The sequence below is a fragment of the Dendrobates tinctorius genome, unplaced genomic scaffold (genome assembly GCF_039654945.1).
Source record: "Dendrobates tinctorius isolate UK_male_01 unplaced genomic scaffold, ASM3965494v1 ptg000086l, whole genome shotgun sequence".
Lineage (NCBI taxonomy): Eukaryota > Metazoa > Chordata > Amphibia > Anura > Dendrobatidae > Dendrobates > Dendrobates tinctorius.
The window spans coordinates 1,025,444-1,169,622 of record NW_027361754.1 but is presented as its reverse complement, the minus strand read 5'-3'; the positions used below and the strand labels follow the sequence as shown (position 1 = coordinate 1,169,622).

The 144,179-nt window shown below is 42.6% G+C and overlaps 1 protein-coding gene across 2 annotated transcripts; it reads left to right on the top strand.

Annotated features, from left to right (window-relative positions):
- The first annotated feature begins 36,922 nt into the window (after positions 1–36,922).
- Positions 36,923–134,689, top strand: JHY (junctional cadherin complex regulator). 2 transcript variants are annotated; one of them, XM_073584853.1, is made up of 8 exons: positions 36,924–37,127; positions 44,523–44,803; positions 75,992–76,448; positions 87,527–87,903; positions 92,875–93,085; positions 119,357–119,431; positions 133,911–134,030; positions 134,204–134,689. In XM_073584853.1, exons 2-8 carry the CDS (start codon positions 44,553–44,555, stop codon positions 134,402–134,404), a joined length of 1,692 nt encoding a protein of 563 aa, XP_073440954.1. In that variant the 5' UTR covers positions 36,924–37,127; positions 44,523–44,552; the 3' UTR covers positions 134,405–134,689. The 2 variants fall into 2 exon arrangements, with proteins under 2 accessions (XP_073440955.1, XP_073440954.1); XM_073584854.1 differs by lacking the exon at positions 119,357–119,431 and having other exon boundaries at positions 36,923–37,127.
- The last annotated feature ends 9,490 nt before the right edge of the window (positions 134,690–144,179 follow it).

The window sequence follows — 144,179 nt, the reverse complement described above, 5'->3', positions numbered from 1 at the left end:
CACATATATATTCACATACAGAGGTAAATGATGCACATTATACACCCATATACACATATATTCACATACAGAGGTAAATGACGCACATTATACAGTGATACACACATATATTCACATACAGAGGTAAATGACGCACATTATACACTCATATACAGTGGGGAAAAAAAGTATTTAGTCAGTCAGCAATAGTGCAAGTTCCACCACTTAAAAAGATGAGAGGTGTCTGTAATTTACATCATAGGTAGACCTCAACTATGGGAGACAAACTGAGAAAAAAAAATCCAGAATATCACATTGTCTGGGTTTTTTTCGTTTTATTTGCATATTATGGTGGAAAATAAGTATTTGGTCAGAAACAAGATTTCATCTCAATACTTTGTGATATATCCTTTGTTGGCAATGAAAGAGGTCAAACGTTTTCTGTAAGTCTTCACAAGGTTGCCACACACTGTTGTTGGTATGTTGGCCCATTCCTCCATGCAGATCTCCTCTAGAGCAGTGATGTTTTTGGCTTTTCGCTTGGCAACACGGACTTTCAACTCCCTCCAAAGGTTTTCTATAGGGTTGAGATCTGGAGACTGGCTAGGCCACTCCAGGATCTTGAAATGCTTCTTACGAAGCCACTCCTTCGTTGCCCTGGCGGTGTGCTTTGGATCATTGTCATGTTGAAAGACCCAGCCACGTTTCATCTTCAATGCCCTTGCTGATGGAAGGAGGTTTGCACTCAAAATCTCACGATACATGGCCCCATTCATTCTTTCATGTACCCGGATCAGTCGTCCTGGCCCCTTTGCAGAGAAACAGCCCCAAAGCATGATGTTTCCACCACCATGCTTTACAGTAGGTATGGTGTTTGATGGATGCAACTCAGTATTCTTTTTCCTCCAAACACGACAAGTTGTGTTTCTACCAAACAGTTCCAGTTTGGTTTTATCAGACCATAGGACATTCTCCCAAAACTCCTCTGGATCATCCAAATGCTCTCTAGCAAACTTCAGACGGGCCCGGACATGTACAGGCTTAAGCAGTTGGACACGTCTGGCACTGCAGGATCTGAGTCCATGGTGGCGTAGTGTGTTACTTATGGTAGGCCTTGTTACATTGGTCCCAGCTCTCTGCAGTTCATTCACTAGGTCCCCCCGCGTGGTTCTGGGATTTTTGCTCACCGTTCTTGTGATCATTCTGACCCCACGGGGTGGGATTTTGCGTGGAGCACCAGATCGAGGGAGATTATCAGTGATCTTGTATGTCTTCCATTTTCTAATTATTGCTCCCACAGTTGATTTCTTCACTCCAAGCTGGTTGGCTATTGCAGATTCAGTCTTCCCAGCCTGGTGCAGGGCTACAATTTTGTTTCTGGTGTCCTTTGACAGCTCTTTGGTCTTCACCATAGTGGAGTTTGGAGTCAGACTGTTTGAGGGTGTGCACAGGTGTCTTTTTATACTGATAACAAGTTTAAACAGGTGCCATTACTACAGGTAATGAGTGGAGGAAAGAGGAGACTCTTAAAGAAGAAGTTACAGGTCTGTGAGAGCCAGAAATCTTGATTGCTTGTTTCTGACCAAATACTTATTTTCCACCATAATATGCAAATAAAATGAGAAAAAAAACAGACAATGTGATTTTCTGGATTTTTTTTTCTCAGTTTGTCTCCCATAGTTGAGGTCTACCTATGATGTAAATTACAGACGCCTCTCATCTTTTTAAATGGTGGAACTTGCACTATTGCTGACTGACTAAATACTTTTTTGCCCCACTGTACACATACACTCACTGGCCACTTTATTAGGTACACCTGTCCAACTGTGTGTTAAGACTTAATTTCTAATCAGCCAATCACATGGCGGCAACTCAGTGCATTTAGGCATGTAGACATGGTCAAGACAATCTCCTGCAGTTCAAACCGAGCATCAGTATGGGGAAGAAAGGTGATTTGAGTGCCTTTGAACGTGGCATGATTGTTGGTGCCAGAAGGGCTGGTCTGAGAATTTCAGAAACTGCTGATCTACTGGGATTTTCACGCACAACCATCTCTAGGGTTTACAGAGAATGGTCCGAAAAAGAAAAAAAATCCAGTGAGCGGCAGTTCTGTGGCCGGAAATGCCATGTTGATGCCAGAGGTCAGAGGAGAATGGGCAGACTGGTTCGAGCTGATAGAAAGGCAACAGTGACTCAAATTGCCACCCGTTACAACCAAGGTAGGCAGAAGAGCATCTCTGAACGCACAGTGCGTCGAACTTTGAGGCAGATGGGCTACAGCAGCAGAAGACCACACTGGGTACCACTCCTCTCAGCTAAGAACAGGAAACTGAGGCTACAATTTGCACAAGCTCATCGAAATTGGACAGTAGAAGATTTGAAAAACGTTGCCTGGTCTGATGAGTCTCGATTTCTGCTGCGACATTCGGATGGTAGGGTCAGAATTTGGCGCAAACAACATGAAAGCATGGATCCATCCTGCCTTGTATCAACGGTTCAGGCTGGTGGTGGTGGTGTCATGGTGTGGGGAATTTTTTCTGGGCAATCTTTGGGCCCCTTGGTACCAATTGAGCATCGTTGCAACGCCACAGCCTACCTGAGTATTGTTGCTGACCATGTCCATCCCTTTATGACCACAATGTACCCAACATCTGATGGCTACTTTCAGCAGGATAATGCGCCATGTCATAAAGCTCGAATCATCTCAGATTGGTTTCTTGAACATGACAATGAGTTTACTGTACTCAAATGGCCTCCTCAGTCACCAGATCTCAATCCAATAGAGCATCTTTGGGATGTGGTGGAACGGGAGATTCGCATCAGGGATGTGCAGCCGACAAATCTGCGCCAACTGTGTGATGCCATCATGTCAATATGGTCCAAAATCTCTGAGGAATGCTTCCAGCACCTTGTTGAATCTCTGCCACGAAGAATTGAGGCAGTTCTGAAGGCAAAAGGGGGTCCAACCCCTTACTAGCATGGTGTACCTAATAAAGTGGCCAGTGAGTGTATATATTCACATACAGAGGTAAATGATGCACATTATACACTCATATACACATATGTTCACATTCAGAGGTAAATGACGCACATTATACAGTGATACACATATATATTCACATACAGAGGTAAATGACGCACATTATACACTCATATACACATATATTCACATACAGAGGTAAATGATGCACATTATACACTCATATACACATATATATTCACATACAGAGGTAAATGACGCACATTATACACTCATATACACATATATATTCACATACAGAGGTAAATGATGCACATTATACACTCATATACACATATATATTCACATACAGAGGTAAATGACACACATTATACACTCATATACACATATATGTTCACATACAGAGGTAAATGATGCACATTATACACTCATATACACATATATATTCACATACAGAGGTAAATGACGCACATTATACACTCATATACACATATATATTCACATACAGAGGTAAATGACGCACATTATACAGTGATACACACATATATATTCACATACAGAGGTAAATGACACACATTATACACTCATATACACATATATATTCACGTACAGAGGTAAATGACGCACATTATACACTCATATACACATATATATTCACATACAGAGGTAAATGATGCACATTATACACCCATATACACATATATTCACATACAGAGGTAAATGACGCACATTATACACTGATATACACATATATTCACATACAGAGGTAAATGACGCACATTATACACATATATACACATATATATTCACATACAGAGGTAAATGACGTACATTATACACTCATAAACACATACATTCACATACAGAGGTAAATGACACACATTATACACTCATATACACATATATTCACATACAGAGGTAAATGACGTACATTATACACTCATATACACATATATTCACATACAGAGGTAAATGACGCACATTATACAGTGATACACACATATATTCACATACAGAGGTAAATGACGCACATTATACACTCATATACACATATATATTCACATACAGAGGTAAATGATGCACATTATACACTCATATACACATATATTCACATACAGAGGTAAATGACGCACATTATACAGTGATACACATATATATTCACATACAGAGGTAAATGACGCACATTATACAGTGATACACATATATATTCACATACAGAGGTAAATGACGCACATTATACACTCATATACACATATATATTCACATACAGAGGTAAATGATGCACATTATACACTCATATACACATATATATTCACATACAGAGGTAAATGACGCACATTATACAGTGATACACACATATATATTCACATACAGAGGTAAATGATGCACATTATACACCCATATACACATATATTCACATACAGAGGTAAATGACGCACATTATACACTGATATACACATATATTCACATACAGAGGTAAATGACGCACATTATACACTCATATACACATATATATTCACATACAGAGGTAAATGACGTACATTATACACTCATAAACACATATATTCACATACAGAGGTAAATGACACACATTATACACTCATATACACATATATTCACATACAGAGGTAAATGACACACATTATACACTCATATACACATATATTCACATACAGAGGTAAATGACGCACATTATACAGTGATACACACATATATTCACATACAGAGGTAAATGACGCACATTATACACTCATATACACATATATATTCACATACAGAGGTAAATGATGCACATTATACACTCATATACACATATATTCACATACAGAGGTAAATGACGCACATTATACAGTGATACACATATATATTCACATACAGAGGTAAATGCCGCACATTATACACTCATATACACATATATTCACATACAGAGGTAAATGACGCACATTATACACTCATATACACATATATATTCACATACAGAGGTAAATGACGCACATTATACACTCATATACACATATATATTCACATACAGAGGTAAATGATGCACATTATACACTCATATACACATATATTCACATACAGAGGTAAATGATGCACATTATACACTCATATACACATATATATTCACATACAGAGGTAAATGACACACATTACACACTCATATACACATATATTCACATACAGAGGTAAATGATGCACATTATACACTCATATACACATATATATATTCACATACAGAGGTAAATGATGCACATTATACACTCATATACACATATATTCACATACAGAGGTAAATGATGCACATTATACACTCATATACACATATATATTCACATACAGAGGTAAATGACGCACATTATACAGTGATACACACATATATACACTCACTGGCCACTTTATTAGGTACACCTGTCCAACTGTGTGTTAAGACTTAATTTCTAATCAGCCAATCACATGGCGGCAACTCAGTGCATTTAGGCATGTAGACATGGTCAAGACAATCTCCTGCAGTTCAAACCGAGCATCAGTATGGGGAAGAAAGGTGATTTGAGTGCCTTTGAACGTGGCATGATTGTTGGTGCCAGAAGGGCTGGTCTGAGTATTTCAGAAACTGCTGATCTACTGGGATTTTCACGCACAACCATCTCTAGGGTTTACAGAGAATGGTCCGAAAAAGAAAAAAAATCCAGTGAGCGGCAGTTCTGTGGGCGGAAATGCCTTGTTGATGCCAGAGGTCAGAGGAGAATGGGCAGACTGGTTCGAGCTGATAGAAAGGCAACAGTGACTCAAATTGCCACCCGTTACAACCAAGGTAGGCAGAAGAGCATCTCTGAACGCACAGTGCGTCGAACTTTGAGGCAGATGGGCTACAGCAGCAGAAGACCACACTGGGTACCACTCCTCTCAGCTAAGAACAGGAAACTGAGGCTACAATTTGCACAAGCTCATCGAAATTGGACAGTAGAAGATTGGAAAAACGTTGCTTGGTCTGATGAGTCTCGATTTCTGCTGCGATATTCGGATGGTAGGGTCAGAATTTGGCGTAAACAACATGAAAGCATGGATCCATCCAGCCTTGTATCAACGGTTCAGGCTGGTGGTGGTGGTGTCATGGTGTGGGGAATTTTTTCTTGGCACTCTTTGGGCCCCTTGGTACCAATTGAGCATCGTTGCAACGCCACAGCCTACCTGAGTATTGTTGCTGACCATGTCCATCCCTTTATGACCACAATGTACCCAACATCTGATGGCTACTTTCAGCAGGATAATGCGCCATGTCATAAAGCTCGAATCATCTCAGATTGGTTTCTTGAACATGACAATGAGTTCACTGTACTCAAATGGCCTCCTCAGTCACCAGATCTCAATCCAATAGAGCATCTTTGGGATGTGGTGGAACGGGAGATTCGCATCAGGGATGTGCAGTCGACAAATCTGCGCCAACTGTGTGATGCCATCATGTCAATATGGTCCAAAATCTCTGAGGAATGCTTCCAGCACCTTGTTGAATCTCTGCCACGAAGAATTGAGGCAGTTCTGAAGGCAAAAGGGGGTCCAACCCGTTACTAGCATGGTGTACCTAATAAAGTGGCCAGTGAGTGTATTCACATACAGAGGTAAATGACACACATTATACACTCATACACATATATATTCACGTACAGAGGTAAATGACGCACATTATACACTCATATACACATATATATTCACATACAGAGGTAAATGACGCACATTATACAGTGATACACACATATATATTCACATACAGAGGTAAATGATGCACATTATACACCCATATACACATATATTCACATACAGAGGTAAATGACGCACATTATACACTGATATACACATATATTCACATACAGAGGTAAATGACGCACATTATACACTCATATACACATATATATTCACATACAGAGGTAAATGACACACATTATACACTCATATACACATATATGTTCACATACAAAGGTAAATGATGCACATTATACACTCATATACACATATATATTCACATACAGAGGTAAATGACACACATTATACACTCATATACACATATATATTCACATACAGAGGTAAATGACGCACATTATACAGTAATACACACATATATATTCACATACAGAGGTAAATGACACACATTATACACTCATACACATATATTCACGTACAGAGGTAAATGACGCACATTATACAGTGATACACACATATATATTCACATACAGAGGTAAATGATGCACATTATACACCCATATACACATATATTCACATACAGAGGTAAATGACGCACATTATACACCCATATACACATATATTCACATACAGAGGTAAATGACACACATTATACACTCATATACACATATACACTCACTGGCCACTTTATTAGGTACACCTGTCCAACTGTGTGTTAAGACTTAATTTCTAATCAGCCAATCACATGGCGGCAACTCAGTGCATTTAGGCATGTACACATGGTCAAGACAATCTCCTGCAGTTCAAACCGAGCATCAGTATGGGGAAGAAAGGTGATTTGAGTGCCTTTGAACGTGGCATGATTGTTGGTGCCAGAAGGGCTGGTCTGAGAATTTCAGAAACTGCTGATCTACTGGGATTTTCAAGCACAACCATCTCTAGGGTTTACAGAGAATGGTCCGAAAAAGAAAAAAAATCCAGTGAGCGGCAGTTCTGTGGCCGGAAATGCCATGTTGATGCCAGAGGTCAGAGGAGAATGGGCAGACTGGTTCGAGCTGATAGAAAGGCAACAGTGACTCAAATTGCCACCCGTTACAACCAAGGTAGGCAGAAGAGCATCTCTGAACGCACAGTGCGTCGAACTTTGAGGCAGATGGGCTACAGCAGCAGAAGACCACACTGGGTACCACTCCTCTCAGCTAAGAACAGGAAACTGAGGCTACAATTTGCACAAGCTCATCGAAATTGGACAGTAGAAGATTGGAAAAACGTTGCCTGGTCTGATGAGTCTCGATTTCTGCTGCGACATTCGGATGGTAGGGTCAGAATTTGGCGTAAACAACATGAAAGCATGGATCCATCCTGCCTTGTATCAACGGTTCAGGCTGGTGGTGGTGGTGTCATGGTGTGGGGAATTTTTTCTGGGCACTCTTTGGGCCCCTTGGTACCAATTGAGCATCGTTGCAACGCCACAGCCTACCTGAGTATTGTTGCTGACCATGTCCATCCCTTTATGACCACAATGTACCCAACATCTGATGGCTACTTTCAGCAGGATAATGCGCCATGTCATAAAGCTCGAATCATCTCAGATTGGTTTCTTGAACATGACAATGAGTTTACTGTACTCAAATGGCCTCCTCAGTCACCAGATCTCAATCCAATAGAGCATCTTTGGGATGTGGTGGAACGGGAGATTCGCATCAGGGATGTGCAGCCGACAAATCTGCGCCAACTGTGTGATGCCATCATGTCAATATGGTCCAAAATCTCTGAGGAATGCTTCCAGCACCTTGTTGAATCTCTGCCACGAAGAATTGAGGCAGTTCTGAAGGCAAAAGGGGGTCCAACCCCTTACTAGCATGGTGTACCTAATAAAGTGGCCAGTGAGTGTATATTCACATACAGAGGTAAATGACGCACATTATACACTCATATACACATATATATTCACATACAGAGGTAAATGACGCACATTATACACTCATATACACATATATATTCACATACAGAGGTAAATGACGCACATTATACAGTGATACACACATATATATTCACATACAGAGGTAAATGATGCACATTATACACCCATATACACATATATTCACATACAGAGGTAAATGACGCACATTATACACTGATATACACATATATTCACATACAGAGGTAAATGACGCACATTATACACTCATATACACATATATATTCACATACAGAGGTAAATGACGTACATTATACACTCATAAACACATATATTCACATACAGAGGTAAATGACACACATTATACACTCATATACACATATATTCACATACAGAGGTAAATGACGTACATTATACACTCATATACACATATATTCACATACAGAGGTAAATGACGCACATTATACAGTGATACACATATATATTCACATACAGAGGTAAATGACGCACATTATTCACTCATATACACATATATTCACATACAGAGGTAAATGATGCACATTATACACTCATATACACATATTCACATACAGAGGTAAATGACTCACATTATACACTCATATACACATATATTCACATACAGAGGTAAATGACGCACATTATACACTCATATACACATATATTCACATACAGAGGTAAATGACGCACATTATACACTCATATACACATATATATTCACATACAGAGGTAAATGACGCACATTATACACTCATATACACATATATTCACATACAGAGGTAAATGACGCACATTATACAGTGATACACATATATATTCACATACAGAGGTAAATGACGCACATTATTCACTCATATACACATATATTCACATACAGAGGTAAATGATGCACATTATACACTCATATACACATATTCACATACAGAGGTAAATGACGCACATTATACACTCATATACACATATATATTCACATACAGAGGTAAATGACGCACATTATACACTCATATTCACATATATATTCACATACAGAGGTAAATGACGCACATTATACAGTGATACACACATATATATTCACATACAGAGGTAAATGACACACATTATACACTCATATACACATATTCACGTACAGAGGTAAATGACGCACATTATACACTCATATACACATATTCACATACAGAAGTAAATGACGCACATTATACACTCATATACACATATATATTCACATACAGAGGTAAATGACGCACATTATACAGTGATACACACATATATTCACATACAGAGGTAAATGACGCACATTATACACTCATATACACATATATATTCACATACAGAGGTAAATGATGCACATTATACACTCATATACACATATATTCACATACAGAGGTAAATGACGCACATTATACACTCATATACACATATATATTCACATACAGAGGTAAATGACGTACATTATACACTCATAAACACATATATTCACATACAGAGGTAAATGACACACATTATACACTCATATACACATATATTCACATACAGAGGTAAATGACGCACATTATACACTCATATACACATATATATTCACATACAGAGGTAAATGATGCACATTATACACTCATATACACATATTCACATAAAGAGGTAAATGACGCACATTATACACTCATATACACATATATATTCACATACAGAGGTAAATGACGCACATTATACACTCATATACACATATATATTCACATACAGAGGTAAATGACGCACATTATACAGTGATACACACATATATATTCACATACAGAGGTAAATGATGCACATTATACACCCATATACACATATATTCACATACAGAGGTAAATGACGCACATTATACACTGATATACACATATATTCACATACAGAGGTAAATGACGCACATTATACACTCATATACACATATATTCACATACAGAGGTAAATGACGTACATTATACACTCATAAACACATATATTCACATACAGAGGTAAATGACACACATTATACACTCATATACACATATATTCACATACAGAGGTAAATGACGTACATTATACATACATATATTCACATACAGAGGTAAATGATGCACATTACACACTCATATACACATATATATTCACATACAGAGGTAAATGATGCACATTATACACTCATATACACATATATTCACATACAGAGGTAAATGACGCACATTATACAGTGATACACATATATATTCACATACAGAGGTAAATGACGCACATTATACACTCATATACACATATATATTCACATACAGAGGTAAATGATGCACATTATACACTCATATACACATATATATTCACATACAGAAGTAAATGACGCACATTATACACTCATATACACATATATATTCACATACAGAGGTAAATGACGCACATTATACAGTGATACACACATATATATTCACATACAGAGGTAAATGATGCACATTATACACTCATATACACATATATTCACATACAGAGGTAAATGACGCACATTATACACTCATATACACATATATATTCACATACAGAAGTAAATGACGCACATTATACACTCATATACACATATATATTCACATACAGAGGTAAATGACGCACATTATACAGTGATACACACATATATATTCACATACAGAGGTAAATGATGCACATTATACACCCATATACACATATATTCACATACAGAGGTAAATGACGCACATTATACACTGATATACACATATATTCACATACAGAGGTAAATGACGCACATTATACACTCATATACACATATATATTCACATACAGAGGTAAATGACACATTATACACATATATTCACATACAGAGGTAAATGACGTACATTAGACACTCATATGCACATATATTCACATACAGAGGTAAATGACGCACATTATACAGTGATACACACATATATTCACATACAGAAGTAAATGACGCACATTATACACTCATATACACATATATATTCACATACAGAGGTAAATGATGCACATTATACACTCATATACACATATATTCACATACAGAGGTAAATGACGCACATTATACAGTGATACACATATATATTCACATACAGAGGTAAATGATGCACATTATACACTCATATACACATATTCACATACAGAGGTAAATGACGCACATTATACACTCATATACACATGTATATTCACATACAGAGGCAAATGACGCACATTATACACTCATATACACATATATATTCACATACAGAGGTAAATGACGCACATTATACACTCATATACACATATATTCACATACAGAGGTAAATGACGCACATTATACACTCATATACACATATATGTTCAAATACAGAGGTAAATGATGCACATTATACACTCATATACACATATATATTCACATACAGAGGTAAATGACGCACATTATACACTCATATTCACATATATATTCACATACAGAGGTAAATGACGCACATTATACAGTGATACACACATATATATTCACATACAGAGGTAAATGACACACATTATACACTCATATACACATATATATTCACATACAGAGGTAAATGATGCACATTATACACTTATATACACATATATTCACATACAGAGGTAAATGACGTACATTATACACTCATAAACACATATATTCACATACAGAGGTAAATGACACACATTATACACTCATATACACATATATTCACATACAGAGGTAAATGACGCACATTATACACTCATATACACATATATATTCACATACAGAGGTAAATGATGCACATTATACACTCATATACACATATTCACATACAGAGGTAAATGACGCACATTATACACTCATATACACATATATATTCACATACAGAGGTAAATGACGCACATTATACACTCATATACACATATATATTCACATACAGAGGTAAATGACGCACATTATACAGTGATACACACATATATATTCACATACAGAGGTAAATGATGCACATTATACACCCATATACACATATATTCACATACAGAGGTAAATGACGCACATTATACACTGATATACACATATATTCACATACAGAGGTAAATGACGCACATTATACACTCATATACACATATATTCACATACAGAGGTAAATGACGTACATTATACACTCATAAACACATATATTCACATACAGAGATAAATGACACACATTATACACTCATATACACATATATTCACATACAGAGGTAAATGACGTACATTATACATACATATATTCACATACAGAGGTAAATGACGCACATTATACACTCATATACACATATATATTCACATACAGAGGTAAATGATGCACATTATACACTCATATACACATATATTCACATACAGAGGTAAATGACGCACATTATACAGTGATACACATATATATTCACATACAGAGGTAAATGACGCACATTATACACTCATATACACATATATATTCACATACAGAGGTAAATGATGCACATTATACACTCATATACACATATTCACATACAGAGGTAAATGATGCACATTATACACTCATATACACATATATATTCACATACAGAGGTAAATGACGCACATTATACACTCATATACACATATATATATTCACATACAGAGGTAAATGACGCACATTATACAGTGATACACACATATATATTCACATACAGAGGTAAATGATGCACATTATACACCCATATACACATATATTCACATACAGAGGTAAATGACGCACATTATACACTGATATACACATATATTCACATACAGAGGTAAATGACACACATTATACACTCATATACACATATATTCACATACAGAGGTAAATGACGTACATTATACACTCATATACACATATATTCACATACAGAGGTAAATGACGCACATTATACACTCATATACACATATATATTCACATACAGAAGTAAATGACGCACATTATACACTCATAAACACATATATATTCACATACAGAGGTAAATGACGCACATTATACAGTGATACACACATATATATTCACATACAGAGGTAAATGATGCACATTATACACTCATATACACATATATATTCACATACAGAGGTAAATGACACACATTACACACTAATATACACATATATTCACATACAGAGGTAAATGATGCACATTATACACTCATATACACATATATATATTCACATACAGAGGTAAATGATGCACATTATACACTCATATACACATATATTCACATACAGAGGTAAATGATGCACATTATACACTCATATACACATATATATTCACATACAGAGGTAAATGACGCACATTATACAGTGATACACACATATATACACTCACTGGCCACTTTATTAGGTACACCTGTCCAACTGTGTGTTAAGACTTAATTTCTAATCAGCCAATCACATGGCGGCAACTCAGTGCATTTAGGCATGTAGACATGGTCAAGACAATCTCCTGCAGTTCAAACCGAGCATCAGTATGGGGAAGAAAGGTGATTTGAGTGCCTTTGAACGTGGCATGATTGTTGGTGCCAGAAGGGCTGGTCTGAGTATTTCAGAAACTGCTGATCTACTGGGATTTTCACGCACAACCATCTCTAGGGTTTACAGAGAATGGTCCGAAAAAGAAAAAAAATCCAGTGAGCGGCAGTTCTGTGGGCGGAAATGCCTTGTTGATGCCAGAGGTCAGAGGAGAATGGGCAGACTGGTTCGAGCTGATAGAAAGGCAACAGTGACTCAAATTGCCACCCGTTACAACCAAGGTAGGCAGAAGAGCATCTCTGAACGCACAGTGCGTCGAACTTTGAGGCAGATGGGCTACAGCAGCAGAAGACCACACTGGGTACCACTCCTCTCAGCTAAGAACAGGAAACTGAGGCTACAATTTGCACAAGCTCATCGAAATTGGACAGTAGAAGATTGGAAAAACGTTGCTTGGTCTGATGAGTCTCGATTTCTGCTGCGACATTCGGATGGTAGGGTCAGAATTTGGCGTAAACAACATGAAAGCATGGATCCATCCAGCCTTGTATCAACGGTTCAGGCTGGTGGTGGTGGTGTCATGGTGTGGGGAATTTTTTCTTGGCACTCTTTGGGCCCCTTGGTACCAATTGAGCATCGTTGCAACGCCACAGCCTACCTGAGTATTGTTGCTGACCATGTCCATCCCTTTATGACCACAATGTACCCAACATCTGATGGCTACTTTCAGCAGGATAATGCGCCATGTCATAAAGCTCGAATCATCTCAGATTGGTTTCTTGAACATGACAATGAGTTCACTGTACTCAAATGGCCTCCTCAGTCACCAGATCTCAATCCAATAGAGCATCTTTGGGATGTGGTGGAACGGGAGATTCGCATCAGGGATGTGCAGTCGACAAATCTGCGCCAACTGTGTGATGCCATCATGTCAATATGGTCCAAAATCTCTGAGGAATGCTTCCAGCACCTTGTTGAATCTCTGCCACGAAGAATTGAGGCAGTTCTGAAGGCAAAAGGGGGTCCAACCCGTTACTAGCATGGTGTACCTAATAAAGTGGCCAGTGAGTGTATTCACATACAGAGGTAAATGACACACATTATACACTCATACACATATATATTCACGTACAGAGGTAAATGACGCACATTATACACTCATATACACATATATATTCACATACAGAGGTAAATGACGCACATTATACAGTGATACACACATATATATTCACATACAGAGGTAAATGATGCACATTATACACCCATATACACATATATTCACATACAGAGGTAAATGACGCACATTATACACTGATATACACATATATTCACATACAGAGGTAAATGACGCACATTATACACTCATATACACATATATATTCACATACAGAGGTAAATGACACACATTATACACTCATATACACATATATGTTCACATACAAAGGTAAATGATGCACATTATACACTCATATACACATATATATTCACATACAGAGGTAAATGACACACATTATACACTCATATACACATATATATTCACATACAGAGGTAAATGACGCACATTATACAGTAATACACACATATATATTCACATACAGAGGTAAATGACACACATTATACACTCATACACATATATTCACGTACAGAGGTAAATGATGCACATTATACACTCATATACACATATATATTCACATACAGAGGTAAATGACGCACATTATACACTCATATACACATATATATTCACATACAGAGGTAAATGATGCACATTATACAGTGATACACACATATATATTCACATACAGAGGTAAATGATGCACATTATACACCCATATACACATATATTCACATACAGAGGTAAATGACGCACATTATACACTGATATACACATATATTCACATACAGAGGTAAATGACGCACATTATACACTCATATACACATATATATTCACATACAGAGGTAAATGACGTACATTATACACTCATAAACACATATATTCACATACAGAGGTAAATGACACACATTATACACTCATATACACATATATTCACATACAGAGGTAAATGACGTACATTATACACTCATATACACATATATTCACATACAGAGGTAAATTACGCACATTATACAGTGATACACATATATATTCACATACAGAGGTAAATGACGCACATTATTCACTCATATACACATATATTCACATACAGAGGTAAATGATGCACATTATACACTCATATACACATATTCACATACAGAGGTAAATGACTCACATTATACACTCATATACACATATATTCACATACAGAGGTAAATGACGCACATTATACACTCATATACACATATATTCACATACAGAGGTAAATGACGCACATTATACACTCATATACACATATATATTCACATACAGAGGTAAATGACGCACATTATACACTCATATACACATATATTCACATACAGAGGTAAATGACGCACATTATACAGTGATACACATATATATTCACATACAGAGGTAAATGACGCACATTATTCACTCATATACACATATATTCACATACAGAGGTAAATGATGCACATTATACACTCATATACACATATTCACATACAGAGGTAAATGACGCACATTATACACTCATATACACATATATATTCACATACAGAGGTAAATGACGCACATTATACACTCATATTCACATATATATTCACATACAGAGGTAAATGACGCACATTATACAGTGATACACACATATATATTCACATACAGAGGTAAATGACACACATTATACACTCATATACACATATTCACGTACAGAGGTAAATGACGCACATTATACACTCATATACACATATTCACATACAGAAGTAAATGACGCACATTATACACTCATATACACATATATATTCACATACAGAGGTAAATGACGCACATTATACAGTGATACACACATATATTCACATACAGAGGTAAATGACGCACATTATACACTCATATACACATATATATTCACATACAGAGGTAAATGATGCACATTATACACTCATATACACATATATTCACATACAGAGGTAAATGACGCACATTATACACTCATATACACATATATATTCACATACAGAGGTAAATGACGTACATTATACACTCAAACACATATATTCACATACAGAGGTAAATGACACACATTATACACTCATATACACATATATTCACATACAGAGGTAAATGACGCACATTATACACTCATATACACATATATATTCACATACAGAGGTAAATGATGCACATTATACACTCATATACACATATTCACATAAAGAGGTAAATGACGCACATTATACACTCATATACACATATATATTCACATACAGAGGTAAATGACGCACATTATACACTCATATACACATATATATTCACATACAGAGGTAAATGACGCACATTATACAGTGATACACACATATATATTCACATACAGAGGTAAATGATGCACATTATACACCCATATACACATATATTCACATACAGAGGTAAATGACACACATTATACACTCATATACACATATATTCACATACAGAGGTAAATGACGCACATTATACACTCATATACACATATATTCACATACAGAGGTAAATGACGTACATTATACACTCATAAACACATATATTCACATACAGAGGTAAATGACACACATTATACACTCATATACACATATATTCACATACAGAGGTAAATGACGTACATTATACATACATATATTCACATACAGAGGTAAATAATGCACATTATACACTCATATACACATATATATTCACATACAGAGGTAAATGATGCACATTATACACTCATATACACATATATTCACATACAGAGGTAAATGACGCACATTATACAGTGATACACATATATATTCACATACAGAGGTAAATGACGCACATTATACACTCATATACACATATATATTCACATACAGAGGTAAATGATGCACATTATACACTCATATACACATATATATTCACATACAGAAGTAAATGACGCACATTATACACTCATATACACATATATATTCACATACAGAGGTAAATGACGCACATTATACAGTGATACACACATATATATTCACATACAGAGGTAAATGATGCACATTATACACCCATATACACATATATTCACATACAGAGGTAAATGACGCACATTATACACTCATATACACATATATATTCACATACAGAAGTAAATGACGCACATTATACACTCATATACACATATATATTCACATACAGAGGTAAATGACGCACATTATACAGTGATACACACATATATATTCACATACAGAGGTAAATGATGCACATTATACACCCATATACACATATATTCACATACAGAGGTAAATGACGCACATTATACACTGATATACACATATATTCACATACAGAGGTAAATGACGCACATTATACACTCATATACACATATATATTCACATACAGAGGTAAATGACACATTATACACTCATATACACATATATTCACATACAGAGGTAAATGACGTACATTATACACTCATATGCACATATATTCACATACAGAGGTAAATGACGCACATTATACAGTGATACACACATATATTCACATACAGAAGTAAATGACGCACATTATACACTCATATACACATATATATTCACATACAGAGGTAAATGATGCACATTATACACTCATATACACATATATTCACATACAGAGGTAAATGATGCACATTATACAGTGATACACATATATATTCACATACAGAGGTAAATGATGCACATTATACACTCATATACACATATTCACATACAGAGGTAAATGACGCACATTATACACTCATATACACATGTATATTCACATACAGAGGCAAATGACGCACATTATACACTCATATACACATATATATTCACATACAGATGTAAATGACGCACATTATACACTCATATACACATATATTCACATACAGAGGTAAATGACGCACATTATACACTCATATACACATATATGTTCAAATACAGAGGTAAATGATGCACATTATACACTCATATACACATATATATTCACATACAGAGGTAAATGACGCACATTATACACTCATATTCACATATATATTCACATACAGAGGTAAATGACGCACATTATACAGTGATACACACATATATATTCACATACAGAGGTAAATGACACACATTATACACTCATATACACATATATATTCACATACAGAGGTAAATGATGCACATTATACACTTATATACACATATATTCACATACAGAGGTAAATGACGTACATTATACACTCATAAACACATATATTCACATACAGAGGTAAATGACACACATTATACACTCATATACACATATATTCACATACAGAGGTAAATGACGCACATTATACACTCATATACACATATATATTCACATACAGAGGTAAATGATGCACATTATACACTCATATACACATATTCACATACAGAGGTAAATGACGCACATTATACACTCATATACACATATATATTCACATACAGAGGTAAATGACGCACATTATACACTCATATACACATATATATTCACATACAGAGGTAAATGACGCACATTATACAGTGATACACACATATATATTCACATACAGAGGTAAATGATGCACATTATACACCCATATACACATATATTCACATACAGAGGTAAATGACGCACATTATACACTGATATACACATATATTCACATACAGAGGTAAATGACGCACATTATACACTCATATACACATATATTCACATACAGAGGTAAATGACGTACATTATACACTCATAAACACATATATTCACATACAGAGGTAAATGACACACATTATACACTCATATACACATATATTCACATACAGAGGTAAATGACGTACATTATACATACATATATTCACATACAGAGGTAAATGACGCACATTATACACTCATATACACATATATATTCACATACAGAGGTAAATGATGCACATTATACACTCATATACACATATATTCACATACAGAGGTAAATGACGCACATTATACAGTGATACACATATATATTCACATACAGAGGTAAATGACGCACATTATACACTCATATACACATATATATTCACATACAGAGGTAAATGATGCACATTATACACTCATATACACATATTCACATACAGAGGTAAATGATGCACATTATACACTCATATACACATATATATTCACATACAGAGGTAAATGACGCACATTATACACTCATATACACATATATATATTCACATACAGAGGTAAATGACGCACATTATACAGTGATACACACATATATATTCACATACAGAGGTAAATGATGCACATTATACACCCATATACACATATATTCACATACAGAGGTAAATGACGCACATTATACACTGATATACACATATATTCACATACAGAGGTAAATGACACACATTATACACTCATATACACATATATTCACATACAGAGGTAAATGACGTACATTATACACTCATATACACATATATTCACATACAGAGGTAAATGACGCACATTATACACTCATATACACATATATATTCACATACAGAAGTAAATGACGCACATTATACACTCATATACACATATATATTCACATACAGAGGTAAATGACGCACATTATACAGTGATACACACATATATATTCACATACAGAGGTAAATGATGCACATTATACACTGATATACACATATATTCACATACAGAGGTAAATGACGCACATTATACACTCATATACACATATATATTCACATACAGAGGTAAATGACACATTATACACTCATATACACATATATATTCACATACAGAGGTAAATGACGCACATTATACACTCATATACACATATATATTCACATACAGAGGTAAATGATGCACATTATACACCCATATACACATATATTCACATACAGAGGTAAATGACGCACATTATACACTGATATACACATATATTCACATACAGAGGTAAATGACGCACATTATACACTCATATACACATATATATTCACATACAGAGGTAAATGACACATTATACACTCATATACACATATATTCACATACAGAGCTAAATGACGTACATTATACACTCATATGCACATATATTCACATACAGAGGTAAATGACGCACATTATACAGTGATACACACATATATTCACATACAGAAGTAAATGACGCACATTATACACTCATATACACATATATATTCACATACAGAGGTAAATGATGCACATTATACACTCATATACACATATATTCACATACAGAGGTAAATGACGTACATTATACACTCATATACACATATATTCACATACAGAGGTAAATGACGTACATTATACATACATATATTCACATACAGAGGTAAATGACGCACATTATACACTCATATACACATATATATTCACATACAGAGGTAAATGATGCACATTATACAGTGATACACACATATATATTCACATACAGAGGTAAATGATGCACATTATACACCCATATACACATATATTCACATACAGAGGTAAATGACGCACATTATACACTCATATACACATATATATTCACATACAGAGGTAAATGATGCACATTATACACTCATATACACATATATTCACATACAGAGGTAAATGACGTACATTATACACTCATATACACATATATTCACATACAGAGGTAAATGACGTACATTATACATACATATATTCACATACAGAGGTAAATGACGCACATTATACACTCATATACACATATATATTCACATACAGAGGTAAATGATGCACATTATACAGTGATACACACATATATATTCACATACAGAGGTAAATGATGCACATTATACACCCATATACACATATATTCACATACAGAGGTAAATGACGCACATTATACACTCATATACACATATATATTCACATACAGAGGTAAATGACACATTATACACTCATATACACATATATTCACATACAGAGGTAAATGACGTACATTATACACTCATATGCACATATATTCACATACAGAGGTAAATGACGCACATTATACAGTGATACACACATATATTCACATACAGAAGTAAATAACGCACATTATACACTCATATACACATATATATTCACATACAGAGGTAAATGACGCACATTATACAGTGATACACACATATATATTCACATACAGAGGTAAATGATGCACATTATACACCCATATACACATATATTCACATACAGAGGTAAATGACGCACATTATACACTGATATACTCATATATTCACATACAGAGGTAAATGACACACATTATACACTCATATACACATATATTCACATACAGAGGTAAATGACGTACATTATACACTCATATACACATATATTCACATACAGAGGTAAATGACGCACATTATACACTCATATACACATATATATTCACATACAGAAGTAAATGACGCACATTATACACTCATATACACATATATATTCACATACAGAGGTAAATGACGCACATTATACAGTGATACACACATATATATTCACATACAGAGGTAAATGATGCACATTATACACCCATATACACATATATTCACATGCAGAGGTAAATGACGCACATTATACACTCATATACACATATATATTCACATACAGAGGTAAATGACACATTATACACTCATATACACATATATTCACATACAGAGGTAAATGACGTACATTATACACTCATATACACATATATATTCACATACAGAGGTAAATGATGCACATTATACACTCATATACACATATATTCACATACAGAGGTAAATGACGCACATTATACAGTGATACACATATATATTCACATACAGAGGTAAATGACGCACATTATACACTCATATACACATATATATTCACATACAGAGGTAAATGATGCACATTATACACTCATATACACATATTCACATACAGAGGTAAATGATGCACATTATACACTCATATACACATATATATTCACATACAGAGGTAAATGACGCACATTATACACTCATATACACATATATATATTCACATACAGAGGTAAATGACGCACATTATACAGTGATACACACATATATATTCACATACAGAGGTAAATGATGCACATTATACACCCATATACACATATATTCACATACAGAGGTAAATGACGCACATTATACACTGATATACACATATATTCACATACAGAGGTAAATGACACACATTATACACTCATATACACATATATTCACATACAGAGGTAAATGACGTACATTATACACTCATATACACATATATTCACATACAGAGGTAAATGACGCACATTATACACTCATATACACATATATATTCACATACAGAAGTAAATGACGCACATTATACACTCATATACACATATATATTCACATACAGAGGTAAATGACGCACATTATACAGTGATACACACATATATATTCACATACAGAGGTAAATGATGCACATTATACACCCATATACACATATATTCACATACAGAGGTAAATGACGCACATTATACACTGATATACACATATATTCACATACAGAGGTAAATGACGCACATTATACACTCATATACACATATATATTCACATACAGAGGTAAATGACACATTATACACTCATATACACATATATTCACATACAGAGCTAAATGACGTACATTATACACTCATATGCACATATATTCACATACAGAGGTAAATGACGCACATTATACAGTGATACACACATATATTCACATACAGAAGTAAATGACGCACATTATACACTCATATACACATATATATTCACATACAGAGGTAAATGATGCACATTATACACTCATATACACATATATTCACATACAGAGGTAAATGACGTACATTATACACTCATATACACATATATTCACATACAGAGGTAAATGACGTACATTATACATACATATATTCACATACAGAGGTAAATGACGCACATTATACACTCATATACACATATATATTCACATACAGAGGTAAATGATGCACATTATACAGTGATACACACATATATATTCACATACAGAGGTAAATGATGCACATTATACACCCATATACACATATATTCACATACAGAGGTAAATGACGCACATTATACACTCATATACACATATATATTCACATACAGAGGTAAATGATGCACATTATACACTCATATACACATATATTCACATACAGAGGTAAATGACGTACATTATACACTCATATACACATATATTCACATACAGAGGTAAATGACGTACATTATACATACATATATTCACATACAGAGGTAAATGACGCACATTATACACTCATATACACATATATATTCACATACAGAGGTAAATGATGCACATTATACAGTGATACACACATATATATTCACATACAGAGGTAAATGATGCACATTATACACCCATATACACATATATTCACATACAGAGGTAAATGACGCACATTATACACTCATATACACATATATATTCACATACAGAGGTAAATGACACATTATACACTCATATACACATATATTCACATACAGAGGTAAATGACGTACATTATACACTCATATGCACATATATTCACATACAGAGGTAAATGACGCACATTATACAGTGATACACACATATATTCACATACAGAAGTAAATAACGCACATTATACACTCATATACACATATATATTCACATACAGAGGTAAATGACGCACATTATACAGTGATACACACATATATATTCACATACAGAGGTAAATGATGCACATTATACACCCATATACACATATATTCACATACAGAGGTAAATGACGCACATTATACACTGATATACTCATATATTCACATACAGAGGTAAATGACACACATTATACACTCATATACACATATATTCACATACAGAGGTAAATGACGTACATTATACACTCATATACACATATATTCACATACAGAGGTAAATGACGCACATTATACACTCATATACACATATATATTCACATACAGAAGTAAATGACGCACATTATACACTCATATACACATATATATTCACATACAGAGGTAAATGATGCACATTATACAGTGATACACACATATATATTCACATACAGAGGTAAATGATGCACATTATACACCCATATACACATATATTCACATGCAGAGGTAAATGACGCACATTATACACCCATATACACATATATTCACATGCAGAGGTAAATGACGCACATTATACACTCATATACACATATATATTCACATACAGAGGTAAATGACACATTATACACTCATATACACATATATTCACATACAGAGGTAAATGACGTACATTATACACTCATATGCACATATATTCACATACAGAGGTAAATGACGCACATTATACACTCATATGCACATATATTCACATACAGAGGTAAATGACGCACATTATACACTCATATACACATATATATTCACATACAGAGGTAAATGATGCACATTATACACTCATATACACATATATTCACATACAGAGGTAAATGACGCACATTATACAGTGATACACACACATATATATTCACATACAGAGGTAAATGATGCACATTATACACTCATATACACATATTCACATACAGAGGTAAATGACGCACATTATACACTCATATACACATATATATTCACATACAGAGGTAAATGACGCACATTATACACTCATATACACATATATTCACATACAGAGGTAAATGATGCACATTATACACTCATATACACATATATATTCACATACAGAGGTAAATGACGCACATTATACAGTGATACACATATATATTCACATACAGAGGTAAACGACGCACATTATACACTCATATACACATATATTCACATACAGAGGTAAATGATGCACATTATACACTCTGTGGCAGGGCTAAGGGTCGTGTAATTGATGGGAGATATGTGTCTCATAAATGGCTTATCTCCATAATGTAAGGCAGAAGTAAAGCATACCAGATATTGTTATTGTTTTTGTTTGAAGGACCTGTGGTGGGGTCACAGTCATGTGACCAGTCAGCTGCTGGGAACGTGGGTGTGGCTACAGCCTTATAATGTGACCTGCTCCTGAACCAGGGAGTTGTGTGTGGGGAGGACTAAACCTCCCATGTGTGCTGAGACTCCTGCTCTGAGTCTACAACTACGGACATTTTGTGTTATTTTGCCTGAGCTAAAAGGCTATTTGTTTGGTGTTACGTTGCCTTGTGCGTTTATGCCGTGAATAAACCGCAAGCACTGTGGAAGAACCTGTCTCACATTTGTCTCCCGCTGCACCTAAGCGAGCCACAGCCCCACAATTGGTGGTACACGTGCGGGCAGCGGTCCCAGCAGAGACTTGAGACAGTTGCTGCATGTCCTGGGTGAAGTTTGCAGCGGGGCAACAAGCATTGCCTGGAATCATGGAGGACCTCATGAAACACCTGGTCCAGTCCCAGGCACTGCAGCAGGAAACCAACAAGCTGTTGTTACAGCAGATCCAGGAAGGCCAGCAGGAGCAGCGGCAGCAGTTCCAGCAGAGCCAGCAGGAACAACGGCAGCAGATGCAGCTTCTGGCAACCGCCATCCAGGAGGGCAGGACGAGCGCCCCAACCCCAGGTCGGGCTGATGCCACCGACGTCGAGAAGACGGTAAGACGCGCATTACAAAAAATGACCCCTGAGGATGATGTGGAGGCCTTCCTGATGGTGTTTGAGAGGGTGGCTGAGAGGGAAAAACTTCAGCCAGAGCGGTGGGCGGAGGTACTGGCCCCTTACCTAACGGGGGAGCCCCAGAAGGCGTACTTTGACCTGACGGTACAAGATGCCAGAGAGTATCCCAAATTAAAAGCGGAAATTCTCGCCCGCTTGGGGGTAACAATGACTACCAGGGCACAGAGAGTGCATCGTTGGGCCTATCACCGGGACAAACCCCCGCGCTCCCAAATGTTTGACCTGTTGCACCTGGTCCAGAAATGGCTGCAGCCAGAGTCGGCTTCCCCTGCACAGATGGTAGAGCGAGTTGTGATGGATCGGTTTGTGCATTCTCTGCCGAGACCTCTACAGACTTGGGTTGCCCAGGGTGATCCCCAAAATGCTGATGAACTGGTTGAGCTGGTCCATGTGTTTTCCCGGACGGGTTTGCCGAAGGAGATCCTGACCGACCAGGGGACACCTTTTATGAGCAAGGTGATGAGAGAATTGTGCAGAGTCTTGCAAATTTCCCAGCTGAGGACTTCAGTGTACCATCCACAGTCAGATGGCCTTGTTGAGAGGTTTAACAAGACCCTGAAGAGCATGCTGAGAAAAGTCATAGAGGAAGATGGTAGAGACTGGGATTGTCTCTTACCGTATTTACTGTTTTCTATCCGTGAAGTTCCCCAGGCCTCCACGGGGTTCTCCCCCTTCGAGCTTCTGTACGGCCGGCATCCGCGAGGTCTCCTAGATATAGCCAAGGAAACCTGGGAAGCCGAAGTCACGCCCCACAGAAGCGTCATTGAGCATGTGGCACTGATGCAGCAGAGGGTTGCGAAGGTGATGCCCATTGTTAAAGAACATCTCCGCCAGGCACAAGAGGCTCAGGCCAGGGTCTACAACCGGTCAGCCAGAGTGAGGCAGTTCAATCCAGGAGACCGAGTTCTCGTGCTAATCTCGACGGTGGAAAGTAAGTTCTTGGCCAAGTGGCAAGGGCCATATGAGGTGGTGGAGAAACTGGGAGACGTAAACTACAAGATCCACCAACCCGGAAGACGGAAGCCATACCAGGTTTACCATGTTAACCTTATCAAGCCGTGGCAAGATAGAGAGCCAGCGGTAACTCCGTGCTTGCTGGGCAACCTAGAAGGGGAGGTTGGAGCCGTTACCATAGCGGAGACTCTATCGAAGGCCCAGAAGCAGCAGTGCCGGGAGTTACTCCAGAAAAACCGCGACCTGTTCTCAGAGTTGCCGAGGTGCACGAAGGTGGTGGAGCACGAAATTCTGACCGAGCCACATGTGCGGGTGAACGTGAAACCATATCGTATTCCTGAGGCCCGGCGAGAGGTAATCTCCAAGGAGGTGCAGCGTATGTTGAAGCTCGGGGTCATTGAGGAATCCAAGAGCGGCTGGTCGAGCCCGATTGTCCTGGTCCCAAAACCTGATGGTGAATGGAGGTTCTGCAACGATTACCGGAAGCTGAATGAGGTCTCCAAGTTCGACGCTTATCCCATGCCACGCGTTGATGAGCTCATCGAGAGACTTGGACCTGCCAGGTACATAACCACTTTGGATCTGACCAAGGGATATTGGCAGATCCACATGGCACAGGAAGCCAAGGAGAAGATGGCACTCTCCACACCAGACGGGTGCTTCCAGTATGTCCGGATGCAGTTTGGCCTACAGGGAGCTCCAGCAACCTTCCAGAGGGCGATGGATAGAATCCTTGCACCTCATAAGCTATACGCTGCCGCATACCTGGATGATATCGTCATCTTTACCCCGGACTGGGAGACTCACCTGGAAAAGGTCCAAGCAGTGTTTGACGCTCTAAGAGAGGCGGGGTTTACAATAAACCCGAAGAAGTGTGCCTTGGGGAGAGAAGAAGCCAAGTACCTCGGATATGTAGTGGGGCGTGGCGAGATCAAACCCCAAATCAATAAAGTGGAGGCAATTCAAACATTGCCGAGACCTCTGTCAAAGAAGCAAGTTAAAGCCTTCCTGGGGATTGTGGGATATTACAGGTGGTTTATCCCAAACTTCGCCACAATGGCTGCACCTCTAACTGATCTGCTTAAAGGGACAAAGTCAGTCATGGTCTGCTGGTCCGAAGAAGCAGAGTCAGCCTTCCATGAAATGAAGGGAGCTCTTTGTAAGCAGCCCGTTTTGGTGGCCCCAGACTTTAAACGTGAATTTGTCCTCCAGACAGATGCCTCAGATGTCGGGGTAGGAGCTGTCCTTTCCCAAGAGATACGTGGGGAGGAGCATCCTGTTCTCTACTTGAGTAGGAAGTTGACTTCTTGTGAGAGAAATTACTCAGTTGTAGAGAAGGAGTGTTTGGCCATAAAATGGGCAGTGGACACATTACGGTACTACCTGGTGGGACGGAAGTTTAGGTTAATATCCGACCATGCCCCACTCAGGTGGATGAGGGAAACCAAGGGCAAGAATGCTAGGGTCACCCGCTGGTTCTTAGCCCTACAAGACTTCAGCTTCCATGTAGAGCATAGGGCCGGGAAGCTACATGGGAATGCTGATGTCCTCTCCAGAATCCCTTGCCTGGTAGGTGAAAGTGCCAAGCACCACGGCTTTAGGCAGAGGGGGGAGGTATGTGGCAGGGCTAAGGGTCGTGTAATTGATGGGAGATATGTGTCTCATAAATGGCTTATCTCCATAATGTAAGGCAGAAGTAAAGCATACCAGATATTGTTATTGTTTTTGTTTGAAGGACCTGTGGTGAGGTCACAGTCATGTGACCAGTCAGCTGCTGGGAACGTGGGTGTGGCTACAGCCTTATAATGTGACCTGCTCCTGAACCAGGGAGTTGTGTGTGGGGAGGACTAAACCTCCCATGTGTGCTGAGACTCCTGCTCTGAGTCTACAACTACGGACATTTTGTGTTATTTTGCCTGAGCTAAAAGGCTATTTGTTTGGTGTTACGTTGCCTTGTGCGTTTATGCCGTGAATAAACCGCAAGCACTGTGGAAGAACCTGTCTCACATTTGTCTCCCGCTGCACCTAAGCGAGCCACAGCCCCACAATTCATATACACATATTCACATACAGAGGTAAATGACGCACATTATACACATATATATTCACATACAGAGGTAAATGACGCACATTATACACTCATATACACATATATTCACATACAGAGGTAAATGACGCACATTATACACCCATATACACATATATATTCACATACAGAGGTAAATGATGCACATTATACACTCATATACACATACAGAGGTAAATGACGCACATTATACACTGATATACATATATATTCACATACAGAGGTAAATGACGCACATTATACACTCATATACACATATTCACATACAGAGGTAAATGACGCACATTATACACTCATATACACATATATATTCACATACAGAGGTAAATGACGCACATTATACAGTGATACACACATATATATTCACATACAGAGGTAAATGCCACACATTATACACTCATATACACATATATATTCACATACAGAGGTAAATGATGCACATTATACACTCATATACACATATTCACATACAGAGGTAAATGACGCACATTATACACTCATATACACATATATATTCACATACAGAGGTAAATGACGCACATTATACACTCATATACACATATATATTCACATACAGAGGTAAATGACGCACATTATACACTCATATACACATATATTCACATACAGAGGTAAATGACGCACATTATACAGTGATACACATATATATTCACATACAGAGGTAAATGACGCACATTATACACTCATATACACATATTCACATACAGAGGTAAATGATGCACATTATACACTCATATACACATATTCACATACAGAGGTAAATGACGCACATTATACACTCATATACACATATATATTCACATACAGAGGTAAATGACACACATTATACACTCATATACACATATATATTCACATACAGAGGTAAATGACGCATATTATACACCCATATACACATATATTCACATGCAGAGGTAAATGATGCACATTATACACTCATATACACATATATATTCACATACAGAGGTAAATGACGTACATTATACACTCATATACACATATATTCACATACAGAGGTAAATGACACATTATACACTCATATACACATATATTCACATACAGAGGTAAATGACACACATTATACACTCATATACACATATATATTCACATACAGAGGTAAATGACACACATTATACACTCATATTCACATACAGAGGTAAATGACACACATTATACACTCATATACACATATATTCACATACAGAGGTAAATGACACACATTATACACTCATATACACATATATTCACATACAGAGGTAAATGACGCACATTATACAGTGATACACACATATATTCACATACAGAGGTAAATGACGCACATTATACACTCATATACACATATATTCACATACAGAGGTAAATGACGCACATTATACAGTGATACACATATATATTCACATACAGAGGTAAATGACGCACATTATACACTCATACACATATATATTCACATACAGAGGTAAATGACGCACATTATACACTCATATACACATTCACATACAGAGGTAAATGACACACATTATACACTCATACACATATATTCACATACAGAGGTAAATGACGTACATTATACACTCATATACACATATATTCACATACAGAGGTAAATGACGCACATTATACACTCATATACACATATTCACATACAGAGGTAAATGATGCACATTATACACTCATATACACATATATTCACATACAGAGGTAAATGACGCACATTATACAGTGATACACATATATATTCACATACAGAGGTAAATGACGCACATTATACACTCATATACACATATATATTCACATACAGAGGTAAATGATGCACATTATACACTCATATACACATATTCACATACAGAGGTAAATGACGCACATTATACACTCATATACACATATATATTCACATACAGAGGTAAATGACACATTATACACTCATATACACATATATATTCACATACAGAGGTAAATGACACACATTATACACTCATACACATATATTCACATACAGAGGTAAATGACACACATTATACACTCATATACACATATATTCACATACAGAGGTAAATGACACACATTATACACTCATATACACATATATTCACATACAGAGGTAAATGACACACATTATACACTCATATACACATATATTCACATACAGAGGTAAATGACGCACATTATACACTCATATACACATATATTCACATACAGAGGTAAATGACGCACATTATACAGTGATACACATATATATTCACATACAGAGGTAAATGACGCACATTATACACTCCTATACACATATATATTCACATACAGAGGTAAATGATGCACATTATACACTCATATACACATATTCACATACAGAGGTAAATGACGCACATTATACACTCATATACACATATATATTCACATACAGAGGTAAATGATGCACATTATACACTCATATACACATATATTCACATACAGAGGTAAATGACGCACATTATACAGTGATACACATATATATTCACATACAGAGGTAAATGACGCACATTATACACTCATATACACATATATATTCACATACAGAGGTAAATGACGCACATTATACACTCATATACACATATTCACATACAGAGGTAAATGACGCACATTATACACTCATATACACATATATATTCACATACAGAGGTAAATGACACATTATACACTCATATACACATATATTCACATACAGAGGTAAATGACACACATTATACACTCATATACACATATATTCACATACAGAGGTAAATGACACACATTATACACTCATATACACATATATTCACATACAGAGGTAAATGACACACATTATACACTCATATACACATATATTCACATACAGAGGTAAATGACACACATTATACACTCATATACACATATATTCACATACAGAGGTAAATGACACACATTATACACTCATATACACATATATTCACATACAGAGGTAAATGACGCACATTATACAGTGATACACACATATATTCACATACAGAGGTAAATGACGCACATTATACACTCATATACACATATATTCACATACAGAGGTAAATGACGCACATTATACAGTGATACACATATATATTCACATACAGAGGTAAATGACGCACATTATACACTCATATACACATATATATTCACATACAGAGGTAAATGACGCACATTATACACTCATATACACATATATTCACATACAGAGGTAAATGACGCACATTATACACCCATATACACATATATATTCACATACAGAGGTAAATGACGCACATTATACACTCATATACACATATATTCACATACAGAGGTAAATGACACACATTATACACTCATATACACATATATTCACATACAGAGGTAACTGACACACATTATACACTCATATACACATATATTCACATACAGAGGTAAATGACGCACATTATACACTCATATACACATATATATTCACATACAGAGGTAAATGACGCACATTATACACCCATATACACATATATATTCACATACAGAGGTAAATGACGCACATTATACACTCATATACACATATTCACATACAGAGGTAAATGACACACATTATACACTCATATACACATATATTCACATACAGAGGTAAATGACGCACATTATACACTGATATACACATATATATTCACATACAGAGGTAAATGACGCACATTATACACTCATATACACATATATATTCACATACAGAGGTAAATGACGCACATTATACACTCATATACACATATTCACATACAGAGGTAAATGACACACATTATACACTCATATACACATATATTCACATACAGAGGTAAATGACACACATTATACACTCATATACACATATATTCACATACAGAGGTAAATGACACACATTATACACTCATATACACATATATTCACATACAGAGGTAAATGACGCACATTATACACTCATATACACATATATTCACATACAGAGGTAAATGACGCACATTATACAGTGATACACATATATATTCACATACAGAGGTAAATGACGCACATTATACACTCCTATACACATATATATTCACATACAGAGGTAAATGATGCACATTATACACTCATATACACATATTCACATACAGAGGTAAATGACGCACATTATACACTCATATACACATATATATTCACATACAGAGGTAAATGATGCACATTATACACTCATATACACATATATTCACATACAGAGGTAAATGACGCACATTATACAGTGATACACATATATATTCACATACAGAGGTAAATGACGCACATTATACACTCATATACACATATATATTCACATACAGAGGTAAATGACGCACATTATACACTCATATACACATATTCACATACAGAGGTAAATGACGCACATTATACACTCATATACACATATATATTCACATACAGAGGTAAATGACACATTATACACTCATATACACATATATTCACATACAGAGGTAAATGACACACATTATACACTCATATACACATATATTCACATACAGAGGTAAATGACACACATTATACACTCATATACACATATATTCACATACAGAGGTAAATGACACACATTATACACTCATATACACATATATTCACATACAGAGGTAAATGACACACATTATACACTCATATACACATATATTCACATACAGAGGTAAATGACACACATTATACACTCATATACACATATATTCACATACAGAGGTAAATGACGCACATTATACAGTGATACACACATATATTCACATACAGAGGTAAATGACGCACATTATACACTCATATACACATATATTCACATACAGAGGTAAATGACGCACATTATACAGTGATACACACATATATTCACATACAGAGGTAAATGACGCACATTATACACTCATATACACATATATTCACATACAGAGGTAAATGATGCACATTATACACTCATATACACATATTCACATACAGAGGTAAATGACGCACATTATACACTCATATACACATATTCACATACAGAGGTAAATGACGCACATTATACACTCATATACACATATATTCACATACAGAGGTAAATGACGCACATTATACACTCATATACACATATATATTCACATACAGAGGTAAATGACGCACATTATACACCCATATACACATATATATTCACATACAGAGGTAAATGACGCACATTATACACTCATATACACATATATTCACATACAGAGGTAAATGACACACATTATACACTCATATACACATATATTCACATACAGAGGTAAATGACACACATTATACACTCATATACACATATATTCACATACAGAGGTAAATGACGCACATTATACACTCATATACACATATATATTCACATACAGAGGTAAATGACGCACATTATACACCCATATACACATATATATTCACATACAGAGGTAAATGACGCACATTATACACTCATATACACATATTCACATACAGAGGTAAATGACACACATTATACACTCATATACACATATATTCACATACAGAGGTAAATGACGCACATTATACACTGATATACACATATATATTCACATACAGAGGTAAATGACGCACATTATACACTCGTATACACATATATATTCACATACAGAGGTAAATGACGCACATTATACACTCATATACACATATTCACATACAGAGGTAAATGACACACATTATACACTCATATACACATATATTCACATACAGAGGTAAATGACGCACATTATACACTGATATACACATATATATTCACATACAGAGGTAAATGACGCACATTATACACCCATATACACATATATATTCACATACAGAGGTAAATGACGCACATTATACACTCATATACACATATTCACATACAGAGATAAATGACGCACATTATACACTCATATACACATATATATTCACATACAGAGGTAAATGACACACATTATACACTCATATACACATATATATTCACATACAGAGGTAAATGACGCACATTATACACTCATATACACATATTCACATACAGAGGTAAATGACGCACATTATACACTCATATACACATATATATTCACATACAGAGGTAAATGACGCACATTATACACCCATATACACATATATATTCACATACAGAGGTAAATGACGCACATTATACACTCATATACACATATTCACATACAGAGGTAAATGACGCACATTATACACCCATATACACATATATATTCACATACAGAGGTAAATGACGCACATTATACACTCATATACACATATATATTCACATACAGAGGTAAATGACGCACATTATGCACTCATATACACAAATATTCACATACAGAGGTAAATGACGCACATTATACACCCATATACACATATATATTCACATACAGAGGTAAATGACGCACATTATACACTCATATACACATATATATTCACATACAGAGGTAAATGATGCACATTATACACTCATATACACATATATATTCACATACAGAGGTAAATGACATACATTATACACTCATATACACAAATATTCACATACAGAGGTAAATGACGCACATTATACACTCATATACACATATATATTCACATACAGAGGTAAATGACGCACATTATACACTCATATACACATATATATTCACATACAGAGGTAAATGACGCACATTATACACTCATATACACATATTCACATACAGAGGTAAATGACACACATTATACACTCATATACACAAATATTCACATACAGAGGTAAATGACGCACATTATACACTCATATACACATATATTCACATACAGAGAATCTCATCCCTAAATACCATATATACGATATAATAAATGTATATACACTCCTGCATAGCTGCAGGTTCTTTGAGCTGCACACACTTCATTTCCCGTTATACAATGCTTTATCTGTATACGATGTAATAAACATATTGTACGCTCTTGTTCACACGACGCTGCATATGCCCCTATATGACTATGAAGACCCCCAAATGCCTCTGTGACGTGATGACGTAATGGAATCATGTGACCCACATCCTACTATGGCTGCTGCTGTAGAAACTTCTCTCCTTTATTTCACTGATTGTACATATGTGTACCAGCTATATACGGCCATTACTACGCTATGCACAGTAGGGGGCAGCATTGCCCGGTTTCCTCCCTCCTCTGAGGATGAGACCAGCACTTGTTCCAGGCTGTTTGTTGTTTTTCGGTTGCTATGTAAACATCAATAGCAGAAAGCAGAGCAGACCAGGGAGCAGCAGGATAAGGTACGTGAGGAGTTAATATGGGCAATATAATGATATTACATCGGGCAGGACATGGGGCTATATGAGAGGGCATGGTGACATTGGTGATATTGTTACTGGTCACACTGTAGACCCCAGCACTGGTGACATTGTTACTGGTCACACTGCAGACCCCAGCACTGGTTATATTGTTACTGGTCACACTGCAGACCCCAGCACTGGTGACATTGTTACTGGTCACATTGCAGACCCCAGCACTGGTGATATTGTTACTGGTCACACTGCAGACCCCAGCACTGGTGACATTGTTACTGGTCACACTGCAGACACCAGCACTGGTGACATTGTTACTGGTCACACTGCAGACACCAGCACTGGTGACATTGTTACTGGTCACACTGCAGACACCAGCACTGGTGACATTGTTACTGGTCACACTGCAGACACCAGCACTGGTGACATTGTTACTGGTCACACTGCAGACACCAGCACTGGTGACATTGTTACTGGTCACACTGCAGACACCAGCACTGGTGACATTGTTACTGGTCACACTGCAGACCCCAGCACTGGTGACATTGTTACTGGTCACACTGCAGACCCCAGCACTGGTGACATTGTTACTGGTCACACTGTAGACCCCAGCACTGGTGACATTGTTACTGGTCACACTGCAGACCCCAGCACTGGTTATATTGTTACTGGTCACACTGCAGACCCCAGCACTGGTTATATTGTTACTGGTCACACTGCAGACACCAGCACTGGTGACATTGTTACTGGTCACACTGCAGAACCCTGCACTGGTGACATTGTTACTGGTCACACTGCAGACCCCAGCACTGGTGACATTGTTACTGGTCACTACAGAACCCTGCACTGGTGACATTGTTACTGGTCACACTGCAGACCCCAGCACTGGTTATATTGTTACTGGTCACACTGCAGACCCCTGCACTGGTGACATTGTTACTGGTCACACTGCAGACCCCAGCACTGGTGACATTGTTACTGGTCACACTGCAGACACCAGCACTGGTGATATTGTTACTGGTCACACTGCAGACCCCAGCACTGGTGACATTGTTACTGGTCACACTGCAGAACCCTGCACTGGTGATATTGTTACTGGTCACACTGCAGACCCCAGCACTGGTGATATTGTTACTGGTCACATTGCAGACCCCAGCACTGGTGACATTGTTACTGGTCACATTGCAGACCCCAGCACTGGTGACATTGTTACTGGTCATGCTGCAGACACCAGCACTGGTGATATTGTTACTGGTCCAACTGCAGACCCCAGCACTGGTGACATTGTTACTGGTCACGCTGCAGACCCCAGCACTGGTGACATTGTTACTGGTCACGCTGCAGACCCTAGCACTGGTGACATTGTTACTGGTCACGCTGCAGACCCTAGCACTGGTGACATTGTTACTGGTCACGCTGCAGACCCTAGCACTGGTTATATTGTTACTGGTCACACCGCAGACCCCAGCACTGGTTATATTGTTACTGGTCACACTGCAGAACCCTGCACTGGTGACATTGTTACTGGTCTCACTGCAGACCCCAGCACTGGTGACATTGTTACTGGTCTCGCTGCAGACCCCAGCACTGGTGACATTGTTACTGGTCACGCTGCAGACCCCAGCACTGGTGACATTGTTACTGGTCACATTGTAGACCCCAGCACTGGTAACATTGTTACTGGTCACACTGCAGATACCAGCACTGGTGATATTGTTACTGGTCACGCTGCAGACCCCAGCACTGGTGACATTGTTACTGGTCACATTGTAGACCCCAGCACTAGTGACATTGTTACTGGTCACACTGCAGACCCCAGCACTGGTGACATTGTTACTGGTCACGCTGCAGACCCCAGCACTGGTGACATTGTTACTGGTCACATTGTAGACCCCAGCACTAGTGACATTGTTACTGGTCACACTGCAGACCCCAGCACTGGTGACATTGTTACTGGTCACACTGTAGACCCCAGCACTGGTGACATTGTTACTGGTCACACTGCAGAACCCTGCACTGGTTATATTGTTACTGGTCACACCGCAGACCCCAGCACTGGTTATATTGTTACTGATCACACTGCAGAACCCTGCACTGGTGACATTGTTACTGGTCACACCGCAGACCCCAGCACTGGTTATATTGTTACTGGTCACACTGCAGACCCCAGCACTGGTGACATTGTTACTGGTCACACTGCAGACACCAGCACTGGTGACATTGTTACTGGTCACACTGCAGAACCCTGCACTGGTGACATTGTTACTGGTCACACTGCAGACCCCAGCACTGGTGACATTGTTACTGGTCACTACAGAACCCTGCACTGGTGACATTGTTACTGGTCACACTGCAGACCCCAGCACTGGTTATATTGTTACTGGTCACACTGCAGACCCCTGCACTGGTGACATTGTTACTGGTCACACTGCAGACCCCAGCACTGGTGACATTGTTACTGGTCACACTGCAGACACCAGCACTGGTGATATTGTTACTGGTCACACTGCAGACCCCAGCACTGGTGACATTGTTACTGGTCACACTGCAGACCCCTGCACTGGTGATATTGTTACTGGTCACACTGCAGACCCCAGCACTGGTGATATTGTTACTGGTCACATTGCAGACCCCAGCACTGGTGACATTGTTACTGGTCACATTGCAGACCCCAGCACTGGTGACATTGTTACTGGTCATGCTGCAGACACCAGCACTGGTGATATTGTTACTGGTCCAGCTGCAGACCCCAGCACTGGTGACATTGTTACTGGTCACGCTGCAGACCCCAGCACTGGTGACATTGTTACTGGTCACGCTGCAGACCCTAGCACTGGTGACATTGTTACTGGTCACGCTGCAGACCCTAGCACTGGTGACATTGTTACTGGTCACGCTGCAGACCCTAGCACTGGTGACATTGTTACTGGTCACGCTGCAGACCCTAGCACTGGTGACATTGTTACTGGTCACGCTGCAGACCCTAGCACTGGTGACATTGTTACTGGTCACACTGCAGAACCCTGCACTGGTTATATTGTTACTGGTCACACTGCAGACCCCAGCACTGGTTATATTGTTACTGATCACACTGCAGAACCCTGCACTGGTGACATTGTTACTGGTCACACCGCAGACCCCAGCACTGGTTATATTGTTACTGGTCACACTGCAGACCCCAGCACTGGTGACATTGTTACTGGTCACACTGCAGACACCAGCACTGGTGACATTGTTACTGGTCACACTGCAGAACCCTGCACTGGTGACATTGTTACTGGTCACACCGCAGACCCCAGCACTGGTGACATTGTTACTGGTCACACTGCAGACACCAGCACTGGTGACATTGTTACTGGTCACACTGCAGAACCCTGCACTGGTGACATTGTTACTGGTCACACTGCAGACACCAGCACTGGTTACATTGCTACTGGTCACACTGCAGACCCCAGCACTGGTGACATTGTTACTGGTCACATTGCAGACCCCAGCACTGGTGACATTGTTACTGGTCACACTGCAGACACCAGCACTGGTGATAATGTTACTGGTCACACTGCAGTCACCAGCACTGGTGATATTGTTACTGGTCACACTGCAGACCCCAGCACTGGTTATATTGTTACTGGTCACACTGCAGACCCCAGCACTGGTTATATTGTTACTGTTCACGCTGCAGACCCCAGCACTGGTGATATTGTTACTGGTCACGCTGCAGACCCCAGCACTGGTGATATTGCTACTGGTCACACTGCAGACCCCAGCACTGGTGACATTGTTACTGGTCACATTGTAGACCCCAGCACTGGTGACATTGTTATTGGTCACATTGCAGACCCCTGCACTGGTGACATTGTTATTGGTCACATTGCAGACCCCAGCACTGGTGACATTGTTACTGGTCACACTGCAGACACCAGCACTGGTTAGTTACTGGTCACGCTGCAGACGCTAGCACTGGTGACATTGTTACTGGTCACACTGCACACACCAGCACTGGTTATATTGTTACTGGTCACACTGCAGACGCCAGCACTGGTGATATTGTTACTGGTCACTCTGCAGACACCAGCACTGGTTATATTGCTACTGGTCACACTGCAGACCCCAGAACTTGTTACATTGTTACTGGTCACACTGCAGACACCAGCACTGGTTAGTTACTGGTCACGCTGCAGACCCTAGCACTGGTGACATTGTTACTGGTCACACTGCAGACCCCAGCACTGGTGACATTGTTACTGGTCACACTGCAGAACCCTGCACTGCTGACATTGTTACTGGTTGTACTGCAGTCTCCAGCACTGGTTATATTGTTACTGGTCACGCTGCACACACCAGCACTGGTTATATTGTTACTGGTCACACTACAAACACCAGCACTGGTGACATTGTTACTGGTCACACTGCAGACCCCAGCACTGATGATATTGTTACTGGTCACTCTGCAGACACCAGCACTGGTTATATTGTTACTGGTCACTCTGCAGACACCAGCACAAGTTATATTGTTACTGGTCACACTGCAGACACCAGCACTGGTTATATTGTTACTGGTCACGCTGCAGACCCCAGCACTGGTTATATTGTTACTGGTCACACTGCAGACACCACCACTGGTGACATTGTTACTGGTCACACTGCAGACCCCAGCACTGGTGATATTGTTACTGGTCACACTGCAGACACCAGCACTGGTTATATTGTTACTGGTCACACTGCAGACACCAGCACTGGTTATGTTGTTACTGGTCACACTGCAGACACCAGCACTGGTTATGTTGTTACTGGTCACACTGCAGACACCAGCACTGGTTACATTGTTACTGGTTATGCTGCAGACACCAGCACTGGTTATATTGTTACTGGTTATGCTGCAGACACCAGCACTGGTTATATTGTTACTGGTCACGCTGCAGACCCCAGCACTGGTTATATTGTTACTGGTCACACTGCAGACACCACCACTGGTGACATTGTTACTGGTCACACTGCAGACCCCCGCACTGGTTATATTGTTACTGGTCACACTGCAGACCCCAGCACTGATTATATTGTTACTGGTCACACTGCAGACCCCAGCACTGATTATATTGTTACTTGTTCTGTCCCCACATGAAGCGAATGGAGGTGTAGTTGATTGGGGCTGGGAGAGATTCCTACCTTCCGTTTCCTCAATGGAGAGCAGACAGGACCATTGTTGCTGTTTTGCTGTTCATGCGTCCGGAGAGATGATACACACCAGATATTGTGAAGTCCAGACTTGTTTATTGGAGATCTGGACATACAGCGTATTATTGGTAATGCAGTACTTCTCCAGAAATGCAGATGTAACCCAGGTGATACAGCAAGATGCAGCAAATTGTGTGTGCAACGAAGTGGTAAAAAAACTGATGCCTTCCACAGCCTGGTAAGAGTGTCTCTCCCGGGTGAAGATGAAACTAGTAATGGCCACCGGCAGGAAGAGAAGCAGAGTCATCTGACCTGGAAGTGGGAGGCATGTACTAGAATTAATCAGCTGCAGACTGCTATACAGAAAAAGGACAGCAGGTGGCAGCAGACCAAATGCAAAACTGAATACAAAGAAAGGTAACATGACACAATTATATAAGCATACAGTGATAACTTTAGATGGGACAGCACATTACTGGTCACACTGCAGACCCCAGTACTGATTATATTGTTACTGGTCACACTGCAGACACCAGCACTGGTGACATTGTTGCTTGTCACACTGCAGACCCAAGCATTGGATACATTGTTCCTGGTCACACTGCAGACCCTAGCTGTCACATACACCATGTATCACACATCACTACCACCCTCCACTATCACATACACTGTGTATCACACATCACTACCGCCCTCCACTATCACATACACTGTGTATCACACATCACTACCGCCCTCCACTATCACATACACCGTGTATCACACATCACTACTGCCCTCCACTATCACAGACACCGTGTATCGCACATCATTACCGCCCTCCATAGAGAATCGTCGATTGCATGAGGGAGATTATGTCCTCACTTGCGGTATTTCTTATACTGCTGTGGTAAAATTAAAGCTGAGCCATGATTGGTTGCTGTGAGTAACATGGTTCTGATGGCTAAAGCCCAATACTCGTCACCCTGTACAGACCATACGAGATACCAGGGGCTGGGGGCCAAGGAGTGGGGTCTGGGGAGCCCGGTCCGGAGAGCAGGGGCCAGGGAGCGGGGGGACGGGGCCCTTCTTGTCTGTCCTGTGAAAATATGTCACGGTAAACGTAAACGTAATCAGCGTTATTCTCTCAGTTATTCCTCAGTCGTTTTTATGTTATGGCTGATTGCCACATGTTACAATTACACACGTTTCCCTGTCAGGAGATTTCCAAGCTGCAGTCAGTAAATATAATGTCCATATTGTAATGGAAGATCCGTGACATCCATTATGGCTGACAGGATAAGGATATAGTGCGGTCACTCCCAGCCCTGGAGTGCCTCCTTATGTGACGGAGCCGTTTCTGCCTCCTTATGTGACGGGCCCGTTCCTGCCTCCTTATGTGACGGGCCCGTTCCTGCCTCCTTATGTGACGGGGCCATTCCTTCCTCCTTATGTGACGGGGCCGTTCCTGCCTCCTTATGTGACGGGACCGTTCCTGCCTCCTTATGTGATGGGACCGTTCCTGCCTCCTTAAGTAACCGGGCCGTTTCTGCCTCCTTATGTGACAGGGCCGTTCCTTCCTCCTTATGTGACGGGGCCGTTCCTGCCTCCTTATGTGACGGGACCGTTCCTGCCTCCTTATGTGACGGGACCGTTCCTGCCTCCTTATGTGACGGGGCCGTTTCTGCCTCCTTATGTGACAGGGCCGTTCCTGCCTCCTTATGTGACGGGACCGTTCCTGCCTCCTTATGTGACGGGGCCGTTTCTGCCTCCTTATGTGACGGGGCCGTTCCTTCCTCCTTATGTGACGGGACCGTTCCTGCCTCCTTATGTGACGGGACCGTTCCTGCCTCCTTATGTGACGGGGCCGTTTCTGCCTCCTTATGTGACGGGGCCGTTCCTTCCTCCTTATGTGATGGGACCGTTTCTGCCTCCTTATGTGACGGGGCCGTTTCTGCCTCCTTATGTGACGGGGCCGTTTCTGCCTCCTTATGTGACGGGGCCGTTTCTGCCTCCTTATGTGACGGGGCCGTTTCTGCCTCCTTATGTGACGGGGCCATTTCTGCCTCCTTATGTGACGGGGCCGTTCCTTCCTCCTTATGTGACGAGGCCGTTCCTGCCTCCTTATGTGATGGGGCTGTTTCTGCCTCCTTATGTGATGGGGCCGTTCCTGCCTCCTTATGTGACAGGGCAGTTCCTGCCTCTCACTGCTATTTATGTTTTCTCCAGTCCAGGGTGTATTGATTCCTGACAACTGTGATGGAGACTGACAACGCTTTGCGACCCCCTCAAAGCCGTGTGAACGCCGCCGCTGACTTGGATTTGTTCCTCAGCTCCGATAGTCTGGAGGACAGCGATACAGACAGCACAAGTGAGGAGAGACGATACCAGAGTGACCTCCAGAACCGTATACACAGGAACCACGGGGTCATCTTGCAGGACACAGAGGAGCCGCACGTGACCGGAGGAATCGCTGAGAACCAAGGAGACGGAGCAGCGCCCAGCAGCAGGTAACATTGTCACGTAACCGGCCAAAGAGTGGTTAATGGTAAACGCACTGCAGGTCTGCAGAGATATATCTATAATATAATGCTAAGAGTGTCACTCTGTCTAAAGCCTTTACAGACTGCGCAAGCGTGACACGCCTGCGCAGTCTGGACCCCACAGAGTTACGCATCCGGGGATGAGGATTGTGGCCCAGGAGATCGCGGTATGCCTAAGTACTGAATGCATACCGCGATCTCCGGCACAACAACTTACCTATCCGGTATTGCTGCGGGGTCTCTTCGGGCCGGAGACCGGGACATGAATCCTCCGTCAGAAATGGTGCATGCTTATAATGGGGGCGCAGGATGGGAGGAGCACATGACAGGATGGGGGTGCAGGATGGATGCAGCACATGACAGAATGGGGGTGCAGGATGGGTGCAGCACATGACAGGATGTGAGCAGCACATGACAGGATGGGGACGCAGGATGAGAGCACCACATGACAGGATGGGGACGCAGGATGAGAGCATCACATGACAGGATGGGGACGCAGGATGAGAGCACCACATGACAGGATGGGAACGCAGGATGAGAGCACCACATGACAGGATGGGGGCGGCACATGACAGGATGGGGACGCAGGATGAGAGTACCACATGACAGGATGGGGACGCAGGATGAGAGCATCACATGACAGGATGGGGACGCAGGATGAGAGCATCACGTGACAGGATGGGGACGCAGGATGAGAGCACCACATGACAGGATGGGGACGCAGGATGGTAGAACATGACAGGATGAGGGCACAGGAAGAGAATAGCACATGACAAGATGGAGGCGCACAAAACAGTATGACGGCGCAGGATGGGGGCTGCACATGAAAGGAGGGGGGCGCAGGATGGGAGCAGCATATGACAGGATCGGGGCACAAGATGGAAGCAGCACATACCAGGATGGAGACCATATACCAATATAAATGCTCGCCACCCGGGCATAGAACTGGTTCAGTAGCTAGTATACTTGTAAGGAGGTAGAGCATAAATGTACTGTAGATTACATAATGTAATAATCTACAGAATACAGCAATATGCACCTGCTAGATTTAAATGGAGCAATGATCTGCAGATCTCTACAAAAAGACTAATAATCTTCAAGAATAGAGTAATATGCACCTGTTGGATGCAGATGGAGTAAAGTAATGCTCTGCAGATCCTTACTGAGGTTAGTAATGTACTAATCTGCAGAATAGGGTATTGTGCAGCTCTTGGAGGTAGATGGAGAGGAGCAATGCTCTTCAGATCCTTACCAAGGTCAGTAATGTAATAATCTGCAGAATAGGGTAATGTGCACCTGTGGGAGGTAGATGGAGTAGAGCAATGCTCTGCAGATCCTTACCAAGGTCGATAATGTAATAAGCTGCAGAACAGAGTAATGTGCACCTGTTGGATGTAGATGGAGAGGAGCAATGCTCTGCAGTTTGTTACCGAGATAGTAATGTAATAATCTGGGTTTTAGGCGTTGCATAGATCTGAACGGGAGTCTTTTCTTAAGAATTTGTGCGCAATAAACCTCAGAGAAGAATTTTTTTTGCAGAAAACCATAGAGGAAATAGATAAATAAATCCTCCCCCGGCTGAATAGCTTTTGCAGAATGGATTTTACTTCCGCTGAGCTGAAATCCTTGCACTATGGAAGCGCTGAATAGACCCCTATGAAAAACGTAGTGTGAAAGACCCCCGCAGGGCAGCACTGCTCTCATGAAAACTAATGGAAGGGGATAATAAAAATATCGGCAGGACGCTCGGCTTGCAATGATCACTTACACGTCCATTTTCTCTGCCTGTAGAGCTATTACATAATCTGTGAAAAAACGAGTACAGGACATTAATCACATATTCTGTACTAAGCGATATTAGCTGTCAGGTATTAAAATAGCAAATGGAGGAGACACTTGGCACGTGTTCCATGAATGGAGGAAGCAATCGGCCCGTGATCCACAAATTTGGGCAGACATTTGAAGTCTGATATACGAATGGAGGAGGCACTCGCCGCATGATCCACAAATGGAGGAGACAGCCTGTGTGTGTGATCCACAAACAAAAGACACCCGACGCATGATCCACAAATGGTGGTGGCACTTGGTGCGTGATCCTCAAATGGAGGAAACAGCCTGTGTGGTGTCCACAAATGGTGTAGCATTTGGCGTGTGATCCACGAATGGAGAAGGCGCTCAGCGCATAATCCACAAATGGTGGAAGCACTTGGCGCATGATCCACAAATGGAGGAGACACCAGGCGCATGATCCACAAATGGAGAAGGCACCCACGAATTGAGACAAGTGGCATGTGACAGTCAAAACTACTATATGCAAAACTAATAGAACCATTACTATAGTATCTAAAAAAAAATAACGCTGCTTACAGAATCCATAAAATATTAGTGTACAATAAAGGCACCATTTAAGGGCCACTCTTAATGCCAGCCCAAAAAAATCTATCCATCTCCAAAGATGACTCTGCTTTGCCTCATTAGTATAAAGTAGTAGTATTGATACAAGTGATATTTACTGCAGATATCGCAAAGTAATCCCCTGCTCTGAAACTGGAAACTGTTTAGAAATATTGTTCTATCAAAGACACCATAAATATTCTGATTATTCATATGATTGCAGGTACCTGTCATAGATACAAAGTATTAACTGTAAACACCTTTATTGGTTAAGTATCAACAGGACTTTAGGATACAGTAGTGGGGCCTATCACTACCCTATTCAATGGTAAAATGATTAGTCATAGATCAAAGATCAGCCAAATTATTTTTACGAGGTTTCCAAAATGAGAGATCAAATTAAAACCTGTTGTTGTGAAAATTTCATAAATATCGCTGGTCACAGAAATAATTTGAATCTGACAAAAGAAATAATAAATAAAAAATCTGTTAAAATGAGCAAATAAAAGCTAGACATTGATTTTCAACCATGCTTCCACAGAATTAAAAAAAAAATAAAACTCAAGAAATAGGCTTGGACAGAAATGATGGTACTCCTGAAAACGTGACAAAATGGAAATGTGAAATCAAGGTGTGTCCACTAATTAGCATCACAGTTGTCTACAATCTTGGAATCAGTGAGTGGGCCTGTATAGGGCAACAGATACACACTATGCTGTTTGGTGACACGGTGTGTATCATACTCATGGACCAGAGGAAGCAAAGGAAAGAGTTGTCTCAGGAGATTAGAAAGAAACTTCTAGACAAAAATGTTAAGGGTAAAAGTTATAAGACCATCTCCAAGCAGCTTGATGTTCATATGACTACAGTTGCACATATCATTCAGAAATGTAAGATCCATGGGACTGTAGCCAACCTCTCTGGACATGGCCACAGGAGGAAAATTGATGACAAATCAAAGAGACGGATAATAAGAATGGTAACAAAAGAGTCCAGAATAACTTCTAAACAGACTAAAGGTTGACTTCAACCTCAAGGAACATCAGTGTCAGATCGCACAATCCGTCGTTGTATGAGCCAAAATGAACTTCATGGGAGACGTCCAAGGAGGACACCATTGTTGAAAAAAAATCATAAAAAACTCAGACTGGAATTTGCCAAACTACATTTTGACAAGCCACAAAGCTTCTGGGAGACAAAAATGGAACTTTTTGGCAAGGCACATCATCTCTATATTCAAAGATGAAAAATGAAGCATATCAAGAAAAGAACACTGTCCCTAATGTGAAACATGGAGGAGGAATCTGTTATGTTCTGGGGCTGCTTTGCTGCATCTGGCACAGGGTGTCTAGAAACTGGGCAGGGTACAATGAATTTTCAAGACTATCAAGGGATTCTAGAGAGAAATGTGCTGCCTAGTGTCAGAAAGCTTGGTTTCAGTCACAAGTCATGGGTCTTGCAACAGGATAATGACCCAAAACACACAGCTAAAAACACCCAAGAATGGCTAAGAGGAAAACATTGGACTATTCTGAAGTGGCCTTCTATGAGCCCTGACCTAAATCCTATTAAGCATCTTTGGAAAGAACTGAAACACGCAGTCTGGAAAAGACAACCTTCAAACACCAGACAACTGGAGAAATTTGCTCTTGAGAAGTGGGCCAAAATACCTGTCGAGAGGTGCAGAAGTCTCATTGACAGTTACAGGAATCGTTTGATTGCAGTGATTTGTGCAACAAAATATTAAGTTGAGGTTACCATAATTTCTGTCCAGGCCTATTTCATGAGTTTTATTTTTGTAAAAATTCTGTGGAAGCATGGTTGAAAAGCAATGTCTGACTTTCATTTGTTCATTTTCATAGATTTTTTATTTATTATTACTTTTGTCAGATTCAAGTTATTTCTGTGACCATTGTGGGTTTTTCTGTCATTAAACGAGGGTACCAACAATTTTGACCACATGTGTAGTTTCGGTTAAATGCATATGTCTCTATAGGGGGGAAGCAAAGTACGGTAATCTGCTGAATCTATCACTATGTAAAATATCTATTATGGAGAAAAGTTCAATAATTATCATATCCCTAGAGAGGTCTGTAATGTAATAATCTGGAGAATATGCTGTACTTCTGAATAAAACCGATCCAACCAACTTTATCAATGAATTGATTAACCAGTCCATAAATAAGAAGCTCTATGGCAGCCAGATTACAGTAAATGGTCATTGTTGTTTCAACTTTGCTTAAATCAATAGTACTGTCACACTTATGTCTGAACATGTTACTGCAACTTCTGCCCTGGTCTCTAAGTGCCGTTGCACTAAAGCATAGGTTACTGCTGGGTGACGGAGGGCAGTATAGTTCAGTTAAACCTGGTTACTCTGAACCATTGGTCCTGTTGCTCTACTTTGTATATTTCATTTTCTGATCTCCGCTTTTGTGTTTTTTTAAATTTGTTCCTGACGTGATCTCTTGGTATCAACCTCATGTAACAATCCTTCTTGCCGCCAGCTTGCTCCATCAGATAGCATCTGACTCATTGATCATTGCCCAGGAATCCCTGTGTAAGGGTACCATTACACTTAAAGATGCACCAGCGATCCCGCTACATGATCGCTGGTGACCTGTCAAATAGGCAGACTCACCAGCGATCAAGGACCAGCGAGGACGCTGGTATCTAAGGTAAATATCGGGTAACTAAGCGTCGCGCTGGGAGCTGCGAGCACGCTGGTATCTAAGGTACACAGCGGGTAACTAAGTGACGCGCGCCGCTTAGTTACCTGATATTTACCTTAGATACCAGCTCCCAGCGTCTGCTTACAGCACTGGGAGCGTCACTGATCGTTGGTCTCCCGCTGCCATGCGTGCTGGCCAGCGGGAGAGCAACGATCAAAAAATGGCCCAGGACGATCCTGCATGATCAGCGATACCTGGCGGGGGGGGCGGTCGCTGATGTGTGGCACACACAGCGAGATCGCTGTGGCATCACAAAATCAGCGATCTCCCTAGCGATCTCGCTGTGTGTGACGGTGCCTTTAGTCCAGAGGGTGAAGGCCAGGGCAACCCCAGGAATCTGGTAAATGGAGTGGTTTCTGCTAAGCCTGTCTGTGGAAGCCCTATTAAAGCTGCCAGGTTTCCACAAGCAGTTCATCTATGACAAGTTCAAGTGAATATGAAAATATTCAGAAAAACCTTTTCTTTGTCCACTTATGAGCCACTCTTCTCCTCCTACAAACTTCTGACCTCACCATCCAATCAAAAAAAATGCTAAAAGCCCTTCTGCTCAAGATGAGGTCGATGTCAGCACACCGAGGTATCAGATTACAGATGCTTTTTAACATCTACAGAGAGGGATGGGGTAACAGAGTGAGAGAGGGAGCCAGATACTCACACAGATGATTTTGTTGCTCTTGTTTATTTCGCTTCAGAGCTGGATTAACAGCTACATTTCTTAGTACTGCCGTTTAATGTCCTTCATGGTGCTGCTGCTTCTCGTTAGTGTTTTCTCAACCAAGTGCTAACAAATGCATTGGCCATTGCTGCTGTATAAGGCCTTCCATGCTGCTGCAGCTTTCTAAGAGACGTTTTATCTCATTTCAGTTCTGAATTCACAGATACATAGCTCTGTACTGGTGTATAATATCCTCCATGCTGCTGCTTCTTCTGAACATGTGCTACAAAGAGATAGGAAAGCAGGAGTCCCCATGTCTGTGTGTGCTGTGTATGGAGACATGATAGCTAGTTCCCACCCACCAGCTCAGAGACAACTGACAATTAGATGTAGATCTGCAGAAGGAAAAACGGATTAAAATGCAGGAAACAAGTTATATTATGGCCAAAAATAGGGTTATTCTTCATGTATACACAGGGCGGCTTTTTCAGAAGTCACCTGGAATGACAGATATATTGTAAAATTCTATCTGCAAATCACAATAGGTGTAATTTTCTCTAATCTTTAGGCATAAAAACATTCATAAGTTGATATTTTTTGCATTATAATGGACATTAAGATTCATCAGACCATTAGTAGCCAGGAGCGATCACATGGCGGCTTTTTACTGTCATGAGCAATATACATTACCATAATAAAGGCGGTTTGTTTGGAGATATTTTTAGAACATATTTTACATGTAAATCTGGATGTTTTTATCCTTCTCCAGTGCGGATGACCCACCAAGCTGAGTGCTCCCCGCACATAAAGAGGTGATTGTGCCTTTGTAATTCGTGATATGTGGGGCGGGGCCTCACTGCGGAGAGCTCAATACCTTTTATTTTAATGGTTGCGAAACAAAAATGTTTTCTGCAGAAAACTCCTAATCTACACGTCGTAAATAGAAATGAGTAAATGCGGAACATATGGAGAGCAATTAGCATCCTCCAAGGTAAATTGCAGAGGGCAATGATGAATATTGAAGAGATGATTCAATTTAGTGATTAGTCTGGCAGGCTGTTAAGAAAAGATGGGGAACGCTAATTATTACCTCGCCGCCGTTCTACTAATAATTTAAATAGGCAATTGTTTCCAATTTACCGACTATTAAAAGTGCATGAAAATGAGGAACCGCGAGACATAGATGTGAAAGTAGAGATTGCATTTCTGTACTGAGCAGCTTGTGTACAATGTTACCAGGCTATATATATGGGCTATATATACAACTCTGGCAAAAATTAAGAGACCACTGCACAGTTTTATAAAAATCAGCTTGTTCTGTCCCCACATGAGGCAAATGGAGGTGTAGTTGATTGGGGCTGGGAGAGATTCCTACCTTCCGTTTCCTCAATGCAGAGCAGACAGGACCATTGTTGCTGTTTTGCGTCCGGAGAGATGATACACACCAGATATTGTGAAGTCCAGACTTGTTTATTGGAAATATGGACATACAGCGTATGATTGGGAATGCAGTACTTCTCCAGAAATGCAGATGTAACAATCCAGGTGGTACAGCAAGATGATTCAGCAAGTTGTGTGAGCAACGAAGTGGTCAAAAAACTGATGCCTTCCACAGCCTGGTAAGCGTGTCTCTCCCAGATGAAGATGAATCTAGTAATGGCCACCGGCAGGAAGAGAAGAAGTCACCAGACCAGGAAGTTGAAGGCAGGAAGTTGAAGGCATGTAAAAGAATTAATAAGCTGCAGTCTGATATACAGAAAAAGGACAGCAGGTGGCAGCAGACCAAATGCAAAACTGAACACAAAGAAAGGTAACATGACAACTATATAAGCATACAATCATAATCTTAGATGGGACAGCACACTCCCCGTCTGAAATTCCGTAAGGGATTTCACTATATAGTTTTTTTTTTGTTTTTCTTTAAAGTTCAATAACCTAGAAAAGAATCATGAATATGCATGCAATAATAACAACATCAAAAACAAGGAAGATGACAGTCAGTTCCTGAGACAATCCAATGGTACCCATCTTCGGATCGGAGAAGCCACACTAGGCCAAACTGTCTCCGACCCAACATTAATCCAATGGACGAAATAGTATGGCAGTGTTCTGTTCGTGATTCATCATACTGGAATGTCCTCAGTTGGCAGTATCAATACGAGCTCGTGGATTGGCCTCTGAAATGTCTTAGGCTCGCCTTTCCTAAGGACCTTCAGCTCCACCTTCCGGACCTTACCGTCTTGACTAGGGAAAGTCTTTGTAACGATTCCCTTAGGCCAGTCGATCCTTCGGGCTTGTTGTTCTTTCATTAGTACCACGTCTCCTTCTTTCAAGTTCTGTTTATTCTGTCGCCATTTTCTTCTTCCTTGGAGAGTCACGAGATATTCCTTTCTCCACCGGTTCCAGAAATAATCAGCGAGGTACTGCACATGTTTCCACTGTTTCTGGTAGGTGTTTGCGTGAGTAAACTCTCCACTAACTGTTAGCGGGTTCCCGGTCTTTTGGGTGAGAAGAGTAGCTGGCGTAAGAAAGGTCGGCAGTTCGGGATCCATTGACACTGGGACAAGTGGTCTTGAGTTGATTATGGCAGAAACTTCGGCCAGAAGAGTAACCAAGGTCTCATGCGTAAGCCTTGAAAAGTTTGTGTCCATAAACATAGAATTCAGGATGTTGCGTGAGATCCCGATCATCCTTTCCCAGGAACCTCCCATGTCAGAACTATGCGGAGGATGGAAGATCCAGGTGCAACCTCTGCCAGCTGATCCTGAATTGGCTTGATGTCAATATCCAGCTCTCAACATGCACCGATGAAGTTGCTTCCGCGATCAAACCTCAACTGTTTCACTGGTCCTCTGATCACTAGAAACCGCCGGAGAGCGTTGATCAGGCTGGATGTGTCCATAGACTCTATTACCTCTATGTGGACGGCACGGACACTTATGCAAGTGAATAGTACGGCCCAACGTTTGCTGTTGACGTGGCCACCTCGAGTTCTGCATGCAGATACCATCCATGGCCCAAAGACATCTAGGCCAACATAGGTGAAAGGCGGCTTGGCACTCAATCTGTCAGAGGGCAGGTTGGCCATTTGTTGATGTACCTGTTTTCCTCTGGTTTTCCGACATTGCACACATTGATGTAGTGATCCTGCTACACGTCTTTTCATACCTATGATCCAAAGCCCTGCAGACCGTAACTTGCCTTCTGTGATCTGCCTGCCTTGGTGCTCGGTTTTTTCATGTAAGTGCCGGATCAGTAGATCAGTAGATCAGTAGATATGATGTTTACTGGGAATGATGCAAGGATGTTGCTCTGAAGCCGCAATCTTGGCTTGATTTAAACGACCACCGACTCTCAGCAAACCAAAGCTGTCCATTACTGGATTTAAATGGGCAATGAAGATTTTCAGAGGGATCTGCTGTTTGTGGTGAAGGCATTCCCATTCAGTACTGAATACGCTCTGCTGGACGTAACGTATTATAAGGGACTCACAGTGAGAAATGTCCTCGGCAGAGAGTGGTTTATGGCAGACGTGCCAGCCGTGACAGTCTTTGTCTCCAAGTGAATTGTGATACGATCTCGCAATGTGGACTAACCTTGCGATAGTCTTGACGAGTCTCATCCAATTGGAGAAGCGTACAAAGTGCTGGCAACCGAGGCTGGAGGTTGGTTTAGTGTTCGTCGCCAATGCACTGACCTCGGAGCGGACTTCTGGATTGCCATCCGGATCCTGGATGCTGAAGACTTCCTGGACACATTCACTTCCCTTCCGTTCCAACAGAAACTTAGGACCTGAAAGCCAAGAAGAATTAGCAAAGGACCTTATAGACATAGGTCTAGTGGCATGGTCAGCTGGATTGAGTTCAGATGGGGATATAGTGCCATTGTTCAGGCTTGGAAGACCTCCTTATTCTCTCAATGCGGTTACTGACGTACATGTAGAAGCACCTTGTTTGGTTGTAGATGTAACCTAAGACAACCTTACTGTCAGTGTAGTATTGCACGTCATCTATGTTGGTGTCCAGCTCGTGCTGTACTGTATAAAGTCTGCGAGTTCTACTGCAAGCACGGTTGCACAAAGTTCAAGCCTGGGAATAGTATGATCAGGCTTGGGAGCCAACTTAGCCTTGCCGAAGACGAATCCAAAGTGATCTTGATTGTCGGGTTCCGTCACCTTCAGATAGGGAACTGCTGCAATGGCCTCCGTGGATGCATCCGAGAACACATGGAGTTCCTTCTTAGTACTAGGAGCAAGTGAGGTTCTGGAGTAGCATCTCGGTATGTGGATCTCACCCAAGGCACACAAAGACTGCTTCCAGGTTTCCCATTTTGGTACCTTCTCAGGAGGGAGTGGGGCATCCCAATCCTTGACGGTTTCCGAAAGCTGTCTCAGAAGGGATTTACCTTGTATGGTAATTGGTGCTACGAACCCCAGTGGGTCATATAAGCTATTCACCACTGACAGGACACCACGTTTAGTGAATGGTTTGTCTGCACAGTTGATTTGGAAACTGAAGGTGTCGACTGACAAGTTCCACCTCAAGCCTAAGCTTCTCTGCCCAGGCGGACAGTCTGGTTCCAGGTCTATGGCCTTGAATCCTGGTGCGTGGTCACTTGAATCAAAGGCTCTCATGACAGCCTGGCTGTTTGAAGCAATTTTGTGCAATCTAAACTTAGCTTGGTACAGCATACCTTGGGTCCTCTTGAGTAGATCGATAGCTGCTTCTTCTGTGGGTAGAGATTTTAGTCCATCATCTACATAGAAGTCTTTGTCTACAAAGTCTCTGGCATCTGTTCCATATTCAGCCTCTCCTTCTTGTGCGGTTCTCCGCAGGCCATAGGTTGCCACTGCTGGGGAAGGGCTGTTCCCAAATACATGCACCCTCATGCGATACTCCACCATCTCCTTGCTGGGGTCATTGTCCTTGTACCACAGGAACCTGAGGAAATTCCTGTGGTCCTCTCTGACTATGAAACAGTGGAACATCTGTTCAATGTCGGCGGTGATGGCGATGGGCTCTTTCCGGAACCTCATCAACACTCCTACTAGGTTGTTTGTAAGGTTAGGACCCGTGAGGAGGACATCGTTGAGAGATATACCTTGATGTTTGGCGCTTGAATCAAAGACAACTCTAATTTGCTTAGGTTTCTGTGGGTGATATACTCCGAATGAGGGTAGGTACCAGCACTCCTCGTTTTCCTTTAAAGGAGGCGCTGGCTCCGCATGGTTATTCCAGAATATCTTGCTCATGAAGGTGACAATGTGTTCTTTCATCTCCGTTTTGTTGCTTAGTGTTCGCTGGAGAGAGTTGAATCTGGACAAGGCTTGTTCACGATTGTTCGGGAGTCTTACCCTGATAGCTCGGAAGGGTAGGGGAAAAACCCAGTGATTAGTCTTGTCCTTAAGGAACTCATTGTCCATTATCCTGACAAATTCCTTGTCTTCCATTGACGGGGCTACCTTATTGTCATCCTTGGTTGTATGAAACACCGATCTTCCCAAGTCATCTGCATAGGGAGAAGGAATGACATCAGGCAGCTGTACAGGATCTGGAGGCTTCTCTTTCACATCGTAGTGATGAGGGCATGGTTTGTAGAAAGTAGCTCGTCCATCTCTGCGTACAGTTGTGGCCAAAAGTATTGACACACCTGCAATTCTGTCAGATAATACTCAGTTTCTTCCTGAAAATGATTGCAAACACAAATTCTTTGGTATTATTATCTTCATTTAATTTGTCTTAAATGAAAAAACACAAAAAGAATTGTCCTAAAGCCAAATTGGATATAATTCTACACCAAACACAAAAAAGAGGGTGGACAAAAGTATTGGCACTGTTCGAAAAATCATGCGATGCTTCTCTAATTTGTGTAATTAACAGCACCTGTAACTTACCTGTGGCACCTAACAGGTGTTGGCAATAACTAAATCACACTTGCAGCCAGTTGACATGGATTAAAGTTGACTCAACCTCTGTCCTGTGTCCTTGTGTGTACCACATTGAGCATGGAGAAAAGAAAGAAGACCAAAGAACTGTCTGAGGACTTGAGAAACCAAATTGTGAGGAAGCATGAGCAATCTCAAGGCTACAAGTCCATCTCCAAAGACCTGAATGTTCCTATGTCTACCGTGCGCAGTGTCATCAAGAAGTTTAAAGCCCATGGCACTGTGGCTAACCTCCCTAGATGTGGACGGAAAAGAAAAATTGACAAGAGATTTCAACGCAAGATTGTGCGGATGTTGGATAAAGAACCTCGACTAACATCCAAACAAGTTCAAGCTGCCCTGCAGTCCGAGGGTACAACAGTGTCAACCCGTACTATCCGTCGGCGTCTGAATGAAAAGGGACTGTATGTAGGAGATCCAGGAAGACCCCACTTCTTCCCCCAAGATATAAAAAAGCCAGGCTGGAGTTTGCCAAAACTTACCTGAAAAAGCCTAAAACGTTTTGGAAGAATGTTCTCTGGTCAGATGAGACAAAAGTAGAGCTTTTTGGGCAAAGGCATCAACATAGAGTTTACAGGAGAAAAAAAGAGGCATTCAAAGAAAAGAACACGGTCCCTACAGTCAAACATGGCGGAGGTTCCCTGATGTTTTGGGTTGCTTTGCTGCCTCTGGCACTGGACTACTTGACCGTGTGCATGGCATTATGAAGTCTGAAGACTACCAACAAATTTTGCAGCATAATGTGCGGCCCAGTGTGAGAAAGCTGGGTCTCCCTCAGAGGTCCTGGTCTTCCAGCAGGACAATGACCCAAAACACACTTCAAAAAGCACTAGAAAATGGTTTGAGAGAAAGCACTGGAGACTTCTAAGGTGGCCAGCAATGAGTCCAGACCTGAATCCCATAGAACACCTGTGGAGAGATCTAAAAATGGCAGTTTGGAGAAGGCACCTTTCTAATATCAGGGACCTGGAGCAGTTTGCCAAAGAAGAATGGTCTAAAATTCCAGCAGAGCATTGTAAGAAACTCATTGATGGTTACTGGAAGTGGTTGGTCGCAGTTATTTTGGCTAAAGGTTGTTCAACCAAGTATTAGGCTGTGGGTGCCAATACTTTTGTCTGGCCTATTTTTGGAGTTTTGTGTGAAATGATCAATGTTTTGCTTTTTGCTTCATTCTCTTTTGTGTTTTTTCATTTAAGACAAATAATTAAAAGAAGATAATAATACCAAAGAATTTGTGTTTGCAATCATTTTCAGGAAGAAACTGAGTATTATCTGACAGAATTGCAGGGGTCTCAATACTTTTGGCCACAACTGTACGTAAGTCTTAAAGGAATCGACTCTTGTTCGGTCCAAGCATACGTTTCCTATGATTACCCACCCCAAGTCGAGTCTCTGTGCGTAGGAGGCATAGTCAGGCCCATTGCACTCTTGACGGACCTTATGTATCCTTATATTGTCTCTCCCGAGCAGAAGTAGGATATCAGCATCTGAGTCCATAGGTGGGATAACACTGACTAGGTGCCTTAGGTGTGGTTGGTGGAACGCAGCTTCTGGGGTAGGGATCTCATCCCTTTGGTCGGGTATTTGATCGCATTCGATTAGCGTAGGTAAGGGTATTTCTACGCGTCCGTTGACAGGAGAAGCAATGAAACCTTATGCCCTCCTGCTGCTAGTCTCTATGCGGCCTGAGCAAGTATTCAGAGTATAGGGCGTTGCTGGTTCCTTGATTCCAAAGGCTTCAAAGAACTTAGGTCCAGCTAGGGATCGATTGCTCTGATCGTCAATGATGGCATACATTTTTACTGCCTTCTCTGGTTGCTCTTCTGGATAAACTCTGATTAGGCATATCCTGGCACAGCATTTATCACTTTGGCTCTCCCCACATACCTCTGAGCATGAGCAGGAGACAGCCGTGGTAGAACTGGCGTTATTCTGTGGCTCCCTGCCATGGCTTGTAGCTGGACTAGAGGTAACTGCGACTGCTGGATCGCTGGTGGCTGAGGATGGATGCAAAGCTGATGGGTGTTTGTCACTATGACACTCTTCACACTTAATGGCAGATTTACAGTCCTTGGCCATGTGTTCTAGTGAGGCGCAGCACTTGAAACATACTCCAAGTTTGCTGAGGATTTTCTTGCGCTCCTGCATGGTTTTGGACCTGAAGCCTCTACATTCAATGAGTGTGGTTTTTTGTGAATGGGACACTCACGATTGAAAGATTTATCTCTCGATGGAATGGTGTACTGTTTATCGGCAGTTACTGCAGGTGGTGGCAGGTTAGTCTTTCTGACACTTATGCTGCTCCTCAAGTCCTTGCGTCTACGTGGGACGCTTTCATACCTTGATGACCATGTTGTTGGAGCTGCAGTGTTAGACTCCAGGAAGTCTAGGCTAGGGTCGTTCCTCATTTGGGCCTGTTAGTCGACAAACTTGCAGAACTGATCAAACGGAGGAAAGGTGACATAATGTGACCTTTTGTACCTGGAAACGCATACTGCCCACTTCTCTTGCAGACTATGTGGCAGCTTTGAGACTATTGGGTTCACCCAATGGGCAGTGTCCAGGTAGCATAATCCAGACAAACGAGGGTCTCCTTTTGCGAGTTCCAGTTCCATAAGCAGATCACTTAAGTCCAGAAGCTTGTGGGCATCTTTAAGTTTGATCCTTGGAACTTTCTGCAGTCTCTTGAATAGGGACTTTTCTATGGCTTCAGCACTGCCATAGGTTCTTTCGAGTCTCAGCCAGGCAGCAGCGAGACCTGCTTCAGCTTGCTCCACGTAGACGTTGATACGGTTTGTGGAGTCAGGACCAAACCATTTTACCATGAGGTCGAGCTCCTGTTCTGCAGATAGATTGAGGTCAGCAATGGTGGCCTTGAAGGTTGCTTTCCAGGCTCTGTAATTCTCTGCACAGTCGTCAAACTTTGAGAGGCTGGTGCTGATTAGATCTTTGCTCACCATAAACCTGGCTAACTCAGTCGTATCCGATCCTTCACTCCTTGTTACCATGTTAGCTTGTGTTGCCTCTCGGGTGTATAAGCTGTGTGGCGTGGAATGGTGAATTGTTCCCGGGTAGAATGATGTTGCTGCAGGGTTGAGCTTTGGTTTAACCTCTGGAGATTTCGATGACTGCGACTTGAACTGTGGAGATGGACTGGAGTGCATCTTGTGGTCGCTTGTGATGATTGCTGCACCTGAGGGGACACGTTATGGCGTTGGTTTTGGGTCTTTGTTATGAATGGGAAACTGAGGAGGAAAAAAAGACAACAAGCTAAGTCTCAGAAAACCAGAGAAGTTGGTAACTATGCAGATTGCAGATCCCTGATCTTACCCGCACAACTAGCAGCAGTCGTGGAGCGTTTCTACGTTGGTCCTAGATGCCTCGTCACAACCGGAGAACTACATAAGCCTAAAGCAGGAAAAGAGGAAAGCTAACTGCCCCAGAGCAGACCCCAAAGGAAAGACAGCCTCCCACATGTATTGACGGTGAAACAAGATGAAAATACAAACAAAAGGCAGGAAAATAGGCTGAGCAAACGATGGGGCCCGACTAACTAAAAAGGAAAGACACTGTCTGCAATCTGCCAAAAAAAACCTACAAAAATATTGTCCAACACTTCTGATAGCAAAATTAACCGTGAAGTCACTCGACTTTTAAACCTATATCAGCACTCTGACATATTCTGAGACAGAGCAAAAAAGAGGCCAATCTAATAAGGGACAAAAAGCAGATTGGCAAATACTGATTAATAGGAGTGGAATTTCAGCATAGCCCCAGCAGGGGCAGGCTGATTACACAAAAAACTGAATTGACCAACAAGCGCAAGTGTGAACATTAGCAAAAAACAAACTTAACTTGAGAAGACTGGAAGAGAGCTGAAGTCCAGGACCTGAGAAGCAGACTGAATCACCAGCACCCGCATAGAGCGTCGGCTGTCTTATATCCAGTCTGATACTCCAGAGCTCCAATCGTTATCTTCCTCATCAGGTGGCAGATCACCACCACTCAAACCAACCGCACTACCTCCTGTCACCACCAAAGGGAGAACGGAAGGGGAACTCTCAACTGGTGGAGCAGAAAATGAGTTCATGACAGGTCTCTGCAGATGCTGTGGGTAACACTGGCACCGTAAGTTTTGCTGACTTGGACGTTTCCACATTGTTGGGTTGAACGTCGCTGGAGGTGTGTGCTGCAGAGATGTGTTTCTGCACGTAATCACTGGTATGGACAGCTGGGTCCTCTTCTTCCAGTGGTGGTAGGCAAGTCAGGTCGAGGGTTTGATTCATTGCTTGCTCGAGTATTTTTACTTCGGCTAGCGTGATTTCTTCCTCCATTTGTGTTTGAAGAATCTCTGCTTGAGCCTCTGCCTTCTTGCTTCTGCCTGTGCTTCAGCTTTCCTGGTTTCTGCCTCCATTTCAGCTTTCTTGGCTTCTGTCTCCACTTCAGCTTTCCTGGCTTCTGCCTCCGCTTCAGCTTTCTTGGCTTCTGCCTCCACTTTCTTTTCTGTGTAGGAACGTCTTAGTTTGGATCGCTCTGCGATTAAATGGGCCTTTAGGATTCTGTCGCTGAGGGCTGAAGTTCTTGAGCAGGATGATTTGTATGACCGAGCAGAGTGTCTGGATGAGCCTGATCTATGAGATCCAGCTTCTTGCAGATAAGCGATATGGATCTCCGCTTTATCTTTGGCGTCTTGCACAGCGGCGTCCCTTTCGCTTTCTGTGGAATCCACTTTGCTTAATTCTGATGAGGCTTCATCAATATTAGAGTCTTTTAGGAAGGCAACTGTCGGGATCCCTCAGATTACTCTTTCATCTGAAGGACCGATGTTCTTAGGTGTGAAGCACCATATGTCTCTAATCAATTGCTCCGTCGAGAAGAATAACACAGACACGGCTGTATGATACCACGGTCACACTCTTATCTGTCACAAGGTTTATTCGTAAAGGGTGTTGATTTAAGCTTAGGCGGTGACCTCCCCGAAAGGACGCTGTCACATGACCCAGTTAGGCAATATCACCACTCTTTGAACGAATACCTACTGTGCAGCTTATTTGTCTACTTTCCACAACCTTTCAAATCAAAGTAGCCATTCAACAACCTCCTCTATTCCTAGTGCGGAACCGTCTATTGTGAAAAACTTGTCCGTCCGGGCTGCGCAGTATGAACTGTTCACCCAGCCTTATATTCCGTAATGTCAGACCTCTCCCATTTTGATTTGCATCAGCTCTTTTTCTAAAAATAGCTGTGCACAGACAGAACCTACAGTAACCTCTCATTCGAGCAGAAATTACATATGCGTGTCACACCCGATTTCCTCAGAGTTCTTATATGGACCTGATTTTACGGCCCCCTCCTCTACTAGATTCCCCTTTATACGGACCTTAGTTATAATGATAGATTATGAAGAGCAGAGAAGAGAAAAATTGATCTCTTACCTGGCCAGGTGTTTAGGTCTGCTGTTCACAATTTCATCAGTAACTGGAGTGGTCTGTAGATCGGGTAGTCTTGGAGAGGTGCCTATATCAGGTCCCTGTTTCGGGCGCCAGGAAACTGTCGGGATCCCTCAGATTACTCTTTCATCTGAAGGACCGATGTTCTTAGGTGTGAAGCACCATATGTCTCTAATCAATTGCTCCGTCGAGAAGAATAACACAGACACGGCTGTATGATACCACTCGGGATGCCTCCAAGACGCCTCTGGCTTATCAGTTAGGCTTCCATCTTTTATAGCAAAGAATTTAGACATTTACAGACATGCGCAGTACAAATGATTTTACATCTTGTTTTCTACAAAGAAAGTCACTTAGGCGAAAAAGCAGAGGTATTTGACCTTGGTTCACAAGGGAGATGTCTGAGACATCTCCTCGAAGAACAGATAAGGTTTTAAACAAGAGAATGCAACATAGACAGAACTCAATTTAACTCCTTCTGTTCCTATCACAACGTACAGTACCTTGAGGACAGTCTCTTGTATCTTCCGTGGGCCGTGTCTAGCCGTTTTATAGTGTCCTGTAGACTCGCTGCATCATTTTTGTGGCGCTTGATGCCTGACATGAGGGAGATGACTCGTTCCCATAGGTCGTCCAGGTTGTCTTTGAACTCATCCTTTGTACTGTGATAGTTTTCGACGACCTTTATGGTTGGTTTGACAGAGCGTCTTGGTCGTGAGTCTTGGTCTGTTTTTGAAGCTGACTCTGTTTCCCCCTCTTCATAATGGACAGTATTGGGTAGTATTTGCTCTGTTTCAGCAGTGGGAGACTGTGCAGGGTCTTTTTTGGCCATTTTTATTCAAGGTGCACTGTCTCTTTAAGAAACTGAATTTTTGAATTGGGGGTTGGAAATCGCGGTGCAGCTTAGTTAAGACGTACTGATAAGATTCCCAATGTGTTTTTAGAGAATCGTGGTGTTTTGCAGTCCGACAATCTGCAGCAATGTTGTATAATATACAGAGTCTCTATGCACAATGCGGTCTGGGGTGACGCTGCAGAGTTTGTTAGCAGAGCAGGGCTACAGTATGTGAGCGGGCAGATGGGTTAGGATATAAGGGTGATTTTTTGCCGTGTGTCAAGGCAGTTTTTTGACTGTTCTGTCCCCACATGAGGCGAATGGAGGTGTAGTTGATTGGGGCTGGGAGAGATTCCTACCTTCCGTTTCCTCAATGCAGAGCAGACAGGACCATTGTTGCTGTTTTGCATCCGGAGAGATGATGCACACCAGATATTTTGAAGTCCAGACTTGTTTATTGAAAATCTGGACATACAGCGTATGATTGGTAATGCAGTACTTCTCCAGAAATGCAGATGTAACAATCCAGGTGGTACAGCAAGATGATTCAGCAAGTTGTGTGAGCAACGAAGTGGTCAAAAAACTGATGCCTTCCACAGCCTGGTGTGTCTCTCCTGGGTGAAGATGAATCTAGTAATAGCCACCAGCAGGAAGAGAAGGAGGAACCAGGCCAGGAAGTTGAAGGCATGAAAAAGAATTAATAAGCTGCAGTCTGATATACAGAAAAAGGACAGCAGGTGGCAGCAGACCAAATCCAAAACTGAACACAAAGAAAGGTAACATGACAACTATATTCTCTTGCAGTAGGACAAGCTGGATGGCAAAACAAGTGCTAGTAATATCCCAAATGTAATAGGAATGAAAAAATAACTTTTAACCATGCCAAAGAAGTTGAAAAGAAAAGTTTTGAGTTAGGAAAAGAAGGGCTCAATTCTGGCTTTACTAGCAGAAAGATACAGTGAACGTCATGTTGCCTCCATCCATAAAATTTCAAAGACAGCAGTCCATTACAACAAGGGCAAGCAGCAGACATTGGGGACAACAAAGCTACAGACCAGCAGAGGGCGAAAGCGACTCTCCACTGACCAGGATGACCGTCATCTTATTCGAATATCACTCAGCAACTGCAGGATGACATCAAGTGACCTACAAAAGGAATGGCAAATGGCAGCTGGGGTGAACTGCACGGCCAGAACAGTTCGTAACAGGCTCCTAGAGGCAGGGCTCAAGTCATGTAAAGCTAGACAAAAGCCTTTCATCAATGAGAAGCAAAGGAGAGCCAGGCTGAAGTTTGCTAAAGACCATAAGGATTGGCCCATAGAGGACTGGAGTAAGGTAATCTTCTCTGAGGAGTCTAAATTTCAGCTTTGCCCAACACCTGGTCGTCTAATGGTTAGACAGAGACCTGCACTCACTGTGAAATTTGGTGGAGGATCGGTTATGATCTGGGGATGCTTCAGCAAGGCTGGAATTGGGAAGGTTAATCTTTGCGAAGGACATATGAATCAAGCCGCATACAAGGTTATCCTGGAAAAACAGTTGATTCCTTCGGCTCAGGCAATGTTCCCCAACTCTGAGGACTGTTTTTTCCATGAGGACAATGCGTCATGCCACACAGCTAGGTCAATCAATATGTGGATGAAGGACCACCACATCAAATCCCTGTCATGGCCAGCCCAATCTCCAGACCTGAACCCCATTGAAAACCTTTATAATGTAATCAAGAGGAAGATGGATAGTCACAAGCCATCAAACAAAGAAGGACTGATTACATTTTTGTACAAGGAGTGGCATAAGGTCACCCAAAAGCAGTGTGAAAGACTGGTGGATAGCATGCCAAGATGCATGAAAGCTGTGATTAAAAATCATGGTTATTCCACAAAATATTGATTTCTGAACTCTTCCTGAGTTAAAACATTAGCATTGTTGTTTCTAATTGATTATGAACTTGTTTTCTTAGCATTATTTGAGGTCTGCAAGCACTGTTTTTTTTTTTGTTATTTTGACCATTTCTCATTTTCTGAAAATAAATACAAAATTTAGTGCTTGGAAATTCAAAGACATGTTGTCAGTAGTTTATAGAATAAAAAAGCAATTTACATTTTACTCAAAAATATACCTATAAAGAGAAAAATCAGACAAACTGACAATTTTGCAGTGGTCTCTTAGTTTTTGCCAGAGCTACATAGCGGAGTATTGTACCTGGGCTGTATATATAGCAGTGTCATGTATCAGGCTGAATATTTAGAGGTGTGATGTACCGGGCTGTATATATAGAGGTGTGATGTAAAAGAGCTGTATATATAGAGGTGTGATGTACCGGACTGTAAATACAGAGGTGTGATGTACCGGGCTGTATATATAGAGGTGCATCTCACAAAATTAGAATATCATCAAAAAGTTAATTTCAGTTCTTCAATACAAAAAGTTAAACTCATATATTAGATAGACCCATCACAGACAGAGTGATCTATTTCACATGTTTATTTATGTTAATGTTGATGATTTTGGCTTACAGCCAATAAAACTCAAACGTCTTTATCTCAGTAAATTAGAATATTTTATAACACCATCTTGAAAAAATGACTTTAAAATCCGAAATGTTTGCCTACTGAAATGTATATTCAGTAAATGCACTCAATACTGGGTCGGGGCTCCTTTGCCATCAATTACTGCATCAATGCGGTGTGGCATGGAGGCGATCATCCTTTAGCACTGCTGAGGTGTTATGGAAGCCCAGGTAGCTTTGATAGTAGCATTCAGCTTGTCGTCTGCCTTGTGGGGTCTGGTGTCTCTCATCTTCCTCTTGACAAGGAAGGTCAGGCAAGTTTGCTGGCCAATCAAGCACAGTGATACTGACTGGTCTTGATAATACACTGGACCTACACTAGCAGATGACATGGGTCCCCAAACCATCACTGATTGTGGAAACTTCACACTAGACCTCAAGCAACTTGGATTGTCTGTCTGTACACTCTTCCTCCAGACTCTGGGACCTTGATTTCCAAGGTCTATTGTGAAGTGTCCACAATCAATGATGGTTTGGGGAGCCATGTCATCTGCTGGTGTAGGTCCATTGTGTTTTAGCAAGACCAAAGTCAGCGCAGCCGTCTACCAGGAAATTTTAGAGCACTTCATGCTTCCCTCTGCCGACAAGCTTATTGGAGATGGAAATTTCATTCTCCAGCAGGACTTGGCACCTGTCCACACTGCCAAAAGTGCCAATACCTGGTTTAAAAACTACAGTATCACTGTGCTTGATTGGCGAACAAACTCTTCTGACCTTAACCCCTTAGAAAATCCATAGGGTATTGTCAAGAAGAAGATTAGACACCAGATCCAGCAATGCAGACTAGCTGATGGCTGCTATCAAAGCAACCTGGGCTTCCATAACACCTCAGCAGTGCCACAGGCTTAATGCCATGCCACGTCGATGCAGTAATTGATGGCAAAGGAACCCTGACCAAGTATTGAGTCCATTTAGTGAATATACATTTCAGTAGGCCAACATTTCAGATTTTAAAATAATTTTTTCAAGCTGGTGTTATAAAGTATTCTAATTTACAGAGATAATGAGTTTTGGGTTTTCATTGGCTGTAAGCCATAATCATCAACATTAACAGAAATAAACACGTGAAATAGATCACCCTGTTTGTAATGACTCTATATAATATATGAGATTCACTTTTTGTATTGAAGAACTGAAATTAATTAACTTTTTGATGATATTCTAATTTTGTGAGATGCACCTGTATATAGGTGTGATGTACTGGGCTGTATATATAGAGGTGTGATGTACCGGGGTGTATATATATTGTAGAGGTGCGATGTACTGGGCTGTATATACAGCGGTGTGATATACCAGGCTGTACAATAAAACACCGGTCCTGTATACTGTATGTTGCAGATGTCATTTTCTGCCAGTCTCAGACTGATGGTGCTTTCTGCGCTTTGTTTCTGTCCCCATTGTGGATTACCATATCCTGTCCACGTGATGTTGCGCCCAAAAACACTGCCACCCTCTTGACTACATAACACTCCCAGTCAGAGGCCTAAATATCACTTTCTAATAACTTTGCATAGGTCAATATATTCAGGAAATGATAAGCTCTTGTGCAGGCGGATAATCCGCAGCTGATCTGCACCCACGCCATCGCCCCGACATATCCGGTGACACCAATAAACTGCATATTCTATGAACCTCGCGGCTGGTACGGTGACTGCAGCGCATGAAGATAACTTAACTAGGAGGAATGACAGCGCACCCCATAAACATGTCCGTCTCATGCCAAACACACAAGGATTAAATGTCGCTAAATGTTTTAATAGGATTCTTCAATAGTTTGGCGAAGAATGGGCAGACTCGCGCCCGAGGAGCATCTGGCAGTGTTGCCTTGCAAGTGTTTACATCCATTTACTGCAGCTCTTGAAAATGATTCTTGTGGACGAACGGCAGATGCTCCAGACAAGCCATCTGTAATCTCGCCCCCATCTCCTTCACAGTAACATTTCCTCCATCTCCATCCCAAATCAGCAATGTATCCACTGCTGTGACAGGTTAATAATGTAACGGATACTCAGCAAGGCTGCTCTATCATCAGTTAGCCTCCCACAGACACTGAGCAAGGAATGATGTCGCCCGCCCAAGGTTATCAATGGATGGACCCCAAAAATGTTAGAAAAAGGGGTGTGGCTATATATATTTATATATTTAAAAAATTGCCACAACTGTATCATCATACTCTGTCTCCTAGCAACCAGCTACAGGGGTGGAACTTAAAACTTCTGGATCCTAACGTTACAAGAAATATTGTACCCGACAATATTACCCTTTCCCCCTATGTGGCTGGTCCAGATACCAATGTAATCTCTGCACCCCACATAATCGCATCTCTGTCAGAAAGGTGGAGCCCAGATAAGGAGGCAGCATTCATAGTTAGCTGTTTCTATCTCAGTTCTTCACCATCTTTAAGATCTCTGCTTGCTGTTAAAGGGAATCTTTCAGTAGGAACCACCCTCCTAAGATGTGTATATAGGCATGTAAGTTGTAGAAAATTGAATAACATGATACTTTGATATTTGATGTCTTATTCCAAAGTAATCCATGTTTTTTTAATATGCAAATGAGCTGTTAAGATCTATGGTCGGGGGCATAGTTCCGGAGATTCCGCTTCCAGAGCTTATTCTAAATGACAGGGGGAGTTACCAGTGTGAGACATGTAGAGCAGGACAGTCTGCCAGTGACTACATGTCCCACATTGGTAAGACACTCTTTAATTTAAAATAAGCCCTGGAGGCAGAGTGGTAGGAAGATATATGCCCCACCCATAGATCTAACAACTCATTTACATATTAAAAAACTTGAATTTCTTTGGAACAAGACAACAGATCAAATATACCAAGGTGTCATTTTATTCAATTTCCTATGACCTGTGTGCCTATATCCACGGCTTAGGGGCGACAATCCTACTGATAGATTCTCTTTAAAGAATGAAAGCATGCTAGTAAATATCTAGAGCATTCTCTACATCCAGGATTACACATGCGAGATACTCGGACGAGTCTCTCGCATCTTAATACCCGGCACTGCCACTGGCACTCAGGAGTGGAGCGTGCGGCTGCATGGATTTTTCCCGAGTGTTGGCGGCAGTGCCGAGCATTAAGATGCGAGACTCGTCCAAGATTCTTGCATGTGTGATCTCGGCCTAAGACTGAGTTCTTACGTGGCGTTTTTTTCGGGTTTCCGCGGCGGTTTTAACCACGCGATTTTGCCGCGAAAACGCGAAAAATAAGCATCCCATGCATTCCTATGGGATTCCACAATGCTGTGCTAATGCTGCGGTTTTTACCGCGGCGGAATCGCTTCGCGGTAAAAAACGCAGCATGCCCATTAATTTTGCGGAATCGTGGCGATCCCGCACCCATAGGAATGCATTGTTCCGCTTATTTCCCGCATGTGGCTGTGCCCACCATGCGAAAAGTAAGCAGAACAATTGCGGATGGTACCCACGGTCCGGAGGAGAGGAGACTGTCCTCCGGGCTTTGGGTACCATATCCCTGTAAAAAATAGAATTTAAAATGGCGTTATTCTTACCTTCCGACGTCCCGCGCAGCCTTCCCGCCTCTCTCCACGCTCTCATTCCCAGTAATCCTTTGCGAAAATGCCCGCGACAACGTTGTTCTCGCGGGATCGCGAAGTCTCGCGGTCATTCGCGCGATATCGCGAATAACCGCGAGACATCGCGATCCCGCGAGAACGTACGTCATCGCGGGCATTTTGCCTGGAATTCTCGCTGGAATTTCCGCAAGAGTTCCGCTACGTGTGAACTTAGCCTAACAGTTGCCTGAGGTCGGAGTGTTGCAGGTTTCTGGCTCTTGCTCTAGTTCAAACACAGATGCAGTGCAAAGCCTGCTGCTCCATAATAGTTTGCTACAATGTATCAGTGCAGGTAAAATGCATAATTCTGGGATCTACACAGAGAATGGTCCATCCTGGAAACAATTGAAGCATACCCTCAGTGCAAGTATTAGGTCAGGATCGGTTTTCAGCTTCTGGAGTAAGGTATTAACTGAGATGTAAAGTTTATTGGAAAGTTGTAGAACTTTTCACTTCAAGGTAATAGATGTGGTGTTATATACTAATAATGTAGGAACACTCGCCAGGTTGTAGGGAAATGTCTGTGTAGTGTCAGGTGTAGAGACCTACAAAGTCACCATCCTCCCGGCAGTGGCGGCTTCTCAGTAACACATGTAATGAATAATAATCACCTGATCATCTGTCTGTGATGCCAAGCTACACGCACAGCGAGCGCAGGCAATAAAAGGGTAAAATCTATAAGATTATGCAGAAAAAAACGCATTTCTGACTGGAACAGTTTGAGGTGTGAAAATTCAATATCCCTTGCGTTGCATTAAAACCATTTCTTAACTTTAATTAAACGATCATTTCCTTAATGGCAGCGGCTGCAGACAAGCTTATAGCACTCACATTACACAAGCAGACCATTAGAAAGTGAGACGCAGACCCACGCCTTTCCCTGGAGGAAGGAAATTAATTATTAATTATTATTATACAGTTGTGGCCAAAAGTATTGACACCCCTGCAATTCTGTCAGATAATACTCAGTTTCTTCCTGAAAATGATTGCAAACACAAATTCTTTGGTATTATTATCTTCATTTAATTATTTGTCTTAAATGAAAAAACACAAAAGAGAATGAAGCAAAAAGCAAAACATTGATCATTTCACACAAAATTCCAAAAATAGGCCAGACAAAAGTATTCGCACCCTCAGCCTAATACTTGGTTGAACAACCTTTAGCCAAAATAACTGCGACCAACTGCTTCCAGTAACCATCAATGAGTTTCTTAAAATGCTCTGCTGGAATTTTAGACCATTCTTCTTTGGCAAACTGCTCCAGGTCCCTGATATTTGAAGGGTGCCTTCTCCAAGCTGCCATTTTTAGATCTCTCCACAGGTGTTCTATGGGATTCAGGTCTGGACTCATTGCTGGCCACCTTAGAAGTCTCCAGTGCTTTCTCTCAAACCATTTTCTAGTGCTTTTTGAAGTGTGTTTTGGGTCATTGTCCTGCTGGAAGACCCATGACCTCTGAGGGAGACCCAGCTTTCTCACACTGGGCCCTACATTATGCTGCAAAATTTGTTGGTAGTCTTCAGACTTCATAATGCCATGAACACGGTCAAGCAGTCCAGTGCCAGAGGCAGCAAAGCAACCCCAAAACATCAGGGAACCTCCGCCATGTTTGACTGTAGGGACCGTGTTCTTTTCTTTGAATGCCTCTTTTTTTCTCCTGTAAACTCTATGTTGATGCCTTTGCCCAAAAAGCTCTACTTTTGTCTCATCTGACCAGAGAACATTCTTCCAAAACGTTTTAGGCTTTTTCAGGTAAGTTTTGGCAAACTCCAGCCTGATTTTTTTTTATATCTCGGGGGAAGAAGTGGGGTCTTCCTGGGTCTCCTACCATACAGTCCCTTTTCATTCAGACGCCGACGGATAGTACAGGTTGACACTGTTGTACCCTCGGACTGCAGGGCAGCTTGAACTTGTTTGGATGTTAGTCGAGGTTCTTTATCCAACATCCGCACAATCTTGCGTTGAAATCTCTTGTCAATTTTTCTTTTCCATCCACATCTAGGGAGGTTAGCCACAGTGCCATGGGCTTTAAACTTCTTGATGACACGGCGCACGGTAGACACAGGAACATTCAGGTCTTTGGAGATGGACTTGTAGCCTTGAGATTGCTCATGCTTCCTCACAATTTGGTTTCTCAAGTCCTCAGACAGTTCTTTGGTCTTCTTTCTTTTCTCCATGCTCAATGTGGTACACACAAGGACACAGGACAGAGGTTGAGTCAACTTTAATCCATGTCAACTGGCTGCAAGTGTGATAGTTATTGCCAACACCTGTTAGGTGCCACAGGTAAGTTACAGGTGCTTTTAATTACATAAATTAGAGAAGCATCGCATGATTTTTCAAACAGTGCCAATACTTTTGTCCACCCTCTTTTTTATGTTTGGTGTGGAATTATATCCAATTTGGCTTTAGGACAATTCTTTTTGTGTTTTTTCATTTAAGACAAATTAAATGAAGATAATAATACCAAAGAATTTGTGTTTGCAATCATTTTCAGGAAGAAACTTAGTATTATCTGACAGAATTGCAGGGGTGTCAATACTTTTGGCCACAACTGTAGTCTGAGATTCAGCATCAGAGGTGCTCTATCTAGTTGGTATGATTCAACTCCCTGCCATTGGGGCACCCTACAAAATCAGCCCCGTTTTCCTCTGACATACTCTGTGCTACTGGGGGACCTGGTCCCAGAGCTGCCATCAGGGAATTACTGTACTTACTGGTGTATGGGGCCCTATGAGCAGAGAGGGCCCACAGCGAGCCCCCTTTGTTCTGCTCACTGGGCCCGAGCGGCAGGAATCTGCTCCTCATGTGTAGTAAGTCTCAGTCTGTGACCTCCCTTAAGATTAGCATCCTCCTCTCCTGACATACTCTGTGCTGCTTGGAGACCTACTCCACATATACATTGTGGAAAATAAGTACCATATTTGCTACGCTGCCAATTTTGCAAGTTTTCCCTCCTGCAAAGAATGAAGAGGTCTCTAATTTTCTATCGTAGGAACACTTCAACTGTGAGAGACTGAATAAAAAAATAAAAACAGAAAATCACATTGATTTTTAAATAATGAATTTGCATTTTATTAAATAAAATAAGCATTTGATACCAGGGCTGCCACTAGGAATTTCAGGGCCCCATACTGGCAACATTTTCAGGCCTCCTTGAGACTCTGTCCAGACTCCACCCAAGCTCCGCCTCCACACCTCGAACCTTCCACAGTCCCACCGCCCTCTCTTGGAAAAACTCCACTTCTGCACCATATCCTCACCAATCACACATTAACAGTTCCCATCAAACACCATATCACATACATAGCCATCAGCTTTTGTTTTGGCCAAAAGACCACGACAAGGTAGACTCTTTTTGGACGGGCCCTACTCTAGCCTATTAAACATTTCTTAAAATACCCAATACTCTTTGTAGGTATATTTTTATTAAAAGGAATGGTGTCACATACATTTTTTTAAATGACTAATAATGCCAAAGGGACAAATACTGCCACAGCATGATCAGACCACATGATAATGTGTGGAAAACTGTAAAGCGCTGCGGAATTTGTTACGATATATAAAAATAAAGATTATTATTATTATATTACCACCACATGGTTACCAAATAATGCCACATACAAGGAACAAATACCGCCACACCATGGCCTGAAAATGTATTAGGACAATAGAATTAAGGCTGAAATACCTTTTATTAGTGAGGGTAAAAGGAAGTAGCACTACATGCAGAAGAGGTGCCCGCACAAGTAAATAGAACATGATTACACATAATAAAAATTGTATTAAATAACAAAACACTAGGTAATAAATAGAAGGCTAATGTATAATATATAGCAGCATTAAAAACCAGTTTAATTAAAGAGAACCTGCCAGCTGTTTTGGCCGATATAGGATGCGGCCATGACCTTTCAGGACTTATACACAGCATTCTATAATGCTGTATATAAGCCCCCAACCCAACCTGGAAGAACTGAAAAAAAGTTTTATTATACTCACCTGTGGTGCGGTCCGGTTCGATGCGTCTCGCTGGTATTGGTCCAGCGCCTCCCATCTTCTTACTATCACCACTCTGCTGCTTGCTTCTTCTGGATGATGTGACCCTGCATCATCCACACAGGCTTCCTAGCATCGCGCTCCTGCGCAGGCGTGCTTCTCTTTTCTCAGAAAAGGCTAAAGAGCCCCAGCACCTGTGCCCTGCAGTACTTTGCTCTGCTCTCAACAGGACAGAGAAGTATGCCTGCACAGGAGCGCGTATCTTATATCGGCCAAAACTGCTGACAGGTGCACTTCACACGTATGAGGAGAAAGCCCACAAGAAAAATACCTCACAGTACCGGTATGATGAAAAAATGACACACAATATTAATAGGATAACAGAATAGTCATCTGGATGTATAAAGGGTAAATATAACTAGGCAATATGAGAATAAGCTGTATAGGAATGATAAAGGAAGCACTACAAAAAAGTGGTATGTCACTGTGTAGTTGTGCAGCATGTAAAAGGAAAAAATAGGTGGAAAAGAGCAGTAGATGCAAGACCTGCAAGAAAAATAATTAGGATACTAATAAATAGATATACTGTGTATGGTGTCAGTTTACAAATAATACAGTGATCACAGATGATATTATACACAGAAACTCTGTATGCAGTGTCAGTGTACAAGTAATACAGTGATCACTGGTGACACTATACACAAGAGCTCTGTATATAGTGTCAGTGTACAGCTAATACAGTGATCAATGGTGACATTATACACAGGAGCTCTGTATATATTGTCAGTGTACAGGTAATACAGTGATCACCGATGACATTATACACAGGAGCTCTGTATATAGTGTCAGTGTACAGATATACAGTGATCACCAGTGACACAAAACACAGGAGCTCTGTACACAGTATATAGTGTCGTGTTGGTGTATAGGTAACACACTGACTCATTGCTGATGTCTCTAGTTGAAGTCCTTCATGTTCGCTTTTCTCTTTCATTCAGTGCAGACCACCATCAATTCTTCCAGCCAGGACTCATCTCCACATAAAATAACACAGTTATCTAGAGCACCGCTTGCACATTTTCCAACTTCTACACAACGCAGCTGAATACAGACGTGCATCCACCATTAATATAGGATTAGTTATTATGCAGCCCACCATTCCAAATATAAATTGTAATACTATAAATAGCCACTGTCCCGACCAATAAATATATAAATTAATTATTCCCTGTACTCTTTCCCTCAATTCATTACCAGTTACACTCCGTCATCCTCAACACCCCCCACTCTGTACCTCCTGCTCCTCCGATTCATTATGTTTACATGCACCCATCTGCCCCAATTCATTATGTCATGTCCTCTCACATCCTCAACCTCTATTCATGATCATTTACTCTCCCCCACCCCCAATTCATCATCATTTGTTGTGCCCACCCTCAATTCATCATTTGCTCTCATACTCCCTCAAGTCATCATTTGCTCTCCCCTCCCCCCCACACCCAATTCGTCATTTGCTCCCCCCCACTCCCTGTTCATCATTTGCTCTTCCCACACTCACAATTCGTCATTTGCTCCTCCACTTACTCCCAATTCATCATTTGTTCCTCCCACCCTCAATTTGTCATTTGCTCTCACCACCCCCACTCCCAGTTCGTCATTTGCTCCCTCCACTCCCAATTCATCATTTGCTCTCCCCCACTCTCAATTTGACATTTGCTCTCCCCCACCCTCAATTCATTGTTTGCTTTCCACCGCCCCCACCCTCAATTCATCATTTGTGCTCACCACCCCCACTTCCCAATTCGCCATTTGCTCTCCCCCAACTCCCAATTCTTGATTTGCTCTTCCCCCTACTCTCAATTTGTCATTTGCCCTCCCCTACTCCCAATTCATCATTTGCTCTCCTCATCCCCCACTCCCAATTCCTCATTTGCTCCCGGCTGCCCTCAATTCATCATTTGCTCTCCCCACCCCCACTCCTAATTTGTCATTTGCTCCCCCTCTCCCAATTCGTCATTTGCTCTCCCTCCACCCTCAATTCGTCATTTGCCCCCACTCCCAAATTGTAATTTTGCCCCCTCTCCCAATTTGTCATTTGCTGCCCGCCACCCTCAATTCATCATTTGCTTTCCCTATCCCCACTCCAAAATCGTCATTTGCCCCCCCACTCCAATTCGTCATTTACTCCCCCCTCACTCCCAATTCATCATTTGCTCTCTCCCCACACCCAATTCATCATTCAGTTTTTACTGTTAGGCCGGGGGTCACACTTGCGAGTGTGATGCGAGAAACTCACGCGAGTCTCTCGCATCTGTACCCGGCACTGCCGCCGGCACTCAGACCGGAGTGTATGGCTGCATAGAAATACATGCAGCTGCACACTCCGGTTCCGAGTGCCGGAGGTAGTGCCAGGTATTGATGCGAGAGACTTGCGCGAGTTTCTCGCATCACACTCGCAAGTGTGACCCCGGCCTTAGATTCTGTCTCCCACAGGTGAAGTGTACCTATGATAAAAATCACAGAACTCTCCATTCATTGTAGATGGGAAAATTTGCAAATCAGCAGTGGATCAAATACTTATTTTCCCCATTGTATGTAACTCTGTCTGTGACCTCCTACGGGATTATTATCTTTCTCTCCTGACATACTCTGTGCTGCTGGGGACCCTGTTCTTCCATTATGTAACTCTCCTGTATGTAACGCCTCTCCTGAAATGCCATATTTTTCACTAGCCTGCTTCTCTTTCTTATGAGCTTCTAGAGCCGTTCCTCAGACACAGGTGGGGTTTCCCATGACCTCAAGCGCTCCCAAGTAATTAATTGGGACGAAGATTACTTTGTGATTCCTGATTCCTTGATTGATTCTGTATGATCATCCTCTGCAGGAAGATACAATTGTAACCATAGGGTCATCACCGACAGGATATTATACAGATACTCAGGTAAAACATCCTAGAATATATGGAAAGATCTAATCTTCTAACATTTCCTTTAGACCCCCAGAGATCTGCTCATCCTATTCTGAATTAAGATATGACCCGAACTGGAGGAAGCACCAGACCCAGCTCCACAAATCAGACCCAGACAAGGAGGACGCTGTACACGTGTCCTCCATTGACTCGGAACAATGGTCACCTGATGAAATGACCCTCAACATCTCAGTGGAGAGGGAAAGTCCAGATGGTCACCCGCATTGGAAGCCCCTCACTAATGTGACCAAGGACAAGAATATCAGAGCTACAACAAAGCAAAAACTGAAAGAAAATGGCCAGATAGGAAAACAGGGTGTCCAAGAGGAAGCATCAGATAAGAGGAAGGTCCCCACCCAAGGGGAGGTGTCCAACAAAGACATTGTAGAGAAGAACAAGGTTACTTTAGGGGTGCGAAAAGAAAAAAGCCGATCATATGTCCACATTCACAAAAAGAAAATGGACGAAGGAACCTCCGTACAGGTGAGACGACCAGAACTGTCAGGCTTAATAAGAAGCCTAATGTAACATATTGTGAAAATGATTCATGAGAGTTACCTGCCTAAAGACCCTAAGGGGTTCTCCACCACAAATCACCATTATAATTAGATTACTGTGCTGATGAGATGAGGAAACGTTAAAGGTTTTTATGATCTTGTGTTGTCCAAGATTAGAAAAATATGGTTGCTTTGCTCCAAAACCAGCAGTAAAAAGTTCACAGATTGAGCATGGTATTGCCAATCGGCACCATGCACTTCAATGTGGTTTACCTATGGTCACTAGACTATGGGCAGGCGTGGTGCTGGTGTTTGAAAAAAACAAGCAAACATGGTTTTCTGCTTATTAAAGGGGTGATCTAGTTGAAGGAAGTTATCAGCTAATCCAGTAGGTGATGACTTCTAGATCCATGGAAGTCCGACTGCAGTGTCCCCACTAATTAACAGAATGGGGCACTTTCATCTACCACTACTCCATGTATTCACTATGGGACTGCTGGAGAAAGCGTAGTTCAGCACTCCTGTAGTCACATAGAGAGTCAATGGGCCCGCAGTCTGGTGTGTTCACTGACGCTCTGATCTGATGGAGGAAATTTGTGAATGTCCCAGTGGTCGGCCCTCCACTGGTCTAGAAGGTATCGCTTATCTTGTGGATAAGTGATAACTTCTTTTAACTCTCTTTATTCCCAGAGGTCAAAGATGGGGCATCATTCTTGTGATATGTTGTAGAGGTAGGACCCACATCTATCATATACTATGGGTATGCCATCAGTGTTAGAGAGACGAGTGCCCCTTTATATCACCCTTATTTTGAGAATGTCTTCCATCTGCGCAAGGAGAACTCTGTACCATGTAGGGGAAGGGAATTGACAAGTGCTGTGGTTGTCACTTTTCTGCATCTACCAGAATTTACCATAAGTATCAATTACTGAATATCCTAGAAGCCGTCCAGGCCGCCCACGTCCTCTGAATCATGTAATAATACAGAAATCCACTCATATTTATTAATTCAGAATCTAAGCCTTAAGTAGACTCCCAATATTTGCATTTTGCTTCCAAGTTTTGGAAATTTCATGCCATGTTTCCTTCAAATTCCGCAAAAGCATAATTGTTTCTTTCTCTCGGCGGTTTCCAGATGCTAAGTGCATTTGTAGGTTTGTTTTTAGGGCTCCTAATATTCTCCATAAAATGAACTTTTTAGTGTTTTCCTATTGTCTAAGAACCTTCTGTTTCTTTGAGAGAGAGAATGACGAGCAGACAAGCAATCTCACTCAGCCATACTCCATGCGACTTGCTTTCCTACCTACAACATCACTTCAAAGGCAGGAACATAATGTACAATTTTTTAATGGCCCTAGACCAAGGCACTCAGACTCTCTGTGCACTACGGCTTGGCTCAGTATAAACACCTCATCCAGATTGTCTGCGCTTCCACAATAGTAGCCAAATGCAATTCGAGAAGCACGAGTCTTTGATGTCCCAGCTCCTAAGGCCGTTTCCTAGTCTGGGATAATGACATGACATGATTGCGGTCTTTGTTGTACCTTTTCTGTAGAGAAGCAATTATGGGCCTCAATTTAACAGAATAGACATTACACAGCTTATGATGCTCAAAATGCAATTTCATTTGATCATTTTCTCAATTTGATTGGTATTAATAGAACAGTTCACAAACAGGCAAGCAGAGGTTGCGTCCTGTTCCTCTTTTCAAAGGGCTAATGCAGAAGTATGTATCATACTGGCCCCGTAAACTACATCTCTACTGATACAATGTGTCTTCCAGAAGAACACGCGCTCCATAGACAATGGAGCCAACCAAGGCGGAGGGATGGGTTATGGTGGAATTATTGAGTTTCTGTTAGACAGATTGCTCTGGATAGGAATCACTTAATGTAAAATAGGTGCTAATTGACTGTTTCCATCATGAAGATCCCCCAGAGTAATGACCAGATCACACCATGGATGGAAATTGTGGTGGTCATCCTAAAAGAATAGAAAAGAGTCCTGATGAATAGATGGAAATGGTGTAATATCCATGACACCGCAGAATTTATCCATCCATTCTCTGAGATTTCCATTGGGCGGAGGCGTTGGAGGATCATCATTGGTGGGCTGTATATTATGTACGATGAATCTCTGCTGGGGTCCAGAAGCAGACATGGCAGCAGCTCCTACCTGGATGTACGTCACACGTGAAGACTTTTCCTGTCCTGGATTCTGGTCTCCAACATGGATGACATGGAAGTGGGCCTCCCACTACCGATTAATAACCGTATATTTCTCAGTTATACTGTATGGCCCTTAAAAGGGATGTCCAGTTTGGAAACCCCCTTTTTATACACCCTAATAGGTAATACTGGGTTTGAAGGTTATTATTATTTATTTACAGTTGTGGCCAAAAGTGTTGACACCCCTGCAATTTTGTCAGATAATACTCAGTTTCTTCCTGAAAATTATTGCAATCACAAATTCTGTGGTATTATTATCTTCATTTAATTTGTCTTAAATGAAAAAACACAAAAGAGAATGAAGCAAAAAGCAAAACAATGATCATTTCACACAAAACTCCAAAAATGGGCCAGACAAAAGTATTGGCACCCTCAGCCTAATACTTGGTTGCACAACTTTTAGCCAAAATAACTGCGACCAACCGCTTCCGGTAACCATCAATGAGTTTCTTACAATGCTCTGCTGGAATTTTAAACCATTCTTCTTTGGCAAACTGCTCCAGGTCCCTGATATTTGAAGGGTGCCTTCTTCAAACTGCCATTTTTAGATCTCTCCACAGGTGTTCTATGGGATTCATGTCTGGACTCATTGCTGGCCACCTTAGAAGTCTCCAGTGCTTTCTCTCAAACCATTTTCTAGTGCTTTTTGAAGTGTGTTTTGGGTCATTGTCCTGCTGGAAGACCCATGACCTCTGAGGGAGACCCAGCTTTCTCACACTGGGCCCTACATTATGCTGCAAAATTTGTTGGTAGTCTTCAGACTTCATAATGCCATGCACACGGTCAAGCAGTCCAGTGCCAGAGGCAGCAAAGCAACCCCAAAACATCAGGGAACCTCCGCCATGTTTGTGTCATGATCCAGGACGGGGTTTCGCTTTGGCCCGTCCTGGTCAGACAGGGGGTTAATTGTTTCTGCCTCTCTCTGGCAGAGGGCGGCTATTTAATGCTCACTGGACCTGGGTCCGGTGCCAGTTATACTCCTGCCCTCGGCTGAGTTAAGTGACCTCTTGTATACGTGTGCCTTGTGCCTGATAACTTGTTGCTTGTTTGGTTGTGATCTGGTTCTGTCCCTGTTACTAGTTCTACCTGACCCTCTTGTACTGTGCTACCTCTCATGTATGACCCTTTGCTTGTGACTCGACTGCTCTCTGCTCGTCCCTTTTGTACCGCACCGCCCTCTTGTGTATGACCTTTGGCTTCGTCTGACCTCCCATCTGCTTGTCCCTCCTGTACCTCGTTCGCCCGTATTGTGTATGATCTCTGGTTTGCCTGACTCTGAGTGTTCTTCCATCTTAGCAAGCAGGATGCTAAGCCCTGCCCCCTTGTGGTCACATGACCGTAGGGACCGTGCCTGCTTGCTAATACTTCAGCGTTCAGGTCCTGTGCATCTGTACTTTCTGGCTGTTCCTGACCCCAAGGGTCCCTACAGTGCGGGTGAGTCCCTGCCCAGCGAGGGCTGTACGCCGGCGCTGTCAGGATCCTGACATTATAACTGACCATTACCATTTTTTTTTCTCTGCTCCCATTCTCCTGTGTGTGTGATGGATCCTATGCATGCACTTTCTGAACAGGTTAAGCACCTAACTCTGATGTCTCAGAAACTCTTTGGAGAACAACGAGTCCTTTCTCAGTCTCAGCAGCTGATCGCTGACACTGTGCAGGGGGTTTTTTCATCAGGGGCTCGGGATGTTACATTAATTTCCCCGGAGTCTCCGGTTAAGTTACCAGATACCTTTTCTGGAGATAAAAAGGAATTCAGAGTTTTCAAGGAGGGATGTAAGTTTTTTTTTTCTTTGAGACCACACTCGTCTGGGAGTGAAAGCCAGAGAGTGGGGGTCATTATATCTCTGTTAAGGGGGGCTCCACAGGCTTGGGCTTTCTCCCTTCCGACCACGGCCCCTGAGCGTATGACTGTGGATGCATTTTTTGAGGCCCTGGGGCATATTTATGATGAGCCTGATCGGATACGAATGGCTGAGGACATTGTGATGAGTGTGTGCCAGGGGAAACACTCAGCCGAGGGCAGGAGTATGACTGACACCAGACCCAGGTCCAGTGAGCATTAAATAGCCGCCCTCTGTCAGAGAGAGGCAGAAACAATTAACCCCCTGTCTGACCAGGACGGGCCAAAGCGAAACCCCGTCCTGGATCATGACAGTTTGACTGTAGGGACCATGTTCTTTTCTTTGAATGCCTCTTTTTTTCTCCTGTAAACTCTATGTTGATACCTTTGCCCCTAAAGCTCTACTTTTGTCTCATCTGACCAGAGAACATCCTTCTAAAACGTTTTAGGCTTTTTCAGGTAAGTTTTGTCAAACTCCAGCCTGGCTTTTTTATGTCTCGGGGTAAGAAGTGGAGTCTTCCTGGGTCTCCTACCATACAGTCCCTTTTCATTCTGACGCCGACGGATAGTACGGGTTGACACTGTTGTAGCCTCGGACTGCAGGGCAGCTTGAATTTGTTTGGATGTTAGTCGAGGTTCTTTATCCAACATCTGCACAATCTTGCGTTGAAATCTCTTGTCAATTTTTCTTTTCCGTCCACATCTGGGGAGGTTAGCCACAGTGCCATGGGCTTTAAACTTCTTGATGACACTGCGCACGGTAGACACAGGAACATTCAGGTCTTTGGAGATGGACTTGTAGCCTTGAGATTGCTCATGCTTCCTCACAATTTGGTTTCTCAAGTCCTCAGACAGTTCTTTGGTCTTCTTTCTTTTCTCCATGCTCAATGTGGTACACACAAGGACACAGGACAGATGTTGAGTCAACTTTAATCCATGTCAACTGGCTGCAAGTGTGATTTAGTTATTGCCAACACCTGTTAGGTGCCACAGGTAAGTTACAGGTGCTGCTAATTACACAAATTAGAGAAGCATCACATGATTTTTCGAACAGTGCCAATACTTTTGTCCACCCTCTTTTTTATGCTTGGTGTGGAATTATATCCAATTTGGCTTTAGGACAATTCTTATTATGTTTTTTCATTTAAGACAAATTAAATTAAGATAATAATACCAAAGAATTTGTGTTTGCAATAATTTTCAGGAAGAAACTGAGTATTATCTGACAGAATTGCAGGGGTGTCAATACTTTTGGCCACAACTGTATATAGCGCCATTAATTCCATGGTGCTGTACATGAGAAGGAGGGTTAAATACAAAGTTATAGATATCGTTAACAGTAAACAAATTTACGACAGACTGGTACAGAGGGGAGAGGACCCTGTCCTTGCGTACTTACATTCTATGCAGGATCCTCTTCCCTTGGCCAGGGTAGAGAGTGGTGAGAAGGAGTGTCCATCACTCAGAAGGAACTGTCCTTCATCACACAGACAAGCAATTGCAGGGAAAATAACCACTTACTACCAGGATTCCCCAATGTCCCTACGTTTATTTCATTATGGTTGGTGAATGGCTGTGCACAGCGGTAGCGAGAAAACTAGTGCTAGTATAAGAGAAGGGCAGGATTGTAGTTGTGACCAGAGATACTGAAGCATTTGTGTCCCGACCTTCCCATACAGAAAAATGTATTCTTCTCAGCGTATCTGCATCTCCAAATTCAGGTCCCCCCGGGCACTTCCCAGGCGACGAAGGTCCCTCTTTCAGGCGACCCACAGTAATGGAGACACAGTCCAGGATAACAAAACAAGGAGAAGAAAAAGACCAAACAAAAAATGGCGTGCACACCTAATATAAGACAATATTACAAAATCATTATTGCAAAAACCCAGGACAAACAACAAACATTAAAAACATCTAAAACCAGGATAGATCATGATGATCCAAACATACCCCTGAAAGTGATATCTCTGGCATGGGACAATATTTATACAAGGCTTCACAAGCTTTAAATAGTAATAATGCCACAAAAAATCATAGACATCCTCTTTCAAGAAATACTGGTAACTGAACATACTGCACAATCCTATAAGGCTAACAATATATAATCACTTGAAAATGAGCCTAATAAAGAGTTGTATAAGAATTGCCCATCTGTACCGTTCTCGTCGAAGCTCCAACTTCCTTCATCTCCTCAATCCAACTGACTATTCCCCTAATGTCATCCACCCAGGCGATGAGTCAGCACATCGTTCCTTCCCTGTTCTGGCCCACTGCTAAGATGCACAGTGGCCGTGGATAGCGTGGACTGCAGCGATTTAACGTTACGTGGCTGCCATGCTATCCGGGCCTATAGCCCATGTGGACACTTTGGGCACCCTGGCCCTGTCTGACCTAACTTCCTAGAAACTCCTGTCTTACCACCCGGCAGCCCCTCCTACACTTATCCCCCCTATAATCATACTATAAACTATACCTACAGTGCACACTAGCATGCCCCCATCTAGTGGCCCACAAAGAAACTACACCTACCCTTATCTATAAGAACTATAGTACTAAGGTGCCCTCCTCTAATGTCCCAAAAGGATGCACTTTATTTTCCCTAAACTGTACATGAGCATTAATACACATCATCACATTAAATTATATACAGTATTACACTAAAGGAACACAACATCATATAATATAATTCTACAAAGAATGGTAGCACATGTATGAATGTGGCAATACCATAAATGTGAGCGATAATACATATTACTATGTAGCAGTACCGCAAATATTAATCATAGACATTACCAACATTAGCATATGTAAACATCAAGACATGGAAAACAATTAGAGGAAGGGAAGCAAGGATTTAATTCTATTTCACCCCTAACACTCTTCTTTCCTTGAACTTGGTTGTCTTCAACCAAGGCATAATTCAAACTTTAAAATTTTCCTAAGCATACAAAATGCAAGTCACTTTGCTTAATTTAAGCCATATCCAGTACGCACCACAGTTCATGATGCACAGGTAACATTCCTGGTTCCCAGTCCTCCAGGGGTTAGAGACCTTCATCATAAGCAGTGAACAATACGTATTTACACTTCCCACAAGTGAGACAGCAGTTCTTGGAGAGGAGCTCCCCCTTCCTTTGAGGGGAGTACAGTCTTTTCAGTGGTCTCAGGTTAAGAAGACAGTCTCTCTTTTTTCCAGCAGAATGGGCACAACAAAACAAAAAGAGTCTATGGGCTCCATATAATCCGCCTAGCTCGCAGTCCTCTAGGCCAAAAATCACGCAAATAACAAAAATAACACGAACAACGCTTCCCCTTCAGCGTTGTTAAAAGCCGCACTTCGCCCACTTACCACAGGCAGAGTTTTCTTCTTGAAGGGCTACAGTGCCCACAGCGATGCGGAACAGTCCCCACTCCAATAGGGATGCAACAAGCACAACATTTTTTTTTTAGATTTTACCAAGTTCAACGGCACGCACCATGTGTCACTTCTTTCTTTCCGGATATCTTCTCTGCAGCCACAGAGGATGCAGACTGCACTATAGTAGCACCATTAGGCTCCCAGATGCCAGCTGATGTCTCGGCCTGCACTGACTCCGGGAAGAGCCCCATGTTGTCCTCGTAGTGGGTAACCGCAACCGCATAGTACCCGCGAGGACTGTCTTCCTTGTAGAAGGAGACCTGGTCTCACTTTTTTAGCAACCGCCCAAACTTGACGGACGCCACGTTGACATACTTTGGCATCTGTTCCTTCTTCCCGGATAAAGCTGTAGCCCTGGTCGGTGTTGGTGTATACCAACCATCCGCTGGTACGCCACCCTGCCAGAGCACCCCCACAAGGCTGCCGCAGCTCCTTCCAAACCTCCCTCTCCTGATGCTTTTTATCATGGATCACTTCTACCCAGGCGGCCTGCCTGGGAGTGGGGAAGGGACCCTCTGCTGCCGGGATGGAGTGTGTGGCCCCCAGAGCTGTAGCTGAATGGGAGCTAGGTCGAACCTCTGCCAGCTGGGGTGAGAAGACTGACTCCCCCATGGGAGCACGAGGGCGGATGACGGCCTCCGGGATGGAATTTTGTGGGGAGGGCCGTCCCTCAGGGGTCGGGGACTAGGGCACACTCACCCGCTCCGATGGGGCCAAGGTGGTCGTAGCACTCCCCGGAACGTTGGCTCCCTCCGCGGGGACTCCCGCACGTTTGGCGGATGAATTGAGTGCTGGCTCGCTCTTAAGTGCCGGCTCGCTCTTGACTTCTGGCCGCGGTTCCTCCCTGGCAGTCACCAGTTCCAGTTCCCACTGAGCAAACAGTAGGGGCTCCGGTTCACCTGATCCTCGGTTCCAACGCTGCACTGCTGGTTCCGCACCTGAAGAATCTCGCCTCTGGAAAGGTGGTAACTCCGTCAGTTGGATACTCCGTGGCCGAGGAAACTCCACAGGCGGACAGATGGAGACCTTCGCCGATTCCTCTCTGGTCTCAAGAGGTTGTGCTCTCGCTCTCTCTTGCTGCCACCTTCACTCGATGTGGCCCACGCCTTGGCAGCTACGGGTGCAAGAGTGCTGCATCGTGGCTGATTCAAGTTCACAAAATGGTGCTGTACAGCTTCTTCCGGGATTTTCGTCTGAGCCCCACCCGTTACCAGGTGAGACCGCCTCCAGCTGTTCCTCCCATCCGTTGTTGGTCAGTGGAAGGGGGCGAGGTTTTCTCCTCATCATCTGCACCCACCAGGGGTGGACCAGGGCATACTGACAGGCAGGTTTTGGCACCAGGAGATGACAGCAACACCCACAAAGGATGCAGTTTTCATTGTTGTTTGCTTCTTCACCATCTCCCGCCAATCTCACCGCCGCCATCTTGGTCTCAGTAAAAATGTTAGATTTTCTTTTCCAATCAGTCAAGTGCAATTCAGTATTAAAGTCCGGTGTTATCACAAATTCGGTAGTAGGCAAATCCAGTGTTTCATTCACAAATTCTTCTTCAGATACAGCAACTACTTGCCCTTTCTCTCAGTCATCTTCCAGGGGCACAGCAATCGCACACACATCTCCATCATCATTTCTTTCTGCGGGGTTCTCCGCACTGTGAGGTAGTCACATCCTTCCGACTACGCCAAATGTAAGGGAAGGGCAGGACTGTAGTCGTGACCAGAGATACTGAAGCATCTGTGTCCTGACCTTCCCCTACAGAAAACTGTTTTCTTCTTCTCAGCGTACCTGCATCTCCAAATTCAGGTCCCCCGGGCACTCCCCCGGGCATCTCCAAATTCAGGTACCCCCTGTCAGGTGACACTCAGTAATGAAGACACAGTCCAGGATAACTTGAACTTTCTCTTTACTTAATACTTCACACGTTTTACTTAATACTTAACACGTTACATCCACAGTTGGCACATCATGGAATTCACTTATTTCCTTATCTTTCCCTGGTTTGCTGTCGCTTCTGTGCAGCACACGCCCGGACCGGACGGTCCTAGACTGCTCCCCAGTTCCTTCCTGGCCTAACCTCGCCATGATGACAATTCCTTCTGCCTGTTTTGCCCCAGACTCGAAATCAACAGTCAGCAGGTTTGGTTGCCTCTGGTAAAGCATCTGGCCCGTCTGTACTGTTCTCGTTGAAGCTCCAACTTCCTTCATCTCTAAAACTCCAACCGACTACTGCCCTAATGGCATCTGCCCAGGCGATGAGTTGCCACATCTTTCCTTCCCTGCTCTGGCCCACTTCTATGATGCACAGTGGCTGTGGATAACGTGGGCTGCAGCAATTTAACGTTACGTGGCTGCCAAGCTGTCCGGGCCTATAGCCCGTGGGAACACTTCGGGCACCTTGGCCCGGTCTGACCTAACTTCCTAGAAACTCCTGTCTTACCTACCGGCAGCCCCTTCTACACTTAACCCTCCTATAACCATACTATAAACTATACCTACAGTGCACACTAGCATGCCCCCATCTAGTGGCCCACAAATGAACTACATCTACCCTTATCTATAAGAACTATAGTACTAAGGTGCCCTCCTCTACACTCCCTGACAGAAGTTTAAATATTAAATATGACTCTAATAGCACCACAACTTCATTCACCAATGTTATGCAACATATATTTGTGTTTTAAGTTATTTGTTTGAATATCACATTACTTTCTGTGGCCGACAAAACTTTTGTCTTGCCAAAATCTGACCATTCTGTGTCCATTAAATGATCAATATTTCTGCATTGATGGCAATTTATTTTCTTAACCTAAACCACATTTTGGAGGGTTTCAGCTTTCAAAAGAATAATTTATACAACCAATGAATTAATTTAACGTCAGGTTATAAGCTTTTATTTACATAACATGGATAAGCGACATATCTTCTGTCAGGGAGTGTAATGTCCCAAAAGGATGCACTTTACTTTCCCTAAACTGTACATGAGCATTAATACACATCATCACATTAAATTATATACAGTATTACACTAAAGGAACACAACATCATATAATATAGTTCTACAAAGAATGGTAACACATATATGAATGTGGCAGTGCCATAAATGTGAGCGATAATACATATTACTATGTAGCAGTACCGCAAATATTAATCAGAGACATTACCAACAGTAGCATATGTAAACATCAACACATGGAAAACAATTAGAGATAGGGAAGCAAGGAGGTAATTCTATCTCACCCCCTTACACTAGTGCAGTGCGCTTGTCACAAGGAGACAGTCGTTGGTGGCCCAGCATGTGCGGCACCTTGTAGGGCTCAATACTCATGTGTATAAGAGTTTACTAAGAGCTGCCCCCTCCTTATACACTGGTTACCACAAAAAATGGCCACCAAGCCTTCTCTAGCTTTTTATAGATGACAGATGTTTTATTAATCTGTGCAGATATGAAGATCGGGATGGGAATCACTCGGGCTCTGTAATGTGGATTATCACTTAGCATCTTTCACCCGTATAGGAGATATAACTCGCTAAAGATTCTTTCCTAATCGGATTTTAATTTATTGACTCTTTTCTAGCACAATGAGAAGTCAGACTTATGTCCTGTGGTGGAAGAATCACATCTGATAAAAGAAGTAAAATTATCTGAATCTATGAAAGACTCGGGATTATCTAGGAGCCAGATCCATAGGAAAAATCCTAAAAATATAGATATGGCGGGAACTTTACAGTGGGACAGGATGGCGGTCTACTCTGGGGAGTATGACCATGAATATATGACATTCTCCTCTTACCCTGAGAGATACAGGGATTCTCTGAATTTTGGGGGTCCCTATTCCCCTGAAGAACTTCACCAGATGCGTAATGAAGGATTATATCACCAGATGAGACATGGCTGTCATGTAATGGAGACAGTGGAAGGAGAAGATGTGATGGAGATGTATATGTACCCCAGGTGAGAAGGAACAACATGAATTACTCCATCTGGTCAATACTGATCCAAATCCTGGTACAGGACTTTAGAGAGCGCTGCATCATATAGGGGGGACTCAAAGACCACCTAAAAGAGAGCCCTTTGTTATGCCCCCACACCTCAGCTCCTTCTCCAGGCTGAATAGTGTATACATTTTGCCCAGTGTTCCTTATCCACTTAACCACCGAAACGCCTTTTAATGACGGCAGTTAAGGGTACTTATTCCTCAGCGTCGCTTTTTATCGGTGCTGAGAAATAAGGTTATAGCGTCCCCTAGCATCGGTAAAATCTTTGGGGCCTCGGCTAGCCAAGACCCCGGAGAACATAATTCGGGACGATTTGTACCGACCTCAGTGTTGCGATCACTGTTATTCACGGAATAACGGCGACTGCAAAAAAATAGCCCAATTTCCTATGTCTTTCTCTCTCCTCTGAGCCCTGCCATGCCCACAAACAGTGGCTTTCCCCCCACATACGTGGTATTGGCGTACTCAGGAGAAATTGCACAAAAAATTTAATGGTCCATTTTCTCCTGATACCCTTGTGAAAATAAAAAAAAAGTTTGGTTCCAAACTAAATTTTTTTGTGAAAAAAGTTAGATGTTAATTTTTCATTTTTTTTTTCCTTCCACATTGCTTTAGTTCTCGTGAAGCACCTGAAGGGTTAATAAACTTCTTGAATGTGGTTTTGCGCACCTTGAGCGGTGCAGTTTTTAGAATGGTGTCACTTTTGCGTATTTTCTGTTATATTGACCCCCCAAACTCACTTCAAATGTTATGTGGTCCCTAAAAAAGTGATTTTGTACATTTTGGTGGAAAAATGAGAAATCGCTGGTCAACCCTTAACCCTTATAACGTTCTAAGAAAAAAAAATGTTTTCAAAATTATGCTAATATAAGGTTGACATGTCGGAAATGTTATTTATTAACTATTTTGTATGATATGACTCTCTGATTTAAGGGCACAAAAATAAAAGTTTTAACCCCTTAAGCCCCAAGGGTGGTTTGCACGTTCATGACTGGGCCAATTTTTACAATTCTGACCACTGTCCCTTTATGAGGTAATAACTCTGAAACGCTTCCATGGATTTCATTCATATAACTTGCGTTTATTTGTGAAAAAAATGGAAATTTGGCGAAAATTTTGAAAATGTCGCAATTTTCCAACTTTGAATTTTTATGCCCTTAAATCACAGAGATACGGCACACAAAAAACTTGATAAGTAACATTTCCCACATGTTTACTTTACATCAGCACAATTTTGGAACCAAAATTTTTTTTTGTTAGGAAGTTATAAGGGTTAAAAATTGACCAGCGATTTCTCATTTTTGCAACACCATTTTATTTTTACGGACCACATCACATTTGAAGCCACTTTGAGGGGTCTATATGATAGAAAATACCCAAAAGTGACACCATTCTAAAAACTGCACCCCTTAAGGTGCTCAAAACCACATTCAAGAAGTTTATTAACCCTTCAAGTGCGTCACAGGAATTTTTTGAATATTTTAAAAAAAAATGAACATTTAACTTTTTTTCACAAAAAAAATACTTCAGGTTCAATTTTTTTATTTTACCAAGGGTAACAGGAGAAGTTGGACTGCAAAAGTTATTGTGCAATTTGTCCTGAGTACGCTGATACCTGATATGTGGGGGGGAACCACTGTTTCGGCGCATGGCAGAGCTCAGAAGGGAAGGAGCGCCGTTTGACTTTTTCAATGCAAAATTGGCTGGAATTCAGATCGGATGCCATGTCACGTTTGGAAAGCCCCTGATGTACCAAAACAGTTTAAACCTCCCACAAACGACACCATTTTGGAAACTAGACCCCCCCAGGAACTTATCTAGATGTGTGGTGAGCACTTTGAACCCCCCAGTGCTTCACAGAAGTTTATAACGCCCGGGCGTGAAAATAAAAAATCATATTTTTTCCACAAACATGATCTTTTAGTCACCAATTTTTTTATTTTCCCAAGGGTACAAGGAGAAATTGGACCCCAAAAGTTGTTGTCCAATTTTTCCTGAGTACGCTGATACCTCATATGTGGGAGAAAACTACTGTATGGGCACACGTCGGGGCTCGGAAGGGAAGTAGTGACATTTTGGAATGCAGACTTTGATGGAATGGTCTGCGGGTGTCATGTTGCCTTTGAAGAGCCCCTAATGTACCTAAACAGTGGAAACCCCCCACAAATGACCCCATTTTGGAAACTAGACCCCCTAAGGAACTTATCTAGATGTGTGGTGAGCACTTTGAACCCCCAAGGGCTTCACGGAAGTTTATAATGCCCGGGCATGAAAATAAAAAAATCGTATTTTTTCCACAAACATGATCAATTAGTCTCCAATTTTTTTATTTTCCCAAGGGTAACAGGAGAAATTGGACCCCAAAAGTTGTCCAATTTGTCCTGAGTACCCTGATACCTCATATGTGGGAGAAAACTACTGTATGGGCACACGTCGGGGCTCGGAAGGGAAGTAGTGACGTTTTGGAATGCAGACTTTGATGGAATGGTCTGCGGGTGTCATGTGCGTTTGGAAAGCCCCTGATGGACCTAAACTATTGAAACTCCCCACAAGTGACCCCATTTTGGAAACTAGACCCCCCACGGAACTTATCTAGATGTGTGGTGAGCACTTTGAACCCCCAAGTGCTTCACAGAAGTTTATAACGCCTGGGCGTGAAAATAAAAAGAACATTTTTTTTCCACAAAAATGATATTTTTTTATTTTCCTAAGGGTAACAGGAGAAATTGGACCCCAAAAGTTGTTTTGCAATTTGTCCTGAGTATGCTGATACCCTATATGTGGGGGTAAAACACTGTTTGGGCGCATGGCAGAGCTTGGAAGGGAAGGAGCACCATTTGACTTTTTCAACGCAGAATTGGCTGGAATTGAGATCAGACGCCATGTTGCATTTGGAGAGCACCTGATGTGCCCAAACAGTGGAAACCCCCAATTCTAACTCCAACCCTAACCCCAACACACCCCTAACCCTAATCTCAGCCCTAACCCTTGCCCTAACCCTAGCCCTAACCCTAGCCCTAACCCTAATGGGAAAATGGAAAATACATTTTCTTTTAGTTTTATTATTTTTCCCTAACTAAGGAGGTGATAACGGGGGGTTTGATTTACTATTTATGGCGGGCTTTTATGTTTGGCAGCTGTCACACGCTAAAAGACGCTTTTTATTGTAAAAATAGTTTTTGCATCACCACATATTGAGAGCTCTAATTTTTACGTATTTTGACCCACCGAGTCATGTGAGTTCTTATTCTTTGCGGGACGAGTTGACGTTTTTATTGGTTCCATTTTCGGGCACGTGACATTTTTTGATCGCTTTTTATTCCGATTTTTGTTACGCAGAATGAACAAAAACCAGCGTTTCATGAATTTCTTTTGGGGGGTGCGTTTACACCGTTCCGCATGCGGTAAAATTGATAAAGCGGTTTTATTCTTGTAGATTGTGAGCCTTCGCGGGCAGGGTCCTCTCTCCTCCTGTACCAGTTATGACTTGTATTGTTTAACATTATTGTACTTGTTTTTATTATGTATACCCCTCCTTACATGTGAAACGCCATGGAATAAATGGCGCTATAACAATAAATAATAATAATATTAAATGCCCGAGATACTTGGAAAACACTTGAGCATGCTCACTCATCACTATTCCTTAACAATGAAATAATTGAAGATTGAAGCTTCATTTACATAAAACAGGACCCCCCCTTTAATTAGCAGGATGTGTTATTTTTTAAGTAAATGTGGTAATGTTAGCAAGAAGATAATTTCCAATCGATGGGGGTCCAACATATTCAAGAGAATAGATGCGGTTGCTGTTCTCCAGGACGTGGCAGTGGCCGTTATACATTCAATGGGCCCAATTCATCATAATCAGTGTTTTTCCTATTGGTTTTCAAGAGGAGATGTGCTGGAGTCAGACGCACCTGACACATGAAGAGGTACACACCACTTTATGAATCAGGAGCATTTGACAAGTGCGTGCGCCTCCGTGTGCACCTTGCCACAAATCTTACTCCTGAGACTGGCGAAAGATTTGTAGCGAAAGAAAATCCGGCACTCATCACAAATTTGACAAGCGAGTTCGTCACAACTTTGTCCTTGCCCCCGCTCTGTCCATGTCCATATTGTTGGAGCTGGGAAAAAATGGCTGTGTGAGTGTCTGGGTGCAGTTGTTCTGACACAATCAGAGTTTTTAGATTTAGCAATGTAGAAGAGCTGAGAAAGTTTCCCACCTCCACACTGCAGCTACCCAGTCCACACCAGGCTCTCTGTGCTTACAGTGTATAGACAGTGAGCTGCCTATCACAGAAGGGGGCGGAGTTGGACAAGTGCTATTCACAGCTCGTCACAGCAGTGATAATGTCCTGGTGAAAAAACCTTCAATGTAAGTAAATAACAGTACACAGCCAGACATGTGGCACATCGTTGAATTCTGTGTTTTACCCGTACATCATGCTGTCCTCAGATTACATAGCAAAAACCTGCTGACACATCCCCTTTAATGAATTGTGTGTTTACCTCGGTACCACCAGAGCTACTAACAGCTGAATCATGGGGGGGGGTCAGAATTCCCACTAAAGTAATATTGATGACCTATCCAAGGGAAGGTCAATATCTTCTCACTGGACAACCCCTTTAATTCCTGCTGTTCTAGATCACTTGGGGTTTCCAAAGCTTCTGGGCCCTGATACGAAATCTGTGCTGAGCCCCACAACTCTCAGGTTCCATATTAAGTACTCGATTGTCCTATGTTATTGCAGCAGTCAAGCGTCTTTGCCCGGGGTTACGGCACGCTCTGGACCTCTCTGGACCCTCTCTAGCTGTACCCCTGAGGTCTACTCTTCTTATCACTGTCTACACATGACACTATTGTAGCCACCATTGTGAATGGGTGTAGTAATTTCTATGTATTTTGTATTTTTCTGCTGAGGTTGTCCCAAGTTGGAGCTTTAACCTTTCCAGAACCGGGTATCACCTTTACAGCCCACAATGACCCCCTCCCACCCAATCAAATCCCTCCACAGACACAAGGGCCAACATCCAGCAGTGAGACTGATGCCAGCGCCAGGGATGGATGCAGCAATGAGGGAACCAGATCGGGCTCTTCAGGGATGAGAAAGAAGGAAGGAAAACATCAAAAGGTAAAATCCTTATAATATCCAAGAGAGTGTAATAACTATATGAACCGGGGCCTGTGGGGTCATCACAAATCCTTACCAGGGACCCCCAACAGCCGTTGTCACTTATGATTGAAGACGTTGGACTGCTCATTCTTTTACACTTAGACTTTCTTAGGCCCCATGCTGGGATTAGTGATGTCATCAGCACTGCAGTGACATCATACAGCTCTACAGAGTGACAGCGACTGGAAAGAGGTTTAGGGTTTGCCTGCTTTATTTTCTGAATAACTGAATAAAAAGTCATAGATGGGTTTTTATGGACATATAGAGGCCACACTTCCATGCCACGTCCTCAAAACACCCTATAATAATGCCGTTAAATCAACAACACCCCCAAATTAAAGGGAGTTAATGATAAAAGTCAGCTTCATTAAACCCCAAATAACGTAACACCAGACAAGCTCCTTTTGATTTAATGGCAGTGGGACAAACTACAAGATTCATCGAGCGAATACCTGCTATCAGGTGAGCGCAGCATACCACAATGTGCACAGAGCTCACTAAGCCACAGAGACATATTGGTAGCCAAAATACTCATGATGTACATGGGAGACATTCATGACTACTATGGGTCACCCATCGGGAAAACATCCTCTATACAGTCCTTAAAGGGGTTTCCAGTGATTGGTTGCAGCAATGCAAACATGATGTCATCACTGCAGCCAAACAGCAGAGACCGAGGCAGTGACAGAGACTCAGTGCTGAACCCCAGGAGAGTGAGTCTCAGGGCTCATTCCCACTTTTGATGAAATCGGACAATTGCAATCCAATTAAAAATCGGATTGCATTCTGACCAATGTTATTCTATTATTGTGTGTTCATCTGTGTTCATCAGACTGGAAAAAAATTGCAGCTTGCTGCGATTGGATTCGGAAATCGGATCGCATCCCGCAATAGAAGTCAGTGGGTGCGAGAAAAAAATTGCACAGCACTCGGACCATGCGAGTGTTCTCCGATTTTTACATACCCATCTCATTTGAATAGCCAGCAATTCATCTACCGCGTACAGTAAAATCACACTGACAAGTTAGAATACAGTATATACACCACATAGAATAGATATATAGATGTCAGTGGATATATATATACGTGTGTGTGTATATATATATATATATATATAATGTGTGTGTGTGTATATATATATATAGTTACCTTGTAATGTCTTCACATCCTGTTCCGACCAGATGTGTCCGGATCCCAGAATTCCAAGCGGTGGAAGTTCACCGACCGCCATATTGGGACACCCAAGTGATGGGTGTCTCAATATGGAAACCTCTGGTGGTACCAGCCTCTTGCGTGGTACCACCAGCGGAACACCGTTACACCACGCGCACACACACACACACACTGTATACGCCATACGCAACACACACAAACACACACGGTATATGCCATACGCACCACACACACACATTGTATAGGCCGTACACACCGTCGCGAAGACACCGCTGCCGGGATCAGCCGAATGATTCACTGACCGCCGCCATCAAATGAGAGAACACATGAGGGAAGAAGACAGCATAGTGTAGTGGTGGAGAGAGCGCAGACAAGGGGGAGAGCACATGGGATGCACAGGTGAAAGAGGAGAAGACAGCAGATGGGGAGAGAGAAAGTGCACAGGGGTGAGACAGCTCAAACGGGACAGCACATGAGGGGAGAACACAGAACAGGAAGGAGAGAGACATCAGACAAGGGGGATAGCACATGGGGTAGACAGGTCAAAGAACAGAGCACAGACGGGAGACGTCAGCACATGGAGAAAGAGAGGGTGGATAAGTGGGTGAGCACATGGGGGGGAGAAATTCTCAACGCTGCAAAGCCTGCCCCCATCGTGACATTACCACCCTCCTCCATCTAGTATATATTTATTTACGTGTGTGTATTTATATTACACTAGATGTGTGCCCTATGTTATCGTATCGGGAGGGCAGTAACATCACGATGGGGGCAGCTTTGTGGCGCTGGGGGTGGCGGCCCACCCACTTCCGTGCAGTTACAACCGGCAGGAAAGACGGTGTTTCACGGCCTGTGCTGGAGATGGTGTGTGACGCCACCAGAGGGTGGCCGCACCCAATCTCCAGCACAGGCCCCAAGCCGCGGTCTTTCCTGCCGGCTGTGACTGCACGGAGGTGGGTGGGCAGGCAGCGGTGGGATCCGGCACGTGTAGTCAGGCGGTGAGTCCTGGCGGGGGTCCGGTGGCGGCATCCCTCTCATTACTCCCCCTTCATTACACTCTCTAATTACACCCCCTCATTACACCCTCTCATTATACCCCCTTCATTACACCCCTCTCGTTATATCCCCTCGTTACACCCCTTTCACAGCCTCGTGATCGGAACGGCGGCCTGGATCCAAGTGGCAGCTGGGATCCAAGCAGCGGCCGGTATCCCAGCGGCGGTCGGGATCACAGCGGCGTTCGGGATCGCAGCGGCAGCCTGGATCCGAGCAGCAGCTGGGATCCCATCAGAGGTTGGGATCGCAGCGGCGTTCGGGATCGCAGCGGCGTCCTGGATCAAAGCCGCATCACTTGGGTGTTCCAAAATGGTGGTCGGCGTACTTCCGGTGCAGTGCAGTGGATTGTGGGATTCGGGGACATCCAGACGGAAGTGGATGACAGACAATTTAAGGCAATTATATATAGATAGATAGAAGAAAAGCTGGCAATTCCGCAGCCACATACTGTAAAGTCACTGCAGGAGCCGACAGGATAAAATGGATGGATTACATATAGTAAATACACATAGAATAGATGGATACATAGATGTCAGTGACATATACAATTAGTACAGTGTGTGCAGCTTACTGTACATGTATTTAATTATTAAAAGATTATTTTTCTGAAAAAAATGGCGTGGGCTCCCATGTAATTTTCTTAACCAGCAGAGGGAAAGCCGACGGCTGTGAGCAGATGTTTACAACCTGGGAAGGGGGTAATACCTGTGAAGGGGTATGCGACAGAGCAGGAAGAGACACCAGGTCGATAATCAATCCAACAAGATTTATTGGAACAGGGAACTGGGACAACACAAATGAAAGTAATTCTGCAGCGTCCGTAATTAGTCCACATTGAGTCCACACAAAGAGAGCAGATCCAGGGGCGCCCCCCGGCAGTCCAACGCCAGGGAAATATAGAAATAGTCCTTGGGTGAATTCAATGGATCCAGCAGATGAGGGAAACAACACAGTCCCATGTGGTCCCTTCTAACAATACACACGGTCACTGGGATCTCACCTCAGCATAAGATTCCATCCCTTCGCAGGTCACCGCACAACAACAGTCTTTAGATTGAGTCCTCAAATCCAGTAGGGTGGTGAAACATCACAATTCCATGTTGCAAAATAATCTATCAAAGAGAAAATTTGTTCCAGCTGAGTAAAATCATTTCTTCTTTATTTCATCAATTAAAATAGAAGAGAAATTGGCTCTGAAAAAGATTGCTCTGATCGAAACGCGTAGCCCGTGGTTATGGCATATATATGGAGAGTTTTTCTATTCTATTTAAATTGAAGAAATAAAGAAGAAATGATTTTACGCAGCTGGAACAAATTTTCTCTTTGATACTCTCTTCACGTCAGTCTTTACAGAGTTCCGAGGTCTGCGGTGGTTAGTGGTGAGCTGGCTTTGTTTTTTTATATATTGTTTGCAAAATAATCTCCAATCTCCATATATGATACCAGGATCCAGCCACAGATCCCTGTCCTTCACAGCACACAGCATCAACTAACTGGACATGTGGCTTATTGTCTTATCACTCTTAGATCTCTGCCCAACAAAGGGGCTGATCCCAACACCCTCCCCCTTAAACATAGCTCCAAGGACTAAGATCATTCCAGAAACTCTGTCTGCAGTCTCTGCACAGGTTTGGCATTGGAGATGTCTCCTGCAGAGTGGAACAAAGACAAGCATGCCCCCAACGGATACAGGGCAAGGACTGGTAATGTAAGCCTGATTACAGTATGGTCCATGTGTACAGGCTGGGCGGTGACTCTGTTATAACCCCTTCAACCCCTCAAGTAGTGTACAGACTATTGACCTCAACAGGTCGATTGTCAAGTACACGTAGACATGGCTGACTTGACTCATAGCTCCTGTCTGGACAATCCATCATCATTTGTGTTGACTGCCTCATCTTTATTGCATGGGGAAGTTGTAGGGTTGAAGGCCGAGCTCCATTTTACTTCCTATTTGATTTAAATGCTGCTTCCTGCACCTACAAATTGACATTGTAGCTCTCCCACATCATTTCCTAGGACAATATCTGCAGGCAGGTCCCTCATCATCCCAACCACGCTGATGTGAATTATCTTGATTGGACTTCTGAGTCGGGGCTCCCTCTGGTGGTTATTGCGGGTAGTGGAGCTGGCCGTGTTGATAGAAGTCTGCCACCTGATGATGACGATTGGAAATCAGGGGTAACTGATTGGGAGGATATAAGTGAGCAGGCTTCCCTCAGCTGTTGCTGGTGATTAGTTCCTTCCTGTGAGTTCTGAGGTCTGCGGTCTCCTGCCTGATCCTGCATTTTTCAGTTAAGTTGTTCATTTGCAAATCCTTGCATCTGATCTGGTTTTGCCTGTTTCTGCTTTGCTTTGAGGGTTCAGCGTTCTCCCTGCTGGGGCAGTGCTGGACCCCGCTCCATCTGTTGCAGCTTGTGTCAGTTTGTTCAGTCCCCTGTTACGTTAGGCCTGTTTCACATTTCCGTTTTTTTTACGTCAGTCAAAATCCGCCAGTTTCTGAAAAAAACGGATCCGCCCCTTTTTTGGCGGATCCGCTTTTTTCCCCCATAGACTTGAATTAGTGACGGATGTTGACTGACGGTCATCCGTTGGATCCGTTTTTTGACGGATCCGTGAAAATTTTAGCAGTTCCCGGGCGGACCAGACGGACCCTGCAACGTTTTTTTTCAGTTGACGGTCCGCTATTTTTTAGTGCGCATGCCCGGACGCTTTGCTCCGGGAAACATTTTAACCCTGAAATACCGTCCTGGAAGTGGCGAAGTCTCTCTCTCCTTTCCTTTTCCAGGCCACAGTCGCTTTCAATTTCGGCACTTTGCATCTTCCGCGGATCCGTACTGGAAAGTGGTCCGCTGACATCCATTGTTTTTTACCTTTGGCGGATTTCAGCTGACTGCCGACAACGGAAATGTGAAACAGGCCTTAGTCTCTTTTGCTTTGCTGCCAATTCACACCAGATTGCTGATATAGTGGGGGAGAGGTCGTGAAACCTCAGTGTTTTTTGTACATCAGACATGTTGGATTTTTTTAGGGTTTTTGCGTGATTGCAGACATTGTCTTTCCTTTCCTATCCTATCTAGACAGTTTGGGCCCCATTATTTGCTCAGTCTATTTTCTGTCTGTTTGTTACTCATCTTGTCTCACCGACAATATATGTTTGGGGGCCATCTATTTCTTTGGGGTTATACTCTGGGGCAGTTTAGATTTCACCTTTCTTGCTTTAGGCTTAGTTAGTTCTCCGGCTGTGCTGAGGCATCTAGGGCATCGTAGGTACGTTCCACGGCTACTGCTAGTTGTGTTGTTAGGATTAGGGGTCTGCAATCCGCTAAGTTACCAACCTTACTGGTTTCCTGGTGGCCTAGCCTATTCCTGCCATCCTTCTCAGTGACCTGTTCATAACACCATGCATTGCTTGACCCCAAAGTCCAGTTCTACACTTGCTTTTGGGATACCCTTCCATTGGCCTCCAGCTAATTTAATGGTAATCCCAGGTCCATGCTGTATTGCCTCTGGCTGATCCACTCTGGGATCAGCTGTGGTGAGAAATGCCCCAGAGTCACAAAAACCAAGAAAACTCCGACCGTCCAGCACGACCTCCTGTAAGTGCTTTCCTTGAGGATTAAAGGAACTCGTGGCTGTGGCCCGCACCCCATAAACCCCTAATGGTTGAACATGGGTTTCTGAGCTATTAGGCAGGTCAATTTGAAGGGAAGGCACATCTTCCTTCATTGTATTTGGCTGTAAATAATTGATAGGCCGATTTGGTGTAGGGTCACTCCTCAATTGACCCTAAGGCCAGGTGTCTTGCAGATGCCCAGGCTTCGAACATCGGTAACATCTGCGCTGTGTCGCACATCTTCCAATTTGCCATCTGGGGAGACAGACTTCTCCACTTGATACCTGGGCATGTGGCCTGCAGATGCCTAGAATACCCTCATCCATAACACCTGTGTTCTACTCCTTTCACTCCTTGTCGCATTCCAGAGGAAGAGGCAGGACTAGCTGGAAGGTGAGTCACATGGGTATCCGCATGAGGTGGTGATCTAGTGGGACAGCAAACTTTGGAGGCTGAAGGACAAGAGACCACTGGTTGTGGTGGTGTTGGTAGTTGTTACTCCAACCACCAGTACATTTTTCCACTGAGGCTTGATGGTGAGAACCTCATCAGCTAAAGCGGCAGGTTGTATTACTGTTGCTGGTTTTCTCTCACTCACCCATTCCCTGATCTCAGCGGAGCATTTAGCATAGAACTTCTCTTTTATATGACCTGGAGAAAAGTATCCCAAGTTAAGACCCCCTCTCCCTCCAGCCATCGTTGACATACTTGTTTGAGCCTGTGGGCATATATCTTGAAAGACACTTCCCCATCACAGGCTAAGGAGCGGAACTGAGTCCTGTAAGGCTATGTGCACGCGTAGTTTTAGGTGCTGCGAATTTGTCCACGCAGATTTGGGAAAATCCGCAGGTCAAAAGACCTGTGGTTTACCTGCGGATTAGCCTGCGGTTTAGCCCTGCGGTTTCACACCTCTGCAATGGAGAAGGTGTGAAATCACTGCGGATTCTGCACAAAGAATTGACATGCTGCGGATTTGAACCACACGGAAAAACAGCAAATCCGCAGCATGTGCACAGCGTTTTTCAGTTTACCATTGAAAACAATGGTACTGTACAACGCAGCTAAATCTGCTGCAGACCCGCAGAGCCTGAAACGATGCAGGCTCCGCAACGTGTACAGCGTCTCTTTTACCTCCCCATACTGACACTTCCACCGAGGGTCCATAGCTCTATAGGTTTCAGCAGCTCCACCCTCTAAGGCCATGTGCACACGTTGCGGATTCTGCAATTTACGGGACACTCTTGGGAATTCCCTCATGGTGGGTGTTGTGGTTACAGTCTGCCTTGAGCTTCTAGCTGCTTCCACCATGCCCTGCTTCTCCTTAGCTGTTCAAATGGCCTCCCTCTTATCCTCTATGGTGGCCTCATCCCCAAGCAATGCCATCTCCTCCTCATATCACACAACCCACTGGCAAGCTTCTTCCAGAACCTCAATCAGTTGCTCCTTGGACAGCCCTTTGTAGCTGACTCCTAATTCACGGGCCTTTGTTTGTAGTCTCCCCACAGTCCAGTTCCTGTATCTTGAGGTTCCAGTTAAAGACGTCAATGGGCCGCTGTCCTCCATACCTTCTGCTCTGAGCCACTGCTGCCACATGGAGCTTCACAGTCTATTAATATCAGCTCACAACTGTATACTTAGCCTTTATTGGCTATTAAAATGGGGAACCCCCAAAAAATTACGTAGGGTCCCGCTATAATTAATAACCAGCAAAAGCTATGCAGACAGCTGTGGGCTGATATTAATAGCCTAGGAAGGGGCCATGGATACTGCCTCCCCCCAGACTAAAAACATCATCTCTCAACCGCCCCAGAAAAGGCACATCTATAAGATGCGCCAATTCTGGCACTTAGCCTTGCTCTTCCCACTTGGCCTGGAGCGGTGGCAAGTGGGGTGATAGTTGGGGGGGTTGATGTCACCTTTGTATTGTCAGGTGACATCAAGCCCCGAGGTGAGTAATGGAGAGACATCAATAAGACACCCCCATTACTAACCCCATAGTCGTATCGTATAAAAACACACACAAAAAAGTCCTTTAATTGAAAGAATGACACTCCTTTAATAAATATTAATTAAACCATACTTAAAACCTCGCCAATTCCACTGACGCCATTGTCTTCTGCAAAAGAGTTAAAAAAACAAACAACTATATTCCTCACCTTTCCACAGAGAAGATGATAATCCATTTGTCCCACGACGAGTCTAGCTCTGCTACATCTGTCAGGAACACCGCACTGCACTTGCTCACTGAGCCAGTGCGCGTGTCCTGAGTTTAAAAAACTGTGCACAAAGATACCTGAGGAGCGGGACAGCAGTGGTGACGATGCATGCTCCAGGCTCACAGGACCTGAAGCATGTGACTGCTGGGGGCGTGGCCTAAGCTCCACAGAGCTAGGAGCTGCAGGGAAACTCCTAGAAAGGTAACTACTGGACAATGTTACCAAGGGGCATAGACAGAGACAGAAACCAGATCAAGCCGAGGTCACAGCACGAGATTGCACGACAGTACCAAAGGATTAGACAGAATGGAAAGTCGGGACGTAACAATAGATCAGAAAACCAGAACAGGCAATAGACGGTACAATAGGGACAAACTGTAACGGAGTAACGATAGCCAAGCCCGGAGGTCAGAACCGGAAAAGACAATAGTACCAAAACGAGAGACGGAGTACAGAGTGAGGGGACGGACCGGGTCATACACGGGAAGCAAACAAGCAATGCAATATACAGGCACACCAGGGGCGTCAGACACACAGCCAGAATAACAGTATGGCTGACAGAGGACCCAGGTAAAGAGTGAGTATAAATACCCCTCCCAGATCCAGAAAGAGGTCACGTACACTTAACCCTGTGAGTGCAGGGCAAGAACCCTGATCAAACCATGACACATCTAGATGACAGGCTGCATGGTTGCATGATGCAATCATACAGCCTTTCATCCAGCAGAGACACTGAGCAGCGTGTGCTCAGTGTCTCCGTGTGAGCTCTTATTCCCTGTCTGACAGCACCACGAGCATGAGAAAGTTCTCCTGCTCCAGGTGCCTTCAGACAGTACTTGGGAGTTCACAGCCAATGAACTCACTTCACCAATTTGACGTCAGCGCCAGCGCAGTGGGATATTTTCACCCAGTTCACAGTATTGTGGATTAGTGAATGGTAGAAGTTGCAGCCCTCAGGCCCTATAATGGCTTAAGTACTTTCCAATCAGGAATCTGAGAAAGCTGGGTGACAAATGCAGCTGAACTTGTAATGGCAGCCATATTGGTTGTCTCCCAGCTTTCCTAGAATTGGATACATTAAAGAAATTCCAGTATTGAGCATTAAAAAAATATCTGCCCAATGTGTGCAGAGGAGGATGTGTGCTGAGCTGCCATCCTGCTGGTCACATTCACACTACTACACCCCGCAGTCACGTACACTACTTTTCCCTGTTCTGGTTGTTTCCTGTGGCAGTGACCCGCATTGTGTCAGTCCATAATCCAGATTCTGCTTGGTCAGATCCTGAAACGTTACAAGCAGTGCCGCCATTGTCAGAGTGCAGTTCCCACCTGCTGGCATGGGCTTCACTCCACAGCTCCCCCTGTCGGCTGGGTTCACTCACCGCTCACATGTGCAATTCAAACTTGCAAACTTTGTCAAGTTAAAATAAAAAAAAAAATCAGATTTTTTTTCTGCTTGATTCTACAAAGGACAGAAAAAAAACACCATTTTGTATGGGCTGCCTGTGAAATTCCGGTGGGTTGGCATCCCAGGCTATCCCGAGCTGGGCCTCATCTTGACAGGCCCCATAGTGGCCGCATGGATAGCCTGTATTGCCTGTTCGCCACTGCCTGGATGATCCTTAGGGTTCAGCTCATGCGTCTCCTGGACGAGTCTCACTCTTCTGCTTCTCAGCACCAACAAAATTCGTCTTGAGTATCTCATGTGCTGATATAATGAGTGGTTCACAATAAATCCAAGCACACTTCACATTAGCAGTGTATACACTTACCTGCAGCAATCGGGCCACCCCGAGGTTGCGGACACATCATTAGCTGCTGCACACGCTTTGCCTTGTGTGTAACAAGCAGCTGGTGAATTATCTACAGTAACAGCACAGAACGATTATCAGGACAGTAATGCCCCCATACACATTAAAGGGCATGCAAATAATCTATAATGATTGTTCAGTGCAAGTGCAAGTGGCGGACAAAGTGCAGGGATATACAAAGAAGCGACTCTAACGTTTCGACCCACTCGGACCTTGATCACAAAGTCGCTCTGTATATGAAAAAGAGGTCCAAATGCCACGTGGAGATTCCAGTAGGTACAGGTATATAGCAAGTTCCTTTGTAAGAGTGGCTTTCAGGGTGATCTCGCACCTCCTGTGTTCAAGGCCCGAGTTGGTCGAAACGTTAGTCGCTTCTTTGTATATGCCTTCACTTTGTCCGCCACTTGTACTTGTGTTGAACAATCATTAAAGATTATTTGTATGAAGACTCTTGAGTGTGCGATGAAACTATTTTTCTAATTTATTATCCAGGAGTTTGCCACTCCCTTCCACCAGCACCTCTCTGTCCAGCTGTGTGCATGCCATCTTCTTCCACATTACAGGGCAGTCAGCCCAACTATGCTTCAGCCAATCATTTGTCCGACAGCCATCTTGGCCGTCTCTCCCATATACAGGAGCAAAGGCTTGGCCCTTACTCTCTATGAGAAAACCACTGGCAGACATCCCTGCCTGCATTAGCTATGAAGAAGAAAGCAATCAACAGTTTGAAATTGAACATGTCTGATTGACAATGGAAAAAGTAACACATTTTGAAGCCAATTTGTAAGTCATAATTTACAATGGCAAAATTTGCAGTCTGCAAAATGCCGACCAAAGCGGCACCATGTCAGTATCACCTAAAAGACAATAAAATCTGCACAAGGATGCCACGTCACGGGCCACGTCTCGTTATCAGTCCTGCTGTTCTGTGATGGTGGAGCTCATCTGCTGCTGTCTCTGTGGTTCCTATACATGGACACATGTGGGCGCTAGTGTGGTATAGGGGGTACCAGGCCAGGCCTCTGGGCATGGGGTTATGGGGTGCAGAGATCTGCCCCATACTGAGGGGAGATAATTTACAGCAGGGGTAGGAAACCTTTTTCCTGCCTAGGGCCATTTGGAATTGTATAATATCATCCTGGGGCCGTATAAAATTATTAATTTAAACATTAGCCAACTATATTTATTCACACATTTAAATAACTTGCAGCTCCCTCCACACACAGTATAGTGCATCTCCACCCACACAGTATAGTGCAGGCACAGCTACCCCAATACACAGTATAGTGCAGCTCCCCCCACTCAGAATAGTGCAGGCTCAGCTCCCCCAATACACAGTACAGTTCAGCTCCCCCCAGCACACAGTACAGAGCAGCTCCCCCAACACACAGTACAGTGCAGCTCCCTCCAGCACACAGTACAGTGCAGCTCCCCAATACACAGTATAGCACAGCTCCCTCACACACATAGTATAGTGCAGCTCCCTCCCAAACACAGTAACAGTATAGTGCAGCTCCCCAACACTCAGTATAGTGCAGCTCCCTAAGACACAGTACAATGCAGCTCCCCAATACACAGTATAGGTCAGCTCCCCCCACACACACAGTATATTGCAGCTCCTCCCCACACACAGTAAGAGTATAGTGCAGCTCCCCCAAAACACAGTATAGTGCAGCTCCCTCAACACACAGTATAGTGCAGCTCCCCAACACACAATACAGTACTGCTACCAACACACAGTACAGTGCAGTTCCCCACCACACAGTACAGTGCAGCTCCTCCAACACACAGTACAGTGCAGCTCCCCCAACAGAAATTATAGTGCAGCTCTCCAATACAGTATAGTGCAGCTCCCACCAACACACAGTATAGTGCAGGCACAGCTCCCCTAATACACAGTATAGTGCAGCTCCCCCACACACACAGTATAGTGCAGCTCCCCCAACACTCAGTATAGTGCAGCTCCCCCACACACACAGTATAGTGCAGCTCCCCCCATACACAGTAGGGTGCAGTTCCCCCAACACACAGTATACTGCAGCTCCCCCACACAGTATAATGCAGCTCCCGCACATACACAGAATAGTGCAACCCCCCCACTTCACATGGTATAGTGCAGCTACCCCCTACACACAGTATAGTGCAGGCGCAGCTCCCCCAATACACAGTATAGTGCAGACACACACAGTATAGTGCAGCCCCTACACACACACACACATGACTCGCCCCCAGAGGCCGTGGGGTATCTTCGGCATACAGGACCCGGTGGTACCAGGCTTCGTCATCCTGTTCGTGATGCCAAAATTGACTCGCCCCCAGAGGCCGTGGGGTACTCAGTGTCAGGCCCGTTGATTTCTATGGGAGATGTCACAGTGGCAGTGACCCGGTCCGTGGCCTCAGGCGGTCAATGTAAAAGGGGTAGAGTGATGGGGATAAAGTTGTTGAGAAGATTCGTGATGCCACCTGTGGTCTCTGGTCAGTTTGACCAGTGCTGCAGGGTTGCTTCTCTGGGACAGATGGTGTGGTGCAGCAATGATGTTGAAGCTCCACACAGGTGAAGCTGTAGTCCCAGGGCAGTGTAGATGAGGTTGGCAAGTAGGGAGATGGTGTAAAGAAGTAGATGTAGCAGAGCCGGGTGTAAGGCGCAAGAAAAAGTGGAGGACACAAGGTCATGTAGTTCCAAGACTTTACTCACAGTCTGGTGCACACAGATGCCGCTTCGGAGCCGTGTCCTCCAGGTCAGGGGCTCAGCCAACTCCCAGGCAAGGTAAAGTACACCTTTCCAGCACTCCTCCAACATGTGCCTTCTCTGAACGTCTCCACACTAACGCCTAATCTGAAGTACTTGTAGTTGCGTATTAAACTCAAGTTCCTCCTTCTTGATGTTACTTAGAACTCTACTTGTACGGCAGACAGCTGTAGCCTGCTTCGGGGACTCCTTGCTATCATGTCCCGGCTCACCCACATTGCTGTTGTGCCCCCAAGTCTTAGATGGGAATAAAGTGGTGACGACTTCTATTCCTCCGGTTTCTGCTGCAGGAACATCAGTATCCATACAACCTCGGGGACCGGACCCCGGCCATGTGCATCAAACTTGAGGAAGGGCTCTGCTCTGACCCTAGTCCTTAGTTCTCTTCTTCTCCTTACGTTCCGTACTAAACTATCTTCCTTCTGAAGAATCTATGGCTTTTTCCTGTGCTAGCAGCTCCAGGTCACAGGAGTCTGCTGCAGCACATCCTTCACTCCATCCCTCTCTGGGGATCTTCTCTCACAGAGTGACCCTTTCCTGATATTCTCCCACTCTCTTGTGCAGTCTAAGCTCCACCCACCTCCCAGCACTCTTCGTGTTCCAAGCAGGGAGCCACCAAGGTTGCTCTGCTACACTACTATGTTGTGTGTGGGATGTGAGTGTTGCCGGAGTGTGGTCAGGTGTCTCCACCTTACCTGGATAGTGGGGTACCACACCTCAGGAGGAGGTGCAGTACCTCTGTGGCGACTGAACCCTCAGGGGCGCCACATACCCCCCCGTTAAACACAGCACGTCCGTGGGCTGCAAGTGAAACAAAGGTTGTTATGTAAAGAACATACAAAATTTTTAAAATGCATTTTAACAGGTAAACCATTTTTAAACTAAACTTCCCAATATGGGAGGCACTGATTCTTAAACGTTGCAGAACAAGTTAACAGACTACCTATAATTTAACATTTTACCTAATTTAGAGTGTTATTGGCAGTAACCGTTGCTGAGAAGTTCACTACCAGTTCAGGGCCTACTATCCCTGCTTCAACATATTTTCCTTTATCATTCACATTTTCACATTCTGCTGTTTCTTCTAGACCCATAGGTGACAACCGCTGACTCCTGGTTTGTCACTTGGATTCAAATTTTTATTCAAAACGTCACTTTTTTTTTTTTTTTTTTATTAAGCATCACTACGAGGCTAAATTCTGCAAAACATTCACTCCTAATATTGCAGCTAAATATTGCTACCAACATTTTCAAAAGGCACATTATAAAATACTTCACAGTAAGACAACAGTAATTCTTGCAAGGGTGGACACCGCTCCCAGACAGGATTTCTTGCAGTATAAGAACAAAACCGTTTAGGATTTCTTGCAGTGTCTCTGTAGCTGAAGTAGAACTTCGAATCTGAGGTAGTCCTTGTTGAAGACTGTTCATGTAAAACCAAGAGAGAGCACCTTAAGAGGCACAAACTATTTTCAAGCAAAGTTTGTGGATCACTCCAAGTTCATGATCGCTCAGGTCAATAAAATTTGTGCCAACTGGGTGAACTGGGAAAACACAGAAAATGACCATACCCTCCTGGGTCACAGTTCAGTTAGAAATGTACATAGTGGTGGTCTTGTCGCTTGCGTGATGAAAGACGAGGATAACGAATCTCTGGTAGGGGAAATCCGTGATGCATGGTAACACCCATCAGCTGCTCAGGCTCCTCCGCTGAGTTCAGAAGCCGCCGGATGGGACGCGATTGCTCCAGCTTTGCTCTTTTCAGCAGGGACTTCTTCCACTTCTCCATCGCAGTCGGCTTAGCATCTTGGAATTGAGAACACAACTCCTCCATTTATTCCATGCGAAGTACCGGCCTGTTGCACGCGGTGGACGGAAACTCGGGTCAATCCGGTTGCAGGGGCGGATTCCTGACGTTTCCTGACCATGTTCTGCTCCGGTGCGGGCACTGGACGGCAGCTGGTGGCAGTGGTGGTTGCTGGAGCTGCCTGTTCAGCGGGCAGCGACTGGAGTGGAGCAGGTGCTGGTTCAGGGTCTGCTGAGGCCTCCGGTGGGACCTGCGCGGCCACGCCAGGTCCAGGCAGGAACACGGTCCCTGCTTCACATTCAGCTCCCGGGTCCTCAGGTAACTCCTCCTGACAGGCAGCACCCAGCGGCGGCAGCAGCGGGGAGGTGGTGACAGGCGCTGCCGATGGCATAGCAGCGGCCGCGGGTTTTACAGGTGCTGTCTGGGGGAGAACTGGTGCAGCGGCGGCGGGTACCGGTGGTGGAGGTACCGTTTCTGCAGGCCCCTCCTGGGTGCGCTGCCAGTCCAAGGTCCGCAGCGCTTCCTGTTTCAGCCGCAGACTGCGGTTCAGCATGGCGATTTCTTCGTCCAGCTGCTGACGGTCCATCACAGAAACAGGGCCGGAGCCTTCGACTACTGCGCCGGGGAAGGCAAGCTCCTCTTCCTCGCGCTCTTCAGGCCTCCATCCTTCTTCCATCATGGCGTTTTGGCTTCTCTCTGGGCCCCTTTCCCGCCACAGGGCTTTGCTCCTCCTTCCTGGGGCGGCGTCTTCTTCCTCTGCCTACATACCAAGCCAGTATACGAACCCCTCTGGGGGTGGGCCATGTTGCTGTTGCATAGAAGTTCAGGCAGGGGAGGCCCAGGACAGTTTGCGCTCTATTCTTAGGGCCATCTATGTTGTCACGTACTTCTTCACTACGCCGGCGGCCATTTTGAGAGTCTATTTTACAGTCTATCATTTTGGTTCTTTTACACATTTTCAGCAATTTTAAGTCCAATAAATCTTCGGCACACAGGACCCGGTGGTACCAGGCTTCGTCATCCTGTTCGTGATGCCAAAATTGACTCGACCCCAGAGGCCGTGGGGTACTTGGTGTCGGGCCCGTTGATTTCTATGGGAGATGTCACAGTGGCAGTGACCCAGTCCGTGACCTCAGGTGGTCACTGTAAACGGGGTAGAGTGATGGGGATAAAGTTGTTGAGATGATTCGTGACGCCACCTGTGGTCTCTGGTCAGTTTGACCAGCGCTGCAGGGTTGCTTCTCTGGGACAGATGGTGTGGTGCAGCAATGATGTTGAAGCTCCCCACAGGTGGAGCTGTAGTCCCAGGGCAGTGTAGATGAGGTTGGCAAGTAGGGAGATGGTGTAAAGAAGTAGATGTAGCAGAGCCGGGTTTAAGACGCTAGAATAAGTGGAGGACACAAGGGCATGTGGGTCGCCCTCCCAGGGCTGCGGGGTTACTCGGACCGGGCCGGTGTCAGCGGGATGTGTCACAGCGGCGGTGACCTGGTCCGTGGTCCTGGGCACCCAATTAATGGCGGGGAATTGAATTGGTGGAATGTAGTTAATGGAATAGTTCGTGACGCCACCTGTGGTGTTCGGCAAGTGAGATGTTAGGCCAACGCCGCAGACAGATCCTCTGGGACAGATGGTGTGGTGCAGCAGTGATGTTATAGCCCTCCACAGGCAGGGCTGTTGTCCCAGGGCAGAATAGGTGAAGTGACACTTAGATGGTGTAGTGTCCAGCGCAAGGGATGCAGCAGTGCCAGGCAGGCGGACACAGGAAGGAATGGAGGACACCAGGGCATGTAGTTCCAAAGCTTTACTCACAGTCTGTAGTGCCCGCTTCTGTGCCGTGTCCTCCGGGTCAGGGACTCAGTCAACCTCCAGGCAAGATGGAATGCTCCCTTCCACGCTCCGCCAAATTATGTGCCTTTTCTGAATGTCTCCTCTATAGCGCCTTTAAGTGTGAAGATCTCCTAGTACCGAGTTACACTGGAGTTCGTCCTATCAGATGTTCCCAAGAACTCTACTTGTACGGCAGACAGCTGTAGCCTGCTTCGGGGACTCTCTACTCCTGAGTCCCGGCTCTCTATCCATGTTGCTATTGTGCCCCCAAGTCTTAGATGGGAGTAGTGCATTTTGCAGCCCACTACACCGGTGTCTGCTGCAGAACCATTAGTGTCCATACAACCTTGGGGACCGGGCCCCGGCCTTGCGCTTAGAACTTCTAGGCAGGGTTCTCTCCTAACCCACGTCCTCTGTGTTCCCTTATTCTCCTACATTCCGTACTTGTCTTTCTTTTCTATGGAGGCTCAGGCTTCAGTTCAATGTCTTTCTCCTTCTTTCCTTTCCCGTGCCAGCAGACCCGGGTCACTCAGGTCTACTGCAACACTCCTTCCTCCATCCCTCTTCCAGGGATCTCCTTCCCTCACTCCTCTCCGAGTGACTTCCTCTGACTGACTGACTTATAATCCTAAACCTTCCCACTCTTTTATGTATTCTCAACTCCACCCACCTCTCAGCAAGTCTAGTGTTCCAAGCAGGGAACCACCAAAGGTGCTCTGCTTTTCTCTAAGCAAGGAGCCACAATGTGGCTTTGCTGAACTACTCTATTGTGTGGGGTGCGATTGTTGGAGCGTGGTCAGGAGTTCCCACCTTACCTGGATGGTGGGGCACCACACCTTAGGAGAAGGTGCAGTACCTCTGTGGCGACTGAGCCTCAGGGCCGGCACACATGTAGTTCCAAGGCTTTACTCACAGTCTGGTGCACACAGATGCCCGCTTCGGTGCGGTGTCCTCCAGGTTAGGGGCTAAGCCATCTCCCAGGCAAGGTAAAGTACACCTTTCCAGCACTCCTCCAACATGTGCCTTCTCTGAACGTCTCCACACTAGTGCCTAATCTGAAGTACTTGTAGTTGCGTATTAAATTCAAGTTCCTCCTTCTTGATGTTACTTAGAACTCTACTTGTATGGCAGACAGCTGTAGCCTGCTTCGGGGACTCCTTGCTATCATGTCCCGGCTCACCCACGTTTCTGTTGTGGCCCCAAGACTTAGATGGGAATAAAGTGGTGATGACTTCTATTCCTCCGGTCTCTGCTGCAGGAACATCAGTATCCATACAACCTCGGGGACCGGACCCTGGCCATGCGCTTCAAACTTGAGGAAGAGCTCTGCTCTGACCCTAGTCCTTAGTTCTCTTCTCCTTATGTTCCGTACTAAACTATCTTCCTTCTGAAGAACCAGGCTTTCTATGGCTCTTTCCTGTGCCAGCAGCTCCAGGTCACAGGAGTCTGCTGCAGCACTTCCTTCACTCCATCCCTCTCTGGGGATCTTCTCTCACAGATTGACCCTTTCCTAATATTCTCCCACTCTCTTGTGCAGTCTAAGCTCCACCCACCTCCCAGCACTCTTCGTGTTCCAAGCAGGGAGCCACCAAGGTTGCTCTGCTACACTACTATGTTGTGTGTGGGATGTGCGTGTTGGAGTGTGGTCAGGTGTCTCCACCTTACCTGGATAGTGGGGTACCACACCTCAGGAGGAGGTGTAGTACCTCTGTGGCGACTGAACCCTCAGGGGCGCCACACACACAATAATGCATATACACACACTCGCACAATACTCACCCCTCCTCCTTATTCCCTGCGCTGCTTCAGTCTCATCGGCTCCACTGCTGGTACAGCGTGGCGCACAATGAAGTGACGTCATCGCGCGCCCTCTGAGTCACAAGCAGAGGGGGAGTAATGGGAGAGGGCATGTCAGCTGTTACTCTCTCCATCACTGCTTTCAACTGTATCGGCGACCATGATGCCGATAAGTTTAATGAGCGACGGGGGCGGCGCCGAGCCACATAGCGGCCGCGTGCCACGCCGCTATTAGAATTAGAGGGCCCGCGGCCAAAAATCGGGCAAAGTGGCTGCCGGCCGCACCAGATGATATCGCGGGCCGGATGTTCCCCACCCCTGATTTATATTAACCTGCATAATGATTGAATGACGATAAAAATCTGCAATAATTCTGCACTTTCCTGAATATTCGAAACTCCCCCTCTTTTATTTTTTTAAATTAAAAAATAATCGTCACAGACATCTTATCCCAGCATTACGGTTGTGATCTCCAGCCATTTCCAGATGTCGTGTCCAGTGTAACCCCTCCCCCACAGCGTGACAGACCACTCGTCTCATATTTTTCCATGAATTAATATATACTCAGTATGTTTTGTGAAATCCTAGTTTAGTTTCATTAGAAGAGAACTTTCTTGTTGCAGCGCTCCCTGTGAGATAGAAAGAGGAGATATTATAGTAACTTGCCGCCAGCGTTACATCTCTCCTTGCTGACATTATCGCTATTAACTCCTCGCCAGCCTGAGTAATGAGATGATAGCCCCATCATCTGCAGCGTTGTGATCACACACCGGAGATTAGAAGACAGAGCAGCCACCATAAAACTACTAATACTCAGCAAATTATGTTATCAGGGAAACTATCACTCCTCCATTGGGGCTCACAGTTCTGATGGAGGGTTGGTGGGAAGTGAGAAAACGTGTTAGATACAGGAAAACCGCAACAAACGATCAGGACACGGTATGCAGCAGGTGTTTTGGGTTGTTACCGGTAAACGGCAAGTCTTGTGAGGTGTTCCCGGTATACGGCAGATCTTGTGGGGTGTTCCCGGTATATGGTGGGTCTTGTAGGGTGTTCTCGGTAGATGGTGGGTCTTGCGGGGTGTTCCCAGTATACGGCAAGTCTTGTGAGGTGTTCCCAGTATACAGCATGTCTTGTAAGGTGTTCCCAATATACTGCAGCTTTTGTGGGGTGTTCCCAGTATACAGCAGGTCTTGTGGAGTGTTCCCGGTATATAGGTGGTCTTGTGAGATATTCTAAGTATACTGCATTCTTCTGTAATATTCTTGGTAGGTAATTGATGGTAGACACTGACAGTAGTCCAGTGACCTGGTGACTGGCACCCAAGGCTCAGTCATGGGAAGAGAACAGTAGCCTTTCTGATCTGATCCCACAGAAGAGCAGCTGTAATATAAATTGTTCAGAGCTCCCATATTGACCCCTGTACACTACAAAAAGTGTCTACACCAAGCAGATAATAATGATCATTTTCATGTGGAGGATGAAACATGATCATTAACTGAAACAGAAACAGATGAGTAGGTGAATAAAAATTGGGTGAGGAACAGCCAAACTCTTCTACAATGGTGAGATTTTGGAAGACAGTCATATGTCACAGGTCATACACCACAGCAAAACAGCATAGAAACAAGGTAGTTATACTGTGTCAGCAAGGTCTCTCCCAAGGCCAAGACTTCACAGCAGACTGGGTTTTTAATGTGTTGTTAAAGCTATTTTGAAGAAGCGCCAAGAAATGGACAGCAAGGAGGACTGTATATTCAGTGGTTGCTTAAGGAAATTTAGTGCAGCATCATGTTACTTCCCACTGAAATCAGAAGATGTCCAGCAGTGCCATCAGCTCAGTACGGACAGCAACCAGTGGGATCCAACTACACCATCTACTGTGCAGAGAAGTCTGCCCTGACGTCATGTTCATGGAAGAATTGCATGGAAAAAAAACCTTTCTCATGGAGACATGGTGGATAAAAATGTCAGCAGGTCTCTGAACTTAGAAGTAAAACATGAAATATTTGGCTGTAACAGAAGCAGATTGTTCCTGAAGGTCTGGAGAGTGGCACAATAATGAGGGTCTGCAGGAACAGTGGAGCATTTGGAGGGTCCTGCAAGTTTTGGGCTGAAATTCTGTAGATGGGAGTGGGGATCTAGTGTGGATTTATGAGAAATCCAGGCAGATACTTCCCCATTATATAAGTCTAAACAATGTATTACAAGCGTCAGACTGGAGGAGGGATGTGATCAGTACAGGCTGAATATCACCGTACGCTCTCCTCCGCACGCCCGGCCACCGCTCGTTGCAGATTATTGACTTACTTTAAAGTGTGTTATTGAGTGTTCCTATCTGGGCTGTTGTTACAGCTGCCTGACATCCACTGCTACCTGCACCAGAAAGGCAGGAACAGCCACCAGAAGGTATATTATGGGTAATATCACTGGCCTAAGATAGTACTGTCCACGAGGGCTTCTCTGAGGACATATCACACATGAGGCTTAGATACACGGCTCAGCACACCGTATCACACAGGAGAGGCTAAGGGTACCGTTACACCTAGCGACTCACCAGCGATCCAGACCAGCGATATGACGCGGTCAGGATCGCTGGTGCATCGCTAGGTGGTCGCTAGTGAGCTGCCACACAGGCAGATCTCACCAGCGACATCGCTGGGGACGGGGATTGCTACTTACCTGTCAGACGCGGCGATCCTGCGTCCTCCCGCCCGGCTCCACGCGTCGCTCGTTGGCGCCACAGGAAGCCCAGCAGGAAGTGACTGACAAGGAATGGTCCAGGAGCTTCTCGCGCGATCAGTGATAACCAGCGGGGGAGCCGGTCGGAGGTATCACATGCAGCGATATCGCTAGCAATATCGCTGCAACGTCACAAAATCGGTGACTTTACAGCGATATTGCTAGCGATATCGCAGTGTGTAACGGGGGCTTTAGATACACGGCTCAGCACACCGTATTACACAGGAGAGGAAGATGCACAGCTCAGCAGAAAGTATCACACAGGATAGGATTAGTTACATGCCTCAGCAGTCAGTATCACACAGGCAGGGCCGGTTTTAGGCAAAGTGGGGCCCCAGGCAAAGTTTAAAATGGGGCCCCAAATGCTAACATATTGCACATCACAGAAGCATTTCGATTGTATTTACATGTGCAGAGTTCAGGCCGCTAAATGAGTGAGATCAACAAAATTGAAGAAGTCGTTCAACACTTGTTTCCTGGCCTCTTTTCACCGTCTGAGAAAGAATGATGGGAACAGAACAATCACTAATGGATCACTAAGGGTGTGTGCACACGTTGCGGTTTTTACTGCGGATCCGCAGCGGATTTGGTCCTGCGGATCCGCAGCAGTTTCCATGCGGTTTACAGTACCATGTACACCTAAGGAAAACCAAATCCGCCGTGCACATGCTGTGGAAAATTCTGCGCAGATTTGCTGCGGTTTATTTTCCGCAGCATGTTACTTCTTTTTTGTGGAACCGCAGCTGCAGTGTGCGTTCCGGGACATACAAATCAATCAATCTCTCTCTCTCTCATCCGCAATGACAAACCGCACTAGAACCTGCATCAAATCTGCTGTACACATGCTAGGAATCCGCAGGAAAAATGCATGTGTTTTACCCTGCGGTTTCTGCCAAGAGATATGGATTCTCTGCAGAAAAAGCCGCAGAGTAATCTGCAACGTGTGCACACACCCTAACAGATCACCATACAGTATCATGTTATCAGCAGCACATCTACAGTTTACACCCCATAGTCATAATATAATCTGCCCCATAGTCCTCCATAAAGTATAATACACTCCTCATAGTTCTCCATATAGTATAATGCACCGCCATAGTCACCCATGTAGTAGAATTCACTTCCCATAGCATAAAGCACCCCATAGTTCTTTATAAAATGTTTTTCCCATAGTCCTTGATACAGTATAATGCAGCCCAGATATAGTATAATGTAGCCACCCCATAGAGCATAATGCAGCCACCCCACAGAGTATAATGCAGCCCCGCCCTACAATATAATGTAACCCCCATAGAATATAATGCAGCCCCCCTCTTATAGTATAATGTAGCCACCCCTTAGAGAATAATGCAGCTACCCCAGAGTATAATGCAGCCACTCCACAGAATATAATGTAACCCCCTCATAGGATATAATGCAGCCCCTTATATAGTATAATGTAGCCCCTCCATAGAATACAATGTAGCCCTCCTCATATAGTATAATGCAGCCCCCATCGAATATAATAAATATAATACAGCCCCCCCATAGAATATAATGTAGCCCCAAATAAAATATTATACAGTCCACCTCCCCATATTATATAACACAGCCTCCCCCTATAGAATATAATGTAAAATGTACCCCCCATGGTATATAACACAGCTGCATAGTATATAGCCCAGCACCACATGGTATATACCCCAGCACCACATGGTATACACCCCAGCCCACCATGGTATACAGCCCAGCCCACCATGGTATAGAGCACAGCATGGTATATAGCCCACCATGGTATAATACAGCCCACCATCGTATAATACAGCCTACCATGGTTTAATGCAGCCCACCATGGTATACAGGCTGTATACCATGCTGGTCTGTATACCATGGTGGGCTGTTAAATATAGCCCAGCATGGTATAATACAGCCCAGCATCGTATATAGCTCCCCCAGAATTGAATAATACAGCCAAGCATGGTCTAATGCAGCCCAGCATAGTATATAGTCCCCCCCAGAATGGTATAATGCAGCCCAGCATGGTATATAGCCCCCCAGAATGGTATAATACAACCCAGCATGGTATAATACAACCCAGCATGGTATATAGCCCCCAGAATGGAATAATACAGCCCAGTATGGTATACTACAGCCCAGCATGATATATAGCCCCCCCAGGATTGTATAATACAGTCCAGCATGGTATAATACAGCCCAGCATGGTATATAGCCCCCCCAGAATGGTATAATACAGCCCAGCATGGTATAATACAGCCCAGCATGGTACACTACAGCTCAGAATGGTATATAGCTGTGGTAGGGGCCCAGATTGGGGGGTGGTCCACTGCTTACCGCGACCAGACGATACAGGCACCAGACGGAGGCAGATTTTGGTTGCAACAGGTCCGAGTTTATTGGCCGTCCTCCTGACGACCGTAGCCATACACCGCAGCTCCTTTACAGCTCACCGTATTCAGGCCCGGATACTTTCACCTTCCTTCGGTCGTAGTGACGTCCCTCGCGGATCTTTCGCTGGGGCTGCCCTAGGCCTATCTACCGCCAGCGCTTCACCAGTCCGAGGTCGTCATCCAATCGGTACCCCCGGGGCCTCGTCTGTCCTGCGGTTCTTTGTGTCAGGGCCACCCCTGACTGTCTCTTCCTATCGGTCCCCTGGTCGAGCTCTCCACCGTTGTCAGTCCTCTGTACTGACTCTTCTCCTCCTGAGCTCCTTTCGGGACTAGCCTAGCCTGTAACCCTGTCCTGTCCTATTTATCCCCTTTCTCTGGAATTTCCCTCCTGGGTTCCTGTCTCCCCGCCCCCCCATGACTAAGCGGTTTCTAAAGCCCTGAGTTGCTGTCAAGTCCTGAACTACGCTCCCCCCTGCCATCTTGTGGTCAAACTTAGGTATTGCACTCCTATTCCATTTTCCCCAGCTGTTTCCTTTCTGTCATTGCTAATATCCGTCTATAGTGCACAAAGCGCCCCCTCCTCCCTCAGTTAAGTCTGTCCGTCAAGTCACCTTCCCCACATAGCCCCCCAGAATGGTATAATACAGCCCAGCATGGTATAATACAGCCCATCATGGTATATAGCCCCCCAGAATGGTATAATACAGCCCAGCATGGTATAATATAGCCCAGCATGGTATAATACAGCTCAGCATGGTATATAGTCCCCCCAGAATGGTATAATACAGCCCAGCATGGTATAATACAGCTCAGCATGGTATATAGCCCCCCCAGAATGGTATAATACAGCCCAGCATGGTATAATACAGCCCAGCATGGTATAATACAGCTCAGCATGGTATATAGCCCCCCCAGAATGGTATAATACAGCCCAGCATGGTATAATACAGCCCAGCATGCTATATAGCCCCCCAGAATGCTATAATACAGCCCAGCACGGTATAATACAGCCCAGAATGGTGTAATACAGCTCAGCATGGTATATAGCCCCCCCAGAATGGTATAATACAGCCCAGCATGGTATAATACAGCCCAGCATGGTATATAGCCCCCCCAGAATGGTATAATACAGCCCAGCATGGTATATAGCCCCTCCAGAATGGTATAATACAGCCCAGCACAGTATAATACAGCCCAGCATGGTATATAGCCCCCCCCCAGAATGGTATAATACAGCCCAGCATGGTATAATACAGCCCAGCATGGTATATAGCCCCCCCCAGAATGGTATAATACAGCCCGGCATGGTATATAGCCCCCCCAGAATGGGGTAATACAGCCCAGCATGGTATATAGCCTCCCAGAATGGTATAATACAGCCCAGCACAGTATAATACAGCCCAGCATGGTATATAGCCCCCCAGAATGGTATAATACAGCCCAGCATGGTGTAATACAGCCCGGCATGGTATATAGCCCCCCAGAATGGGGTAATACAGCCCAGCATGGTATTTAGCCCCCCAGAATGGTATAATACAGCCCAGCACAGTATAATACAGCCCAGCATGGTATATAGCCCCCCAGAATGGTATAATACAGCCCAGCATGGTGTAATACAACCCAGCATGGTATATAGCCCCCCCAGAATGGTGTAATACAGCCCAGCATGGTATAATACAGCCCAGCATGGTCTAATACAGCCCAGCATGGTATATAGCCCCCCCCAGAATGGTATAATACAGCCCAGCATGGTATATAGCCCCCCCAGCATGGTATGATACAGCCAAGCATCGTATATATTCCCCCCAGAGTGGCCCCACAGTCCAGTACTCACACTGATTTAAAAAAAAAAAAAAAAAAACACTCCTCACCTTCTCCTCGTGCCTGGGCTGCTGGCTGCTCCTGTCTCCTCCTGCTATGTCTGGCACACAGTGAGAGCGTGATGACGTCATCGCGCCCCCGCTGTGTCAGAGGCAGAGTGTTGAATGATGGGAGAGGGAGCGTCAGCTGACGCGCTCTCCTCCATCACTGCCTCCTTCAATGCGGCAGCGGCGGGAGTTGGCGCTGGGGCAGGCGGGCCCCCCTGCCTCACAGGGGCCCCATAGCGGCTGCGTGATGTGCCGCTGGCTGTGGGCCCCTGGAGGAGCGGGGGCCCTAGGCACCTGCCTGGTCTGCCTGCCCATAACGCCGGCCCTGCACACAGGATAGGATTAGATACACGCCTCAGCAGTCAGTGTCACACATGATAGGATTAGATACACGGCTCAGCAGACAGCAAAGGCCCCTTTACATTTAGCGATGCACCAGCGATCCGACCAGCAATCTGACCCGGTCAGGATCGCTGGTGCATCGCTAAATGATCGCTAGTGAGCTGTCACACAGGCAGATCTCACAGCGATGCAGCAGCGACGCAGCGCACGATACTCACCTTTCACACACAGCGATCTTGACGTCCTCCCGCCCGCCTCCACGCATCGCTCGTCGGCGCCAGCAAGAAGCGGACGACGAGAAATGGAGCCGGACATTCTCGCGCGATCAGCGATGGACAGCGGGGGAGCCGGTCGGAGGTAAGTATCACACATAGCGATATCGCTAGCAATATCGCTATAACGTCACAAAATCGGTAAAGATAAAATGGAGACCGAATGTCTCATTCAGTGTCTGGAGCTGGAGCTGTGTGAATTTCCTGTGTGGGGGTCTGTGCTAAGGCCTAAAGAACTGGGCACTTTCCTGAGCAGGCAGACCACTATATTGTATGGACTTTTTATTTTGTCTTTTCACTTTGTGCCGGAAAAGGCTGTTTTCTTATTTGCTATCCTGAGCAGTTTATGCAGTTTTGAATAAACTTGCTTGGACATTTTAGCATTACCGCTTCCTGTGCCTACCTCAACCGCAGCTGAGTGAATGCAAAACTTCACAATACACAACCTGGCACATTCAGTTGTCATAGTCATATTGCTGCCCATGTGAAGTGTCATTACATACATAGTGATACACCTCTGTGTGATGATGGGAGTGATGATCACTGATTTCACGGTTTTTTTCTAGAGGTTAAAAAGTTTCCTCAATCAAGAAGTGAAGTTAGGAGGGCTTGGACCTACACACAACATCAGTGAAGAGAAGGTGAGAAATCTCCAGCAAACTGTGCTGACCGCTCCGCTATATACCGCTAAATACTGACCTCTGTCATATACTTTACACCTTTATATACTTTGTACCGATATACTGTATACTGTCCTTGCTGTATACATTATACCGATATATACTGACCTCTGCTGTATACTTTATACCGATATATACTATCCTCTGCTATATACTTTATACCACTATATACTGACCTCTGCGATATACTTTACACCGCTATATACTGAACTCTGCTATATACTTTATACCGCTATATACTGACCTCTGTCATATACTTTATACCGCTATATACTGACCTCTGTCATATACTATATACTGAACTGGAGCTGGGAGACTTTTTAATTAAGGTAAATGACAGGAGAATTTTGGATGGGATGTTTGCAGTGTGTGGTGTACCGGACATAAAATTCCGAACAATACCTCTGCTATATATTTTATAGCAATGAGCAGAAGTAAACAGGAATAGAAGCGGTACTCCAACCCGGTAAAAAAAATAGAAAAAACCTTATTAAAGGCATGTTATTTAAGGCATGTTAGCCATGTTTAAAAACAGAATAGACACCTGACACATTTCTGAAGGTGCCGCATTATACTGTGTGTGGGGGGACTGCATTATACAGCGCCCTCAGAGTATAATGCAGCCCCCTACACACACGCAGTATAATGCGGCCCCTGCAGAGTATAATACAGCCCCCTAAGAGTATAATGCAGCCCCCTCAGGAGTATAAAGCAGCCCCCCAGAGTAGAATGCAGCCCTCCACAAACACAAACAGTATAGTACAGCCCCACACACAGTATGATTCAGCTCCCCACACACAGTATGATGCAGCCCCCCACACACAGTATAGTGTAGTCTCCCCACACACAGTACAGCTCCCACACACAGTACACAATGCAGCCCCCTACACACAATATAATGCAGCGCCATCACAGTATAATGCAGCGCACTCAGAGTATAATGCAGCAGCCTCATAGTATAATGCAGGGCCCTGAAAGTACAATGCAGCCCCTAGGAGTATAATGCAGCCCCCCACACGCACAGTATATAATGCAGCCCCCCAGCATGTAAAGCATCCCCCCAGAGTATAATGTAGCCCCCCAGAGTATAAAGAAGCCCCCTCAGAGTTTAATGCAGCCCTACACATAGTATAATGTAGCCCCCCCCACAAACACACACAGTATAGTGTAGCCCCCCCACACACAGTATAATCTCTTCCATCACTGCTTTCAACTGTATATTCAAAGTAATGGCTTTCAATATGACCCCGTTCCACCCAGACAACCATATACCAGCCTCCAATATATGACCCCTCTCCACCCAGACCACCATATACCACCCTCCAATATATGACCCATCTCCACTCAGACCACCATGTATACCAGCCTCCAATATATGACCCCTCTCCACACAGACCACCATATAGCAGTCTGCAATATACAATGGGGAAATAAGTATTTGATCCCTTGCTGATTTTGTGAGTTTGCCCACTGACAAAGACAATAATATCAGTGTGGAGATCAATTAATGAGGTCAATCATTCTGTGAAGAAACAGATGTGAATCAGGTGGCCCTTATTTAAGGGTGAAGCCAGCACATGTTGTACATGCATTTCTCCTTTGAAAGCCTGAGACATATGGGTCATTTGAGACATTTTTCAGAAGAACAGTGTACTTTGAATACAAAGTTGATTGGAGAGGGTAAAACTTATAACGAAGTGCAGACAATGATCGGCTGTTCAGCTAAAATAATCTGGGTTTAGGTCTGGAGATTGAGCTGGCCATAACAGAGATTTGATGTGGTGGTCCTTCATCCACACATTGATTGACCTAGCTGTGTGGCATGAAGCATTGTCCTGATAGAAAAACCAGTCCTCAGAGTTGGGGAACATTTCCTGAGCAGAAGGAATCAACTGTTTTTCCAGGATAACCTTGTATGTGGCTTGATTCATACGTCCTTCGCAAAGATTAACCTGTCCAATTCCAGCCTTACTGAAGCATCCCCAGATCATCAACGATCCTCCACCAAATTTCACAGTGGGTGCAATACACTGTGGCTTGTACACCTCTCCAGGTCTCCGTCTAACCAACAGACGACCAGGTGTTGGGTAAAGCTGAAAATTAGTCTCATCAGAGAAGATTACTTTACTCAAGTCCGCTATGGTCCAATCCTGAAGGTCTTTGGCAAACTTCAGCCTGGCTCTCCTTTGCTTCTTATTGATGAAAGGCTTTTTTCTAGCTTTACATGACTTGAGCCCTACCTCTAGGAACCTGTTACGAACTGTTCTTGCCGTGCACTTCACCCCAGCTGCAATTTGCCATTCTTTTTGTAGGTCATTTGATGTCATCTTGCAGTTGCTGAGTGACATTCAAATAAGATGACGGTTATTCTGGTCAGTGGAGATTCATTTTTGCCCTCTGCCGGTCTGTAGCTTTGTTGTCCCCAATATCTGCTGCTTGACCTTGTTGTAATGGACTACTGTCTTAGTTATTTTTTCATTCCTATTACATTTGGGTTATTACTAGCACTTGTTTTGCCATCCAGCTTGTCCTATTGCAAGAGGATTGTGATCACCACAGCAGGGTTTTTTATACTTTCCTTCGTTATATAAGATTTGGTTCAGGTGATCACCTGATCAGAAGCGTATTAAGTTGAATGAGGTGTACTCTCATTGGAATTCAACTGACACTGGAATGGAATGACTGTCAGACATATAGAGAAGCTGATTTTTATAAAACTGTGCAGTGGTCTCTTAATTTTTGCCAGAGCTGTATGTTAAAATACTTGAAGAGGTCATGTTGCCTTATACTGAAGAGGATATGCCCTTGAAATGGGGGCTTCAACAAGACAATGAACTTAAATGCACCAGGAAACAAGCAAAATCTTGGTTCCTGTCCAACCAAATTGAGGTTATGGAGCGGCCAGCCCAATCCCCGGACCTTAATCTCATAGAACACTTGTAAGGGAGACATGAACCATTTCTGATGCAATGCCAAAAATGCCAAAAAATTGTAGGATGTAGTCCGTGCATCCTGGGCTGGAATAACAGGTGACAGGGGTGAGAAGTTGGGTGACTCTATGCAACATACACTGTGTTCCAAATTATTAAGCAAATGATATTTTTCTCTGATTTTCCTAAATAGTCGGTACAAATGACAGTGAGTCTAATAAAGGTCATCACCGGTTAGAGTATACATCAAATTATATTGAAGAAACCTCTCAATGATAACAGTATAATCTCCAAAATGAATAAAACCTCAAATTGCACTGTTCCAAATTATTAGGCACATTAGAATTTCTAAACATTTGATATGTTTTAAAGAACTGAAAATGCTCTTTTGTGGAATTTGCAGCATTAGGAGGTCACATTCACTGAACAAAACATCCTAACAGGCCAAGTTACATGTTAACATAGGAACCCTTCTTTGATATCACCTTCATAATTCTTGCATCCATTGAAATTGTGAGTTTTTGGAGAGTTACTGCATGGATTTCTTTGCATGAAGTCAGAATAGCCTCCCAGAGCTGCTGTTTTGATGTGAGCTGCCTCCCTCATAGATCTTTTGCTTGATGATACTCCCAAGGTTCTCTATAGGGTTGAGGTCAGGGGAAGATGGTGTCCACACCATGAGTTTATCTCCTTTTATGCCCATAGCACTCAATGACTCAGAGGTATTCTTTGCAGCATGAGATGGTGCATTGTCATGCATGAAGATGATTTTGTTCCTGAAGGCATGTTTCTGCTTTTTATACCATGGAAGAGAGCTGTCAGACAGAAACTCTATATACTTTGCAGAGGTCATTTTCACACCTTCAGGAACCTTAAAGAGCCCTACCAGCTGTTTCCCCATGATTCCGGACCAAAACATGACTCCTCCACCTCCTTGCTGACGTCGCAGCCTTGGTGGGACATGGTGGACATCCACCAACCATCCACTACTCCATCCATCTGGACCATCCAGGGTTGCTCGACACTCATCAGTAAGCAAGACTGTTTGAAAATTCAAGTCTTCATGTATGTCTGGGCCCACTGCAACCGTTTCTGCTTGTGAACACTGTTTAGGGGTGTCCGAATAGTAGATTTATGCACCAGAGCAAGCCTTTGAAGGATCCTACACCTTGAGGCTCAAGGGACTCCAGAGGCACCAGCAGCTTTAAATATCTAACGGATAGAGTGAAATATACACGGGCGCTACCCAGCCACAAAATAGCTCAGATGCAGCGGATAGGGAGACAGGACTGTGTCGATTCCTGTTTAAAGCCAAAGAATTGTATAATTAAATACCTTACCGCGCTATACTGAGCAGATATAAAGAACAGAACCAAGGGACAAGGGGAAAAAAAAAAAAAAGGGGGGGGGGAAAGAGGGGGTTTATAAACCAATACTTACTTTTAATTGAAGGGATTTTGAGGAATATTCTTAGTGATATAGGGCGTTTGTCTGGCGGATACCTCGCCTGTGATGTTGTATTCGTGATTTCTTGTAGTGATCAGTGATACTGATAAAAGAATATATTAATAGGATTAAAATATCAGTAATGTTAATATCCTATGCTAAACTTTAATGAATTAACTGTACTCACTATGATTTACTGAATATTGCTATTTCCTTCAGGTTGGTACCGTGGTGTTTACTGTGGTGCTTGCTGATAGCCCACTTTCACAGTGCTGACCAAATAAAATTAAATACAATTAGTATTAATAACCGTGATAAAGAATCACAGCTATGGAGTAGCCGCTGTACTTACTTATATTTGTATGTAAAAAGTAAGCAGGAACAGTATCCTCTCATGTAAGCATTGTAATGAGGCTTTAGCTGTAAAGAAACTTTCACTTGTAGAGTGCTTGTGGTAATTCCTGCTAGTTGGATAAAGCAGGAGCAGGGTTTGCTGGTTATGTCAGGCACTAGACAAGAAGAAAACCACTTGATAAAGTGATGTTATAGTAAACGGTCAGTCCGAACAGGACTTACTTACTTGTACCGCTTGCTGAGTGCCGTAATCAGCCTAGGTGGTGGCTGTTGGCGCAAAAAATCCCTGCACACGGGGAGGATGAGGCTGCACCGCACGTAGCGGGGGAGCGGGAGAACGCCGGCACCTCGTGTGCTCCGGCCGGAAGCAACAGCGAGGACGCGGCGCGATGGGGGGGCGGAGCTATGTGACGTCACAAGCTAGGTAAACAAGGACGGGAGCACAGAAGGCACAAACCAACGCGTTTCGAGGGTGGCTTCCCTCTTCGTCAGGGCTATGACAAGTGTCTATCTGCCCGTCCTTATATATTAGGTCTCCCAGCTGCATTCAATCATCCTTAAACAGGTTGTGGTGCTAATGGATAATCATTAATGACTTGCGGTAACCCTGCTTTATACTGATTAATGGAACCAATGGGGTTGTAGCACTTTTTGTATACTAAAAAATGTATCATCATAATCCATCTAGTAGATTATTAAAAGAGGAGAATATGAATAATCATCCATTTATATTAAAACTTAGCTTTTATTGTTAATAAATTAAATTAAATTAAATAAACCTCCATCATATTAATACATTTAAAATGAAAAAAATTAATCACAATAAATACTAAAAAATTTATTACGATGAATACTAAAAAATGTGACTTAATGAATAAAAATGAGGATAAAAATATATATATATGTGTATATTTTTATGTAAAAAATGCAAACAATGCCTCACTTATTTTTATTTTTAAAAAAGGTCCATCACTGGGACCAGGGACAGAGAAAAAAAAAAAAAGGGGAGGGGGGGAGATTTACAAGAGAAAAAAAAAAAAAAAAAAAGGGGAGGGGGGGAGATTTACAAGAGAAAAAAAAAAAAAAAAAGAAAGAAAGAGACCCTCTATGGAAGAGGGGGGTAAAAGGGGGGTGTTAAAGGTTGTCGTATACACGATTGGTATATCATGAATGTCATAAATTGTAGTATACATAATTGGTATGTCAAAGATTGGGAAAAGAAAAAGGGGTAAAAGATAATATAGAGGAAAAGAAGTGGGTTGATATTTCCCAGCTAGATTTAGAAAGCATGTAGCTCAATCTCATGATTTAAGCCTTTCGGAGCCAAGCTGTCAAGGGTGAAAATCCACTTAGATTCCACCCTTGACATAGCTTTCAAAAAATTCCCCCTCCTGGGGTTCTGGGGGACCACCTGGATTCCACAATAGGATACCCCTTTATAGGATTGATTGTGTTTGTCCAAAAAATGACGTGATAAGGGATGTCCTTTAAAACCTTTCTTAATATTATCCAAGTGTTCTTTTATTCTATCCATTAACCGTCTTTTGGTTCTACCTACATATATTTTATTGCAGGGGCACCTGAGCATATATATCACTCCCTTTGTTTGGCATGTTATTACATCTCTAATAGTGAACTCGTTTTTAGTCATATCTAAAAAGGAAGTATGTAATTTCCTTTGTGTCATTGTTCTTTTGCAACAAGAACATCTCCCACATGCCAAAAAACCAGACAACTGCATATTTTGGTTGGTAATAAGTGATTGACGTAGGGATGACCCTGTTGCCGATTTGATGGCTTTTGTAGTAGGTGCTACCAGAAGTCCAAGGTTTTTTGCTCTAGTATACACAAATCTAGGACGTATGGGCAATAAATCCCCTATATGTTTATCTTGCTGCAATATTGGCCAATATTTTCGTATGATATTATTAAATTGCTTATGGCCTGCATGGAACTGTGTGATGATAGGTAATTGTTTGATTTGATCTTGGATGGTTGGTGAAGGATTACTATTGCGGGGTTTGTATATTAGAGAAGTTCTGGACATATTTTCTACCTCCCTTTTAGTTTCATTTAATATTTGGGAATCCTATCCCTTTTCCTTAAACTGATCTGTCAGACGTTCTGTTTCCTTGTGAAAATCTTCAATATTTGTGCAGTTTCTTTTTACCCTCATATATTGACTCTTGGGTATGTTTGTTAACCATACTGGTAAGTGACAGCTACTTATATGGATATAGCTGTTTGAGTCCACCTCCTTGTGGTACCCTTTAGTAATTAATCTATTGTTTTCTACACAGATGGTTAGATCTAGAAAATTTACACTTGTCTTACTATAAGCAGGTGTGAATTCCAGCCCGAATGAATTTGAGTTAAGGCTGGAAATAAATGTCTGCAGGTCTATAAGTGAGCCATCCCAGATGAAGAGTATGTCATCTATAAATCGTCTCCATAGTCTCAGGCCTTTATGGAGACTACTATTTTTGAAGATGAGATTATGCTCCCACATACCTACGTATATATTTGCAAAACTTGGCGCAAAACGCGTACCCATAGCAGTGCCATGTGTCTGCAGATAGTATTGATTATCATATGAAAAGTAGTTGTGTTTGAGGATGAATTCAATACACTCAACTATGAATGCTATCTGGGAGTTGTGGTACAAACCCAACATATGGAGAGACCATTCGGCTGCTTGGCATCCTTTTGTTGGATCAATAACCGTATAGAGAGACTTTATGTCTAACGTCCCCAAGATAAAATTGCTATTCCACTCTAATGAATTTAAAATTTGTAGAGTGTGAGTGGTATCTTTTAAGTATGCTGGTAATAATGCCATGCACTTTTGTAGGTGTGTGTCTACGTACCTTGATAGATTGGCAGTTAGGCAGTTTATGCCGGATATAATTGGCCTGCCAGGGGGGTTTTTTGTATCCTTATGAATTTTTGGAATGTGATAGAACACTGCTATAGAGGGGGTTTTGTTGTTGATATATTGGCATTCTTTTTTATTTAAAATCCCTAGAGCTGTACCCTTTATGGCTAATGTATTCAATCCCTTCATGAATTGTGCAGTGGGGTCAGATAGTAATTTCTTATAAGTAAATTGATCCCCTAAAAGTCTCAAGGACTCTTTATGGTACATAGTACGATCCATTATTACAATGCCCCCTCCTTTATCTGCCGGGCGGATTACAATTTCATTGTTTTCCTGAAGTTGAATGATGGATTTTCTTTCTCCTAAACTGAGATTTTGAGTGACCGTCTTACTTGGTCGATTGTTCATTTTTCTTATTTCTGCCGTTACTAGAGTCTCAAATGTTTTAAATGAATTAGAATATTCATTCAAAGGGTTGAAGGTAGACGGTAAGGAAAGCTCGGTGTGTATGAAGGGTATAGGGCTTGTATTTGAGTATGTGGGCCCTGGATGATTATCCCCTTTTTTTAGAAAATATTTCTTTAGGGCCAAATTCCGGAGATATTTCTTCATGCTAATATATAAATTGAATGGTTTTGGTAATGCTGTTGGTGCAAATTTCAAACCCTTTTGAAGTAATTGTTCCTCATTTGGTGAAGGTTGATATGAGCTTAAATTAAAGATTTTTTGTGTGCTAGTGGGTCCTACGTGGTTTTGTTTATTTTCTTTTGGGAGAGTGACCTACCTCTCTTGCCTCTTTTTGTTTTGTATTTTGGATATGAAAAAAATCCTTTATGGGTGGATGTGTTTGTAGACCTACTCGTCTTTTGGATTTGGTAACGTGGTTATTGGTTATTTTTGATCTATAGCCAGGTTTATAATTTTGGCCATAATTCGAAACTGATGGTTTTAGTGTTGATTGCTTCCCATTTGGAGTTTTATTACTAAATAAAATCCTTTTGTGCATTGGATTATTGGTTTTTACCCTTTTGGTCATACCTGATAATGTACTCATAGATCTGCTAGGTAAATTTACCTGCAAAGCATTACTTCCTGATGGGGTGGATTCCTCCCAATTATTGGTATTATCTGATTCCTCCACCAATGCAGTTAGTTCCGAATATCTGTTGGTGGTGGGGATGTTTTCGGTGTCAATAAAGGGAGAATCTATAATAGTTGGCGGATCCTCTTGGCAGTAGAGGTGATTGGAAATGTCATTTACCTCTACTGATTGATTTTGTAAAGATTTTGGTTGTGTTCGAGTTGAGACAGGTGTATATTGTGTTGAATTACTATATGTGGAAAACACCATTGATGTCTCTGATAAATTTTGTGTTGAGGACCGATTATATTCATCAAGAGTTATGAATTTGTTATTAATAATGGGGCTATGGTTTGTATTGGGGTGATCTTGTCTATAGGTCTCGTCTATAGGGATATTATCTCTTGCAAATTTTCGCATTTTCTTTGTTATTATTTCCTTCTCCTTTTGCTTTAGCCTATACATGATATTAGTGGTTAGGATTTCAAGCCCCTCTAAATCATTAAAGGTGCTTAGTTGGTCAAAAAGTGCGTTAATTGTACAGCTCGTTTTTTTGAGGTTCGCTGCTCTTTTAGAGATAATAAATTGTAATATATGATTGGAGAAGTTTGTGAACAAATTGTCCCATTCTGATTGTATGTTGGGGTCTCCAAAGTCACCTGCTAGTGTTTTATAAACTACCAGGCCTTTGGGGACCATCCCTGCTTGGACATATCTTTCCAAGGAAGCAATTTCCCACATATCTCGCATTTCATTTATTAATAATTTTTCCAATGATTTTAAAAGGTCCTTGGCTTTACCTAATTCATCCTGGGAGTGATTATATTCCGGAAACTGTTTGTTCATAAAAGTACGGCGGAAGATTCGATCTTCCCTGAGGGCCTCAATGGCCATAGTGGTGCTGCCAACGTGTGTGACACAGTAAAAGTATAAAACGGATAGAGTGAAATATACACGGGCGCTACCCAGCCACAAAATAGCTCAGATGCAGCGGATAGGGAGACAGGACTGTGTCGATTCCTGTTTAAAGCCAAAGAATTGTATAATTAAATACCTTACCGCGCTATACTGAGCAGATATAAAGAACAGAACCAAGGGACACTCTATAGCAGTGTTCTATCACATTCCAAAAATTCATAAGGATACAAAAAACCCCCCTGGCAGGCCAATTATATCCGGCATAAACTGCCTAACTGCCAATCTATCAAGGTACGTAGACACACACCTACAAAAGTGCATGGCATTATTACCAGCATACTTAAAAGATACCACTCACACTCTACAAATTTTAAATTCATTAGAGTGGAATAGCAATTTTATCTTGGGGACGTTAGACATAAAGTCTCTCTATACGGTTATTGATCCAACAAAAGGATGCCAAGCAGCCGAATGGTCTCTCCATATGTTGGGTTTGTACCACAACTCCCAGATAGCATTCATAGTTGAGTGTATTGAATTCATCCTCAAACACAACTACTTTTCATATGATAATCAATACTATCTGCAGACACATGGCACTGCTATGGGTACGCGTTTTGCGCCAAGTTTTGCAAATATATACGTAGGTATGTGGGAGCATAATCTCATCTTCAAAAATAGTAGTCTCCATAAAGGCCTGAGACTATGGAGACGATTTATAGATGACATACTCTTCATCTGGGATGGCTCACTTATAGACCTGCAGACATTTATTTCCAGCCTTAACTCAAATTCATTCGGGCTGGAATTCACACCTGCTTATAGTAAGACAAGTGTAAATTTTCTAGATCTAACCATCTGTGTAGAAAACAATAGATTAATTACTAAAGGGTACCACAAGGAGGTGGACTCAAACAGCTATATCCATATAAGTAGCTGTCACTTACCAGTATGGTTAACAAACATACCCAAGAGTCAATATATGAGGGTAAAAAGAAACTGCACAAATATTGAAGATTTTCACAAGGAAACAGAACGTCTGACAGATCAGTTTAAGGAAAAGGGATAGGATTCCCAAATATTAAATGAAACTAAAAGGGAGGTAGAAAATATGTCCAGAACTTCTCTAATATACAAACCCCGCAATAGTAATCCTTCACCAACCATCCAAGATCAAATCAAACAATTACCTATCATCACACAGTTCCATGCAGGCCATAAGCAATTTAATAATATCATACGAAAATATTGGCCAATATTGCAGCAAGATAAACATATAGGGGATTTATTGCCCATACGTCCTAGATTTGTGTATACTAGAGCAAAAAACCTTGGACTTCTGGTAGCACCTACTACAAAAGCCATCAAATCGGCAACAGGGTCATCCCTACGTCAATCACTTATTACCAACCAAAATATGCAGTTGTCTGGTTTTTTGGCATGTGGGAGATGTTCTTGTTGCAAAAGAACAATGACACAAAGGAAATTACATACTTCCTTTTTAGATATGACTAAAAACGAGTTCACTATTAGAGATGTAATAACATGCCAAACAAAGGGAGTGATATATATGCTCAGGTGCCCCTGCAATAAAATATATGTAGGTAGAACCAAAAGACGGTTAATGGATAGAATAAAAGAACACTTGGATAATATTAAGAAAGGTTTTAAAGGACATCCCTTATCACGTCATTTTTTGGACAAACACAATCAATCCTATAAAGGGGTATCCTATTGTGGAATCCAGGTGGTCCCCCAGAACCCCAGGAGGGGGAATTTTTTGAAAGCTATGTCAAGGGTGGAATCTAAGTGGATTTTCACCCTTGACAGCTTGGCTCCGAAAGGCCTAAATCATGAGATTGAGCTACATGCTTTCTAAATCTAGCTGGGAAATATCAACCCACTTCTTTTCCTCTATATTATCTTTTACCCCTTTTTCTTTTCCCAATCTTTGACATACCAATTATGTATACTACAATTTATGACATTCATGATATACCAATCGTGTATACGACAACCTTTAACACCCCCCTTTTACCCCCCTCTTCCATAGAGGGTCTCTTTCTTTCTTTTTTTTTTTTTTTTTCTCTTGTAAATCTCCCCCCCTCCCCTTTTTTTTTTTTTTCTCTTGTAAATCTCCCCCCCTCCCCTTTTTTTTTTCTCTTGTAAATCTCCCCCCCTCCCCTTTTTTTTTTTTTTCTCTGTCCCTGGTCCCAGTGATGGACCTTTTTTAAAAATAAAAATAAGTGAGGCATTGTTTGCATTTTTTACATAAAAATATACACATATATATATATTTTTATCCTCATTTTTATTCATTAAGTCACATTTTTTAGTATTCATCGTAATAAATTTTTTAGTATTTATTGTGATTAATTTTTTTCATTTTAAATGTATTAATATGATGGAGGTTTATTTAATTTAATTTAATTTATTAACAATAAAAGCTAAGTTTTAATATAAATGGATGATTATTCATATTCTCCTCTTTTAATAATCTACTAGATGGATTATGATGATACATTTTTTAGTATACAAAAAGTGCTACAACCCCATTGGTTCCATTAATCAGTATAAAGCAGGGTTACCGCAAGTCATTAATGATTATCCATTAGCACCACAACCTGTTTAAGGATGATTGAATGCAGCTGGGAGACCTAATATATAAGGACGGGCAGATAGACACTTGTCATAGCCCTGACGAAGAGGGAAGCCACCCTCGAAACGCGTTGGTTTGTGCCTTCTGTGCTCCCGTCCTTGTTTACCTAGCTTGTGACGTCACATAGCTCCGCCCCCCCATCGCGCCGCGTCCTCGCTGTTGCTTCCGGCCGGAGCACACGAGGTGCCGGCGTTCTCCCGCTCCCCCGCTACGTGCGGTGCAGCCTCATCCTCCCCGTGTGCAGGGATTTTTTGCGCCAACAGCCACCACCTAGGCTGATTACGGCACTCAGCAAGCGGTACAAGTAAGTAAGTCCTGTTCGGACTGACCGTTTACTATAACATCACTTTATCAAGTGGTTTTCTTCTTGTCTAGTGCCTGACATAACCAGCAAACCCTGCTCCTGCTTTATCCAACTAGCAGGAATTACCACAAGCACTCTACAAGTGAAAGTTTCTTTACAGCTAAAGCCTCATTACAATACTTACATGAGAGGATACTGTTCCTGCTTACTTTTTACATACAAATATAAGTAAGTACAGCGGCTACTCCATAGCTGTGATTCTTTATCACGGTTATTAATACTAATTGTATTTAATTTTATTTGGTCAGCACTGTGAAAGTGGGCTATCAGCAAGCACCACAGTAAACACCACGGTACCAACCTGAAGGAAATAGCAATATTCAGTAAATCATAGTGAGTACAGTTAATTCATTAAAGTTTAGCATAGGATATTAACATTACTGATATTTTAATCCTATTAATATATTCTTTTATCAGTATCACTGATCACTACAAGAAATCACGAATACAACATCACAGGCGAGGTATCTGCCAGACAAACGCCCTATATCACTAAGAATATTCCTCAAAATCCCTTCAATTAAAAGTAAGTATTGGTTTATAAACCCCCTCTTTCCCCCCCCCCCCCTTTTTTTTTTTTTTTTTTTTTCCTTGTCCCTTGGTTCTGTTCTTTATATCTGCTCAGTATAGCGCGGTAAGGTATTTAATTATACAATTCTTTAGCTTTAAATATCTGTTTGCTGGTTTGTAATGGCTTTTTAGCAGCCACTCTCTTAATCCGATGAACTTGCCTGGCAGAAACCTTCCTCATTCTGCCTTTATCAGCACAAACATGTCTGTGCTCAGAATCAACCACAAATCTCTTAACAGTACGATGATCACGTTTAAGTTTTTGGGAAATATCTAATGTTTTCAACTCTTGACCAAGGCATTGCACTATTTGATGCTTTTCAGCAGCAGAGAGATCCTTTTTCTTTCCTAAATTCCTTGAAACCTGTGCCCTGCTTAATAATGTGGAACATCATTCTTAAGTAGTTTTCCTTTAATTGAGCTCATCTTGTAAACTAATTATCACAGGCGTTTGAGATTGATTTCGGTGGTCCAAAGAGCCCTGATACACAATACCATCTATGAGTTTATTTGAAAAACAAAAAATTACATCTTTAGGACACTTAAATGCAATTTGCATAATAATTTGGAACACAGTGTAGATGTGAAGCCGTTCTAAAAAACTGTGGGCAACAACTACATATTAGGTTAGTGATTCACAGGAATGATAAATCCACAAAAAAAGTACATATTGTGAGTTTGTAAAGACAAATGCAGACACTGCTGTTCATTAGAACTACACAATGTTCACCTTTTATTTTCTTCAAAGTAGTTAAAAATTATCTACATTTCTCTTTGTGTTTTGAATTAGAAAACAGTGTGCAATGTTCCCAATGCTGGAAATAATACTAGGAGAAAAATGTGTGATTAACTGCTATTATTTTGAACACTACTGTATGACAGTTCTCCACTTAGACCACCATATGCCAGCCTCCAATTTATGACCCCTCTCCACCCAGACCATGTATGCCAGCCTCCAATTTATGACCCCTCTCCACCCAGACCACTGTATACCAGGTGTACTTACTTTCTCACACACTGCTTCCATCATGTATTGGTCCAGTTTTTTGGTCAGTAATTACATGGTGTACTTTGGCCTTTTGTTTGCCTCTGTGCAGGTCTGCCTGTGTGTGAGATGGGAGTACTAATGTTTTCCTAGTAGAGGCATTTGTGGCAGACTTCCCCTTGTTGGACTGCTGATGAATGTTCTCATGTGAGCAGATTTATCTCCATCCTCCATGACATGATGCTCTGTTTCCAGAAAGAACAGCTGAAACAGCAGAAGGAATACGCCAAAGAGATCCTGGAGCGGAACCGCAACAAGCCAACGAAACCGCGAGAAATCCACGTGCCGCACAGTGACAAGAGCACGAGGAAGAAGGTGCTATTCCATAACGAACCTACATAATGGACCTGATGTTACTGATACATGATTATTATTAATAATGGTGACTTTGGTCACGTGACCAACAATTCATTAATAGTGCACACAAGCCTCCAATACTAAAATCAGTCTAATCAAACTTTATCTTGTATTTTCTTTGTCTCTTTAAGAGCCTGGATTACGCCAAAAATGTCCCCCGGCCACAGCCTGTACAGAAAATGTCCAGCGAGAAGACAGCGAGCGTCCCGAAGAAGCGAGCGATGAGCTGCGAGTCTCTGCTCCCACAGATGAGGTTACTAGAAGATCTGCAGCTCAGGCACGAGAAGGAGAAGATGGCGGTGGCCGCCATGAATGCCCTCCATATCCTGTAAGTCACCAGCATGATAAGAGACCGCCAGTCCAGGCTGCAATATGGGGGCAGCAGACGTCTCCCAAGCTCGAAAATCAAGAGACTGCGTGCTGCTGACAATCAGAGCCAGAAATGTGCTCAGACCCATTGTCACGTCCCCTCACCCATAGGAAGGATGGTATTTCCTCCCCTGGACGGGTTGCTCTCCTGTGCGCAAAGCATTGGAGAAAAACCTCACTACACATGTGATAATGTGTGAAGGGTGGACACGATTATTACACGTGTAAAATAAAAATATCTGCAGAAATCTTGTCTCTCATCTAAGATTTTTTTTTCTTCCTTAAACAATAGCGAAAAAAATAAATCCGGAAACCGTCAGCAAGTAGGTTACCTGCTGTTGACAGATCATTTTAGACGGACTCCCCAGCGCCTGTCATGTCCACAATGAGACACAAAGTGATTAGCCCATGACTAGCAGGAGACCGTTCTTCATACAATTACTAAATAGAGACGGAAAAGATCAGGAAACAGAAACTTGTTGATGGTTTCCATAAATAAATTTGTTCCACTGTAAAATGAAGTCAAAGCTGGAACGTTAAGATTGAGGTAAGTATAGGAATCAGGAAATGTAGAACTCTCCCATCCAGCACCCCCAGATATCCGGACCCCCTAAACCACCTATATGTTGTATATGTGTCATAAGGTGCAGGAGGAAGGTGTCAGTCACCCGGGATCAGATCCGTCCGCAGAGCGTTTGTATCTAATCTAATTTTGATAGCTAATTCAAACCGTAAAATAATATTATTGAAAAAAGCCTCGTAATGGCCTCAAATTGTTAATGGCCTAATTTTAAATTGCCATTTAAGTCTCAGTGCACGACTTGGAAGGTAATGGGGTCCCGCTGCTCTGCAGCCATTTTAGCAACACGCTGGAAATCATTTTTTAATCCTGAGCCTGCAGGAGCCGCGATCTCCCAGGGTTAATGCAAAATGCATTAACAATTAATGGTCGCCGGAGCTGCCATATTGTAAGCGGCTCATTGAAAGCAGCACCAGTCCTAACAGGTTGGTTTTTTATCACTTTTTATGGGGGGGTTTATACATATAATGGCTTTCTCCTGCTTCGTAACACAAGTTATTTTCTTACAAATGTCACAAAAGCCGTAAAGGCCTCGTTCTCCGCGTCCCCACTGTGGAATCAGACGAATGCGATATTGTGTTTTACCAATAGAAAAAAAATATTCTTTTTTTTTTCTAGCACAATCAGTTTTAGCAAATTTTAAGCGGCCGCAAGATCTTGGAGGGGGGATTAATTTACGCAATTTACTTTTTGCTCAAGCTGGAAAACATTTTAAAATGTTACAAAAAAAAAGAAAAGAGTGAAAAATATAAAGAGAATACTGGAAGAAAAATCAAAGCACAAAAAAGAAAAAAAAAAGATTTTGCATATTTGTGCATTTTTTTTAGGTCTTTTTAGACTGATGTCATCAGTTTCTTTCGTTGATTTATCCCAGAACTCTAGAAAACTAAGAAGAGGGGGCGCCATCACTTTTGGGGTTCCCTTATGTTAAAACAGACCTATGGATAAAAATAAACACGAATGCAATTATATCATCTTCAAAATAATCTAAAAACTGAAACATAAGCTGTGCCTTTAAGAAACTCATTTTTGCCTCCCACAGATCTCACATCCGGTCCCGTGACTTCTGCTCCTGATCATATTCACTTTTTTGGAGGGATGGGGTTTTATTTTTATACCAATACATCATTTTTATATTATCATAGTTTTAAAGTATTGAATGACCTATAAATCTTTTTAATTTTAGATTATAAAAAAATATTTCTTTAAAATTTTAGATTTAATCCAGTAAGATGATTCTCCAGGTCAGACCACGTTCACACGATCAGTATTTTAAATCAGTGTTTGTAACTCAGAGTGGGTGATAAATACAGAAGTGGTGACGTGTTTCTATTATGAGCACACGTCGCAGATTCGCCTGCAGAATTTTCTGCACACAATCCGCGCCTCTTAGCAGAAAACGCAGGTAAAAATCCTTGCGTTTTTCATGCGGATTGTCATGCGTTTTTTTTCCATGCGGATTGTATGCGTTTTTGTAAGCTAAATAAATAACATATTTTTAACAAAAAAAAAAAGATTTGTGATGTCATTTCTGGTCCAACCTCCTCTTTTATATTTGTCCAACCCACACTCCATTACACACACAGAGAGAGAGATAGAGATAATCCTTTAATCGTCCCACCATGGGGAAATTCAGATAGATAGATAGATAGATAGATCTATAGATAGATCGATAGATTGAGATAGATAGATAGATAGATAGATAGATAGATATGGGTTAAATAGATCGATAGATATATCCATAGATATATCTATCTTTTGATACATCAATAGATAGATATAGATAGATAGATAAATAATAGCAAGGCTGATGTTTATTAATGAACAATATGTTTAATTTAAAAAAAAAAACGGGAAAAAAATGGCATGGGCTCCCGTGCAATTTTCTGCGCCAGAGAGGGAAAGTCGACAGCCGGGGCCAATATTTGTAGCCTGGGAAGGGGGTAATACCCATGGCCCTTTCTCGGGCTATGAATATCAGCCCGCAGCTGTCTGCATAGCCTTTACAGGCTATTAAAATAGGGGGACCCAAAAAAAATTGACATGGGATCCCCTATATTTTATAGCCAGAAAGGCTACGCAGACTGCTGCTGGCTAATATTCATAGACTAGCTAGGGGCCAAGGATATTGCCCCCCCGGTTACAAATGACAGCCCGCTGCCGCACCAGAAATGGCGTATCTGTACGATGCGCCAATTCTGGCACTTAGCCTCTCTCATCCCACTTGCCGTGTAGCGGTGGCATATGGGGTACTAAGGGGTTAATATCACCTTGCTATTGTAAGGTGACATTAAGCCCGGTTAATAATGGAAAGGCATCAATAAGATGCCTCTCCATTATTAATCTTTATGTATCAAAGGGTTAAAAAAAAGCCAGAGAAAGTATTTTAATGAAATAAAACACTACACATTTTTTCATTATTTTTATTAAACGCCTAAATCCAAGCGAAGCCATCATCTCCTGTAAAAAAAAAAATAAAATAAAAAACAAACCAACACAAATACTCCCTGTTTGACGCAGTCCCTCTTTAAAATCGAGTGTCCCACAAAGATCTCCCTTATAGAGCGATCACATCAGCAGTACTATGTGTACTGTATGTGGGTTTTTTTTACATTCAACACATTAGCCGGATGATGGGACTACTACTGTCCCATCATTGGCTAATGTGTCACTCACTGTCACTGTAGCAGGCATAGCCGGATGGGACTTGAAGTCCCGCTGGACGATGCCTGCATACACACACACACACAGCCCCGGCAGACCCCTGCACAGCCCCACAGACCCCCCGCACAGCCCCGGCAGGCCTACGCACAGCCCCGCAGACCCTCTACACAGCCCCGGCAAACCCCCGCACAGCCCTGGCAGAACCCCGCACAGCCCTGCAGACCTCCCACACAGCCCCGACAGACCCCCGCAGACACTGGCACACACATACACACAGTCAATGCCAACACTCCACCTACACACTTCCCTCCTTCCAATCTGCAGCATTTCATCCGCAGCAAAACAGCAGATCTTTTTTACATCTACGGTTTTGCTGCGTGCTTGTCAAAATCAGTGGAAGTCAATGGGTGCAGAAACACTGCAGATCCGCAAAAAGTATTGACATGCTGCGGAAAATATAACGCTGCGATTCTGCGTGGATTTTTCCGCAGCATGTGCACAACAATTCCGCAGGTCCAAAAACACTGTGGAAACGCATCAAAATCGGCAACGTGTGCACATACTTTTCCTCTGATTGATCCTCTCCTGATTGTGGCTTATAAATACTGGTGTGAAATACTGACCGTGTGAATGTGGCCTTAGTGCAATTACTCAGATACCAAACTTTTATGTTTCTTTATTTATAAAATACAAACATTTGTAAAAAAAAAAAAAAAATGGTGTCATCATTTTCTGACACCTATGTTCATTTTTTTCTCTTAATAGATTGTAGTAGAACTATTTTTTTTTTTTTTTTGCGTGGTGAGCTGAATATTTTTCTTGGGGGGGTGAGGGAGTGCAGTTAAATACTTTTTATACATTTTTATGGTTACTGTAATTAATTTTATATTTTGGTACATAAGACTTTTTATGGTTGTGGCAATACCAAATGTGTTTTTTTTTAATTATTTTTAAAAGATTCAATAAGGTAATTTAATATATATATATATATATTATATTTATGTAACTCTTTACCTTCTTTTTAGTCCCACTTGAACTGATGATCATACATGATCATATAATGACTTGTACTATACACTGTGGTGCTTATGTATTATAATACACTACCGTTCAAAAGTTTGGGGTCACGCAGACAATTTTGTGTTTTCTATGAAAACTCATACTTTTATTAATCAAATTAGTTGCCAAATGAATTTAAAATCTAGTCCAGACATTGACAAGGTTCGAAAAAAGATTTTTATTTGAAATAATAATTTTCTCCTTCAAACTTTGCTTTCATCAAAGAATGCTCCTTTGCATCAATTACAGCATTGCAGACCTTTGGCATTCTAGCAGTTAATTTGCTGAGGTAATCTGGAGAAATTTCACCCCATGCTTCCAGAAGCCCCTCCCACAAGTTGGTTTGGCTTGATGGGCACTTTTTGCGTACCATACAGTCAAGCTGCTCCAACAACAGCTCAATGGGGTTGAGATCTGCTGACTGCGCTGGCCACTCCATTACAGATAGAATAACAGCTGCCTGCTTCTTCCCTAAATAGTTCTTGCATAATTTGGAGGTGTGCTTTCCGTCATTGTCCTTTTGTAGGATGAAATTGGCTCCAATCAAGCGCTGTCCACTGGTATGGCATGGCGTTGCAGAATGGAGTGATAGCTTTCCTTATTCAAAATCCCTTTTACCATGTACAAATCTCCCACTTTACCAGCACCAAAGCAACCCCAGACCATCACATTACCTCCACCATACTTGACAGATGGCGTCAGGCACTCTGCCAGCATCTTTTCAGTTGTTCTGAGTCTCACAAATGTTCTTTTGTGTGATCCAAACCCCTCAAACTTGGATTTGTCTGTCCATAACACTTTTTTCCAATCTTCCTCTGTCCAATGTCTGTGTTCTTTTGCTCATATTAATATTTTCCTTTTATTAGCCAGTCTCAGATATGGCTTTATCTTTGCCACTCTGCCCTGAAGGCCAGCATCCCGGAGTTGCCTCTTCACTTTAGACGTTGACACTGGTATTTTGTGTGTACTATTTAATGAAGCTGTCAGATGAGGACCTGTGAGGCGTCGATTTCTCAGACTACATACTCTATTGTACTTGTCTTGTTGCTCAGTTGTGCAGCGGGGCCTCCCACTTCTCATTCTACTCTGGTTAGAGCCTGTTTGTGCTCTCCTCTGAAGGGAGTAGTACATATACACCGTTGTAGGAAATGTTCAGTTTCTTGGCAATTTCTCGCCTTCATTTCTTAGAACCAGAATAGACTGTCGAGTTTCACATGAAAGTTCTTTTTTTCTGGCCATTTTGAGAGCTTAATATAACCAACAAATGTAATGCTCCAAATTCTCAACTAGCTCAAAGGAAGATCAGGTTTATAGCCTCTCTAATCAGACAAACTGTTTTCAGCTGTGCTAACATACTTGCACAACACAAGGTTATTCATGGGTATTCTAACCATCCATTAGCCTTCTTACACAGCAAACACAAAGTACCATAAGAACACTGGAGTGATGGTTGTTGGAAATGGGCCTCTATACACGTGTGAACATATTGCATTACAAACCAGACGTTTGCAGAATAGTCATTTACCACATTAACAATGTATAGAGTGTATTTCTGAATCATTTAATGTTAGCTTCATTGGAAAAAACTGTGCTTTTATTTAAAAAATAAGGAAAGGAAATTTCTAAGTGACCCTAAACTTTTGAACAGTAGTGTATATAGCATAATGAATGATCTTGTGAAACTGGTCCACAGGCTGGGCTTCATGAGATGCAAAACGGGTGGAGGAAAAGGCGCCATCACAGTTGCGGCGGACGCTCAGACATTTAAATGCAAGATATCTGGAAGGTATAAATATTGAGACTTATACGTACAGTTGTGGCCAAAAGTATTTACACCCCTGCAATTCTGTCAGATAATACTCAGTTTCTTCCTGAAAATGATTGCAAACACAAATTCTTTGGTATTATTATCTTCATTTAATTTGTCTTAAATGAAAAAACACAAAAGAGAATGAAGCAAATAGCAAAACATTGATAATTTCACACAAAACTCCAAATATGGGCCAGACAAAAGTATTGGCACCCTCCGCCTAATACTTGGTTGCACAACCTTTAGTCAAAATAGCTGTGACCAACCGCTTCCGGTAACCATCAATGAGTTTCTTACTATGCTCTGCTGGAATTTTAGACCATTCTTTTTTGGCAAACTGCTCCAGGTCCCTGATATTTGAAGGGTGCCTTCTCCAAACTGCCATTTTTAGATCTCTCCACAGGTGTTCTATGGGATTCAGGTCTGGACTCATTGCTGGCCACCTTAGAAGTCTCCAGTGCTTTCTCTCAAACCATTTTCTAGTGCTTTTTGAAGTGTGTTTTGGGTCATTGTCCTGCTGGAAGACCCATGACCTCTGAGGGAGACCCAGCTTTCTCACACTGGGCCCTACATTATGCTGCAAAATTTGTTGGTAGTCTTCAGACTTCATAATGCCATGCACACGGTCAAGCAGTCCAGTGCCAGAGGCAGCAAAGCAACCCCATAACATCAGGGAACCTCCACCATGTTTGAGTGTAGGGACCGTGTTCTTTTCTTTGAATGCCTCTTTTTTCTCCTGTAAACTCTATGTTGATGCCTTTGCCCAAAAAGCTCTACTTTTGTCTCATCTGACCAGAGAACATTCTTCCAAAACGTTTTAGGCTTTTTCAGGTAAGTTTTGGCAAACTCCTGCCTGGCTTTTTTATGTCTCGGGGTAAGAAGTGGGGTCTTCCTGGGTCTCCTACCATACAGTCCCTTTTCATTCAGACGCCGACGGATAGTACGGGTTGACACTGTTGTACCCTCGGACTGCAGGACAGCTTGAACTTGTTTGGATGTTAGTCGAGGTTCTTTATCCAACATCCGCACAATCTTGCGTTGAAATCTCTTGTCAATTTTTCTTTTCCGTCCACATCTAGGGAGGTTAGCCACAGTGCCATGGGCTTTAAACTTCTTGATGACACTGCGCACGGTAGGCACAGGAACATTCAGGTCTTTGGAGATGGACTTGTAGCCTTGAGATTGCTCATGCTTCCTCACAATTTGGTTTCTCAAGTCCTCAGACAGTTCTTTGGTCTTCTTTCTTTTCTCCATGCTCAATGTGGTACACACAAGGACACAGGACAGAGGTTAAGTCAACTTTAATCCTTGTCAACTGGCTGCAAGTGTGATTTAGTTATTGTCAACACCTGTTAGGTGCCACAGGTAAGTTACAGGTGCTGTTAATTACACAAATTAGAGAAGCATCACATGATTTTTCGAACAGTGCCAATACTTTTGTCCACCCTCTTTTTTATGTTTGGTGTGGAATTATATCCAATTTGGCTTTAGGACAATTCTTTTTGTGTTTTTTCATTTAAGACAAATTAAATGAAGATAATAATAACAAAGAATTTGTGTTTGCAATCATTGACAGAATTGCAGGGGTGTCAATACTTTTGGCCACAACTGTATATACACACAATGGATGGTTTTGCGCATGTCTGACGCGCTCTGACTCCTCGCTCTTTTCTTGGTGTCCCACCTCTGCACTATCACTAACCTTTCTCTTCTCAGAGTTCAGCCATGATATGAAGCAGTTGGAGCCCATCATCCTTGTCTGTGTGGAGGGACTACAGCTAATTGTCCCGTTCACACCTTGCGTTGATAGAAATGAGATGCTACTGCTGCTGCCACCTCCATTGTTATCATGATGCCCAGACTCGCTGGGGGCGCAAGGTCACGTCTGAGCATCGGGTCCGGGGCAGCAAGTCCTCCATCGTGTCCTTGTACTACTGGGGTGAATGGTGGATAGGGTTCTGACAGGTGATCGCTGCAGCCGCCATTATTAATAGTAGGAATAATATTTGTGTTTATGTATATTATCCTCTGTATATGGTTTTATCCTTGATTATCATGGCTTTATATCACTTATCTACACAGCTGAGAGCATTTACATCTGTATGGAACTTTCCCATCAGTTTCTATAAGATTTTTAAGCTTATTGGGATTGAGTGGGGATCACTCTGCACGGGGGCATATCCATAGCGGAAATACATCACATGACCTCTTTATCCAATTGTGATGTTCGTTCCCACTTTACCACTGCAGTCAGTCATAGGCTGCAGCAATAACACGTGTGGTTTACTTCTTCCACTTTTTTAAGCAATGGTTACTGCTGGCAAGATCCGCAGGATTATTTGTGGATCTGCCACTGTGGACTTGCCTACAAAAATAATTTCTGCATCTTCTCCATTCTGTCAGTGCACTGAATAAGACTGCATTCAGATGTCATCCGTGTGCAGTCCGCTGGTTTCCACGCACTCATTAAGTTACGTTGCCGAATGCAATTCGCGATTACTTTTCTCAGACCAACGCGATCCGATCAGCCCTATAGAATAACATTGACATTTTGTCGGATCGCACTTCGACTGAAAATCCACTCGTCTGCACCTGCTGTAATTGTGGAAAGTTACCCCAGAAATTCTGCAAATCTGAGCTGTGCTCTGACTGTTCCCCCAAACTAATGGAACGTTTATCCAGCGCGTTGCTGACATCCATACTGCAGGAATGCCGAAAGGTTACACACTATGGATTAACTGCCTGACACTCACTTGACAAGTAAGAGCATTGATTACCAGGCCGGTGTTTGCTATAACCAAGCTCTGCCATAATCAATACCGCACAGCCATAAGATATGGACAATCCCCATTAACCCAAGGATATTATCAAGTATTTTCTCATTTCATACAACAATGCAGCTCTGAGTGACCATTGTAAGGCCGGACGACGAGACCAGCCGCTGCCGCTGAGCGCTGAGAGGGCGTCCTGCCAGCTGGTAACTCTGATGGAGGAAATGGAAAAAATAATGAACAAGGGAAATTGTGAGGTTAGTTTCCTTACAAATCAATGAATTCATGAACTGCAATTGTGTACGAGTTCTATAAGTATCTAGTTAAGCAGGAGGACAAGTTTCTCCATTGTGTTCCGATACTTCAGCTAGATACACACATGGCGAATCCGCGGTTACTGAAAGGTCATGACCTCACACAACCGCTAATAACTGTCCTCAATAAAGTCTATATTACACTACAAAAGTCTAAAAACACTATAAAACTGCAAATATCTACAAGAATATCTAATATATAAAGCTCAATGTGTGTGTGTGTATGTTTGTATGTATGTATGTATGTATGTGTGTATGTCTGGGATTGGCATCTGCACCGTCGCAGCTACAGCCACAAAATTTTGCACAGTCACACGTCTGGACCCGAGAGCGTCATAGGCTATGTTGTGAGGCGAAATTTTAACCTTGCGTGTTCCAGTTCACCAAACAATTTTGCCACTAGGTACATAATGGGGAAAAAGTGTATGTATGTATGTGTGTATGTCCGGGATTGGCATGTGCACCGTCGCAGCTACAGCCACAAAATTTTGACAGTCACACGTCTGATCCCTGAGAGCATCATAGGCTATGTTGTGAGGC

What these genes read in the sequence shown, in the direction of transcription:
- JHY (XM_073584853.1), top strand. Translation starts at nt 44,553, where the DNA reads ATGGAGACTGACAACGCTTTGCGACCCCCTCAAAGCCGTGTGAACGCC. An exon ending in AGGAAGGAAAACATCAAAAG is followed by an intron (nt 93,086 to 119,356) that starts GTAAAATCCTTA and finishes GTTTTTTTCTAG; the next exon opens with AGGTTAAAAAGTTTCCTCAA. An exon ending in ACAAGAGCACGAGGAAGAAG is followed by an intron (nt 134,031 to 134,203) that starts GTGCTATTCCAT and finishes TGTCTCTTTAAG; the next exon opens with AGCCTGGATTACGCCAAAAA.